Genomic DNA, 144,179 nt, shown 5'->3' on the forward strand with positions numbered 1-144,179 from the left:
TTCATTAACAGACACATAAGATTAATTAATTACCAAGCAGGGATGAAACTAGGAAAGCCAAAGTTCAGTTGGAGTTGATATTGGTGAGGGATGTAAAGGGCAACAAGAAAGACTTCTTCAAAGGTACATTGGTAGCAAAAGGAAGACTGAGGCTGAGGTACTCAATGCTTTCTTTGACTCAGTCTTTACAATTAAGATCTGCTCTCAGGCGTCCCAGATAGATCCCTAGTGGCAGAGTCTGGGGGAGTAAGTTGCAGAAGATTGAGTTAGGGACCACTTAAACCAATTGGACATACCCAAGTTCATAGGACCAGATGGGATTCATTTGAAGGTACTGAGGGAGCAGGCTGATATCACTGCAGTGCTGCTCTCTATCATCTTTGAAAGGCCGTGGCAATCAGGGGCAGTTCCTGATGACTAGAAAAAGACAGACATCACACTCATCTTCATGAAGGGCAAGAAGGAGGACTGGATAAGTGGACAATAAGACAGGTGGAAAATTGGCTGGACTGCCAGGCTCAAGGAGTTGTGATCTGCAATACAAAGTCCAACTGGCAGCTGGTTACTAGTGGCATTCCTCAGGGTTCAACACTGGGGCTGAAACTGGTTAACATTTTAATTAATAATCTGGTCAATGAGATGCACCCTCGGCAAGTTTGTGAACAATACTAATGGGGGGAGTAGTAGTCGATATGCTGGAAAGTAGGGTTACTGTTCAGAGGGACCTCAACAGGCTGGAGAAATGGGCTGACAGGAACCTCATGCAATTCCACAAAGGGAAATGAGAACTCCTGCATTGGGGCTGGAATAACTCCCTGCACCAGTACAGGCTGGGAGCCAACTGGCTAGAAAGTAGCTTTGCAGAAAGGAAACTTGAGGGGGGGGGATCCTAGTTGAACATGAGGCAGCAGTGTGCCCTTGCAGCAAAGGCAGCCAAACCACACACTGGGCTGTATCAGGAGTGTGTAGCCAGCAGGTCAAGGGAAGTGAGCCTGCCCCTCTATTCAGCATTTGTGAGACTGCATCTAGAGTAGTGTCCAGTTTGGGGCTCCCTGGTACAAGACTTAAGCGAGCCCAGCAGAGGGCTACCAAGCTGGTCAGGGTGCTGAAGCATGTGATATACAAGGAGAAGCTGAGAGAACTGGGTTTGTTCAGCCTGGAGAAGAGACAGCTGGTGGGGGGAGGGATCTTATTGCTGTCTACAATTACTTAATGGGAGGGTATAGAGAAGACGTAGCCAGACTCTTTCAGAGGCACACAGAAAACAGACAAAAGGTAACAGAGACAAGTTGCAACAGAGGCGATTTTGGTTAGATAAAGAACTTTTCCCTCATGAGAGTGGTCAAATACTGGAACGGGGCCCAGCGAGGTTGTAGCATCTTCATTCGTAGAGATATTCAGAGCTCAATTGGACAAAGCCCTGAGCAACCTGCTCTAACTTCGAAGTTGGCCCTGCTGGTTGTGGGACCAGATGACCTCCAGAGGTCCCTTCCAACCCAGATTATTCCATGATTCCTTATATCATTTTTCCATGTAAGCAGCTGCTGTCTCATCATTCACAAAGAGGACAAAATTAATGTACCCACAAACTTCAAGAATGATGACCATGAGAAAAGCTGTTTATTAATTTGCAATTTACACTAGAAGGTAGTTTATAGAATTTCTGATCTAGAAGAAATAGATTGCCAACAGTTGTGCATCTCCATCCAGATAATAATGTGCAAAAGTATTCTTTCTATGTACACAAGTATGATGCAATTCTGAAGTAAGGAACTACCTGACTGTATTGTAAATAGCCAGTGGAGTTTGGTCCTTTTCTTTGGCCACTCTCATCATATCCAGAACAGCCATTCCAAGACATTCTTCTTGTGTTTCATGAGTGATGGGCATCTATACGCATCCATTCACAAAAATCATCTCTCCACTGTAGAAAGAAGGATGCAAGAAATCAAATTAAAACTGTTATAGTATTGTTCAAAAAGAATTTTTTGAAAGGACTGCATTCTTCTGAGTAAATCCCTTTGTCCCCAGAGAGCAGTGCATATTCTTATTGGATACCAGCTACTATCATGCTTAGCAGCACTGCTTCCTGAAACCAATTCCAGCTGGCTTAGAGGGCTGATTTGCAGCCCACTGAGTCAATAGAAGGCTCTGGATCCAGTTCTTGGTGTCTAAAGGTAGCATTAAAATTAAACTAGGCTGAGAATCAGGAGCTGGACTGGCAAGAACTAGCAGCTCTGCAGAAGTAATATTCATTGCTCAGACCATAGAGAATCTTGTGTTATTGTCCTGTGATTTCTTTTGACAGAGCCATGTAGACAGGTTTAAGCAGAAAAAACAACCACACCTGTGACAAAGTCTTGACAACAGAGAAGTTGTGAAGAGGATTCAAGGGGGTTATCTTGTCCCCTGTAAAACTCCAGAGAAGATCAAACAAAAGATAGCTTGGTTTATTGTAGCCAGGCCCCAAAAATGACAAAATTATGCCTCATTAAGTGAACCATCAATCAACAGTGCCAAAAAAAGCAGCCCTCTCTCTCCTGGCTCTCACTTGAATTAGTACAATGAATCAGTAATGTAAAGGTAGTCACTTCTACAGAGCTCTTCACGTTTTTTTATTAGAAAAGGGAGCTAATTTAGCTCTAGCCCAGCTTAGCACTAGTGCCTAAAGTAGATGAAGCCTGCAGGCTGCAGGACTGAATTGTAAATGAGCTCAAAAGACATTGCTGAGTATGCGACTGCAAAACCAGCTAGAACCAGCCCTCAAAGATACAGAACAGAAAGAACAGAGGTAACGGTTAACCTTTGGATAAGATAAGGAAACAGGAACATAGCAACCATCCTGGGATGTAGACGTGAACCAATCAAAAGGAAAGAGACCACCGACTCGGTAAAGAAGATTGGAAGAGACTGTCACTGGCAGGCAGGGAAATAAGACTGTAAGGAATATAATTACCCCAGATTTTCTTTGTTCGGGGTCCCTCCCCGGAGGCACCCAGCTTGAGCTGTTACTTTGCTGTACGGTCATTTAAATAAATAAATAATTTCGCTACTAGACGTACATAAGACTGCCCCTCAGAAACCTAGGGTCGAACTGTTTCCATAACTTTCTTTTCACTGCAAATATAGTCATTGCTTTCAAAATTATCAAACAAGACACATTTAGACTACTAAAGATATTTGTAAAAATTCCTCGGTATTGTAAAATTAACAATTCATTTGTATGTACAGATTTGGACAAATTAACAGATGTATAGGTCAGAAGGGGGGTAGTGCAGCTCTGGAATAGGATACCCAGAGAGGCTGTGGAATCTCTCTTCTTGGAGGTTCTCAAGACTCAGCTCTATAAAGCCATGGCTGACCTGACCTACTGTTAGTGACAGTCCTGCTAGTGACAAGATGACCTCTGTAAGATTTGTATAAGTCTATGAAATTTCAACAAATGTATGGTAGCATACTAGTGAAACATAGAAACTTTGAGAACACTGAAGGGGAGGGAGTGTCTCAATGTGCAATTAATTTATCAAATTAATACTCAGGCCACAATATGCAATTTAAAGAAGTAAAGGTCTTTTTGGTAAGGAAAACTGTGAATATAGTTATAAAAGGCCAATTTCAGAAATCAGTTTATATTGTTCATTGGATAGACACACACACATACACACACAGTTCTACTACAGATGTTCTGTGTAGTCAGGAAAAAAATTATTTTGCATTTAAGAACTCCTAGCAATCCCCCAGAAGCAAGCATATCTATTGAGATAAATCATTTCTAATAAAAATATTTATTTTAACTGTCTTCACTTTAGGCATCTATTTTTGGTTTCTTCAACCTGAGATGGTAAATATAAAAATCCATGGTATGTAGCTCAAGCAGCAGACAAAAATCCATTATTCAAACCTTTTCAATTCATTTTCATAGACTGCTCTCCAATGATCCATGTTTTTAGAGATGCTATAGCTCAATACCTTACTGTTTTTTCTTATATAGTTTTGTGGGAGAAAAAAAGGTCACATTTAGGTTACACTACCTTATTCGGTAGTTGCTTCATCTACATGGAAGATGCGATTTGGAGGATACCAAATTCTCCCTGTTTTACTCATGAGTGCAAACATGTTATGGTACACTGGCAGGATACCTAAAGCAAAGCACAGAAACAAAAAAAAAATTACAATAAATTGTTTTCAAATAGAATCACTCTTACTCCAAAAAATATCGCAGGTTAAGAAGTAGTAGGTTGATGCACATTCTCCAACTATCCGCTGCGCTGCTATATCACTGTCACCATCACTGCAGCCAGCATCATACAACCTGCAGATGTTTTTGCTTGCTTTTTTTTTATTATTTTCTTAATATTCTCTGACTGCCTGTTGCAACCACCTGTTGTCCTACATTCTGTGTTTTTTCTTCATTTTGTTGGTGTTTTGGGGGCATGGGGAGAGAAGAAGGAATAGGAAGGATAAATTGTTTGGTGAAATATATTTGGCATAAAAAGCCAAAATAAGATACTTGATGTAGTAGGATCTTGGTCTTTGAAATAAGTAATTGTTTTCTGCCTGGTACTGAAATAGTCCATTTCTTTGTTACAAAGCATGAGTAATAATAAGGATATAAAAGCACACTTTAAACAGCTTCCATCTGACAATCATGAGAAAGTAGAACTGGGATTAGTCCTGTAATTCAAAATGGCATGTGTGATTTTTTCCCTTTTTTTTTAATTGGCAAAAGTAGTCTGAAGTATTTCAGCTATAAATAACTGGATACACCTTTCTCTTTTGACATAAATAACACAAAAGAGTTCTAAGAATCTGTTTCCTGTTATATATATCATTGCTATAAAGACAGATGATCAAAATCAGTTCAGTGTCCTTCCACATACTTCATTGTGCACATCTGTTGAATTAAAAGATGAGTTTGCTAAATGCTAGAGTAACTTATTTCTGTACTCTGCATGCAAATGGATGAAAATGGTTGAAAAAGTTGAATTCATTGTGCAAATTGAAAGTATATATCACTTAGCAAATATCACTTAAGGGAAAAGCATCTGTGTAAAGGCCAAAAAAAAGAAAAGATGGGTTTATGGATGTGACTTACCCACCTGATCTGTCATTCACTCTTTGGTTCATGTAGCTAGAATATACTGATTTAGATCTGCTCTCAAATTATTGTCTGCTGTCTGCTCTGAGAGCAGATGTATCTGTCCTACAAGATTTGCTCAATCCATTAGGTAACTTTTACCATTAGTCTAGTGTTTTCCTTAGAATTAAGCTAGTTGTATTGATGTTTGTTAATAGCTTATTATTTGTCTGCCTGTGGTGTTTAGAAGCTCTAATTATGGCTCAGGACTCTGCTGCATTGATGCCATACAAATGCAGAGCAGATGGATTAGGATCTAAATAAAAGATGGGACACAACAAAGGGATGCAGCCAGATGGGGAGGTAGAAGGAGATAAGGTGCCAATATTGGTCAACTTGGCAGACAGCATTTAGCAACCTTTTTAGGGACTTCTCCCTCCCCACCCCCCAGTGTCAGAATCTTAAGGTAATTTGAAGCTGAATTCATCAGTGGCATTAATGTGTTTTATGGGGGGGGGGCTTCTCTTTTCTTGACAAGAGGAGCAGCACGGAAGACTCTTCTTACTTTAAGAATCTAGTAAGTGGGAAAGGGAGGCTTGGATTGTGGGCTAATCTTAGCAAGATCAGAAAATGAGATAAAGCAGATTAGCATGGAAGGGGCTAGAGGATGGGAGCATACAAAAACATCAGTGTGTGAAATTTGGAAGAAGGCTACTGAGCTAGGTGTGCATTTGGTTCGATTCCATATGTCTGTCCTGAAACAAGTAGGCAAGCAAACAGCTATATTCAGAGCAAGCTGGGAATATAGGAAAAGTTCTACTAAGAGGGAATTAACTCTTGAAATCGTGTTCTGCCATAGCATTTTAGATGCCAAATAAATAAGGGTAACAAATTTGTTCAGTGAGTAATTAAAAAACCAAAGCTAATCTTAAATAACGTTCAACATGCAAAAACATTGAGACTGTTCTTGTCCAAGGAAAGATCTCTACTTTCAACTTCTGCAGTGATTCTGAAACAACTTCTCTTTCTGAATGTCAGTAAACAAAAACCGTTTGGGGTGGATACTCAAAACAAAGATGACTCTGTTTGAGATATGAAATTTGTGTGCATAAGTCAAAACTATTTCAAAACTGGTATGAATAGTTTCATTAAGTAGTAAACTAGCTTTAGTTGCTGTAGCAACTCTAAGGTGATATTTCAAAATTGGGGTTGGATTCACAAGTGTTAAAGTGATTGGGATATCAAAGCCTGTAAATAAAGCAAGGGATGAGTGCCTCACATAAGTGAAAGGAATGGCAGTGATGGAGTAATTTAGGAAAAAAATGTTTCATAGCCAGTAAGCATGAGGAACATTAGCCCTGCCTTCATTGCTTATTCATTAGCATGGAGAATAGGCCTTCCAGAAAAATTTACTGACATACCTATGATTATAGGCGTAAAAGTAAAACATTGGACTATGAAGATCAAGAGGAATTAAAGGTTAGGGAAAGGGGGATGTTAGGTTGGGAGGGAGTAAACATTTAAGGGTATAATTGTTGAAACAAGATACCTAGTCTGTGTTTTCAGCAGAAAAAAATTATAAAAGGAAGGCAGTTACACAGTGGCTTTAATGCAAAATGCATAAAAGTAGTTTCTTGATGATGCACCTTAAAAAAAAATGTCTGTTACTTTTGTTTGCAAGGTTATATACTTGAATGTGGCATAGCGCCTGCCCAGAGTAGTTTGGCATGCCAAAGGAAATGCTTGTCACCAAAATAACAACCCATTAGCGGTTATGTTAAAAGCTACTGTGCATTCTGGTATGACTAGAATGGCCAGTCAACTTCCACTAACCAATGTGAGCAACATCCTAAGGAAGATTAGAGATGTCCAAGAATTTAACACACTACTGTGCCAGTTGTTTTTCCTGCAAAGCAGAGGGTTGTCTGGGCAATAGTCAGCAAGAAATTCACATCAAATGCTTTTGAGGGGAAATTAAAAAAACTTTCATGCTCATCACATTGATAGGCTGGAGAAACTGCTAATAATCACAAAAATAATTTGTAATTGAACTGGTCCTTGCTGTGATACCTACTGATCTAAAAAGTATGTGCTGATATTCTGTTAAAAAAATAAAAATTAAAAAAAAAATCAAATCTCCTTGCAGTACAGGCAAGTGCTTGAAGAAAACCTGCAGTTCCTATCTTTAACTTTTGCATCTTTTTCAAAGGGCTAAGAACTAATTGAAAGACACTCTACCCATGCGTACCCACGCACTCTACCTATACATACCTCCTACGGTGTGTAAGGCAACTGAGAGAACTAAAAGATGTACCACAAGTATATTAGATGGGATTTTCAGCAATGCTTAGTTTTGGCTGTCTTGGCTCCCACTTTACAGGGACAGGAATTTTCCTGCTGATGTCAATAGAAGCAGATAGGCCAGTCTGCTCCTGGGGGGAGGAAGAGGTGTGTGGAGATCACAAAGGGTGTTTTCCAAGAGTTTTCCATTCTGCTGCTGATAAAGATATCCAGTCCCATTTCTATGCTAAGCCCATAAAACAGTTGTCCTTGTTCAAGCAAATCTGTAAACTCAAAGCCATCTGCATTACTACAAAATGATGAGGAGACACGCAATCAGAATTCAGTAAGATTGTTCAAGAATCCAGTCAGAGGACATAGTTGTTGTTCTTAGAATAGTTAGCAGCTTACCCTTTGATTAACTTTTTAATTGAACTTTGATAACCACTTCAGAAAACAGTCATACTATATGCCATCCTAGCACAGGAGTGGACACTGTGCTGGGCCTGATGTAGCCCCTCTTAAGTCTAAATGAAGAATATGGCTGAGCAATCGGTCTATAGAAATACAAGCCTTATTATAGCTCTGGTGGATGAGGATGAGATGATTGTGTTGCCCTCAGTTGTAATACTTCTGAATACCCAGGAGTTATGTTGGTAACCACCTGCCTAGTTATCTCCTCTTCCATCTGTGCTTGGACCTCTTCAACCCCTATGGAATACCAAAGACTCCAGGCTCATGTTACAAAACAGAATGTGACAAGAAATTGTGAACTGAAGGGCTATTCCAACAGCTGGTAGTAGTTGTCTAGGAGCTGAGTAGCAATATGCCTAAAACCCACCAGTAAGTAGACCACTGAAACTCATGGTACTGATTATATATCTCTGTGGCTAGAGAATAAGTTGACTGGTTTTGATATGTTTTATATATCTCTTCAGTGATGGAAGAGCATTCTATAGAATCATCTGAATACTTGGCACACTCACCTCAGGCCTGGTCAGCTTTGGAGGGGGCACTTTAAAAGCTCTGGGGAAACCCAGATAATTCCTTGCTTTCAGGAAAAAACAGAAGTGAGCTGTCTGAGCAGATGTTTGCAGGCATAGAATGCCTGAGAAATGCTTAAGTCGTTTGCTATGTAGTCTTCATGTGTCATTTGCTATGAAGTCTTCATGTGAACTAGTTGCCCAGAAGCAGAGCCATATGTTCAGTTCTGTATGGATTTGAGAAGCAGCCAGATGCCCATAATTTCAGTTTGGCATATGGAATGCAGAAAGTGGTATGGAAATAACACAGCTACTTCCTTATCTTTTAGATCTACTTGAGACTGGCAGGTCATAAAAGTATCTCACTAAAACCACAAGGATTATAACTTAGTCCAAACATTCTGTCTTCTCTCACTGGGTATATGCATAATATGTCATCTTATGCTATTCTGAGTTATGTCTGTTGAGGAATAATAGTCATCGTCTTTTTTTTTTTTTGTACACTGTGTGAAAATACTGATGTGAAGGCATGAGAGTTAACTTGCTAATTGAGGAGGCTTTCAGCCCTGATTTGGTAGAACAGACCTCCTCTTGTTTTTCCTTCTACCAGGAAGTTTTCCTGAAGATCACCTTTCCTCTTGTCACTGCCTCTCATTTTCTATTTGTTTAAAATATGATTATTCTACCTGGGTCAGAAACAGGACTGGGAATGTCAGGGGCAGGAGAGTGGTGTTAAGAGAAGCCAGATCTGGTGTACTTTAAGACCCAGGGGATTTCTCCTCCCCAGTCTGTTTGTTGCTCTTCTCATTTGTAGGTCCAGGCAGTAGTGAGGCTGAGCATGTATGCCCAGTAGGCCTGCACACACGGTTGGCCAAACAGAGCAACACAAAGAAATGTGTTTATTGGCACCCACATAAACACCAACAACACTCACGTAGACATGAACAACACAGCCCAATCCTGCTCTTCCTCTCCAACTGATCAGGACTGAAGTTCACTAAGGAGCATACACACACCACCCTCACCCTCTTGACTCACAGTCACTCTCACGTTCTGGTCCCTTGAACCCTAGAGCAGACTATAAGTCAATCCAGAATTCATGTCCAGACCCTGGGCCCTGCTTATGCAGTCTCCAGCTCTGATCTTGGGCCTTTCCACATTCTGGTCTCTTACTCACTGGTTAGTCTAGCTTGAAGTTTGTTAGCAAATCACAAACTTACCCACATGCATGCACGTGTGCATGTGCACACACAACAGAGAGCAAGGTCACACAGAAAATAGTTAGGAATAAAGTTTAATAAGATAGGACAGACTGTGGTGATCAGGCACAAGGCTTGGCCGGACAAGCCTACTGACCAGCAGCATGTTTATGTGCAACTGGCCACTTTTATCCCCCCTCCTCTCCATTTACCCATGCTCATTCCTTCCTGATCCACCTTGATCCTGCCCTTTCCCTGACTTTGGCCTGTCCCCTAAACATCCCATGATAAGTTTCACACACTCCCACAATCACCTTAAAACATCCCATTAAAAGTTTTGCACAATCCCACAAGCCCCCTCAAATATCCCATAGTAAGTTTGCGCTTTCCCATGAAGACCCATGATAATCTCATTTTCCTCCTTCCTATCAGTTACAAAGTTCTGGTTGAACCTGCTTGAGGCTTTGAGTGGTTCCTTCAATGTCCCGTCAATCTGTGTGACCTGAGAGTTCTGCTCTTTGTTACTGTCTCTGTTATCGCCTGTTCCTCCTGTTTGCGTATCTGGGCATTTAATTCATTACCTCTCCTGTCTCTTGTCCTAGCCTTTTATGCTGAAGAGCCATTAACCAGATAGCCTCACAAACTGAATGTCTTTACATTCCACATATCCTTACAAGTGGCACATACAATTTTAGTCTTCGCCTAACTGACTTTGGGGTGTTTCCCCTTTACTCCCCAGGTTTAGGGAAGAAGAGATGAGGGAAAACCTTGACCTAGAGATCTTCAATATCATTCCCTGAGGCTCTGCAACATAACTGAATCCTCCTTTGTAGTTTTCTCAAGCATGCTAAGGAAGTAAATAAATGTTGTCTAGAGTCTGATGGAAAAAAAAAATCTAATAAGCTTTAAGTCAAATTCTGCCCTCCTGCCCAAAAAAAGCACAAACAAACCCCAAACAACAGTTTATTTAAAATGCAGCTAGTCTTGTAGCCTACCTCTATATTTTACTGGGTAATGGGCTTGTTGTTTCTGTTTTATTGGTGGATGCAGTTTGGATACTGGGGGAATGGAAAGTGGAAGAGCTTGTTTCCCTGTACTATGGGGTATGATCCTTGTAGTATGGGCTGCAGTATCTGATCTGATCGCCTGGGGGTGCAGCACAGAGTCACAGATCCTGACTGAACTGGGAAAGGATCTTAGATAAAGAGACAGGTTGTCTCAGTTCATATGAGGGAGCCTGGGGAGTAGGTAGGAGAGCTGTGTCCTGTCAAAATGGGAGGGGAGGGACATACCCTCGCATACCCCTCCTTAAAAGATGACCCAGAGATCTAGGAGCGAATGTGGGGGGCTGGTGCTTGTCCTGTTCCTAATTTTCTTGTTTTCTCTGCCACACATCACCCTAAGGAGCCAGATTTTTTTTTTTAATTAGTTCTGCTTCCACAAAGAGTTGCTAAGTATCATACACTAGGTGGAATAAATGTTAAGGGATTGAGACCATTTGAGTTAAAATTCAAACTTTGGTTTGATACTGAGGTGTTGGTGGGGAGGAGTTTTTTCAGATCTCTGGGCTGAACATCAGCCTTGGAATATTAATCTATTCTTGTGACCCTATGAAGCATTCCAAATTTCAGGGCTGTGCAACTACTGTGTGGGTTTTGGAATCAGCCTTGAAAAACGGGGATTCTCAAATCTTTGTCTGTAGGAGAACTGGCATTCTGCTATAACTGTGTCATGCCATTCTATTTCCTCTCTTGGTGTCTCTCTCTCTCTCTTTCTCTCTCTCTCTCTGTCTCACTCTTTCACTCTCTCTCTTTCTTTCTCTCTCTTTCTCTTTCTCTCTCTTCCCCCCCCCCCAAAGGAGGCTGCCCCTTCCCCTCTTCGAGGGCCATGTTGGGGGTGGTAAGCATACTAATGCGTATAGCTCATTAAATCCTAGCTATCTTTTGTGTGTGTTAGCCAATAAATATTTGCTTTATACCTTTAAGTTGTGTATATCCTGCTTGCAGAGTCTCTTTGTGCCTGGCTAAAGATGCCCAAACAAACTGACCCAGAAGACAGGTGGTACCACCTCAGAGTAAGTCTAGGTTGCAATCTAATTGCACTTGGACACCAACAGCAATTTAAATGCAGGAGCTCAGGCTCCCATGGAACTTCACAACAGGCCAAAGTCTGTGCCACAGTAGCTGTGTTAAAACCAGGACCCAAGGAACTTAATTTAAAGCTACCTTGGGTATGATTACATGAGCTTCAGTCACACCTTTGAACTGTAGATGGAATACAGAATAGATGACAGACAATGAAAGCGACTATTCTCCCTCAAGTAAGTATTCTCCCTTAAGTTAATAGATAAATAAATATTCATCTTAATTTCTTAAGAATTTAGCATCTTGATTTTACTTTAGTTCTTTTCTTTGTTTGGAACTTCTGAAGATATGGTTCAGAAGAGTGGTTCTGCCTCTCACGTGGCATAATATGACACTGACTTCACTGTCCCTTCTTCCTTCAACCCTTCTACTTTTCAGGAAGCAAGGAGGGCCAAGTGGTATAAGACCCTAATGTCATCTCTATGTCTCAAGAGGATCACATGTACACTGTGATGCTCTTGAACACATTAGATGGACTTCTGTTGCAATTTATTCTGTAAATAGAGCTCTAAGGCCCATGGTCCACAGAATACAACCCAGCAGACTTTAAGAAGGTAAAGTGAAAGAGTATACAGAGAGGAAACCAAGGAATACAGCACCAAGTACAGCATGCATAAAGCATACACTGGAATTTGGCATCAACATCAGCACTAATGGTAACTGGATATAATCTAGAAATAAAACAAAAATCAGAACACATATCTCTAAAGCAGAATTCCTACAGTGTCCAAATAATAAATACACAGGGAAACAAGGTCCTAATTAACACTAATCATTTTGAAAAAAGTAAAAGTATTCTGTTACTTTTTCATCTCCCCCCCACACACCATAATTTCAATCTTGAATAGCTGAAACATTTTCTGTCAAAGCAGGCATGTTTAGTTTGCATTTATTTGTGGAAACAGAGGACAGCAGGTGAAATTGGCTAATGATACTGTATTTTGAAGAAGCTTCAGAGAAATCAAAGGCCCTTATAACAGCAGCATCCAGGCTATCCCCCTGTCCTAAGGCAGAATCAACTTTAACTTTATCCTTCCTGGCAAACGTTTGTCTAGCTTGGTCTTAAATGACTTCCAACGATGGGGACTCTACAGTCATCACAGCCAATCTATCTCAGCACATCAAGGTTATATGACTGACATGCATGCTTGGGCTTCAGAAATGGGCACATGGGGTCGGTCATGTGAGGGGAGAGGAGCTGCAGCAGGACTCGAGGCCTCCTTGGAAGGCAGAGAATCAACTTGTCAGCAGCATCAATGGCTTTAGGGGCTCTTGGCTGCAGGTATAGCCCAATGCAGAACAGATGCCACAGTGTTGTGCTATGCACGCATGAGACACCAATGCCATGCTTTGGGAAAGGAAAGCACAAGTTAAATGCACAAGACTTGACAAGTATGAAAGGAAGAGCTTCAAATACTGACAAACATGTGGCAACCTAACACCTATGATATATTTGAAGAGGGAAGGAGATACAGATCTGGAGGTCAAAGGGTAGGATCAAAGCTAAAATGTGAAAGTCACGATATTTCATAATGAAAGAAAACAGTACATAGCTATTAAAGCAGGCAAGATACCTTGGAGGAGGCAGGCAAAACTTATTAAAAAAAGAACAGATAAAAATAAAGGCAACAAAAATAACTTAAGATGATGTTAAAAGACAAAAGTTTGGGGAAAAAAGCAAAGCACCTCCCCCATACACACACACCAAAAAAAATCAAGAGTTAGAACGAAACTACAGAATTTCGTATGTAAAAAGGAAAAGGGGGGGGAAGCTCGTTTATCTCTTCCTGTTCTGAACAATATTTAGGTCTAAGAAACTGTTGAGGGGGACTGGCCAGATTTCCTTCATCACATCCAAACCACATTTAAGACAGAATTAATCAACCAATCAGCTCCTTAGACATAATTGCAATAACATGCAGAGTAAAAATAATTTGCTTTTGAATAGCAACTAATTTAAATTTGTTACAAAATGGTGTTTGCCTCTGTATGGAGCTAGTGACAAAGCTAAGAACAAAAGGTCCACTGTGCAACTGTCAGATTAACCTGATGAAATCTAAAAGCAAAATCATCTTGACACTTGTTTAAACTAGAGCCTGCCAAAATATGCAAGAACTACAGGACCTAACACATGATTTTTAAGAAAAGGGGATTCATAGACTTACAGAGAAACTACAGAGATGGAAAGAATGATGAAAAGTAACCAACTAGAAACCAAAACTAAATAAAAACTCCAAAGGAATAACCCTGCACAGATTAGTAATGCTACAGTACATCAAAGGATGGTTTAAGGTATGCAGGCAGATGACTAGGCCCTGGCCTGAGGTTCAGCGACCTGAACAGGACATGGAAAACTACTGGATGTCACATGAGAAATTGCTGGACGTGACATATAACAGTGTGAAAAGCTGATATAAGTTACAGGCAGCGCTGGGGGGGGGGGTGTGGCTGATGGCACAGGTGGTTAAGGGGGAGTGATGTGAGAAATGGCCAGACTTCACAGATACCTGGCAGGGAGCATTGGGGCCCTTTTGGGGAGTGGAACCTAATAGCATATAAGGCTGAGTGCCTAGGGAACGGCATCAGAAATACCAAATTTGGGTACAGATGTAGCAAAACTGGGACCACTGGGGAAAAAGTAATTAGAGGCAGGTTGTTTATTTGGGAGGAGACTGGGGCAGAGAAAGGGAGGTATCAAGGTGGATGGAGGAAGAAAAAGCATGGGAAAATGGAGAGAAGTAGTTTAAAGTATTTAAATGTAGTTTAACTATATACAACCTTCACTGGAATTAGGCATCCTTTCACCAATACAGAATGACCACATTAGGCAATATACCACTGTAAAACAATGTTTTTGATAGTTCCTGTGGTATCATTGGCAAATCAGAAGTGCATGGGAGTCATCACTCGCTCTATAGTGGATATAAGACGTTTTTATAAAAGTACCAATTCAAGCATTTTGATATACTGTTAAGCAACAGCAAGCACCCTGTATAGATTAAAACAATGTTTTAAAATGCATTATTAATTAGATGCATGCAGTTAATCCCTAAAAAACAATACATTAATCAGTCCTCACACAAACCTGTCAGGTAGACTACCTAAACCTTAGCAAGTCTTGCAGATACTGGATGGAAATCTGCTCAGCTCTTCTCAAATTAAAAAAAAAAAGCTATTTCATCCTCATCTTGCAGATAAACTTGAGGCTTACTAGACTCCAACAGCACATCCAATGCCTTCATCACATCAAGAAAGTGTTTTCTGATTAGTTAGTCAAAGTGCATGCCCCCTTTTTGGGAATATAGAATTGTCACCCACCTGAGTTCTGACTAATTCATTTCTCACCATGTCTGAAAAGGTAAATGTCAGGAAAGGCTTTCAACTTCAAGAAAAGCAAGAGGCAAATAGTATCAATGATAACCCTGAGCCATTAAAAAAAACCCCACAACACAGTGCTCTTATCTTCCTGGTTTGCCTTTATAGTCATGTGAATCCAAGGAATTTACTATGTTGTGGATGAATTAGGTTGAAGTTCTTCAGCTACTAAACAAGGAAACTCCTTTGGGCCATGTAAGAAAGGAAAATACTGTTTCCAAGGAGAACTACACTATGTACCAAAGCAGAGGCCTGTGACATCTACAATTTGTAAGTGCACTAATCAGGATATAATTAATATTTGCATGCCTTGAACCCAAATATAAATGTACTAAAATAGTGTAACCAAACCAGTATATAAAGTATTTTGTAACACTGTGATGGCAAAATCAAACACAACGTATAAACATTTTACATAAGCATATGAGCAATGTGACCAAAAGGGCAAAGAAAGATGTGTGTAGTTGCACATAGGAGGCACTGGGAAAACATGCAAACATTGACCCAAGTGACAGAATTCAAAAAGGAAAAAGCAAAGGACAAGATAAGCACAAGGAACTGCAAACAGGCAGGACATTCTGCTGAATACACAGGAAGAATGACTGGCAAAATGAAAATAGATAAGTATCTTCAGGAGCAGATGGGCCCCCCACTTTTGGGCAGGAGAGGGGGCAAACAGCATAAAAACACATAAAAGTGAGGAAAAATGGGGAAGACCAAAGTTGCTTTCTTCAGTTCTGGCTTCCCTCATTCAAGAGCTCTCAGGCCTGATCACCTTGACCTCAGTGACTAAGACTATCAAGAACCATAGCCATCAGTGCTAACCATAAAGAATCAGCTCTATGGTATACTACTCATAGCTAATTTAGCATATAATTATTAAAAGAATAACAGTTTTGTATATGTAGTGATAAGGAACAAGAACTAACCATTGCCAAAACATGTGTGTTGCTAATGAGTGTCAGTCTAGCAAAGTTTTGTTTTAAAGTTTAAAACTCTTGATTTATCGGTCTTATAAACACATTCATCACAGCAACTACAAATTCACAGGCTCACAGAATAGTTGAGGTTGGAAGGGACCTCCGGAGGTCTCTAGTCCAACTCCCCTGATCAAAGCAGGGTCAACTAGAGCAGGTTTCTCAGGGCCATGTCCAGTTAGGTTTTTGAATATCTCCAAGAATGGCGACTCCACAACCTCTCTGGGCCACCTGACCCAGTGTTTCACCACCCTCACAGTAAATAAGTTTTTTCTTATGTTCAAGTGGAATTTCCAGTTTTTCAATTTGTGCCCATTGCCTCCTGCTCTTTCAATGGGTGTCACTGGGAAGAGTCTGGCTCCATCTTTACTCCCTCCCATCAGGTATTTATACACATTGATAAGATCCCCTTCCCAAGCCTTCTCTTCTCCAGGGTAAACAGTCCCAGCTTTCTTAGCCTCTCCTCATATGACAGATGCCCCAGTCCCTTAATCATCTTCCTGGCCCTTCGCTGGACTCGCTCCAGTAGGCCCATGTCTTTCTTGGACTGGGGAGCCCAGAACTGGACACAAGACTCCAGATGTGGCCTCCCCAGGGCTGAGTAGAGGGGAAGGATAACCTCCCTCGACCTGGTGGCAACACTTGTGCTAACGCAGGCCAGGATACCATTGGCCTTCTTGGCCACAAGGGCACATTGCTGGCTCATGCTTAACTTGTTGTCCACCAGGACCCCCAGGTCCTTCTCTGCAAAGCTGCTCTCCAGCCAGTCAGCCCCCAGCCTGTACTGGTGCATGGGGTTATTCCTCCCCAGGGACAGGACTTGGCTTTTCCCTTTGTTGAACTGCCTGAGGTTCCTCTCTGCCCATTTCTCCAGCCTATCGAGATCCCTCTGAATAGCAGCACACCCATCTGATCTATCAGCCTCTCCTCCCAGTTTTGTATCTGTGACGCGCCACTAGAGGGGTGTCTGGAATTCTTTCGTATTCTGGGATTAGTTGCACTGAACTCAAGAGATCATTCTTTGTCAGATGTAAGAATTTATTAGATCTAAGCGGTTCTACGCATATGACGGACACTGGACAACACTAAACCATTAACAGCAGACAATCTACAAGTATAACAAAGCTAAGAAGCATAGTAAAGAATTAAAAACAGACACATATCAGAGCTCTATGGTTAAGCCATGGAAGCACAGTACAATGACTGCTCTCAGATGCACGGTATAATGACCGCTCTCGCCCTTTCCTTGTCCTTATGGGCCACCCCTCCGGTATAGTTTTCCCCGGATTGTTCTCACCACACTCGAGCTGCGCCAAGAGGATTCAGGTTCTCTCTGGCAGTTGGCATCAGGGGCGTCCCCGCTGATGGGTGGGTTGTCGGGTCCGCAGGCCAGCTGACAGTGAGTCCGAGTCCACACAGAGGTATGTAGCTTACTTCCTTTTATCCTTCCCGGGCTTAGTTCATTAATCAGTGCCAGACCATAGCTGGACAATGGAACAGATGGTCTTAGGTGATAACAGTATGGATGCCAACAGGATGGTCAACAGGATGCTTATCAGTACATTCAGCAGCTATCAGTGCACATGTTTAACAGTTGCACGTTTAACAGCTATCAGTGCGCACAGTCAGCAGCTATCAGTACGCACATTCAACAGCTATCAGTACGCAATTCCAAGGTATCTAGATGCTTACAGTGTGAGTCTGCAGTGTCACTTCTCCTTTGCTGACTCGGTTTGCTCTGCACTCGTGCTCTGCACTCATGAGGCTACGGCAACCCCACAGTGTGGTGGCTCTGGCCGTGGTGCACCCGGGGTTCCTAAACTCTTGGGGAGCACCCCAGAGCAAACCCCTCTTCTACGGGCTGCACCATCCTGAGTCCCACGCTTGCCTGTGTGGCGCCTATCAGTATCATCTGCAAACTTACTGAGGGTGCACTCTGCCCCATCATCCAGGTCATTAATGCAGAGGTTAAACAATATTGGCCCCAGGATCGACCCCCTGGGGGACACCACTAGTGACTGGCCTCCAGCTGGACTTCATGCTGCTGATCACAACCCTCTGAGCCCAGCAGTTCAGCCAGTTTTCAGTCCACCTCACTGACTGCTTAGCTGGTCCATACTTCACAAGCTTGTCTATGGGAGACAGTGTCAAAACTTTCAACCTGGAACTTTCAATCTGTTTGCATATTAAAAGGGTGGAATTTGAAGACATCAAACCAACAAAATATATATTTTCCTTAACTGCTAGTTGTCTATTGCATACAGTCATAGCAGCAAGCAATTGCTGATTATCAGCGTAGTTCTCTTCTGAGATTCTAGCTCCATTAAAAAGACCAGTTTTTAACTGAAGGAAAGGAAGGCATATTCAGAGAAAAGCTCTATCAAAAAGTACATATGCAGACAAAACCAGATATGTCCTACAGAAGTAGAGCTATATATACATGGGGGAGGAGTAGCAGCAAAAATGCAAGTTTACCAAGACAATAAAGGTGTATTAGGGATAACTGCTCAGCGTCACTACTGGCCAGACCTGAGAACATGGAAATGCAGCAACCTGGCTCTAGCAGACTTGGACAGGGATGCTGCATGATGCCTTAGGTACCTGAGTGCCTTAGCGTCAGTAATGCTAAGGGCCTGCTATTGCAGCTCTGTAACCTTTCCCTGAAGCCATTGAGGCAGTGTGTTCTAGAGCCTCTGTGGCAGTATTTCTCCCTTCTTGTTCTCATGCTGTTATTCTGGTGCTGTTGATTTCATGGACTTGCACCTGCAAATCCTGATAGTGTTATGGTGGGTTCTCATGGGACGTAACTACCACTGGCATGAGAAGTGCCTCTCTTTCCTCCCCCTCCCTTTTTCCATACCTTTTGTTTTGTAGATACCCAAACAGTGCACAACAAAGTAGACAGTTTTTTTTAATTCTCAATAAATATTATCCAATAATATATGTGCACAGAAGATTAACAACAAAAATGTGTGACGTGCACCTAATTAGCATACTCCAATCAGCGCTAATAGCATCATAAACAGGAACAGCCAATAGGGATCTGAGCAGGTCCCAATAAAAAGTATATAGCACTAGAGGAAAAGCATGGTGAAAGTCACCATCACTCTCATCATCTTCATGGATGCCACCTGCTGCACTGGAGAGAGCGCCCCCAGGGAAGGATGCTCATCTAGGACTCTGTCACTGCTCTTCCCAGCCAGTCACTGGGAAGAGTTTTCCCTTTCCCTTTTCTCTCTCTCTCCTTTTGTTTTTATTTTTCACAGAATCACAGAATCACAGAATCGTTTAGGTTGGAAGGGACCTCTGGAGATCATCTAGTCCAACCCCCCTGCTCAAGCAGAGTCCTCTAGAGCATATTTCCCAGGATCACATCCAGACGGGTTTTGAATATCTCCAGGGAAGGAGACTCCACTACCTCTCTGGGCAACCTGTTCCAATGCTCTGTCACCCTCACAGTGAAGAAGTTTTTCCTCATGTTCAGATGGAACTTCCTGTGTTTCAGTTTGTGTCCATTGCCTCTTGTCCTGTCGCTGGACACCACTGAGACGAGTCTGGCCCCATCCTCTTGACACCCTCCCTCCAGATACTTATACATGTTGATGAGATCCCCCCTGAGCCTTCTCTTCTCCAGGCTGAACAGGCCCAGCTCTCTCAGCCTTTCCTCATAGGAGAGATGCTCCAGTCCCTTCATCATCTTCGTAGCCCTTCAATGCACTTGCTCCAGGACCTCCATGTCTCTCTTCTACTGGGGAGACCAGAACTAGACACAGTACTCCAGATGTGGCCTCACCAGGGCTGAGTAGAGAGGGAGGATCACCTCCCTCAACCTGCTGGCAATGCTCTTCCTAATGCAGCCCAGGATGCCATTGGCCTTCTTGGCCACAAAGACACACTGCTGGCTCATGGTCAGCTTGTTGTCCACCAGGACTCCCAGGTCCTTCTCTGCAGACCTGCTTTCCAGCAGCTCAGGCCCCAGCCTGTACTGGTGCCTGGGGTCATTCCTCCCCAAGTGCAGGACCCTGCACTTGCCTTTGTTGAAGTTCATGAGGTTCCTCTCTGCCCATCTCTCCAGGCTGTCCAGGCCCCTCTGAATGGCAGCACAGCCCTCTGATACATCAGCCACTCCTCTCAGTTTTGTATGAGCAGTAAACTTGCTGAGAGTGCACTTTGTCCCTTCATCCAGGTCATGGATGAATATATTGAACAAGACTGGACCCAGGACTGACCCCTGGGGGACACCGCTAGCTACAGGCCTCCAACGAGATGCTGCACCACTGACCACAACCCTCTGAGCTCTGCCATCCAGCCAGTTCTCAATCCACCTCACTGTCCACTCATCCAGCCTGCACTTCCTGAGCTTGCCTATGAGGATGTGATGGGAGACAGCATCAAAAGCCTTGCTGAAGTCCAGGGAGACAACATCCACTGCTCTGCCCTCATCCACCCAGCCAGTCATTCCATCCTGGAAGGCTATCAGGTTGGTCAAGCATGATTTCCCTTTGGTGAATCCATGCTGACTACTCCTGATCACCTTCTTGTCCTCCACATGCTTAGTGAGGACCTCCAGGAGGAGCTGTTCCATCACCTTTCCAGGGATGGAGGTGAGGCTGACAGGCCTGTAGTTTCCTGGCTCCTCCTTCTTGCCCTTTTTGAAGACTAGGGTGACACTGGCTTTCTTCCAGTCCTCAGGCACCTCTCCTGTTCTCCAGGACCTTTCAGAGATGATGGAGAGTGGCCTAGCAATGACATCTGCCACCAGCTCCCTCAGCACTCGTGGATGCATCCCGTCAGGGCCCATGGATCTCTGGATGTCAAGTTTGGACAAAAGATCTCTATCCTGATCCTCCTCGACCAAGGGAGAGTCTTCCTTTCTCCAGACTTCCTCTCTTGTCCCCAGGGTCTGGAATTCCCCAGGGCTGGCCTTAGCAGTGAAGACTGAAGCAAAGAAGGCATCCAACAACTCTGCCTTCTCTGTATCCTTTGTCACCAGGGCACCCACCCCATTCAGCAGCGGGCCCACATTTTCCCTAGTCTTCCTTTTGCTACTGATGTATTTGAAGAAGCCCTTCTTGTTGTCCTTGACATCCCTTGCCAGATTTAATTCCAAATGGGCCTTAGCCTTCCTCGTTGCTTCCTTGCATACTCTGACAACGTCCCTGTATTCCTCCCAAGTGGCCTGTCCCCTTTTCCACATTCTGTAGACTTCCTTCTTCTGTTGGAGTTTTGCCAGGAGTCCCTTGCTCATCCATGCAGGTCTCCTGCCCACTTTGCTGGACTTCTTACTCAGAGGGATGCACTGCTCTTGAGCCTGGAGGAAGTGATGCTTGAATATTAACCATCTTTCTTGGACCCCTCTTCCTTCTAGGGCCCTCCCCCATGAGATTCCTCCAAGCAGGTCCCTGAAGAGGCCAAAGTTAGCTCTCCTGAAGTCCAGGGTTGCAATCCTACTTATTGTCCTGCTTCCTCCTCGCAGGATCCTCAACTCCACCATCTCATGGTCACTGCAGCCAAGGCTGGCTGCCCCCTCCCACCTTCACATCTCCAACCAGACCTTCTTTGTTTGTTAGTACAAGGTCTAGCAGCACACCTCTCCTTGTTGGTGTCTCCACCACCTCTGTCAAAAAGTTATCCTCAATGCTCTGTAGGAACCTCTTTAACACGTCCTATGGATATGTTTCTCTATCGAGCTATATCATAAATCTTAAAGGAATTTTAAAGGATACTATGAGGTGGCACTTTTGAAGGAATAACAACTGTAAATTTTACAGGGACATGTGCTTTTCTGTCCCCTAGTCCCTTCTGAAAGTCCCTTTTCAGAAGACCAATTCTATAACTGCTCCTGGCACAACTGAAGATAGAGTTAGATCTTATCTGGCACCCTTGCTGACAGCTTCAGTAAAGAAGCTAAGGACCTACTGAATCCCTTTCTGAGATAGTTCTACAGATTGAGTTTGAGATGTGCGTATGAAAGATTGGAGTAAAATAATTTTGTTTCACTGTGAATGTATTAGTTTTCTCAAGGTCATGTGACCTTGTATGTTCTTGCCAGAGAAATATGACATTTATCTCAGTGTCTGCATCCTGCATCAATACAAATAGAATAAATACCTTCCTCTGTTCCTCCCTCTCCCCTCCTGTTTCATGAGAAGATGTGATTTGAAAAGGTGATTTTCACTTGCTATATGCTTTGGGCTAGAGGGTCTAATGCCTCAAACCTTGCATAGTCTGTAACTTATGTGTAAACTACCACTTGTGTAGGTAGGTAGTTTTTGCTTAGTATTATTTCATACACATTTAATGTGCAACTTGCTGAAGAATTAGACCCAAATTTCTTTAAGGTTTTTGTGATCTTGAGTTTTTATTGATAGCAGTGGTTACAGGAGGACATCTCTCACACAGACAATCTTATATAATCTCAGAAATGATAATGATGTATAAGGATACTTGCTCTGGATTTATTCTGTTTCAATATTATTTTTGTGGGAAAATAAATTCTGTTCTAATATGGCTATCATCTGTTCAAGATTTGTATGATAACAGCAGGCATGTGACTTAAAGATCCAAATAAATGACTAATGCTTTAACCAACATTTTACATGCCATATTAATATGCGAAATCAGTGAGAACATGAGTCTTCAGATTAATTATTCCTGTACTGTATGCTCTTTAGTTATAATTCTGATGAGTAGTGATTTATGTTTTAAAATTGTTTTGAAAAAATGGTTTAGCACAATATGGCTTTGTCTCTAGTGGTTAGCAGAACCATGCTGAAGCCATTACAAAACAGGAATAGACAAGATTTAGAACTGTGTATTTTTTTCCTTATTTATTTCTTAATGACTCTTTCTCTGCACCATTATGAGAATCCCTTCTTTTTGCATACCACTTGCTGAATGGCTCTGTTTCTCTAAAATTCTTTCCACATTGCTCACAATGTTCCTTTTTCTGGGGAATATGGTCACTTACCCTTTTCCTCCTGAGGCCTGTGGTTACTATTGAAGGTTGAGGATGAATCAGTAGACAGTGACCTTGTTTCTAATACAAACATATCTTTTTATATTATGCTAGCTAACCTAAGGCACTGAATACAAGGTACATACTAATGAAGATAAATTGGTTACAGTTTTAAAGGTGCTAGTAGGTGAAGGGAAATTCACCTATCCTTCATTTTGATCTCCTAACACATGTGAAAACCACAAACTGTCATCTTCATTTGGACTTTACTACATTTTAGGGTGAATTTAGCTGTGATCTTACAGCATTTCAGTTCCTCTACAATAAATACTCATATGCACATTCTGACTGTGATTTTGAAGTGATTTAACCCACTTTTATGGAGGAATAGTCTATCTTACATTCACCAAGTGGTAAGAGTAGGAGTATGGGTGTTAGGGCTGCAGGCAAATGACTAGGCTGCTGACTAGGCCCTGAAGCCACTGGGCCCTAGGCTAACTGAACAGGATGTAGAAAACTACTGGAGGTGACATGAGAAATTGCTGGATGTGACAGATAACAGAGGGAGAAGCTGACAAAAGTTACAGGCAGCATTGTGAAGGAAGGCTGGATTGCACAGGTGGTTAAGGGGGAGTGATGTGAGAAACAGTCAGACTTCACAGACACCTGACAGGGAGCATTGGGGACCTTTTGGGGAGTGGAACGATGCAAGGCCAGCAGTGCCTGGGTAACCGTATCAGTAATAGCATATAAGGCCAAGAGTGCCTAGGGACAGGTATCAGAAATACCAAATTTGGGTATGGATGTAGCAAAAATGGGACCACTGGGAAAAAGTAATGAGGGGCAGGTTGTTTATTTGGGAGGAGATTGGGGTAGAGAAAGGGAGGGACAAGGGTGGCAAAAAGGAAGGTCAATAACATGACCAGCTATACAGTTATTGGACTCATGAACCTGTTGGTACCTCAAATAGTGGTGTTAATCTTTGCTCATACTATGCTAATCATTTGCTTGTATGCTAAGGTATAGTGAATAACTTAAGCTGTTATGATGTTCTTGGTTATGTGTTTTTGCAGGGACAAGGCCTGAAGTGTTTAATAAGTATTTAGATTGTTACAATGTTAGCCCCTATAGTCTAGTTCGCAGGGGCAAGTGGTAGAGTTTGTAATAGATAAAAGTTCAGATTGTGATGATGTTAACCTGTTAACCCCTGTAATATGGTTTGCAGGGGTGAGGGGTATAATTTTAATGAGTTTATGTACACATTGTTACAATGTTAACCCCTTATCATCTGGCCTGCAGGGACAAAGGGTAGAGTTTATAATGAATTAAGATTATGATGATGTTGAAAGTAGAGTTTATAATGGATGTATGTTTGAACAGTTCTCAAATATTTATTTTGCAGAGGCAAAGCATGGAATGTATTGGGCATAAATTGCAGGGTTTCAGTAGCAGGGGGCTGCAGGGGTGCCCTGTGTGGGAGAAGGTCATGAACTGCCCTGTGCCAGTCACAGCTGGTTCCAGCTGGCTCTGAAACCAATGTCAACAACTCATCGCGCACCACAACTTCAGCTAGTCAGAGGAGCACGTGGTGCCCTGCTCAAACATATTTAAGAAAGAGTGGCAGCTGCTAGGGGTAGGAGATGCTCTTGGAGACACATGGCTGTAAATATGCTGCTGAGGAGACTGCTAAAGACACAGCTGGAGACGCACTCTTGGAAGGAGGCACCCCATGCCAAAGGAGGTACACCTCTGAGGGGACTGCGGCCCATAGGTGACCCATGCTGGAACAGGGACACTAAGAAACAGAGCAGCAGAAAAAAAAATTGGCAAGAAGCAAAGAGCAGCAGAAAGAAACCAACATGCACATGACCTCCCCCAACCTCCTACGCCACCCATTGCCTCACCAGAGGAATTGGGAGGGACTGAGTGTAACCCAGGGGGAAAATAAACTTAAGTTGAGTCTGGGGAAGGAGGGGGGATGGTGTTTTTCTTAAATGTTTGTTTGATTGTTCTCGTTTTTCTCAATACCTGAATCAGTGATCAAAAGTTTGTGTTTATTGGCACTAAATTAATTAAGTAAAAATTCCCTGAATCGAGACTGTTTTGCCTGTGACAAGGTAATAGGCAAGCAAATATTTTTTCACGTGGTAGTTAACTTGACATTGAAAAGGATATCAGTGGATGTTAATTTTATACTTTGTCTCTCAACTTTCTTCCCCTCAGATATTTCATTGGCTTCCCCTTTCCTTCTTTCGCACTTCCTCACACGTTTTTGAGTACACACTTGCTAAGAAAAAATACATTTTCTGATTAGTGACTTACTGAATAATTTGTTAGGCTAATTCATATCACTTGAATTTATTTCCCCTTGTTTTCTCATTTCTGGCACTATTTTAAATTGCCAATGATGTTTAAATGAAACATGAAAAATAATGTAGACTTCATCTTAGCAGATAATAGCATTGGCCTTATACAGACTTTGTATTTGGATTTTTATAGGCAGGAAAAAGCAAATGGACACAATGTGGCACATGAATCTTGCTGTTAAGGTCACTGATCATGGAGCATTTGTGTATATTGTAAAATCACATGTAGTATTTACTGTGTTAAAAAAAAAAATTTGCTGTTGCTCCGCTGCTTGACTATGGCAAACTAAAAATATACTTTGGTCAGTGTATAAAAAAAAATCCTGTGTACATTTTGTATTTACTTTTTCACAATTTTTCTTGAGAAGAGCATGTGCATGGGGGACAATAAGAAAAGGACCCTAAGGGATTAATGAAAAAGTCCCTGCAAACCAGAAGTCCCTGCAAATGGGCCAATGGGCCTGTGAATCATAAACTATATTTTTGAGGTAAGTTTCACACAGAGAGGACAGATGGGGGTGGGAGCTCCCTTTGGCCATGTTTGTGGGGGACTCTTACCTGTAAGACCATTATGGGGTGTAGGCTGGTGCTGTATGTGTTTTCTTATCCTTAGGTTGATGACTTTATAGAAAGTTTCAAAAAGCTCTGTCTGACTAACTGAGGAGGGAGTAGACGCACGGGGAGCATGCCATGATCTGTTTGCGTTTCTGTCCAAGCCTGCAGCAGCCAAAGAAAGGAGAACGAGCATGCAAAGGGCAGCATTGTTCAAGGAAAAAAAGGAAAAAGGCTGGAGGAGCCTGACTGCCAACCAGCTCCCCTCATACCATGTTAATAAAGTTTCTCTGTACTTGAGTTAAATTGATTGTCCAGGGTTTCATTTTGTACATGTGTGTAGTAGTAGTGGCGTGTCAGTAGCCATGCCTTTGCCACCACTTCTGTTGAAAGACGTTTACTATGCTGCTGGAGAGGTGGGAAGCTTTGGGAGTATAAAACCCCTTTTTGAAGCTGCTAAAAGGTGAATTGCCAATCTGAAAAGAAGCCAAATGGCAACCTGGCTTGGAAACCAGGACGCTTACAGCTTACACGAGGCAGCAAGAAAGTGCTTTAACAGAAACAAGGGGCTTATGGTGGAGGTGGCCGCACAATGGCAGGCAGACTTGGTGGCTATGCAACAGGTTTCCAACTCCCCCAAAACTGGCTTGGCTTTACTAATTAACGGCCTTGTTTGGGGCTTGGGGATTCCTGTTCTGACATACTTCCGGATAATCGTATTTTACAAAATGGTGGCACTTGTGATGGCAGCCTCCGTGCATGTAGTAGGCAGGGGCTTCCTCTTCTGACAAACATCATACAGTACATGAGCCCATATGAAGAATTTCCAGGAAGCGATTTCTCCCTTGAGTAGAATACTCCTTTGAAGAAAAGGAGATCTTGATTTCTTCGTTTTTCACAGACAGATATTGGCATTGTTTGTGCAATTACTTACAATTTCAGTCCAGAATTCTTTTTTCTAAAGGTCCTCATCCAAAGCCCTTTCAAGTAAAGAGAGATACTTCTGTTACTTGGGGGGGGGGGGGTGTGGATGAATCCCTTTCTCAGTATGAAGGTATAGCAATTTTTCATTCTTCATCTGTACTGCCTTATGTCATAGGCAAAAATAGTCATAATCTAATCAGCATATTGGAAAATGGCAATAAAGCCACATAATCAAGAGAGATCCTGCGCATTTTTGCTCTGAAAGGTGAGAGTATAAATACATCCTCATTACTCATATATGTTTAAAGAACAATTTCAGTGGTAGTGCCTCCAAAATAAGAGCTGTTCTTATGGCAGTATCTCACAAGTCTGTAGCCAATATAACTGACAAAGAGCATTCCTCATAAGGACTATTTTTAATCATGTGATTTCTTTTTTAGTTTAATGCTAATGTATTGCTGTACAGTGACAGTAGTGATGCAAGATTCATTGCTAATAATCGCTCACTGAAATGTTTTATTTAGCTTTATCATTCAATAACTGTGACGCACCAAATACCTCAGTTAAGAAAATTTAAAAACCAACAAGTGAAAAAATTACATCTCTTCTGTTACTAGTTTAATGTAGATATTCTAATGAAATTAAGTAATTCACAGCATCATAGACTAATGTAGCCCATTGCTTTCTTCAAACGCCTTTTTTTTTTAATGGTTTTGTTTTCATACTCCATGTTGGGCTGAGCCACATATACAACCCACCCACCCCCCCCAATGGTGGTCTGGCTAACTCAGGAAAACATTTGCGCTCTTTGGAGTGACTCGGAGACAAACATTTACACAACCAGTTGATTTGCTCAACTGATATTATATCCAGTTGATCCACTCAGCTGATATAGTCGTTTATCCAAAGTAAAGGCCACGCTCTGGTCCCCTTTGTGTTGAGATAGTCAGCTTTCCGTGCAACAGCTGTGGTCAGTCAAGCCCTGCATTCTTCCCTGAGCTTCATGAACACATTGCCCTTGCCTAGCTCCCCAGAGCCGTCTTCCGTTGTAGGGGTTCATTGATCAGTCACAAGACCCCAGGTAAGAGATTAATAAATCTGACTGCTATTTCGTTCCAAGTTATAATCAGCTTGCTTACTTTTTTTTTTTAATTGATGCAATACATCCCATGAAAAGCTTAGAGGACTTTTAAAATTGAGACAAGTGTCACCAAACATAAAATAATATAGAAATTTTGACTGATAAATTGACTAGTCACTTGGTCTTGCTTCCAAATTTACTCTCAGGTCCCTGGAAAATGTACAGAGAACTAACAATGGGCAAGGTGCCTGGTCTCCTTTTGTTATCAGAACGTGTAAGCAAAGGATGAATGAGGCCCAGACGCTGTCCCACTGAAATCTGTCATTTTTCTCCCCTCTGTTTACTTCTGAATGCTGCAGGGAGGGGGAGAGGAGTCACATGCTGTCTTGGCCTAGTGAGCTGACATCACTTGAATAATTAGACTGATTTTGGAGGTCCACAGTTGCTATGTAGTTGTTAGGGATGTAAATTTTGTTAGATAAAGCACAATGAGGCAGGTGTTATGAAAAAAGCGCGTAATTGGTAGAAGTAACAGAACTAAACTTATACAAGAATATTTGACCAGCAACTCGCTACACCAATTGATCAGCGTGGTTCACCAGCCAGTAAAGACCAAACAATCAAGAAGATGCTCTCTACCTCATAAAACTCATCCACCTCAGCCCAAAGCGGGGAGGGGGGGGGAGGGGGGGTGGCACGACGCTATCTTTGGGGATGCCTGACCTCGGAGGACCTCCTGGGACCAAGGTTGCAGGGCCGAACTACCACATTTAACGCCCTACTCCTCCCAACCTCCAACAACCACCTCTCTTGTCAGCAAGGAAAGGGGAAGCAGCCATAACCACTTTTCTGTAACTTTGTAGTGTTCTACGCATTAATAATCACTCTTTCACAGAGGCAATAAATAGCCAAACTCCTTCACATGGAGCCAATTATTGTACAGCAATTAATGTGTGTATTTAGTCTGTCCTGACCTAAACCACGACATTAATAAATTGATGTCAGAAGTGGGATCCAAAGGAGGTTTTGGACTGGTAAAGGAGGATTGTACAGCTGTAGGGCCATCCACTGAATTTCTGCAAGGCCAGGCCCACCTATAGTTGCCAAGTTAGTTCACCCAGGTGTAATCTTGTGGAGCCAGGGGGTGGGCACTCAGGGGTGGGGTGGGGGCGCTGGTGGGAAGTGCACGTGGTACTCCTACTGAAGATAGTGTGTTAATAGTGTAGATAGATAGAACACTAACTTCTTGAAACATGTTCAAGCATAATACAGTAACAAATGAGATGCAAGTCTTTTACCTTCCCTGGTATATTTTCTGTAATCACCCAACAGCTCCCAGCATATAGTCCAGTGAATCCTCCCTATGCGGTCTAGGACATCCTTGGTATAAGACCGTGCTGCTTGGGGTGGGCAGGGAGCTGAGAGATTGTGTGCTCCTTGAGGAGCAGTGGGAAGAAACAGGAATCAAGGTTGTGTGGCTGTGCTCTGAGCAGCATATTTAACTCTTCCTCTCCTGGCATCCACATGAAGAGGTTGTTTCTTGCAGCAGTTTCTCCCACCTGGGAGAGGGGCTGAGAATAGTCACGCAAAACACTAGTGCTATAAGAAACTGAAACCATGCGACCCTAAACAGTACTGAATTGTGAAACCTAAAGACTGATTTTAAACAAGAAGAGGAAAGCCTACTAACCTAGCTATTACGATGCTGGGATGCAGAGATCAGTGGCTTAAAGCTAGATAACCAGGAATCATGTTGGCTGGGGGTCTCTGTTAAATGATGGAACCATGGATAGTGTTGGCCACCTGGAGACATGAACTCAAGCAGCAATGAAGGCCACTATCAGGGCCCTGGAGTGCACTAATAGGCCATAATGGCCCTGACCAGCTTCACCTGGGGCCTCAACCCGCACCCTCTGCCCATGGGCCGAGGAGCGCATTTAAGCGCAGGCCTGGCCCTACACTCCCTGTCCAAGCTAGGTCATAGTTATAACTGTCTGCAGTGCTCGCATAGCCATGCTTGTGCCTGGTTATGAACATCGTTGAGCCTGACCCCTGGACTGACTTCCTGGTGTGACCTCGGACCTGCCTTGGCACTATGTCCCTGTCTGGCAATCAGTGGACTATGTCTGACCCTGGTTACCCTCACTGGCCCTGATCCTGACTCAATTTCCCAGCTTGACCGCAGATCTGCCTTGTCACCATGGACTTGCCTGAGGAGCTAGACTCTTGGTTGAACCTGGCTACCATCTCTAGGGCTGTCCTGCTTGCCTTGCTTGGGTACTGTAGGACTGGGCCCTGCTGGAGAGGCCTCTGCCCTGCTGGCCTTGTTACCATGCTGGTCTCCCAGTTCCTCACCCTTTAGGGAGCAGCTAACCCTCACTGCTCCCTAACAGACATCTGCTAAGCCACAACAGGCTGATGAAGGCCTCATACCATCAGCCCTGCTAGCAGAAGAGTCCTCCTATTCCCCTCTCCTAGAAGAACTGGCTCTGGTAAACCTCCAATAGGGAGGCTCTACCCCCCCAACCAGGTAAGGGGAGAGGGATGATGAAGAGCTTAAAGACGATAACTGGATTTACTGGACTGCGTTGGGTCCTGTGGCCTGATATGTATCAACCCACAGAACATCAAGCCTTGGTGGGCACAGGAGCTTAATGCATCCCTATTCCCTTCCACCCTGAGTGGCAAGACACCAGTCATCATCAAAGGAGTCACCAGAGGCCAGCAGGAGTTGTATGTAGTAGAAGCTGAACTCAGTCTTACTAAAAGAAACTGGAAACATCACCAAGTGGTAACGGGACCTGGCACCCCTTGCAACTTGGGCATTGACTTTTTAAGGAATGGACATTTTAAGGACCCACAAGGACATTAAGGGCATCACTGCTGTGGAGATGAGTAAGGACACCCCTTTCCTGCCCCAACTGCCTGGCCTCTCAGGACAGTCAGTAGTAGGCCTGCTACAGCCATCACCTGAATTGGTGCTGATTGCGACTCGAATGGTACACCAAGGACAATATCGGACCAACAGAGACTTGCTCAGTCCCATACACAGTCTTATCAAAGAGCTGGAAAGTCAAGGGGTGGTTACTTGAACCCATTCACCCTTCAACAGCCCATCTGGTTGGTGTGAAAAACCCGATGGGGATTGGAGATTAACCACAGACTATTGAGATCTGAATGAGGCAACACCACTTCTGAGCACAGCAGTACCAGATATGCTAGAACCACAGTATGAACTCGAAGCAAGGAATGCTGCCTGGTATGTGACCATCAACACAGCTAATGCATTTTTTTCTCTATTCCCTTGACCCCTGAGCATAAACTGCAGTTTGCCTTTACCTGGAGAAGAGTACAATACACCTGGAACCGTCTGCCACAAGGATGGAAGCATAGCCCCACGATCTGTCGTGGACTTTTAGAAAAGGTTTTGGAGGTGAGCAATGCCTCAGATCACTTACAGTACATCAATGACATCAGAGGGTGGGGAAATGCCATCCAAGAGGTGTATAACAAAGGCAAAGAAACGACTGTAAATCTTGCGTTTAGAAAAAAAACTCCAATTAAGAGGAATAAGGGAAAGGGACCTGTGCAAGAAATAGTTTCTGGGTGTCACATGGCAAGATGGGAGCCATCACATTCCTACCGACATGATTGACGAGATTGTGGCAATAGTGCCACTGACCAAAGAAAAAGAAACACAAGTTTTTCTTGGAATGGTGGGAATTTGGTGAATGCACATCCCTGCATACAGTCAGCTCGTGAGCCCGTTGTACCAAGTCACCAGGAGGAAGAACGCATTTGAGCGGGGACTCAAACAACAAGCCTCTGAGCAGGTAAAACAAGACGTAGCACATGCGATTGCCCTGGGCCCTGTCAGAACAGGTCCAAGTGCCTGAAACATACTATATCTATCAGCAGGGGACTGGTCAATCCAATGGCGTTCATGACACAAGCACCAGGAGAGACCAGAGGAAGACCCCTTGGATTCTGGAGCCAAGGATCTGAGGCAAACTATATCCTGACAGAAAAAGAAATATTAGCTCCCTACGAGGGAATCCAGGCAGCATTTGAAGTCATGGGGAATGGAATAGCAACATCTGCTAGCCCCCTGGCTGCTGATACTTCACTGGATGCTAAAAGGAGAAATGTACTCGACTCATCATGTGGCAAGTGCTACCTGGAGTAGCCAGCCCTGATTACCCAGTGGGCTCAGATGGGGGAAACAGGGACATCTGGGCCTTGTAGAAGAGCTGATGGAATGCGCGCCCCCCCCCTCCCCCCCAAAAAAAATATCATGATTTTTGGGCCCTTGTCTGAGGCATTGCCATGTGCTCAAGAAGCCTCAGAATATGACAAACTAGCTGAGGACGTGCAACAACATGTCCTGTTCACTGATAGTTCTTGGCAAATTATTGGCACTCGGAGAAGATGGAAAACTGCTGTTTGGAATCCTGTCCAACAGGTGTTAAAAACCAGCTGTCAGGCTCAGGGAATTCTAAATTTCCCAGTTGACTCTGTCCCTTTTACTCGTTGAGTTGCAGAAGCACCCTCTAGACTCCTCAGCCCATTATCACCTTGTTACATCCTTTAGGGTGTTTTTCCCTCCTGAGGTTTTGCAACTCTCTGTGCATATGGTACTTTGTCACATTTCAGTTATCAGGTGTGTAAGGGTAAGGCGGGCGGGGGGGGGGGGGCACTGCCTGGACTCCCGACAGGGACAGGGACAGATACACAAGCACAAGGCACACTAGGGGCGATACTGAGTGTTTATTACCTCTGCATCTGAGCGGGGGTTCCACAGCGATTTCCCAATCGAGGCAATAATGGAGCGGGAGAGTCCCTGGCACCGCTGAGCATCGGTCCATGGCGAGGAATGCCGAGGGGAAGGGGGCACCATGTGAGGTTTTTAATGGACTGCACACATGCGCAGTAAGCATATTGAGCTCATTGCTATCTCAATTCAAAGCCCAGGTGTAGCGCCACACTGGCATGGGCTCAGCCGCGTGACTATGGGTCAGCATGCCCCGTAGATGCTCCTTTTCCCACGGAACAGTCTGGCTAGCTTCCATTGCCTGTCTCCACAAGAGTCTTCCGCATTTTCCCATACACTCCACCCCTGCGATGGAAAGCTAGTTACAGGCCGTCCCAATCTTCAGAAGGGCACGGGGTATGAAGGCAAGGGAGTTTACAAAGCAATGAAATCAAAACATAACATAATACAAAGCAAAAGATAAACAAGAGTCCTCCTTGTATGAGGCGGCCCAGCCATCCCATTAGGGAGCCAAACCAATTAGCCAGCCAGGCATCTCCGTCGTGCTGCCGGATATGTTGGATAATATCTTGTAAGTGGCTGATAGCATTCTCAATAGACGCTGATTCATCAGTGATGTTAAAACAGCACATCCCGGTGAAGTCATGACATCCATGGTTGTGTCGCAGTAGGAGATAGTCGCTCACTAGCTGGCTTTGCAGTGTTCCCTTGCCATACTGCTCCCAACTTTTATTTAAAGAGGCAATAGCTCTAAATGTCCAATTTAAGCCTTGCGCACAGGCAACACACTCTAACTGTTTATAATTGTTTGCCACTGCCCCCGGGATCCCAACCAGGCTTAACAACAGGCCTAAGGCTTCTGCATGAGAAAATAACTTTATATGGGGGGTGGGGGGGGTGGTTACAAGTGGCAGCCAGGATATGCCATGGGGTCCTTCGCCGCTCTGGCATAAAGGGAAGGATGCTTAAAGTAACACGACCTGCAGTGCGTGGGCCACCTCTGGCGTTGGCCAGCACATAGGTATATGCTGTAGTGCCCCACAGAAGGAACCCTCCTAGTGGTAGTATCAGGTGAGCAGATGCATAGGTAATAGTCATAGTGTCATTACAAATTAAACTGTGTATTGGTTACATTCTGCAGAACAGAGGTAGCATTTACAAAGCGAAAGCAAATATCTGCTTTAGCAGATAGGAGACTTTAGAGTAAGTCCAAGGTGTCAGCTTTTGGGAAACGATACCCAAATCGTATAGATTCATGGGAGTTACAGACATAGCAAAAATTTTCAGAAAAGCATAACTCTGCAATACCACGAGTGGAGCTGGTACACCTATGTAACACATAGTTAAGCCACCATCCGCTGATCCTCGTCCTGCAATGCAGAAAGCAGAGAGGTTAGCTGATCTTTGTGCAAGCCAGATCCATGTATTTACATGGGAGGCTAGATGGTCTTGTGGATCAATGGCATCTGCCGTGGTCAGCAAGAGGCAACAGTCCAACAGCAACTTACAGATGCCGGCGTGACAGCCTGTTGATGGGAAGAGAGAAAGGCATGGTCTCGCCATCAGGAAGAACTAGAGCAGTGGCTCCTGGACCATCTGCTGAAACAGTGCCAGGCCGTTTTTCCTTCTGAGGAGTTAGTATCCCCACACTGGCTAAAGAGTGCATTGAGGATGTTTGCTGAACTTGAGGCACTCCGGCACTGCGGATCAGCATTCCTCGCAGCATTGGTGCTCCCTGCGAGACGTTCCCTGGCGTGGATACGGATACCTGGAAAGAGAAATCTTGAGGCGAGGTCAACAAGAGTGGGGCTATTTGAACAGGTATTAAAGGTGTAAACAGCCATACACACTGCGAAGGGCAGTCAAGTCTTAAATGTAAGCTTGCAACTCTTTGCTCAGTAATCATCAGTTGCTCAGGTGTATAGAATTCTACCTCCCTGGAGGTGAGCATGTGGGGGGGGAGGGCAATCCCCCCTTCCATTACAGATATCCGAGCAGGGATTGCTAGGGTTGGTTTGGCTTGTACTCGCTCATAGGGAGTAAACATTCCCACACGCCCGTTGTTAAGCATAAACAGCGCTTGTGGGAGCATGCTCGCCCACCCCCCCCCCCGCCCTCCTTAATGTCTGCGTGGTGGTAAGTTTTCAAATTTGTTCTTTTAGCAGGCCATTCATTCTCTCTATTAAAGCACTAACTTGAGGGTGGTAGGGTATATGCAAGACCCAGGTGATCCCCAAGTCCTTTGCCCATTCTTGTACTACATGGCCTGCAGAGTGGGTGCCTTGGTCACTCTGTAGTTCTTTTGGTATACCATAAGTATACATGAGCTGCTCTAAGCCCCGTACAGTGGAGGATTGATTCGCATGGGAGGTCTGCCGCGTTATTTCCACACCAGCTGGTCCTTCTCCATCTGCTGCCGCAGTGTGTTGATCCCTTCCTCAGAAGTATGCCACTCCCCCACTGTAGCAGCTAATTCACCTGTGGACGGGTAAGCACCCACCACAGCAGTGCCTAACCATTGATATAATGTTGGAGCTTCAATAACATTTCCTGCCCCATCCCGCGCAGAAGTTAATTGGGTAAGATAATACTGTACTTGAGCATCAGTTGCTAAGGGGCTCATTAAATTCAGCTCACATAGAATCACAGAATGGCCAAGGTTGGAAGGGACCTCTGGAGATCATCTAGTCCAACCCCCTGCTGCTCAAGCAGGGTCCTCTAGGGCACATTGCCGAGGCTCGCGTCCAGGCAGGTTTTTGAATATCTCCAGAGAAGGAGACTCCACAACCTCTCTGGGCAACCTGTTCCAGGGCTCAGTCACCCTCACAGGAAAGAAGTTTTTCCTCATGCTCAGATGGAACTTCCCGTGTTTTAGTTTGTGCCCGTTGCCTCTTGTCCTGTCGCTGGGCACCACGGAGAAGAGTCTGGCCTCATCCTCTCGACACCCTCCCTTCAGATACTTGTACACATTGATGAGATCACCTCTCAGTCTTCTCTTGGATAAACAGGCCCAGCTCTCTCAGCCTTTCTTCATAGGAGAGATGCTCCAGTCCCCTCATCATCTTTGGGGCCCTCCGCTGGACTCTCTCCAGTAGTGCCATGTCTCTCTTGTACTGGGGAGCCCAGCACTGGACACAGGACTCCAGGTGAGGCCTCCCCAGGGCTGAGTAGAGGGGCAGGATCACCTCCCTCGACCTGCTGGCAACACTCTGCCTAATGCAGCCCCAGGATACCCTTGGCCTTCTTGGCCACAAGGGCACACTGCTGCCTCATGCTTAACTTGTTGTCCACCAGGACCCCCAGGCCCTTCTCTGCAGAGCTGCTTTCCAGCAGGTCAGACCCCAGCCTGTACTGGTGCCTGGGGTCATTCCTCCCTAGGTGCAGGACCCTTCACTTGCCTTTGTTGAAGTTCATGAGGTTCCTCTCTTGCCCATCTCTCCAGGCTGTCCAGGTCCCTCTGAATGGCAGCACAGTCTTCTGGTGTGTCAGCCACTCCTCCCAGTTTAGTATCATCAGCAAACTTGCTGAGAGTGCACTCTGTCCCTTCATCCAGGTCATCGATGAATACATTGAACAAGACTGGACCCAGGACTGACCCCTGGGGGACACCGCTAGCTACAGGCCTCCAACGAGACGCTGCACCACTGACTGCAACCCTCTGAGCTCTGCCATCCAGCCAGTTCTCAATCCACCTCACTGTCCACTCATCCAACCCACACTTCCTGAGCTTGCCTACGAGGATGCGATGGGAGACAGTGTCAAAAGCCTTGCTGAAGTCCAGGGAGACAACATCCACTGCTCTGCCCTCATCCACCCAGCCAGTCATTCCGTCATAGAAGGCTATCAGGTTGGTCAAGCATGATTTCCCTTTGGTGAATCCAGGCTGACTACTCCTGATCACCTTCTTGTCCTCCATGTGCTTAGTGAGGACCTCCAGGATGAGCTGTTCCATCACCTTTCCAGGGATGGAGGTGAGGCTGACAGGCCTGTAGTTCCCTGGCTCCTCCTCCTTGCCCTTTTTGAAGACTGGAGTGACACTGGCTTTCTTCCAGTCCTCAGGCACCTCTCCTGTTCTCCAGGACCTTTCAGAGATGATGGAGAGTGGCCTAGCAATAACATCCGCCAGCTCCCTCAGCACTCGTGGGTGCATCCCATCGGGGTCCGTGGATTTACGGATGTCAAGTTTGGACAAATGATTTCTAACCCGATCCTCCTCGACCAAGGGAGAGTCTTCCTTTCTCCAGACTTCCTCTCTTGTCCCCAGGGTCTGGAATTCCCCAGGGCTGGCCTTAGCAGTGAAGACTGAAGCAAAGAAGGCATTCAGCAACTCTGCCTTCTCTGCATCCTTCGTCACCAGGGCACCCACCCCATTCATCAGTGGGCCCACATTTTCCCTAGTCTTCCTTTTGCTGTTGATGTATTTGAAGAAGCCCTTCTTGTTGTCCCTGACATCCCTTGCCAGATTTAATTCCAAATGGGCCTTGGCCTTCCTCGTTGCCTCCCTGCACACTCTGACAACGTCCCTATATTCCTCCCAAGTGGCCTGTCCCCCTTTCCACATTCTGTAGACTTCCTCCTTCTGTTTGAGTTTTGCCAGGAGTTCCTTGCTCATCCATGCAGGTCTCCTGCCCACTTTGCTGGATTTCTTACTCAGAGGGATGCACTGCTCTTGAGCTTGGAGGAAGTGATGCTTGAATATTAACCAGCTCTCCTGGATCCCTCTTCCTTCTAGGGCCCTACCCCATGAGATTCCCCTAAGTAGGACCCTGAAGAGGCCAAAGTCTGCTCTCCTGAAGTCGAGGGTTGCGATCCTACTTATTGTCCTGCTTCCTCCTCGCAGGATCCTCAACTCCACCATCTCATGGTCACTGCAGCCAAGGCTGCCCCCCCACCAACCTTCACATCTCCAACCAGACCTTCTTTGTTTGTTAGTACAAGGTCTAGCAGCACACCTCTCCTTGTTGGCGTCTCCACCACCTCTGTCAAAAAGTTATCCTCAATGCTCTGCAGGAACCTCCTGGACTGTTTGTGCCTAGCTGTGCTCTCTTCCCAGCAGATGTCAGGGTGGTTGAAGTCTCCCATGAGAACCAGGGCCTGTGATTGTGAGGCTACTTCCAGCTGTCTGTAGAAGGCCTCATCTACTTCCTCTTCCTGATCAGGTGGCCTGTAGTAAACCCCCACCACCGTGTCACCCATGTTAGCCTGCCCTTTAATCCTTACCCAACTCCACCACCTCGCCTTCCTGGCCTGTCTTTCCTAAAAAGCACATAGCCATCCATGACAGCAGTCCAGTCATGCGAGCTATCCCACCATGTCTCTGTGACTGCAATGAGATCATGGCCCTGCGACCGCACACAGATCTCTAATTCTTCCTGCTTATTCCCCATGCTGCGTGCATTGGTGTACAGGCATTTCAGAGAGCCAATCGAGCATGCAGACTTCTCAGGAGAGGTGCAAGAGGATCCTCCATAGCCACGTCCCATGCTGTCTCCCCTGGCTGCATGCACCTGCTGGAGGCATCCTGACTTGAATGGTGTTATACTGACTACCCTGTCTCTATAACGCTCCCCCTCCTCCATCTTTCCTAGTTTAAAGCCCTCCTTACCAGGCTGGCCAGCCTGTTGACAAAGACACGCCTGCCCCGCTTGGTGAGGTGGAGCCCATCTCTCCCCATCAGCTGTCGGTCTTCGACCAGGGTCCCATGGTCATAGAAAACAAAACCCTGTTGTCAACTCCAGCGGCACAGCCAGTTGTTAACTTGGAAAATCCGTCTGCTCCTCCTCCCATCCTTCCCCCTCGCAGGCAGGATTGAGGAGAAAATGACCTGGGCTCCCAGACCCTTGTGATTCACACAGAATCACAGAATGGCTGACTGTCAGCCCAGGCCTCACGGAGAGGCCCTAGGCACTCCCTGCAGCCTGACACCTGTAGAGCTGCATCTGATGTCTGGGAGTCTGTCTGGGTTGAAGCTTCAGACACAGGTGATGCAGCAACTCCAACAGCCACTGGGGAATGCGCTCTGCAGCGTGTCATGACCATACCCGAGGAAGCACACACTACTACGAGAAATGAAGGTGCCTTCTGGCACCCTACTGTGTGAACTGCCACGCAAACTGCTGCGTCTGTTCGCTGCCTCTGTTCGCTGCGCTCTTAAGAGAGTAAGCGAGCCGGCGCCTGCATCCCATGCCCTCACTAACCAGGCTAACAAAGACTCCCCGGGCTGCTGCTGGAAAGTAGTTAAAAACTCACGCAATTCCTTCAGGGTATACGTCCTAGAGTGCTCCACTGTATTCCCATCTACTTGCCTCTCCCCCTTCAATTGCACAAGAGGTGGGTCCTGGGGAGTAGCCAGTCCTCCTTCTAATCCAAATTCAACCTCCGAGTCAGATGAAGTGCTCCAAATACTACCATGCCACTCCTTGGGGTCCCAGGAGGGTCTAGTTATTATTGCGCTCACCTGGGCAACTGTAGCTGGGGCTTTACCATAGCGTGCATGGTGTTTGTTAGCCACTCGTAAAGCTAATCACTCTACCCTATGGGTTAATTCCTGAGTCTTTTCAGTTTGGGTCATAATCAACTCCTGTGCTACCGCCTTCGCGTCACGCAACTCCCCATTCTCCTTCTCCAGATCTTTTACTCGTTGCTGCAAAGATGATACCTCATTATCTAAGACTCGAATGCCCATCAACAGTGCCCACCCTAATCGTCTGGCTAGCTTCTGAGCCACTTCTGAAGTGGCGCGTGTCATGGAGAGGTTTGGTTTAGGGGAGAAGTTAAGAAAATGGGTTTTTACTGAACAATGGGTAGAAGGTGCCAATCACCCTGTCCTTTGTTGTAACCCCGGTTAGCCTGCAGAAATCCCCCACTGCCACAATCTAAGATCATTAGTGGAGGGCTAACACGTAACCTAGCAGCCCGTAACGGTCAGTCAAGCAGAATATTCCAGAAGGAAGGCGAGTCTACACGGCCCACATTAAAATCAGGGATTGAAACCGGACCACTAAGAGCGGGGGTCTAGACAAATTTAACCAATCGCTTGCCTGCGGTCCCGAAGTGGGACAGGGATAAAAGGGGCACACGCGAGCCCAGCAGGGGCTTTTGTGGCGGCGGCGGAGAGAAGAAGAGAGCTGAGTTCACTGAAGAAGTGGCGGCAGTGAAGAAGAAGAAGCCGCTGAGAGCTGAAATCACTGAAGCGGTGGGGAAGAAGACGCCTCGGCGGCCTTTTCCGAGACTCCGAGACGCCAGGCAGCCTTTTCCAAGGCTCCCTCCCTGCCACCGAGGGAAGCTCTCCGCCCCGGAAGGCTGCGGGCAGCCAGCACTGCCGTGCCCCCGATCTGGGATGCTGGGTCAGGCAGCTAGGGATCCCCCACCGCTACTAACACCGGCGGACACGTGAGTACTCGCCTCCTCCCCACTCCGGGGAGCGGTAACCGAAGCGGCACACCGGCTCGACTGTGGCCTGCTTACTTGCAGAGCGCGCATGGCATGGCAGCGGCACACTGCGCCCGGTGTGGCCTGCTCAGTAATCCTCGGGCTCGAAGCGGCACCCCCCACCCCGGGCGTGGCCTGCTTGTCCCTTCCTCCTCCTCCCCGCCCGACGCCTTCCGGCGTAACCACCAGGTACCTTCACCCTTACCGGTTTGAGCTCAAGTTTGTGTTTGTAATGACTGTAATTGCCCCTGTTCTGTGTTGTGTGGGGGGTTCAATGTGTGGTTACTGACTGATTAACGGTGTATTGCTACTATTGTTGTTATCATTAGCTTTTAATTGTTATTGTTACTAGTGATACATATTAAACTTTGTTATTTGTTTCTGGCCGTTAACTGTGAACCCATTCATAAGTGACAGGGACACCTATACCACCACCCGAACCTTTCTCGTAGCGTGGAGTGCTGTGGGGCCCAGAGCATGAGGGTGCTCTGTGGTGGGCTCAGCCGCCCCTCCTGGGCCTCCCGTGGCAGTGCGGGAGGGCATAGCCCGTAAAGCAGATTCAACCACTTTTGGGGTAACATTTTCCCCCTGTGCCAACTCTGGCCAGTCCTCGGGGACTGCCAGAGTGGCAAGCAATGCGGCTACCGGCCCCCACCGCTCAGTCTGGGGCCATCCTGGCAGCCGCAGGCGAGCAGCCTCTCCTTGGCTCTCGCCCTCCCCCTTTGCTCTCCTCGACCATGACATTGGCATTGTTGTTTGTGTATCCTGCTGACTACGCCAACTGTAAGGGTAAGGTGGGGGTAACGCCTGCACTCCCGGCAGGGACAGATACACAAGCACAAGGCACACTAGGGGCGATACTGAGCAGTTATTACCTCTGCGTCTGAGCAGGGGTTCCCCAGCGATTTCCTGATCGAGGCAATAATGGAGCGGGAGAGTCCCTGGCACTGCTGAGCGTCGGTCTATGGTGAGGAACACCGAGGGGGCACTATGTGAGGTTTTTATGGACTACACACATGCGCAGTAAGCATATTGAGCTCATCGCTAATCTTGATTCAAAGCCCAGGCGTAGCGCCACAATGGCACAGGCTCAGCCGCGTGACTATGGGTCAGTGTAGCTGCTGTAGAGCTGTAGATGCTCCTTTTCCCACGGAACAGTCTGGCTAGCTTCCATTGCCTGTCTCCTCGACATTCTTCCGCATTTTCCCATACAGGGTGGTTACTGGGAGGGAGGGTGCTAGATGTGTGATTACAGCATGAGGCAATATTAGCCTAGAGTTGCCTTACAGATCGTGGCTCTCATTTAAAAAATGAAATGATACTTATGGACAGATGAACATGGAGTTGACTGGCTACACCATATACCTTATTATCCCACGGCCTTGAGAAAAGGTAGAACAGTATAATGGACTCCCAAAAACCATGCTGCGAGCCCTAGACAAAAGGGATGTGAGAAACTGGGATATTTATTAATTTGGCAGAAGCCGCTTGGCTTGTGAACACTCAAGGGGCAGCATCCTGACCAGGCCTGGCCCAGGCTAAACCTGTCAGAACAGTAGATGGCGATAAAGTTCCTGTTGTGACAGGCCATGATTGGATGGGAACAAAGGTTTGGGCTGTCACCCCCCTTTAGGGAAAGGGAAACCACAGAGAGGGGGTAGTATTTGCACATGGCCCGGGACATACAGCATGGGTACTGTTACAAAAAGGAGAAATTAAATGTTTATCCACACACACACACACACACACACACACACACACACACACGTTGACTGTAATTAACCCTTTGTGAATATTTTTATATACAGGAAGATAAACCCTATTTTGGTATGGACAGCAGTCTGGACTCTGACAGTGACTCTGACTCATAACAGTGGCACAAACAATCCCCCCCAGTGCTGGCCACAAGCTACCATGCCACCACAGAATGAGAGTGAATAATATGAAACGAACTGTAACAAACTATTAAAAGATTTGCGATATGGTGGGAAATTGAAGGGGAGTATATTGCCACATATGGGGCAGGGATGCACTGGATAATAGTCCCTAAAGGTAATACAACCCAGTTAACTTTAGCTAGGAATAGCAGCCAGAGTGGAGCAGGTAAAAATGGAGCTGGGTATGTAGAATATATTAGTGAACATAAAGGACTATCTCATTGGTATAATGACTAGACTTAATTGGACCACCAACTTCACAAGTATTTATAAATGGACCCAAAACAATCTAAGATTAGAATTTAAATATAATGAGACCTTATCTAAGGGAAGAAACACAAACCAAACTAGTGAACTAACTATGGTGTAATCTTGGCAAAGAACACAATCTGGACCACCACCCTCCATTATGTTTGACCACAGGAAAGTAGCAGACTTTATTTGGGGTAACCCGATAAGAGAGAATACCACATCAGGTGGGATTGGAATCTAAGTTGACACAGTGCCACCTATACCCCTTTTATTATTGGGATTCAACGTGCCATGTTCCCTGAACACGACATTCACAGAAGAACTAAGAGAGACATATTGGGAATGCCAGGACTTGGAGGAGCTGCCCTAAACACCATGGATATCCAAGTCCTCTAATCCCAGCTGCAACTGGTTGGGCAACTAACCTCTTAGCACTTTGAGGAATTAGCCAAAGCTGCTATCCGATAAGAAATAGAAAGAAAGACCTGGGAAGTAGTGAGAAACTGATCTAAGACTATTTCTACTGGTGTCCAGAATGCCTCTTTGGCTGCTACCTGCAAGAGCATGCAACTGACCACTTTGCCAGTAATGAAACAAGAATGGTTAGTCTGTGAAGGAAAACATTGGGATAGCGTAGCCTGTTGTTTTGCACCAGGAGGTGCTGGTTCATTATGATCCCAGTAAGAAAGGCACTCAGACTCTTTAAAGTGTCACTTAAAATGCCAGTTATTAGAGCTAACGCTACAAGGGAAGAGGATTAGTATAGATAATCTTACATCCCTTCAGATGCTGGGAACCTCAAGTTGTGCAGCATCTAACGGGCCTCAAATCAGGGTGCAGCACACTGTGCAGATCCCATCTGTGGAAAGGTGGCCAAGGGATCCCCGTAGCACAACACAGGCCAGAAGACCAAGCTATAACATATAGCAGCACAGCACAGCACAAGCCTGCACCTACTCAGGTTAACTGTTGTGGATCACTAACTCCTTGATGTACAATAGTCTTCCGATTAGGATCACTATATTCCAGCCCTTGATCCACGTACAGTTGACTCCTCCTGAAGATATTGGAAGCTGCAGATTATATCAGTAAGCTTTTTGGCTACTAGAACGATTCTTATGTACAAAGTGATTACTACAGTTAATAATGCAAGAGTAATGACAAATAAAGCAAATATTGGTTGTGAGAATAAGTGTCAAAAAGCAGTTGCATTAGAGCTAGGATCCCTCAAAGATGTCTTGCCATCGGGCTCCACCCCTAGTCCCATGTCCTGTAAGACAAGGGTGGTGCAAACTCCACCAGTCCAGTTGCTTATGTGATGTAGTAGACAAGGAAGAGCTTCGGTGTGGCTGGAGGGCAGGGGTGTCCAGCACGTCATGTTCCTTGATACATAGCATGCAGAGAGCAAAAGCAATACCGTGAGGCTCCACATAGCGGCTCTGCATGAGATAAAACAAAGACATTATTTTACATACAGCATATGTTAAGGCACATAACAAGGGGTGTCTGCTTGCTCCTCTAGGATTAAGTACATGGCTCCTGGCCCATGTGCCAGGATTTCTGCACAGATGATGAGTTTCCCTTGAGAGGTCCGGTACATGTACTTGCCTCTGACTCTCAATAAGTCATTGGGCTCTGTCAACATCCCGGGCTGTACCTCATAGTGCTGATGTCCCAAGAGAAGCTGATAGGAGGTGTATCCTTGGAAGCGTGCTTTACTATTCAAGTTCATTACAGCCTGTGATAGCACTGCTGGTCAATTATGCCTGCCAAGTGTGAGAGGGGAGCAGTACATGTAACTGTTCCTTCAGTAAGTCACTGATCCGTTCGACTAGGCCAGCTCCTCTGGGGTGATAGGGTATACGGTATACCCAGCGTACTTCATGCTCAGCAGCCCACTGTCTGACCATTTGGCCTGTAAAACGAGACCCATTGTCCACCTGGATACAGGCGGGTGGACCTATCCACTGGCTAAGTAATCACAGGCCTTTCAGTGTGCCTTTCTGGTTGGTATGTGTAGTTGGGGACACAGCAACATAACTGGTATATGTGTCTACTCGGGAGTGGGAGGGGTTGCCTCTAGTGTCATGAATACAGCCTTTAGTTCTGCATACTGACTGCCACTCCCCCGCCTTGCCTTGTCGGGTCAAAGAAATTTGCTCAGCAGGTTTAAAGGCAGCAGCCTTCCACCACCTCTCCCCCTTAACATATTTTGCTGATCCATCCATGAACCAGGCACGCTATCGCTACTCAGGGATGAGATGTTCATATGGCAGGGCTTCCTGAGCCTAGGCAGGGGGGTAGCAGCTCCAGATTAGGTTGAGTCACATCTGTCAATCCTATTTGGGCTATTTTTTTCCTGCAAGGCACTGATTTTGTGGGTACCTGGCTTGGCCAGCATGGAAGTATACCATTTCCATTTTATAGTGCTGGATTGTTGTGCTTTTCCAATTTTGTAGTTGCGATCATTAGACAAAACCCACTGCAATATAGGCAAGCCCACAATCAGAGTGACGGTCTCTCCCCCAGTCACTCGTTCAGTTTCTACCAAAGCCCAATATGCAGCCAGTAATTGTTTTCCAAAAGGCACATAGTTCTGTGCAGAGGGAGGGAGATGCCATGGCCAGATGCCAAGTGGGATTTGCTTCCCTTCACCTCTTTGCCACAAACTCCAACATGCTACATCGTCCCCTGAAACTAGGCCTTCCAGTTCAAAAGGTTTGTGACGTTGCCTGAGACCTAATGCGACAACATGGGAGACAGCATGTTTAGCCTGTTCAAAGCCTCTTTTTTCATCTTCCTCCCATACAAATTGGCACCTCTTTGCCACAAACTCCAACATGCTACATCGTCCCCTGAAACTAGGCCTTCCAGTTCAAAAGGTTTGTGACGTTGCCTGAGACCTAATGCGACAACATGGGAGACAGCATGTTTAGCCTGTTCAAAGCCTCTTTTTTCATCTTCCTCCCATACAAATTGGCTCTTCTTTTTTTGCTACATTATACAGGGATCTTAACATCTGTGCTTAGTGTGGGATAAACTGGCACCAGTACCCTAGTAATCCCACAAAGTGCTGCACATCAGCTTTATTTTGGGACTCAGCTATATGAAGTAGTGTTTGCTTTGCAGCTTCAGGCATAATCTGGCAGGGTCCTTGCCAGATGATGCCTAAAAGCATTGCTTCAGTTGCTGGCCCTTGTGCTTTCTGCAGATTAATTTCCCAACCATGCTCTCTCATAAGTGTCCACAACACTACTCCGTGCCTCTCCAACATCCTGTTCAGTAGGTCCAGTCAGCAGAATGTCATCAATGTAATGGGACAGCTTACGCTCTGGGGACAGATTACACTCCTCCAAGTGCTGAACCACAATGCCGTCACAAATTGTGGGACTGTGCAGGTATGCCTGAGGCAGCACCGTAAATGTATACTGCTGACCTTCCCAGGAAAAGGCAAACTGTTCCTGTGACTCTTTAGCAATAGGGATACTGAAGAAGGCATTCGCCAAGTCAATAACAGCATGCCCGGCACTTGCCTCAGCCTCTAACCGCTCTAACAGGGTGACAATCTCGGGAGCCACTGCAGCCAGGGGAGGGGTGGCTGTGTTCAAAAGCCTGTAATCTGTGGTCATACACCAAGACCCATCCAGTTTCTTTACAGGCCAAATAGGGCTATTAAATAATGCCAAATAACCCCTGCTTCTAACAGCTGTTTAATAGTCTGAGAGATTTCAGCATGCCCCTCCAGGCAGCCAGTACTGCTTTGAGGGTATAGGCTTGGAGGGGGTAGCACAATGGGGAGGGTGCCCACAATTCTCCCCACTATGAGTGCCCAGACCAAAAGTGATTGTATTTTGAAGGAACGTTTTCCCCTGGAAACAGGAAAAGCAATAATAAGGTATGCAAATCATGTGGCTGGGGCTGTCTGGCGATACCAGTCAGGTAGCCCTATGCTTCATCATTGCAGTCTAGATCAGGCCAATAAAGTAAACCCTTTGTTGTGACCATACCATACATGCCACACCTGCTTTGCAGTGGGGCGGACTCGGGGCGGGGTGGGGGGGGGGCGCGGGGGAGGGCTTTCCCCAGCTAACACTAACAGAGAAACACCCAGGCAGACAGATTGAGCATCTTGGTATCACTGTGTCAGTGCCCTTCCCAGGCCTGACAGCAGGCCTGCTGTTGAATAGGGCAAGGGACCTAGTGACAGAGGACGTGAAAAAGGCCTTTTTGGGCCTCAGTTTTCTCTGGTAAGGTCTGCCCTCAGGCCTCCCTGAACCTAGTGGCCGAGTCTGAGAGAATGAGACATTACCCACTGTAGAAGAAGATATAGTTATGGAGCACTAAAGCCAACTAGACATGCACAAGTCCATGGGACCTGATGGGATGCATCTGAGGGTGTTGAAGGAGCCAGCTGATGTCATTGCTAGGCCACTGTCTACCATCTTTGAAATGTCATGGCAATTGGAGGAGGTGCCTGATGACTGGACAAAAGTAGATGTCACACTCATCTTCAAGAAGGGCAAGAAGGAGGATCTGGGAAACTACAGGCTGGTCAGCCTCACCTCAGTCCCTGGGAAGGTGATGGAGCAAATCCTCCTGGAAGCCATGTCCAGGCACATGAAGGACAAGAAGGTGGTTGGGAGCAGCCAACATGAATTTACCAAGAGCAAATCATGCTTGACCAACCTCATTGCCTTTCCATGATGAGGTGATGGGCACTGTGGACAAGGGGAGGGCAGTGAATGTTGTCTACCTTGACTTTAGCAAGGCCTTTGATATACTTTCCCACAGTCTCCTTATCAACAAATTGATGAGATATGGGCTAGATAAGTGGACGATAAGGTGGGTGGAAAATTGGCTGGAACGTCAGGCTCAGCTCAGCAGTACAAAGTCCAACTGGAGACCGGTTATTAGTGGCATCCCTCGGGGTGGATACTTGGGGCAATATTGTTTGACATCTTCATTAACGACCTGGATGATGGGACAGAGTGCACTCTTGGCATGTCTGTGGACGATACCAAACTGGGGGGAAGCACTCGATATGCTGGAGGGCAGGACCATGACAGGCTGGAGAAACGGGCCAACAGGAACCTCATGAAGTTCAACAAGGACAAATGTCAAGTCTTGCATCTGGGATGGAATAACCCTGTGCACCAGTACAGGCTGGGGGCCAACTGGATAGAAAGCAGCTTTGCAGAAAAGGACCTGGGGGGGTGGTCCTGGTGGACAACAAGTTGAACGTGAGGCAGCAGCGTGCCTTTGCAGCAAAGAAGGCCAACCGCATCCTGGGCTGTAGTAGTAAGACTGTAGCCAGCAGTTACAGGAAAGCGTTCCTTCCCCGCTATTCGGCACTTGTGAGACCCCCATATGGAGCGGTGTCCAGTTTTGGGCTCCCCCGTACAAGAAAGACATGGACGTACTGGAGCGAGTCCAGCGGAGGGCCACCAAGATGGTCAGGGGGCTGGAGCACATGACATATGAGGAGAGGCTGAGAGAAGTGGGTTTATTCAGCCTTCAGAAGAGAAGGATCAGGGAAACCTTATTGCTGTCTGCAGCTACCTGATTGGAGGATAAAGAGAAGAAGGAGCCAGACTCTTCTCGAAGGGGCTCAGTGATAGGAGAAGAGGCAACGGACACAAGCTGGAACAAGGGAAATTCTGACTAGGCATAAGGAAAACGTTTTTCACTGTGAGAGTGGCGTATTGGGCATAAACGGCAGGGTTTTGGTAGCAGGGGGCTGCGGGGGTGACCTGTGCGGGACAAGGTCATGAATCACCCTGTACCAGTCACAGCCAGTTCCAGATGGCTCTGTAACGGATAAAAACAACCCACCTAAAGCATGCCTAAACTCCACCCACTCAGAAGAGCCTGTGGTGCCTCTGCTAAAACATAGTTAAGAAAGGGCGGTAGCTGCCAGGGAGGAGACACAGGAGAAGACACGTGAGGGCACACGTGAGGACACATAAAAGGAAAGACGTGAGGAGACACGAAAAGGAGACACAAGAGGTACACCCCCGAAGGGACTGTGGCCAGTGGAGGAACCCACGCCGGAGCAGCGGAAGAAAAGAGTGTGAGGCAGGGAGCAGCAAAGAGAGACTGCTTGCTGACCGCTGACCCCCCCCCCCCCAACCTCTTGCACCACCTGTCGCCTCACTGGAGGGAGGGAGTGTAACGTGCAGCAAAACCAAGGGGAGTGGAGACTAGGAAGGGAGGAGGAGAACTGTTGGACTGAAGTTGAGCCCAGGGAAGGGAGGAGGAAAGACATTTAATTGTTATGTCATCTTTGTTTCTCAATACCCGAATCCGTAATTAAAAGTTTATGTTAATCGGCAATAAATTAAATTAAGTGAAATTCCCCGAGTCAAGACTGTTTTGCCTGCGACAGGTGGTCAAACACTGGAACAGGGGCCCAGAGAAGTTGTGGGCTCTCCATCCTTGGAGCTATTCAAACCTCAGCTGGACAAGGCCCGGAGCAGCAAGCTGATCTAGTTGGATGGACCTGCTCTGAGTAAGGGGTTGGACTAGAGAGACCTCCAGAGGTCCCTTCTAACCTATGTGATTCTGTGATTCTCCCAGGCAAATTTAATCTAAACAATGGCTACAGATTCTGCCTGTATAAACACTCCCTTTGAAGTCTCAATTGAAAGTCTTTAGCTTTGGCTTTTAATAAAATTTGGCAAAATTACCATCACAAATATTTCTGATATGTTTCACTTGTTCAAATGAGTCTGTTCAGCTATTCCTGATCAAAGGGTGCTTTGAGCTTTTGTTGTAGCTGACTCCTGATTTTTTTGGGGGGGGGGGTGTGGGGGTGGTCAGGCACCCTTTCAGCAGGTGCTAGGGAGAGGCCTACATAAGTGCCAGCCTAGCATGTAGCTAACACAGGTAATCAACAGATACAGTAGTAGCTGTTGTAGCAGAAGGGTGCACGGAAAGGGGCCAGCAACTCTGCTCAGAACAGCATACATATCCCTCAGCAATGGTGATGATGCACCACAGGGCATTGTCCCCAGCAGCTGTTGGAGCAACTGTCCCTGTAACATCAGAGACCTTGACCCAGACGGGGCTCTAGAAGGAGGATGCAGTTCTGCAACTCTCAGGCTGCAGGAATGCCTGGGGCCTCTTGCTGATGCTAGGGCAGTGGAAGATGGTCTTCTAGCCTGCAGGAGATGTGCCCTGGTGGAGGATCTGTGCTGACGAGTTAAGGAGCTGTGGGAGGAGGTCAGCAGACTGCGGTATCAGAGATGATGAAAAAGAGATCAACTGGATCTTCTTTGAGACCCTGCAGCTTCAAGAACCTGAACTCCCAACTGTACCAAAGAAGGAGCAGGTAGAGTCTGTGCCTATCGGATTGAAAAGTGGAGACTCCCATGATGGTGAAGGCTGGAGGCTCGTGACTTCTGGAACCAGGAGGAAGGCTCCTACGCCACCTGAAGACTTGCAACTACAGACTAGATTCGGTGCCCTCATAGGAGGAGCGCTGTCAAAAAAAGCATCCGAATCAGCTGAACCCAAGCCACGTTGCAGCACCAGGAGGAAGAAGAGGTGAGTGATAGTAGTGGGCGACTCCCTGCCGTGGAGAACGGAGGCCCCCCCCACCTCCTGACCTGACCTGCTGTCTCCAGACGTTTGCTGCTTGCAAGGGCTCAGATCCAGGACATTGCAGAGAGACTGCAGAGGCTTGTATGGCCCTCAAACTATCACTCCCTGCTGCTCATCCACGTAGGCACCACCGATACTGCCAGGGGAGACCTGGAGCGTATCAAGAGTGACTACATGGATCTGGGGGTAAGGGTCAAGGGCACGGGGGCCCAGATGGTTTTCTCCTCAATACTACTGCTGGTGAGGGGGAAAGGGCCTGAGGAGGAGTGGATGGATCCCGCAGGTCAACAACTGGTTGTGCAACTGGTTTTGATGACAGGGATTTGGCTTTTACAACCATGGGGACCTTCTTTAGGGAACAAGGACTGATAGGGAGAGACAGGATCCACCTGACCAAGTGGGGCAAAAGCTTCACTGCCAACAGGCTGGCCAACATGGTGAGGAGAGCTTTAAACTAGGAATGATGGGAGGAGGGAGATGACTCACTGCCAATTGAGGAAGTGGTAGACCAGGTAGGCAAGCACAGGGTGATGTGAACAGAAGGGTCGAAACGTTCAACAAAACAGGGCTGAAGCGGGGTCACCCCAAGTGTAGGCACATAAATAAGGAAGTGCCTACAGGACAGCATTATGGGGAAAGCTCTCCTACCCCCCCTCCCTTTTTTTATTTAGGAAGTCAGTAAGACTGGGTGCCGCTCTGAAGTGCCTGTACACTAATGCACACAGCATAGAGAACAAACAGGAGGCATTAGAGGTCCTTGTGCAATTGCAGGGCTACAATCTTAATGGGATTACTGAGACGTGGTAGGATAGCTCACACGACTGGAGTGCTGCTGTGGATGGATACAGGCTCTTTAGGAAGGACAGGCTGGGAAGGCAAGGAGGGGGAGTTGCCCCTTATGCAAAACAGCATCTGGAATGCATGGAGCTTTGCCAAGGGATGGATGATGAGCCAGTTGAGAGTTTAGGGGGTTAGGATTAGAGGGCAGACTCACATGGTGGTTGTTGTTGTTGTGGGCGTCTGCTGCAGACAGCTTGATCAGGAAGAAGTAGATGAGGCCTTCTTCATGCTTAACCAACCTGATAACCTTCTATGATGAGATGACTGGCTGGGTGGATGAGGGGAGAGCAGCGGATGCTGTTTATCTCTACTTTAAGGCTTTTGACACTGTCTCCCATACCATCCTCATAGACAAGCTCGTGAAGTATGGACCGGATAAATGGACGGTGAGGTGGTCTGAAAACTGGCTGAACTGCTGGGCTCAGAGGGTTGCGATCAGCAGCATGAAGTCCAGCTGGAGGCCAGTCACTAGTGGTGTCCCCCAGGGGTCAATCCTGGGGCCAATACTGTTTAGCCTCTTCAGTAATGAGCTGGATGATGGGACAGAGTGCGCGCGCCCTCAGCAAGTTTGCAGATGATACAAAACTGGGAGGGGAGGCTGATAGACCAGATGGGTGTGCTGCCCTTCAGAGGGACCTTGACAGGCTGGAGAAACGGGCAAAGAGGAACCTCATGCAATTCAGCAACGGGAAAAGCCAAGTCCTGCTCCTGGGGAGGAATAACCCCCATGCACCAGTACAGGCTGGGGGCTGACTGGCTGGAAAGCAGCTTTGCAGAGAAGGACCTGGGGGGGGGGTCCTGGTGGACAAGAAGTTGAACATGAGCCAGCAATGCGCTCTTGTGGCAAAGGCGGCCAACAGCATCCTGGGCTGCATTAGGAAGGGCGTCACCAGCAGGTCGAGGGCGGTGATCCTTCCTCTGCTCAGCACCGGTGAGACCCCCCACCTGGAGTCCCGTGTGGAGTTCTGAGTTCCCCAGGCTAAGAAAGATGTGGACATACTGAAGCGAGTCCAGCGAAGGGCCACAGCGATTGGAGCTCCTGACCTAGGAGGAGAGGCTGCGAGAGCTGGGATTGTTTACCCTGGAGAAGAGAAGGCTCGGGTGGAAATCTTATCAATGTGTATGACTACCTGGTGGGAGGGTGTAAAGAAGACAGAACCAGACTCTTCTCAGTGGTATCCAGTGAATGGACAAGAGGCAATGGGCACAAATTGAAATACAAGAAATTCCACTTAAACATAAGAACTTCTTACTGTGAGAGTGATCAAACACTGGAACAGGTTGCCCAGAGAGGTTGTGGAGTTCTCATACTTTGAGATATTCAAAACCCAACTGGAGAGAGTCCTGAGCAACCTGCTCTAGTTGACCCTGCTTTGAGCAGGAGGGTTGGACTTAGACAATCTCCAGAGGTCCCTTCCAGCCTTAACCAGTCTGATTCGATATTCTTTGGGTCACAGTAAGGGAACTAAGAGGATCACATCAACATTAAACACTACGGGTAATATACAACTACATTTTTATTTGAAATATTTATTATTTTCTTCCTATAGACTTGCAATTTCTTTCCAACTTGTTTAAAGATTCTTCTAATTCAATAAAAAATGGTGGGAGTGGAGGAATCTGTAAGAGACTTGCTCCCCAATAATTCCTAACAAAATTAGTGGTTTTTGACCAGCTCAGTTGAACAAATGAAGTTGTTGATAGTATGGAGCTAAAGAATCTTACCTGTGTACAACAAAACAGCTAGATCAACTTCTCTTCTGAATTGACTTCAACTCATAGGAATGATACTTCACATATCCTTCCAATTTTAAAATACACTTTGCAAGAACACTTTTATTGTTAATTTTGCTGAAGACTTGACTGCATGCAATTTTCTATATTATAGAGACACAAAAAAAGTATAAAGTTTAAGATACTTACTTGGGATACACAGGCTCATAAATATATTTTTCTCTTGCTGACAGGAGATCAAAAAATAAGATGTATCCATTTACAGTCTGAAAGAGAAACACTGGTAAGATATACAACACCTAATCAAGCTGTATGTGCAAAATCTATGAAAATCTGTTGCGACTGCTAGACAAGTCTCAAACTAAGTGAACACCAACACAGATGCTCATACCAGTTTCAGCGATATTAAACAGCTTATCCTTTGAAATTAATTATTGATAAAATCCATACAATTCCCTTAGAAGCCACTATACAGATCAGTCAGTAAGGAGAAAAAATGAAGAACGTTACTGAGAGATGAATTCAGCATGAAGGGATTGGGCTCTGATTTTTATAGGCTCAAATACTTGAGATGGAAAGCTGCCTGAGAATTTTCAGAAACACAGGGCACTTAATTCCCACTAAAATGCAGAGTTAACATATGAAGGCATCTAGTAGAATGTAGTAGGCACTCAGAGCAAGATGTACGGGGATTTGGACACCTAGGGACACTAAAGGGTACACAGGAGCTAAGTATGGCCTCTCAGTGTCAGGCATCCCGGTAGGTTAGTTGGTTGTTTTGGCTTGTTTGTTTTGGTTTAAATCCTCTCATCACCCAGTACCTTTAGATAGCAACTATAACACTATTTAGCTAACAAATGTAAAACATTTAGTCATCAGATCTTCTAGTCAAGGCTAAAAGCTGATCCAGTGCTTGCATAAATACAGGAGAGACAGGTGACCAGTAAGGTTAGTTGTCCAACCATTAGGTGGTATGATATATAGATATATATATATATATATATATATAACCCATAAATTTATCATTTAGACAAATAGGCAAATGCATTCCAGCTAAACAGTGTTTCTTTCTAATCATTTTACTATGAGATGGGCACGTACCCAACATAATATGACTGAAAACAAGAAGCCATGAAATGAAAGGTTTCAAGGACTCTTTGCAGGGTTGGGTTGGTTCCTCCCCCCACTCCTTTCAATAATCAAGAAAAATGCTCATTAGCTTAGTCCATCAGTTTACAGGGGGGTTTTCACGCAAACGTTTTGCTTTGTAACAAATGAAATTTGTGTTTCAACTTCAAAGAAAGACCAGGAACATGTTTAAGAAAAATGCAGTTGTTCTCATTCTGCAAAGCAAATATCTTTTCTTGTTCAAGAACAAAATAGGTACCATAGTGCTGATCTTGAGACAGGCTGAAAATAAGTGGAAGCTTTTCCCTATGAAGTAAAATAATTTTGAGGTATTATATAGTTTATACATATATATGTACACACACGCACGCACGCACATGAACTTTTTTCTAACATCTATGCAGGTTCTTTCCATTACTTATCCATCATAAGCATTTAACTCGTAGATTGTCTTATGCTGGAAGAAAAAGTAAAAACAATACTTGCAAAACTTCTTTATGCCGATGTTAAGATACAAAAGGCCTTCCTGAATTCCATCCAAAGTGCAAGCTGCTGTTGTTACAAGGCTCACTTTTGAATAGAGCCTTAAATACCACAAATAGTTCCTTGAATTATAAAAGCATTCTACCATAAGCTTGCTGCACGTTGATTCCTCTCCCCCCCCCCAGTTAGTTTCCTACATTATAAGAGATGAGACTGTTTTGCAGTGAAACTTACTAAGTAACCATCACTTTCATTCCCTGATTGCTCTTATCAGAATGGACTGTCGTATTGACCTGAAAGGTATATCTGCCTACAGACCAAAGAGTAAACATTCAGTGCAATGCAAGGGAGAAACCATATAGATGAATTATATGCTATGAAGTTCAATAAGGTTACATTTCATTTGTGGGAATGGGCCCAGAAGAGTAGACTGTATTGGAAGACTGCCTGCAGCAGGGGAAGGGCTAAAATGCCTTGCACACTTTTCTAAACTGAAGTGTCTTACTCTAGTTCACAAGTTTAATTACCGGAATTAGCAACCATATGTGTAAATGCCAATCTAGACAAGAAACAAAATGTTTGTAGGATATCCTGAGTCAGCCTAAGTCAAGTCTGAAGTAACACTGGAAGAGTTAAAGAAAGATGCTAAAAATAAAGCAGCAACAGGATGCGAGAAGAAACTGCCGCGTATCAGGAGAAAGGAAAGAGACCAGTTTAAAATATTGGCTAGGATTGGGCTCTACAGACATCAACAAAAAGAAAATATGAAACAAAGACGGTCCAAAGCAAGAGATCACTTTAGAAATGCTCCAACAGTTTAGCGAGAGAAGACACTACTGCTAAAAGAAGCTAGCACTGCTAGGGGATGAATGCGATAACTACTAAAGCTTGTTTAACTGGGTAGCTTTTAAAGCAACTTGAGATTGTTTTTAAAAAGCCTTGTATGCCAGATCAAAGTTTGCTTTCGTTATGTGTGTTTAAAATAAAAATCACTATTATTCAGATCATAAACTGCAGAGAGAGTTCTTTTCATGGAGAAGTTTCTAAATGCTCCAACATTGAGAAAGCAATAAGAGAACACTGTAGATGGCAGTTCTACTAATGTCTTGACATTAAGTCCAGAATATTCTCCTCAACTCGCTTAATAAAATTGTAGTTAATTAGCCAAATGGTACATTTGCTTATTGTATTTCTGCTTGCTCACCTTTTTTAAACACAAAGTACACCATGGATTTATTATTACAAACTGCAGCAAGCATGGAACTGTGGGGCACAGGTAATGACAGATGAGAAATTGCAAGCCACCTATTTTAGCCTTCAAATTAATATATTTAGTTATTGCACAGGACTTCAGCAGTTAACTTAAATAGCCTATGCTACCTGTGACATTGATTTTCTTTTATTTGTGCATCCGCTATTGCTTCATGATTTACACTCATTAGTTTTCTCCTTGCTGGAAAAGGTTACAAAGAAGGAAGAAAATATTTTCTCAAGTAATGTTTTTCTTTCATGGAGTCAACAAGTTTATCCCCTAGAACAAAAATTCACTAAACTTTTTACTTGAAGATAAAATTATCGCTTTGCATTGGCAGGACTATCGTCCTCATTAAGCTCCTGAAGCTGCCTTTTCTTTCTTTCTATCCCTCCCTCCCTCCCTCCAATAAAAGAATCAACATTCACACATCTGGCCCCAGTGGTAGGACTCGTTAGTTATCTGATTCAAGTGAAACGTCAAACATTCCAAATGCTTATTTAAAAAGATCTTGCAAAAACAAGTGAAAGGGGGTGTTCAAACTGACATAACAAACATGTTTGAATACACAGCTACATGTAGGAGATGTTATGAAGAGTATTCGGAACCTCATGACACTCAGGGTTTCAACAGTTGTCTTGACCGTTATGAATACGAGTCACTTTAGCTTGCAAAATTGAAGTTTCCCGAATTCTAAGACACGAGGGTTTAGATTTCCACTGTTTGTCAGAAAGAACAGTAAGCGTTTAGCTAGAGAAATATTTCGAAGTACGATAACTTAGCCAAAAGGAGATTAAAGCCAGTCTGATTCTCAACTGAACCATAAGGGCTCTTGGGCAAATGGATCCCAACATCACAGAAAAGATGCAATATCTTAAACGATTCAATATAATAAGCTCAATCTCTTCTGAACTAGTTTATAGGAATGTAATTAAAATGTGCTTAGACAGTTTACTTGCTATATTACGTGCTGTATTATGAAATTGAAAAAAATCCTTTGTTTATTCATGATAAATCTTGCAAAGCAGCCCTCTCTTTGCCTTTGCTAATAAGTAGTAGCACTTGTGAACTGAAGATATAATCTGAAACTAATAAAAATGCTTTACATATAAAGGCAATAATAGAGACAGGAACTACTCCAAAAAAAAAAAAAAATCATCATCTGATGCGTTTTCCACTAAGATAACAGTGCCTGCCTGGTTAAAAATTACAAGGCACTGTAGGCACCATTTCAGGTACAAATGATTGTTTATAGCAAGCAAGCAAGAAAGAAACCGTACCAATAAATACAGCAGCTATTATCCTATTTGTAATTCCACATACCCAACTTTTGAGGGGGAATTTTACATGATTTCATTCTTTCATCCTGCTGCACCTTCTCATGAGATAACCTTACATACAACAACCTTGATTAAAAGGGCTAGAGAGAGAAACATGCATAAATTAAGATTTAGTCCTTGAACATTCCAAAAGTCACTGAGGGCATCATCTCACATACTGACTCCTAAAAAATCTCTTCTCCCACCTTTGCCGTGGCTGTCAAGTTCTTCAAATTCAATTTTTACATGTTGATGCTGAAATAGTTCAGTCCACTGCTGTGAGCACAGCATGAGCCACTGAACATCATCCCGAAGATTTACCTCCCTCAAAGAAGATTGGAGCTTTCATCTTTTCCTTTAAAACCCTTAACAAAAGTAAATGTAATTGCTATACATCACCTATGACATTAATTGCTGCCTTTACTTCTATGGTCACAATGCATAGCAATTAATTTTTTTCATTTCTGTGCAAAGCTTCTAGCATGGTGGAGTACTGGCTCATGTCTAGACCTCCTAAGCACTGTAAAATACAAGTACAGAGTAATATGAAACTCCCTTTCAAGTAGATTTTGGTATGAACTAGAGAACATGCCTAATCTGAGCCCTATATCCTTTATATTTGCCTATTTAAAATATTTGTTATTACTCTGTATGCATCTGTTATTGGTGGACTCTACGGGGATCCCTGTAACATCTAACTGAATATTTGTAACAAGGATTTTCAGTGTTCATAATCTAAGTGGAGAATTTTGCTTAAAAGGGATGAGTGTGTTTTGTCATACAGTGTTACTTCAGTGTGCTGTACCCTTTGGGTTTTCATCCACTCCTCCCCCCCCCCCCCAAGTTTTGGGTCGTTGTACCTTTAAAGAGAGGGCTGTACATGCCCGGAACACACAGCATATACGTGTTTTTGGCTTAACTAGATTTGCTTGGTGACATCCCATCAGGGAGCCTTCCTGCCCATGGTCACAGAAAGATGGTGGGAAAAATTGATCTTCCCCAGGGTTGCCTCACGGAACTGTGCTTAGGTTCAGGCATAACAGAACAGGTGCTGACTACGGAGAGGAAAGGCTCTCTTAACCCCCCGCGCGACCTATGCACAACTCCTCTCCTTCCCCTCTCTCCCTTAGCAGCAATAGGAGTAAAGGAGAAAGTTCTTGTGCACCTGCGCGCCACTTCCCTCCCCACAGACACGCGTACCCCTACAGCTGTTTTTCTCCCCATCCCCCAGCTCTGGTGCACACATACTTCCACCTAGGTCATTAACACAAAGATTTTAGGGAAGGGGGAAGGAAGTTATAGCCCCCTCCAACGTCACTTCCGTGTTATCCTGCCGAGGGCGCCAATCAGTGCTCCCTCTTCTGCTCCCTTTTCCTCCTCCTCCTCCTCCTCCTCCTCCTCCTCCTCCTCCTCCTCCTCCTCCTCCTCCTCCTCCTCTTCTTCCTCTGTCTTACCGTGGAGCTGCTGTTGTGTGTGCAGTTGTGGTGTTCGGAGAGGGGGAGATATGGCAGTGGTGGCCTCAGTGGCGACAGCGAGGACTGGAGTGAGAGGCAGCTGGAGGAGAGAGGAGCTGCAAGCGTCGCAGCTCTGGCGAGCTCTCTTGGAGCAGTGACCGGATGCTTCCCCTCCTACTCTCCAGACCGTCCGTCCTCGATGGCTGTGCGCTCTGCTTCCCTCCGTGAGGGCTCCGGCTAGGCTGAGCGGCCATTGGGGAGAAGGGCCCACGGTCTTTGGCCACAGCTCTGATTGCAGGCAGCGGATTAAGAAGACTTAGTTCTTCCCACCAGGGCTGGTACGGAGCAGCGGTGCTGAGGCGAGGGTCCCTGCGGCTGGGCAAGCCGGCGAGTGTCTCTGCTCGTGGTTATGCTTGTTCTGCTCTGGGTCGGTGGTCAGAGTCCTCTGTCCAGAGATCATCGGCCGTGGAATTGAGCATTCCTGCTACTCTTCCTAGGTTGATGTCCCCGCTGCCCCCTGCCTAGGCTTGAGTGCGCTGAGAGCCCGTTCCCCGGGAAGAGAAGTCTCTAGCCATGTATTTTCTCAGCGGCTGGCCCAAGAGGCTGTTATGTCCTTTGGAATCCATGGAGCAACCTCTTCACATCCAGGCAGATCCACAAAAGACTTTCTTCACAGTGTTATTCCCATCTCAGCTCAGCATCTGGTACAGCAGAGTGAGTATCCTACTGTCAGCCTTCAAATCCTAGCCTCCTGACTAAACCTCACCTTGCTCCAACCCTTCTTCTTTAAAATACATTTATTCATTCCTGACTCAGAAAGGGTTGTGAAGACCTAGGACTAAATCTTATCAAATACTCTAATACTTGGGAATCTTTCTTGTGAATTGGTTCTATTAAGTGAAGCTTTTTATTGTTTTTATATATTTGCATGACAGTATGCAGCTATCAGTCTCCTTGGAGTGAGCACCTGTTACTACTGAAAATGAGACTTCTAAACAATTTTTCCCACTTTGACTTGAACTAGTATATCAACATATTATAAAGGATGTTTGATAATAATCCTTCTCTTGCAAGCACACATCACATATCTTATGGTTGCATGTTTTGTGATCAGTGTTTTTTGCACCTAAATTTTAGAATCCAAGGGTCTAGCCAAACCAAATTGGTTAGGTACCAAATCTTCAGTCAAGTGCATATTTGTCGTTACTTTCAAGACTCGGGCTTTATTCAAGTGTAATTGTGTAACGCAAAAATTCCCAAGCCTCTTTTAGTTGTGAACCCATTTAACTGATCTGTAGCCCTGGGCATAAGAGTTAACGTGGAATGATATTGAATTTGTCAGGCTCTTGTTTTTGAAATTGCTGCTCTAGCAGCATTCAGCATAAGAATATTTACATAATTTGTATAAATACCTTGCACTAAATGAAAACTTAACCTTTTCCCTTTGATTGACTTGGTTTAGTTAAAAAAAAATGTTGCTTGTCTTTTTTTTTTTTTTTGACGCAATCTTCGGAAGCAGCTGTGGTATTGGGTTGAACTTCTGGTACTGGATTTATCTAAATACTACCTAAACTAGGCCCTAAATCTGTTTTTAAATAACTCTATATCCAGTTAATTTATAGTATACATCTCAAATTACAGGAGAGAAGCAAAGAGAGCAATCTTAGATGATATTCAGAGGTACCAAATGGCAGTCATAGCCTTAAAAGCTTGTTTTAAGTTATGCTGAAATGTCATCACTTTACATTGGTATGCTGTGCTTTGCACAGCGATCCATTAGTTGTGGAGTTCCTGTGGCCCCCGCACGTGCCTCCCTCCGCCATGTTTAATTATGGCATATTACTCCCAGGCTCTATGTTGTATGAACATCATCACAGGGCCTCTGGTCTTCTTTAAGTTCATGTGTGCTTAAATATGTTGTGTAGACATAACCTCATATTTTATAGAAACAGAATAATCTAGACTGGAAGGGACCTCTGGAGGTAATATCTAGTCCAATCCCCTGTTCAAAGCAGGTCTCACAAGTGCCAAATAGAGGGGAATACTCTTGTCTCTGGAATACTGTATCCAGTTTTGGGCTTCCCAGTACAAGTCGAACACTGACATACTGGAGCTAGTTCAGTGGAGGGCCACCAAGATGGTCAAGGGACTGGAGCACATGACGTATGAGAGGCTGAAAAAAAATGTGTTTCTTCAGTCTTAAGAAGAGAAGGCTTGGGGGATCTTATTGCTGTTTTTCTATGCCTGATGGGAGGGTGTGGAGAAGACAAAGTCAGACTCTTCTCGGAGGCATGTAGCAAAAGGATGAGAGGCAACAGTCAGAAGTTGCAGCAAGGGAAATTCCGATTAGGTATAAGGAAACACGTTTTCAGCAAGGGTGGTCAAACACTGGAAGAGGTCGCTCAGAGAGGTTGTGGAGTCTCCATCCTTGGAGTTATTCAAACCTCTAGCTGGCCGAGGCCCTGAGCAGCAACCTGATCTAGTTAACCCTGCGTTGTGCAGGGGGTTGTACTAGAGAGTACCAGAGGTCCCTTTTGGCCTATATAATTCTATGATTCTATAACTGTTTCCATCGACCTCCAGGCTGCACTCTTGCTAATAAGGCCCAGTGTGTGGTTGGCCTGCTTTGCTGCAAGGGTGCGTTGCTGGTTCATGTTCAACTTGTTGCCCACCAGGACCCCCCAGGTCCTTTTCTGCAAAGCTGCTTTCTTGCCAGTTGGCCCCCTAACCTGTATTGGTGCATGGGGTTGTTCCATCTGGACTGTGATGGACTTTGCACTTGCATTTGTTGAATTTCATGAGGTTCCTGTTAGTCCATTTCTCCAGCCTGTCCAGATCCCTCTGAATAGCAGCCCTGTCCTCCAGCATGTCGACTGCTCCCTCCAATTTGGTATTGTCCACAAACTTGTACGTTATGTCCCATCATCCAGGTAGTTAATGAAGTCATTAAGTGATATTGACCCTAGTATTGATCCCTGAGGCACGCCACTGGTAACTGGCTGCCTGTTGGACTTCATACTGCTGATTACAACCTTTTGAGCCCAGCAGTCCAGTCAATTTTCCACCCACCTTATTGTGCACTCAACCAAATTGATAAGACATGGACTGGCTGTAAGAATCCTATGGGATACTGTGTCAAAGGCCTTGCTACAGTCAGGGTAAACAACATCCACTGCCCTTCCACAGAGACAGTCATCTCATTGCAGAGAACTATCAGATTGGTCATGCATGATTTGCCCTTGGTGGGCAAACCCAGGTGAGGCTGACTGGCCTGTAGTTCCCCAGATCCCCCTCTTTGCCCTTCTTGAAGATAGGAGTAACACTTACTTTCTTCCAGTCCTCAGGAACCTCCCCTTATCTCCATGACTTTTCAAAGATGATAGAGCATGGCCTTGCAATGACATCGGCCGGTTCCTTCAGCATCCTCGGATGTGTCCCATCAGGTCCCATGAACTTATGTATGTCCAATTGGCTTAAGCAATCCCTAACTTGATTTTTCTCTACTGTGGGTGCTGCTTCACTCTCACAGACTCTGCTGGTAGACTCAGGGACCTGGGAAGCCTGAGGGCAAACCTTACCAGTAAAAACTGAAGCAAAAAGGGAAATGCCAAGTCCTGTACCTGGGGAGGAATGACTCCATGCACCAGTATAGGATGAGGGCCAGCTGACTGGAAAGCAGCTTTGCAGAGAAGGACCTGGGGGGTCCTGGTGGGCAACAAGTTGAATGTGAGCCAGCGGTGCACCCTCGTGGCAAAGAAGGCCAACAGCATCCTGGGCTGCATTAGGAAAAGCATCACCAGCAGGTTGAGAGAGGTGATTCTTCCCCTCTACTCAGCACTGGTGAGACCACATTTTGATTGCTGTGTCCAATTCTGGGCTCCCCCAGTACAAGAAAGAGATGGACATACTGGAGCGAGTCCAGCGAAGGGCCATGAAGATGATTAAGGGATTGGAGCATTTGACTTGTGAGGAGAGGCTGCAAGAGCTGGGATTGCTTAGCCTAGAGAAGAGAAGGCTTGGGGGGGATCTTTTCAATGTGTCTAAATACTTGATGGGAGGGTGTAAAGAAGATGTAGCCATGTCTCCTCAGTGATGCACAGTGACAGAGTGAGAGGCAGCGGGCACAAACTGAAGCAGCATGGGGAACAAACAGGAGGAATTAGAGATCTTTGTGCAGTTGCAGGGCTACGATCTCATTGGAATCACAGACGTGTGGTGGGATAGCTCACAGAACTACTAGAGTTCTGCAATGGATGCAATGGGTACAGGCTCTTTAGGAAGGACAGGCTGGGAAGGTGAGGAGGGGGGGAGTTGCCCTTTATGTGAGAGAGCAGCTGGAATGTGTGGAACTCTGCCTGGGGACGGCTGATGAGCCGGTTGACAGTTTATGGGTTAGGCTCAGAGGGCATACCAACATGGACGATGTTGTGGTGGGGGGGTCTGCTACAGACAGCCTGATCAGGAAGAAGTAGATGAGGCCTTCTTCAGACAACTGGAAGAAGCCTCACGTTTGCAGGCCCTGGTCCTCATGGGGGACTTGAACCACCCCAATATCTGCTGGAAGGACAACACAGCAGGGCACGAGCAATCCAGGAGGTTTCTGGAGTACATTGATGATCCCTTCCTGACACAGATGAAGGGGGGCTCATGAGAGAGCTGTTTGATTTTCAAGGATCACCTCCTCCAAGCTCAAGAATGGTCCATCTTGATGTGCCGGAAGTCAAGCAAGAGTGGCAGGAAGCCTGCATGGATGCACAAGGAGCTCCTACCTAAACTCAAACATAAAAAGGAAGCCCACAAGAGGTGGGAGCAGGGACAGGTGACCTGGAAGGAATATAGAGAAACTGTCCGAGTGTGCAGGGATGGGGCTAGGAAAGCCAAAGCCCATCTGGAGTTGAATCTGGCGAAGGATGTGAAGGGCAACAGGAAAGCCTTCTTATAGATATATCAGCAGCAAAAGGAATACTAGGGAAAATGTGGGCCTGCTGCTGACTGGGACAGGAGAGCTGGTGACAGGGGGCACAGAAGAAGCCGAGGTACTGAATACCATCTTCACTGTGGTTTTTACTGGTAAGATTTGCCCTCAGGAATCCCAGGCCGCTGAGACCAGAGGGGGAAGTCTGGAGCAATGGAGACTTACCCTTGGTGGAGGAGGAACAGGTTAAGGAACATTTAAACAAACTGGGCATACACAAGTCCATGGGACCTCATGGGATGCATCCACGAGTGCTGAGGGAGTTGGCTGATGTTATTGCGAGGCCACTCTCAATTATCTTTGAAAGGTCAAACACTGGACCAGGTTGCCCAGAGAGGTTGTGGAGGCTCCATCCTCGGAGATGGTCACAACCTGACTGGACATGGTCCTGGGCAACCTGCTCTAGCTGACCCTGCTCTGAGCAGGTGAGGTTGGACTAGACGAACTCCAGAGGTCCCTCGGAACCTCAACTGTTCTATGATTCTATGATCTTAAGCTTCAAAGAAAAAGTCACATGTTGGACAAAATTGTTATGACAGCTTGTACTCTTAACGATAACTCCTTTAGACTTGTCCTAAAATTGCAAGGCACCAAATGAAATTGACTTGCAAACCAGTTCAATTATAACTCACTGTTACTATTATATGCAAAAGTTTCTTCCAAATTCTCAGTCATAATAGCAGCTTGAAGGAATATCACAAGGACTTTATAGTATAAACATTGCCTGTATGTTCTGTAAAAGTATTGATAAATAACTGTGCTACAGAGTGCAGTACTGAGGTACTATAAAAGTGTTTGCCTGCTACTAAAATGCTTTAAGCACAGGGACAGAAAGTTGGTCTCAATCATTAGTGCAGATTACAGAGACTGAAGTAAATCTATATTTGGCAAGACACTTTTTTTCCCCCTTGTATATCAAAGGTAATTAAGGTAGGTTTAAGCCAAGAAATGAAAAAGATTGTTCTTCTGAAGTACACATCAAAATGACTCTTTTAAGTCATTAGTTATCTATTTAGTATTAGATGGCTTGATTTGCAAATAGCTGCAATAGAAGAAACTGAATTGAAAAAGCTAGTGTAGATAGTTCTTAGGTTAAAGATTAGCTTGCTTGTTATAAATTTCAGTGTAACTATTTAACTCTATTCTTGGTAACCCAGTCCTTTGTGGATGCAAAATTTAAATAGAGCACTCTTTATTACAGAATGCTAAGATAGCAAAGTCAAACTCTGAATTCACCAGAGCTAAGACTGCCTATGCAACATTAATTCAGCTCCTTTTTCATATGCATTATGGAAGTCTTTGATTGCATAGTTGCATATTATTTTTCTTTTAAAATAATTTGTTTGTAACCCCTAGTGGATGGGGCGTGGTCTTGTTGGGTTTTTTTGTTTGTTTTTTTAACTAATTCTACAATGTGGTGGTAATGGACACTCACATAGTGAAAGGAATGAGTGCTACTCAGCTTTTTTGTTCCTCTTTGAGGCTCCAAAGAGGAGTGTGCTCTTTTTGATACAGAATTCTCTTCTCCAACTCGAAAGATAAATTGGCATTGGAACAGTTGAGGAGAGCTATTATAATGATTAGGGACAGTCTCTTTTACAAGAAGAGAAGAGCTTGACTTGTTTAACTTAATTGAAGGTTGAGGAAATACAGTTGCCATCTAACTAATATACACACGCATTCCCCCTCCTTCCCCGGGGCAGGGAGTGAATACATGTTTAAGCTAAAAAGCCATCATTGGCTCAAGAACAAGTTATTACAAACTGGTCTTGAATACATGTAGGCTGGTGATTAGAAGAATGTTCCTAATCACTGAAGCAGTGAGGAATAACTTTCCACTAGGATTTGCTATTGCAACTCCCAACTGCTTTCATGAGAAGGATTATGTGACTTGGTGCTTATGATGGCAGTCTCTGGGCTTGATGATCCAAGAGCTCTCCTCTACTTCTAGGAGGAGAGGTGCTAGTTGATGCATCTCATAAGATCATATCTGGAATCTTTTCCTCAAAGCATAGAGGTTGTGTGGCTGCTTAATTTCTGACTACCTTTTGCACCTAATAGGTACAAAGCAGATTTCTTTAGTCTCACTTTCTGCATTGTCCCAACAACTTAGTAGAAACAAAACAAAGATTGAACCAATTCCTCATTATAGAAGATTTCATCCTAAATGTTTTGACAGTACTTTCTATTATAAGAGCTTGTTTGAAATGTTTTGCTTATCTCGAGTAACAGTCACCCTGTCTAATCTGCAACTACTTGTATGCTCTATAATGACTTCATATTGGATGACTGAAGTATTTTATTTAAAGGACCTTTTTTTTTAAGATTAAGATTGACAGTGCCACAAGTATTATGCATAATCTCTCTTTAAAAGCACTGTGTAATTCATTGTCAAATATACACTAACAATTTATTGAACCTGTATTTTTAAAGGGAAAATTATACTCTTGTTAAATTAACAATCTTTTGCTGTTGCATAACAAGATAATAAAAAAAATTCCATTCCTTTTAGACATGTCATGTAGTTATCATTGTTATCCTTTCCCCAGCCAAGTGTATTAATTGTAAGCTACAAGGAACCATCAAAATCAACTTCCCAGTTTGGACCTTATAAAGGAGCAGAATGGAGGCCTAATAGCACCATGATAGCTGTTTCGGTAAGTAGGGAATTTTTTCATATTGTGAGGTTAAACTAATGTGGAGAGGATTTTGTTTATCGTTAACTTCCATGGAAAGACCTGCTGACAAGATGTAACCAATATTTACCTTGTCTATATATAACACCCAGTTCTTTAGATAACTTAAGTAATTGTCATTAAGAAAGCTTCTAATTTTTTCCCCGAAGAATTACAATTCTTTATTTATATTAAAATAATGTTCAGAAGCATAAGCCAGGATCCAGCATCTCATTGCTTCAGTAGTCTCATCACAAACTAAATATGATTCTTTCTGTAGGGAATTTAAAGACAAGTCGTGACAGATGAATAAAATAGATGAGGAGGAGATAAGTGACATGAATGTATCTAACTTGATAAATAGTTAAGGTTTACAAGTGTTCCAGAAGAGGTGAGTCTTAAGAGGATAAAACAGTGGCTTTATTGAGGTGTGAGGAGTTTTTGTGAGAGTGGCATGAAAATCAGCAATGAAGATTTGGAAATGAAAAAAATTAATTGCTATGCATTGTGACCATAGAAGTAAAGGCAGCAATTAATGTCATAGGTGATGTATAGCAATTACATTTACTTTTGTTAAGGGTTTTAAAGGAAAAGATGAAAGCTCCAATCTTCTTTGAGGGAGGTAAATCTTCGGGATGATGTTCAGTGGCTCATGCTGTGCTCACAGCAGTGGACTGAACTATTTCAGCATCAACATGTAAAAATTGAATTTGAAGAACTTGACAGCCACGGCAAAGGTGGGAGAAGAGATTTTTTAGGAGTCAGTATGTGAGATGATGCCCTCAGTGACTTTTGGAATGTTCAAGGACTAAATCTTAATTTATGCATGTTTCTCTCTCTAGCCCTTTTAATCAAGGTTGTTGTATGTAAGGTTATCTCATGAGAAGGTGCAGCAGGATGAAAGAATGAAATCATGTAAAATTCCCCCTCAAAAGTTGGGTATGTGGAATTACAAATAGGATAATAGCTGCTGTATTTATTGGTACGGTTTCTTTCTTGCTTGCTTGCTATAAACAATCATTTGTACCTGAAATGGTGCCTACAGTGCCTTGTAATTTTTAACCAGGCAGGCACTGTTATCTTAGTGGAAAACGCATCAGATGATGATTTTTTTTTTTTTTTGGAGTAGTTCCTGTCTCTATTATTGCCTTTATATGTAAAGCATTTTTATTAGTTTCAGATTATATCTTCAGTTCACAAGTGCTACTACTTATTAGCAAAGGCAAAGAGAGGGCTGCTTTGCAAGATTTATCATGAATAAACAAAGGATTTTTTTCAATTTCATAATACAGCACGTAATATAGCAAGTAAACTGTCTAAGCACATTTTAATTACATTCCTATAAACTAGTTCAGAAGAGATTGAGCTTATTATATTGAATCGTTTAAGATATTGCATCTTTTCTGTGATGTTGGGATCCATTTGCCCAAGAGCCCTTATGGTTCAGTTGAGAATCAGACTGGCTTTAATCTCCTTTTGGCTAAGTTATCGTACTTCGAAATATTTCTCTAGCTAAACGCTTACTGTTCTTTCTGACAAACAGTGGAAATCTAAACCCTCGTGTCTTAGAATTCGGGAAACTTCAATTTTGCAAGCTAAAGTGACTCGTATTCATAACGGTCAAGACAACTGTTGAAACCCTGAGTGTCATGAGGTTCCGAATACTCTTCATAACATCTCCTACATGTAGCTGTGTATTCAAACATGTTTGTTATGTCAGTTTGAACACCCCCTTTCACTTGTTTTTGCAAGATCTTTTTAAATAAGCATTTGGAATGTTTGACGTTTCACTTGAATCAGATAACTAACGAGTCCTACCACTGGGGCCAGATGTGTGAATGTTGATTCTTTTATTGGAGGGAGGGAGGGAGGGATAGAAAGAAAGAAAAGGCAGCTTCAGGAGCTTAATGAGGACGATAGTCCTGCCAATGCAAAGCGATAATTTTATCTTCAAGTAAAAAGTTTAGTGAATTTTTGTTCTAGGGGATAAACTTGTTGACTCCATGAAAGAAAAACATTACTTGAGAAAATATTTTCTTCCTTCTTTGTAACCTTTTCCAGCAAGGAGAAAACTAATGAGTGTAAATCATGAAGCAATAGCGGATGCACAAATAAAAGAAAATCAATGTCACAGGTAGCATAGGCTATTTAAGTTAACTGCTGAAGTCCTGTGCAATAACTAAATATATTAATTTGAAGGCTAAAATAGGTGGCTTGCAATTTCTCATCTGTCATTACCTGTGCCCCACAGTTCCATGCTTGCTGCAGTTTGTAATAATAAATCCATGGTGTACTTTGTGTTTAAAAAAGGTGAGCAAGCAGAAATACAATAAGCAAATGTACCATTTGGCTAATTAACTACAATTTTATTAAGCGAGTTGAGGAGAATATTCTGGACTTAATGTCAAGACATTAGTAGAACTGCCATCTACAGTGTTCTCTTATTGCTTTCTCAATGTTGGAGCATTTAGAAACTTCTCCATGAAAAGAACTCTCTCTGCAGTTTATGATCTGAATAATAGTGATTTTTATTTTAAACACACATAACGAAAGCAAACTTTGATCTGGCATACAAGGCTTTTTAAAAACAATCTCAAGTTGCTTTAAAAGCTACCCAGTTAAACAAGCTTTAGTAGTTATCGCATTCATCCCCTAGCAGTGCTAGCTTCTTTTAGCAGTAGTGTCTTCTCTCGCTAAACTGTTGGAGCATTTCTAAAGTGATCTCTTGCTTTGGACCGTCTTTGTTTCATATTTTCTTTTTGTTGATGTCTGTAGAGCCCAATCCTAGCCAATATTTTAAACTGGTCTCTTTCCTTTCTCCTGATACGCGGCAGTTTCTTCTCGCATCCTGTTGCTGCTTTATTTTTAGCATCTTTCTTTAACTCTTCCAGTGTTACTTCAGACTTGACTTAGGCTGACTCAGGATATCCTACAAACATTTTGTTTCTTGTCTAGATTGGCATTTACACATATGGTTGCTAATTCCGGTAATTAAACTTGTGAACTAGAGTAAGACACTTCAGTTTAGAAAAGTGTGCAAGGCATTTTAGCCCTTCCCCTGCTGCAGGCAGTCTTCCAATACAGTCTACTCTTCTGGGCCCATTCCCACAAATGAAATGTAACCTTATTGAACTTCATAGCATATAATTCATCTATATGGTTTCTCCCTTGCATTGCACTGAATGTTTACTCTTTGGTCTGTAGGCAGATATACCTTTCAGGTCAATACGACAGTCCATTCTGATAAGAGCAATCAGGGAATGAAAGTGATGGTTACTTAGTAAGTTTCACTGCAAAACAGTCTCATCTCTTATAATGTAGGAAACTAACTGGGGGGGGGGAGAGGAATCAACGTGCAGCAAGCTTATGGTAGAATGCTTTTATAATTCAAGGAACTATTTGTGGTATTTAAGGCTCTATTCAAAAGTGAGCCTTGTAACAACAGCAGCTTGCACTTTGGATGGAATTCAGGAAGGCCTTTTGTATCTTAACATCGGCATAAAGAAGTTTTGCAAGTATTGTTTTTACTTTTTCTTCCAGCATAAGACAATCTACGAGTTAAATGCTTATGATGGATAAGTAATGGAAAGAACCTGCATAGATGTTAGAAAAAAGTTCATGTGCGTGCGTGCGTGTGTGTACATATATATGTATAAACTATATAATACCTCAAAATTATTTTACTTCATAGGGAAAAGCTTCCACTTATTTTCAGCCTGTCTCAAGATCAGCACTATGGTACCTATTTTGTTCTTGAACAAGAAAAGATATTTGCTTTGCAGAATGAGAACAACTGCATTTTTCTTAAACATGTTCCTGGTCTTTCTTTGAAGTTGAAACACAAATTTCATTTGTTACAAAGCAAAACGTTTGCGTGAAAACCCCCCTGTAAACTGATGGACTAAGCTAATGAGCATTTTTCTTGATTATTGAAAGGAGTGGGGGGAGGAACCAACCCAACCCTGCAAAGAGTCCTTGAAACCTTTCATTTCATGGCTTCTTGTTTTCAGTCATATTATGTTGGGTACGTGCCCATCTCATAGTAAAATGATTAGAAAGAAACACTGTTTAGCTGGAATGCATTTGCCTATTTGTCTAAATGATAAATTTATGGGTTTATATATATATATATATATATATCTATATATCATACCACCTAATGGTTGGACAACTAACCTTACTGGTCACCTGTCTCTCCTGTATTTATGCAAGCACTGGATCAGCTTTTAGCCTTGACTAGAAGATCTGATGACTAAATGTTTTACATTTGTTAGCTAAATAGTGTTATAGTTGCTATCTAAAGGTACTGGGTGATGAGAGGATTTAAACCAAAACAAACAAGCCAAAACAACCAACTAACCTACCGGGATGCCTGACACTGAGAGGCCATACTTAGCTCCTGTGTACCCTTTAGTGTCCCTAGGTGTCCAAATCCCCGTACATCTTGCTCTGAGTGCCTACTACATTCTACTAGATGCCTTCATATGTTAACTCTGCATTTTAGTGGGAATTAAGTGCCCTGTGTTTCTGAAAATTCTCAGGCAGCTTTCCATCTCAAGTATTTGAGCCTATAAAAATCAGAGCCCAATCCCTTCATGCTGAATTCATCTCTCAGTAACGTTCTTCATTTTTTCTCCTTACTGACTGATCTGTATAGTGGCTTCTAAGGGAATTGTATGGATTTTATCAATAATTAATTTCAAAGGATAAGCTGTTTAATATCGCTGAAACTGGTATGAGCATCTGTGTTGGTGTTCACTTAGTTTGAGACTTGTCTAGCAGTCGCAACAGATTTTCATAGATTTTGCACATACAGCTTGATTAGGTGTTGTATATCTTACCAGTGTTTCTCTTTCAGACTGTAAATGGATACATCTTATTTTTTGATCTCCTGTCAGCAAGAGAAAAATATATTTATGAGCCTGTGTATCCCAAGTAAGTATCTTAAACTTTATACTTTTTTTGTGTCTCTATAATATAGAAAATTGCATGCAGTCAAGTCTTCAGCAAAATTAACAATAAAAGTGTTCTTGCAAAGTGTATTTTAAAATTGGAAGGATATGTGAAGTATCATTCCTATGAGTTGAAGTCAATTCAGAAGAGAAGTTGATCTAGCTGTTTTGTTGTACACAGGTAAGATTCTTTAGCTCCATACTATCAACAACTTCATTTGTTCAACTGAGCTGGTCAAAAACCACTAATTTTGTTAGGAATTATTGGGGAGCAAGTCTCTTACAGATTCCTCCACTCCCACCATTTTTTATTGAATTAGAAGAATCTTTAAACAAGTTGGAAAGAAATTGCAAGTCTATAGGAAGAAAATAATAAATATTTCAAATAAAAATGTAGTTGTATATTACCCGTAGTGTTTAATGTTGATGTGATCCTCTTAGTTCCCTTACTGTGACCCAAAGAATATCGAATCAGACTGGTTAAGGCTGGAAGGGACCTCTGGAGATTGTCTAAGTCCAACCCTCCTGCTCAAAGCAGGGTCAACTAGAGCAGGTTGCTCAGGACTCTCTCCAGTTGGGTTTTGAATATCTCAAAGTATGAGAACTCCACAACCTCTCTGGGCAACCTGTTCCAGTGTTTGATCACTCTCACAGTAAGAAGTTCTTATGTTTAAGTGGAATTTCTTGTATTTCAATTTGTGCCCATTGCCTCTTGTCCATTCACTGGATACCACTGAGAAGAGTCTGGTTCTGTCTTCTTTACACCCTCCCACCAGGTAGTCATACACATTGATAAGATTTCCACCCGAGCCTTCTCTTCTCCAGGGTAAACAATCCCAGCTCTCGCAGCCTCTCCTCCTAGGTCAGGAGCTCCAATCGCTGTGGCCCTTCGCTGGACTCGCTTCAGTATGTCCACATCTTTCTTAGCCTGGGGAACTCAGAACTCCACACGGGACTCCAGGTGGGGGGTCTCACCGGTGCTGAGCAGAGGAAGGATCACCGCCCTCGACCTGCTGGTGACGCCCTTCCTAATGCAGCCCAGGATGCTGTTGGCCGCCTTTGCCACAAGAGCGCATTGCTGGCTCATGTTCAACTTCTTGTCCACCAGGACCCCCCCCCCAGGTCCTTCTCTGCAAAGCTGCTTTCCAGCCAGTCAGCCCCCAGCCTGTACTGGTGCATGGGGGTTATTCCTCCCCAGGAGCAGGACTTGGCTTTTCCCGTTGCTGAATTGCATGAGGTTCCTCTTTGCCCGTTTCTCCAGCCTGTCAAGGTCCCTCTGAAGGGCAGCACACCCATCTGGTCTATCAGCCTCCCCTCCCAGTTTTGTATCATCTGCAAACTTGCTGAGGGCGCGCGCACTCTGTCCCATCATCCAGCTCATTACTGAAGAGGCTAAACAGTATTGGCCCCAGGATTGACCCCTGGGGGACACCACTAGTGACTGGCCTCCAGCTGGACTTCATGCTGCTGATCGCAACCCTCTGAGCCCAGCAGTTCAGCCAGTTTTCAGACCACCTCACCGTCCATTTATCCGGTCCATACTTCACGAGCTTGTCTATGAGGATGGTATGGGAGACAGTGTCAAAAGCCTTAAAGTAGAGATAAACAGCATCCGCTGCTCTCCCCTCATCCACCCAGCCAGTCATCTCATCATAGAAGGTTATCAGGTTGGTTAAGCATGAAGAAGGCCTCATCTACTTCTTCCTGATCAAGCTGTCTGCAGCAGACGCCCACAACAACAACAACCACCATGTGAGTCTGCCCTCTAATCCTAACCCCCTAAACTCTCAACTGGCTCATCATCCATCCCTTGGCAAAGCTCCATGCATTCCAGATGCTGTTTTGCATAAGGGGCAACTCCCCCTCCTTGCCTTCCCAGCCTGTCCTTCCTAAAGAGCCTGTATCCATCCACAGCAGCACTCCAGTCGTGTGAGCTATCCTACCACGTCTCAGTAATCCCATTAAGATTGTAGCCCTGCAATTGCACAAGGACCTCTAATGCCTCCTGTTTGTTCTCTATGCTGTGTGCATTAGTGTACAGGCACTTCAGAGCGGCACCCAGTCTTACTGACTTCCTAAATAAAAAAAGGGAGGGGGGGTAGGAGAGCTTTCCCCATAATGCTGTCCTGTAGGCACTTCCTTATTTATGTGCCTACACTTGGGGTGACCCCGCTTCAGCCCTGTTTTGTTGAACGTTTCGACCCTTCTGTTCACATCACCCTGTGCTTGCCTACCTGGTCTACCACTTCCTCAATTGGCAGTGAGTCATCTCCCTCCTCCCATCATTCCTAGTTTAAAGCTCTCCTCACCATGTTGGCCAGCCTGTTGGCAGTGAAGCTTTTGCCCCACTTGGTCAGGTGGATCCTGTCTCTCCCTATCAGTCCTTGTTCCCTAAAGAAGGTCCCCATGGTTGTAAAAGCCAAATCCCTGTCATCAAAACCAGTTGCACAACCAGTTGTTGACCTGCGGGATCCATCCACTCCTCCTCAGGCCCTTTCCCCCTCACCAGCAGTAGTATTGAGGAGAAAACCATCTGGGCCCCCGTGCCCTTGACCCTTACCCCCAGATCCATGTAGTCACTCTTGATACGCTCCAGGTCTCCCCTGGCAGTATCGGTGGTGCCTACGTGGATGAGCAGCAGGGAGTGATAGTTTGAGGGCCATACAAGCCTCTGCAGTCTCTCTGCAATGTCCTGGATCTGAGCCCTTGCAAGCAGCAAACGTCTGGAGACAGCAGGTCAGGTCAGGAGGTGGGGGGGGCCTCCGTTCTCCACGGCAGGGAGTCGCCCACTACTATCACTCACCTCTTCTTCCTCCTGGTGCTGCAACGTGGCTTGGGTTCAGCTGATTCGGATGCTTTTTTTGACAGCGCTCCTCCTATGAGGGCACCGAATCTAGTCTGTAGTTGCAAGTCTTCAGGTGGCGTAGGAGCCTTCCTCCTGGTTCCAGAAGTCACGAGCCTCCAGCCTTCACCATCATGGGAGTCTCCACTTTTCAATCCGATAGGCACAGACTCTACCTGCTCCTTCTTTGGTACAGTTGGGAGTTCAGGTTCTTGAAGCTGCAGGGTCTCAAAGAAGATCCAGTTGATCTCTTTTTCATCATCTCTGATACCGCAGTCTGCTGACCTCCTCCCACAGCTCCTTAACTCGTCAGCACAGATCCTCCACCAGGGCACATCTCCTGCAGGCTAGAAGACCATCTTCCACTGCCCTAGCATCAGCAAGAGGCCCCAGGCATTCCTGCAGCCTGAGAGTTGCAGAACTGCATCCTCCTTCTAGAGCCCCGTCTGGGTCAAGGTCTCTGATGTTACAGGGACAGTTGCTCCAACAGCTGCTGGGGACAATGCCCTGTGGTGCATCATCACCATTGCTGAGGGATATGTATGCTGTTCTGAGCAGAGTTGCTGGCCCCTTTCCGTGCACCCTTCTGCTACAACAGCTACTACTGTATCTGTTGATTACCTGTGTTAGCTACATGCTAGGCTGGCACTTATGTAGGCCTCTCCCTAGCACCTGCTGAAAGGGTGCCTGACCACCCCCACACCCCCCCCCCCCAAAAAAATCAGGAGTCAGCTACAACAAAAGCTCAAAGCACCCTTTGATCAGGAATAGCTGAACAGACTCATTTGAACAAGTGAAACATATCAGAAATATTTGTGATGGTAATTTTGCCAAATTTTATTAAAAGCCAAAGCTAAAGACTTTCAATTGAGACTTCAAAGGGAGTGTTTATACAGGCAGAATCTGTAGCCATTGTTTAGATTAAATTTGCCTGGGAGAATCACAGAATCACATAGGTTAGAAGGGACCTCTGGAGGTCTCTCTAGTCCAACCCCTTACTCAGAGCAGGTCCATCCAACTAGATCAGCTTGCTGCTCCGGGCCTTGTCCAGCTGAGGTTTGAATAGCTCCAAGGATGGAGAGCCCACAACTTCTCTGGGCCCCTGTTCCAGTGTTTGACCACCTGTCGCGGGCAAAACAGTCTTGACTCGGGGAATTTCACTTAATTTAATTTATTGCCGATTAACATAAACTTTTAATTACGGATTCGGGTATTGAGAAACAAAGATGACATAACAATTAAATGTCTTTCCTCCTCCCTTCCCTGGGCTCAACTTCAGTCCAACAGTTCTCCTCCTCCCTTCCTAGTCTCCACTCCCCTTGGTTTTGCTGCACGTTACACTCCCTCCCTCCAGTGAGGCGACAGGTGGTGCAAGAGGTTGGGGGGGGGGGGGTCAGCGGTCAGCAAGCAGTCTCTCTTTGCTGCTCCCTGCCTCACACTCTTTTCTTCCGCTGCTCCGGCGTGGGTTCCTCCACTGGCCACAGTCCCTTCGGGGGTGTACCTCTTGTGTCTCCTTTTCGTGTCTCCTCACGTCTTTCCTTTTATGTGTCCTCACGTGTGCCCTCACGTGTCTTCTCCTGTGTCTCCTCCCTGGCAGCTACCGCCCTTTCTTAACTATGTTTTAGCAGAGGCACCACAGGCTCTTCTGAGTGGGTGGAGTTTAGGCATGCTTTAGGTGGGTTGTTTTTATCCGTTACAGAGCCATCTGGAACTGGCTGTGACTGGTACAGGGTGATTCATGACCTTGTCCCGCACAGGTCACCCCCGCAGCCCCCTGCTACCAAAACCCTGCCGTTTATGCCCAATACGCCACTCTCACAGTGAAAAACGTTTTCCTTATGCCTAGTCAGAATTTCCCTTGTTCCAGCTTGTGTCCGTTGCCTCTTCTCCTATCACTGAGCCCCTTCGAGAAGAGTCTGGCTCCTTCTTCTCTTTATCCTCCAATCAGGTAGCTGCAGACAGCAATAAGGTTTCCCTGATCCTTCTCTTCTGAAGGCTGAATAAACCCACTTCTCTCAGCCTCTCCTCATATGTCATGTGCTCCAGCCCCCTGACCATCTTGGTGGCCCTCCGCTGGACTCGCTCCAGTACGTCCATGTCTTTCTTGTACGGGGGAGCCCAAAACTGGACACCGCTCCATATGGGGGTCTCACAAGTGCCGAATAGCGGGGAAGGAACGCTTTCCTGTAACTGCTGGCTACAGTCTTACTACTACAGCCCAGGATGCGGTTGGCCTTCTTTGCTGCAAAGGCACGCTGCTGCCTCACGTTCAACTTGTTGTCCACCAGGACCACCCCCCCAGGTCCTTTTCTGCAAAGCTGCTTTCTATCCAGTTGGCCCCCAGCCTGTACTGGTGCACAGGGTTATTCCATCCCAGATGCAAGACTTGACATTTGTCCTTGTTGAACTTCATGAGGTTCCTGTTGGCCCGTTTCTCCAGCCTGTCATGGTCCTGCCCTCCAGCATATCGAGTGCTTCCCCCCAGTTTGGTATCGTCCACAGACATGCCAAGAGTGCACTCTGTCCCATCATCCAGGTCGTTAATGAAGATGTCAAACAATATTGCCCCAAGTATCCACCCCGAGGGATGCCACTAATAACCGGTCTCCAGTTGGACTTTGTACTGCTGAGCTGAGCCTGACGTTCCAGCCAATTTTCCACCCACCTTATCGTCCACTTATCTAGCCCATATCTCATCAATTTGTTGATAAGGAGACTGTGGGAAAGTATATCAAAGGCCTTGCTAAAGTCAAGGTAGACAACATTCACTGCCCTCCCCTTGTCCACAGTGCCCATCACCTCATCATGGAAAGGCAATGAGGTTGGTCAAGCATGATTTGCTCTTGGTAAATTCATGTTGGCTGCTCCCAACCACCTTCTTGTCCTTCATGTGCCTGGACATGGCTTCCAGGAGGATTTGCTCCATCACCTTCCCAGGGACTGAGGTGAGGCTGACCAGCCTGTAGTTTCCCAGATCCTCCTTCTTGCCCTTCTTGAAGATGAGTGTGACATCTACTTTTGTCCAGTCATCAGGCACCTCCTCCAATTGCCATGACATTTCAAAGATGGTAGACAGTGGCCTAGCAATGACATCAGCTGGCTCCTTCAACACCCTCAGATGCATCCCATCAGGTCCCATGGACTTGTGCATGTCTAGTTGGCTTTAGTGCTCCATAACTATATCTTCTTCTACAGTGGGTAATGTCTCATTCTCTCAGACTCGGCCACTAGGTTCAGGGAGGCCTGAGGGCAGACCTTACCAGAGAAAACTGAGGCCCAAAAAGGCCTTTTTCACGTCCTCTGTCACTAGGTCCCTTGCCCTATTCAACAGCAGGCCTGCTGTCAGGCCTGGGAAGGGCACTGACACAGTGATACCAAGATGCTCAATCTGTCTGCCTGGGTGTTTCTCTGTTAGTGTTAGCTGGGGAAAGCCCTCCCCCGCGCCCCCCCCCCGCCCCGCCCCGAGTCCGCCCCACTGCAAAGCAGGTGTGGCATGTATGGTATGGTCACAACAAAGGGTTTACTTTATTGGCCTGATCTAGACTGCAATGATGAAGCATAGGGCTACCTGACTGGTATCGCCAGACAGCCCCAGCCACATGATTTGCATACCTTATTATTGCTTTTCCTGTTTCCAGGGGAAAACGTTCCTTCAAAATACAATCACTTTTGGTCTGGGCACTCATAGTGGGGAGAATTGTGGGCACCCTCCCCATTGTGCTACCCCCTCCAAGCCTATACCCTCAAAGCAGTACTGGCTGCCTGGAGGGGCATGCTGAAATCTCTCAGACTATTAAACAGCTGTTAGAAGCAGGGGTTATTTGGCATTATTTAATAGCCCTATTTGGCCTGTAAAGAAACTGGATGGGTCTTGGTGTATGACCACAGATTACAGGCTTTTGAACACAGCCACCCCTCCCCTGGCTGCAGTGGCTCCCGAGATTGTCACCCTGTTAGAGCGGTTAGAGGCTGAGGCAAGTGCCGGGCATGCTGTTATTGACTTGGCGAATGCCTTCTTCAGTATCCCTATTGCTAAAGAGTCACAGGAACAGTTTGCCTTTTCCTGGGAAGGTCAGCAGTATACATTTACGGTGCTGCCTCAGGCATACCTGCACAGTCCCACAATTTGTGACGGCATTGTGGTTCAGCACTTGGAGGAGTGTAATCTGTCCCCAGAGCGTAAGCTGTCCCATTACATTGATGACATTCTGCTGACTGGACCTACTGAACAGGATGTTGGAGAGGCACGGAGTAGTGTTGTGGACACTTATGAGAGAGCATGGTTGGGAAATTAATCTGCAGAAAGCACAAGGGCCAGCAACTGAAGCAATGCTTTTAGGCATCATCTGGCAAGGACCCTGCCAGATTATGCCTGAAGCTGCAAAGCAAACACTACTTCATATAGCTGAGTCCCAAAATAAAGCTGATGTGCAGCACTTTGTGGGATTACTAGGGTACTGGTGCCAGTTTATCCCACACTAAGCACAGATGTTAAGATCCCTGTATAATGTAGCAAAAAAAGAAGAGCCAATTTGTATGGGAGGAAGATGAAAAAAGAGGCTTTGAACAGGCTAAACATGCTGTCTCCCATGTTGTCGCATTAGGTCTCAGGCAACGTCACAAACCTTTTGAACTGGAAGGCCTAGTTTCAGGGGACGATGTAGCATGTTGGAGTTTGTGGCAAAGAGGTGCCAATTTGTATGGGAGGAAGATGAAAAAAGAGGCTTTGAACAGGCTAAACATGCTGTCTCCCATGTTGTCGCATTAGGTCTCAGGCAACGTCACAAACCTTTTGAACTGGAAGGCCTAGTTTCAGGGGACGATGTAGCATGTTGGAGTTTGTGGCAAAGAGGTGAAGGGAAGCAAATCCCACTTGGCATCTGGCCATGGCATCTCCCTCCCTCTGCACAGAACTATGTGCCTTTTGGAAAACAATTACTGGCTGCATATTGGGCTTTGGTAGAAACTGAACGAGTGACTGGGGGAGAGACCGTCACTCTGATTGTGGGCTTGCCTATATTGCAGTGGGTTTTGTCTAATGATCGCAACTACAAAATTGGAAAAGCACAACAATCCAGCACTATAAAATGGAAATGGTATACTTCCATGCTGGCCAAGCCAGGTACCCACAAAATCAGTGCCTTGCAGGAAAAAAATAGCCCAAATAGGATTGACAGATGTGACTCAACCTAATCTGGAGCTGCTACCCCCCTGCCTAGGCTCAGGAAGCCCTGCCATATGAACATCTCATCCCTGAGTAGCGATAGCGTGCCTGGTTCATGGATGGATCAGCAAAATATGTTAAGGGGGAGAGGTGGTGGAAGGCTGCTGCCTTTAAACCTGCTGAGCAAATTTCTTTGACCCGACAAGGCAAGGCGGGGGAGTGGCAGTCAGTATGCAGAACTAAAGGCTGTATTCATGACACTAGAGGCAACCCCTCCCACTCCCGAGTAGACACATATACCAGTTATGTTGCTGTGTCCCCAACTACACATACCAACCAGAAAGGCACACTGAAAGGCCTGTGATTACTTAGCCAGTGGATAGGTCCACCCGCCTGTATCCAGGTGGACAATGGGTCTCGTTTTACAGGCCAAATGGTCAGACAGTGGGCTGCTGAGCATGAAGTACGCTGGGTATACCGTATACCCTATCACCCCAGAGGAGCTGGCCTAGTCGAACGGATCAGTGACTTACTGAAGGAACAGTTACATGTACTGCTCCCCTCTCACACTTGGCAGGCATAATTGACCAGCAGTGCTATCACAGGCTGTAATGAACTTGAATAGTAAAGCACGCTTCCAAGGATACACCTCCTATCAGCTTCTCTTGGGACATCAGCACTATGAGGTACAGCCCGGGATGTTGACAGAGCCCAATGACTTATTGAGAGTCAGAGGCAAGTACATGTACCGGACCTCTCAAGGGAAACTCATCATCTGTGCAGAAATCCTGGCACATGGGCCAGGAGCCATGTACTTAATCCTAGAGGAGCAAGCAGACACCCCTTGTTATGTGCCTTAACATATGCTGTATGTAAAATAATGTCTTTGTTTTATCTCATGCAGAGCCGCTATGTGGAGCCTCACGGTATTGCTTTTGCTCTCTGCATGCTATGTATCAAGGAACATGACGTGCTGGACACCCCTGCCCTCCAGCCACACCGAAGCTCTTCCTTGTCTACTACATCACATAAGCAACTGGACTGGTGGAGTTTGCACCACCCTTGTCTTACAGGACATGGGACTAGGGGTGGAGCCCGATGGCAAGACATCTTTGAGGGATCCTAGCTCTAATGCAACTGCTTTTTGACACTTATTCTCACAACCAATATTTGCTTTATTTGTCATTACTCTTGCATTATTAACTGTAGTAATCACTTTGTACATAAGAATCGTTCTAGTAGCCAAAAAGCTTACTGATATAATCTGCAGCTTCCAATATCTTCAGGAGGAGTCAACTGTACGTGGATCAAGGGCTGGAATATAGTGATCCTAATCGGAAGACTATTGTACATCAAGGAGTTAGTGATCCACAACAGTTAACCTGAGTAGGTGCAGGCTTGTGCTGTGCTGTGCTGCTATATGTTATAGCTTGGTCTTCTGGCCTGTGTTGTGCTACGGGGATCCCTTGGCCACCTTTCCACAGATGGGATCTGCACAGTGTGCTGCACCCTGATTTGAGGCCCGTTAGATGCTGCACAACTTGAGGTTCCCAGCATCTGAAGGGATGTAAGATTATCTATACTAATCCTCTTCCCTTGTAGCGTTAGCTCTAATAACTGGCATTTTAAGTGACACTTTAAAGAGTCTGAGTGCCTTTCTTACTGGGATCATAATGAACCAGCACCTCCTGGTGCAAAACAACAGGCTACGCTATCCCAATGTTTTCCTTCACAGACTAACCATTCTTGTTTCATTACTGGCAAAGTGGTCAGTTGCATGCTCTTGCAGGTAGCAGCCAAAGAGGCATTCTGGACACCAGTAGAAATAGTCTTAGATCAGTTTCTCACTACTTCCCAGGTCTTTCTTTCTATTTCTTATCGGATAGCAGCTTTGGCTAATTCCTCAAAGTGCTAAGAGGTTAGTTGCCCAACCAGTTGCAGCTGGGATTAGAGGACTTGGATATCCATGGTGTTTAGGGCAGCTCCTCCAAGTCCTGGCATTCCCAATATGTCTCTCTTAGTTCTTCTGTGAATGTCGTGTTCAGGGAACATGGCACGTTGAATCCCAATAATAAAAGGGGTATAGGTGGCACTGTGTCAACTTAGATTCCAATCCCACCTGATGTGGTATTCTCTCTTATCGGGTTACCCCAAATAAAGTCTGCTACTTTCCTGTGGTCAAACATAATGGAGGGTGGTGGTCCAGATTGTGTTCTTTGCCAAGATTACACCATAGTTAGTTCACTAGTTTGGTTTGTGTTTCTTCCCTTAGATAAGGTCTCATTATATTTAAATTCTAATCTTAGATTGTTTTGGGTCCATTTATAAATACTTGTGAAGTTGGTGGTCCAATTAAGTCTAGTCATTATACCAATGAGATAGTCCTTTATGTTCACTAATATATTCTACATACCCAGCTCCATTTTTACCTGCTCCACTCTGGCTGCTATTCCTAGCTAAAGTTAACTGGGTTGTATTACCTTTAGGGACTATTATCCAGTGCATCCCTGCCCCATATGTGGCAATATACTCCCCTTCAATTTCCCACCATATCGCAAATCTTTTAATAGTTTGTTACAGTTCGTTTCATATTATTCACTCTCATTCTGTGGTGGCATGGTAGCTTGTGGCCAGCACTGGGGGGGATTGTTTGTGCCACTGTTATGAGTCAGAGTCACTGTCAGAGTCCAGACTGCTGTCCATACCAAAATAGGGTTTATCTTCCTGTATATAAAAATATTCACAAAGGGTTAATTACAGTCAACGTGTGTGTGTGTGTGTGTGTGTGTGTGTGTGTGGATAAACATTTAATTTCTCCTTTTTGTAACAGTACCCATGCTGTATGTCCCGGGCCATGTGCAAATACTACCCCCTCTCTGTGGTTTCCCTTTCCCTAAAGGGGGGTGACAGCCCAAACCTTTGTTCCCATCCAATCATGGCCTGTCACAACAGGAACTTTATCGCCATCTACTGTTCTGACAGGTTTAGCCTGGGCCAGGCCTGGTCAGGATGCTGCCCCTTGAGTGTTCACAAGCCAAGCGGCTTCTGCCAAATTAATAAATATCCCAGTTTCTCACATCCCTTTTGTCTAGGGCTCGCAGCATGGTTTTTGGGAGTCCATTATACTGTTCTACCTTTTCTCAAGGCCGTGGGATAATAAGGTATATGGTGTAGCCAGTCAACTCCATGTTCATCTGTCCATAAGTATCATTTCATTTTTTAAATGAGAGCCACGATCTGTAAGGCAACTCTAGGCTAATATTGCCTCATGCTGTAATCACACATCTAGCACCCTCCCTCCCAGTAACCACCCTGTATGGGAAAATGCGGAAGAATGTCGAGGAGACAGGCAATGGAAGCTAGCCAGACTGTTCCGTGGGAAAAGGAGCATCTACAGCTCTACAGCAGCTACACTGACCCATAGTCACGCGGCTGAGCCTGTGCCATTGTGGTGCTACGCCTGGGCTTTGAATCAAGATTAGCGATGAGCTCAATATGCTTACTGCGCATGTGTGTAGTCCATAAAAACCTCACATAGTGCCCCCTCGGTGTTCCTCACCATAGACCGACGCTCAGCAGTGCCAGGGACTCTCCCGCTCCATTATTGCCTCGATCAGGAAATCGCTGGGGAACCCCTGCTCAGACGCAGAGGTAATAACTGCTCAGTATCGCCCCTAGTGTGCCTTGTGCTTGTGTATCTGTCCCTGCCGGGAGTGCAGGCGTTACCCCCACCTTACCCTTACAGTTGGCGTAGTCAGCAGGATACACAAACAACAATGCCAATGTCATGGTCGAGGAGAGCAAAGGGGGAGGGCGAGAGCCAAGGAGAGGCTGCTCGCCTGCGGCTGCCAGGATGGCCCCAGACTGAGCGGTGGGGGCCGGTAGCCGCATTGCTTGCCACTCTGGCAGTCCCCGAGGACTGGCCAGAGTTGGCACAGGGGGAAAATGTTACCCCAAAAGTGGTTGAATCTGCTTTACGGGCTATGCCCTCCCGCACTGCCACGGGAGGCCCAGGAGGGGCGGCTGAGCCCACCACAGAGCACCCTCATGCTCTGGGCCCCACAGCACTCCACGCTACGAGAAAGGTTCGGGTGGTGGTATAGGTGTCCCTGTCACTTATGAATGGGTTCACAGTTAACGGCCAGAAACAAATAACAAAGTTTAATATGTATCACTAGTAACAATAACAATTAAAAGCTAATGATAACAACAATAGTAGCAATACACCGTTAATCAGTCAGTAACCACACATTGAACCCCCCACACAACACAGAACAGGGGCAATTACAGTCATTACAAACACAAACTTGAGCTCAAACCGGTAAGGGTGAAGGTACCTGGTGGTTACGCCGGAAGGCGTCGGGCGGGGAGGAGGAGGAAGGGACAAGCAGGCCACGCCCGGGGTGGGGGGTGCCGCTTCGAGCCCGAGGATTACTGAGCAGGCCACACCGGGCGCAGTGTGCCGCTGCCATGCCATGCGCGCTCTGCAAGTAAGCAGGCCACAGTCGAGCCGGTGTGCCGCTTCGGTTACCGCTCCCCGGAGTGGGGAGGAGGCGAGTACTCACGTGTCCGCCGGTGTTAGTAGCGGTGGGGGATCCCTAGCTGCCTGACCCAGCATCCCAGATCGGGGGCACGGCAGTGCTGGCTGCCCGCAGCCTTCCGGGGCGGAGAGCTTCCCTCGGTGGCAGGGAGGGAGCCTTGGAAAAGGCTGCCTGGCGTCTCGGAGTCTCGGAAAAGGCCGCCGAGGCGTCTTCTTCCCCACCGCTTCAGTGATTTCAGCTCTCAGCGGCTTCTTCTTCTTCACTGCCGCCACTTCTTCAGTGAACTCAGCTCTCTTCTTCTCTCCGCCGCCGCCACAAAAGCCCCTGCTGGGCTCGCGTGTGCCCCTTTTATCCCTGTCCCACTTCGGGACCGCAGGCAAGCGATTGGTTAAATTTGTCTAGACCCCCGCTCTTAGTGGTCCGGTTTCAATCCCTGATTTTAATGTGGGCCGTGTAGACTCGCCTTCCTTCTGGAATATTCTGCTTGACTGACCGTTACGGGCTGCTAGGTTACGTGTTAGCCCTCCACTAATGATCTTAGATTGTGGCAGTGGGGGATTTCTGCAGGCTAACCGGGGTTACAACAAAGGACAGGGTGATTGGCACCTTCTACCCATTGTTCAGTAAAAACCCATTTTCTTAACTTCTCCCCTAAACCAAACCTCTCCATGACACGCGCCACTTCAGAAGTGGCTCAGAAGCTAGCCAGACGATTAGGGTGGGCACTGTTGATGGGCATTCGAGTCTTAGATAATGAGGTATCATCTTTGCAGCAACGAGTAAAAGATCTGGAGAAGGAGAATGGGGAGTTGCGTGACGCGAAGGCGGTAGCACAGGAGTTGATTATGACCCAAACTGAAAAGACTCAGGAATTAACCCATAGGGTAGAGTGATTAGCTTTACGAGTGGCTAACAAACACCATGCACGCTATGGTAAAGCCCCAGCTACAGTTGCCCAGGTGAGCGCAATAATAACTAGACCCTCCTGGGACCCCAAGGAGTGGCATGGTAGTATTTGGAGCACTTCATCTGACTCGGAGGTTGAATTTGGATTAGAAGGAGGACTGGCTACTCCCCAGGACCCACCTCTTGTGCAATTGAAGGGGGAGAGGCAAGTAGATGGGAATACAGTGGAGCACTCTAGGACGTATACCCTGAAGGAATTGCGTGAGTTTTTAACTACTTTCCAGCAGCAGCCCGGGGAGTCTTTGTTAGCCTGGTTAGTGAGGGCATGGGATGCAGGCGCCGGCTCGCTTACTCTCTTAAGAGCGCAGCGAACAGAGGCAGCGAACAGACGCAGCAGTTTGCGTGGCAGTTCACACAGTAGGGTGCCAGAAGGCACCTTCATTTCTCGTAGTAGTGTGTGCTTCCTCGGGTATGGTCATGACACGCTGCAGAGCGCATTCCCCAGTGGCTGTTGGAGTTGCTGCATCACCTGTGTCTGAAGCTTCAACCCAGACAGACTCCCAGACATCAGATGCAGCTCTACAGGTGTCAGGCTGCAGGGAGTGCCTAGGGCCTCTCCGTGAGGCCTGGGCTGACAGTCAGCCATTCTGTGATTCTGTGTGAATCACAAGGGTCTGGGAGCCCAGGTCATTTTCTCCTCAATCCTGCCTGCGAGGGGGAAGGATGGGAGGAGGAGCAGACGGATTTTCCAAGTTAACAACTGGCTGTGCCGCTGGAGTTGACAACAGGGTTTTGTTTTCTATGACCATGGGACCCTGGTCGAAGACCGACAGCTGATGGGGAGAGATGGGCTCCACCTCACCAAGCGGGGCAGGCGTGTCTTTGTCAACAGGCTGGCCAGCCTGGTAAGGAGGGCTTTAAACTAGGAAAGATGGAGGAGGGGGAGCGTTATAGAGACAGGGTAGTCAGTATAACACCATTCAAGTCAGGATGCCTCCAGCAGGTGCATGCAGCCAGGGGAGACAGCATGGGACGTGGCTATGGAGGATCCTCTTGCACCTCTCCTGAGAAGTCTGCATGCTCGATTGGCTCTCTGAAATGCCTGTACACCAATGCACGCAGCATGGGGAATAAGCAGGAAGAATTAGAGATCTGTGTGCGGTCGCAGGGCCATGATCTCATTGCAGTCACAGAGACATGGTGGGATAGCTCGCATGACTGGACTGCTGTCATGGATGGCTATGTGCTTTTTAGGAAAGACAGGCCAGGAAGGCGAGGTGGTGGAGTTGGGTAAGGATTAAAGGGCAGGCTAACATGGGTGACACGGTGGTGGGGGTTTACTACAGGCCACCTGATCAGGAAGAGGAAGTAGATGAGGCCTTCTACAGACAGCTGGAAGTAGCCTCACAATCACAGGCCCTGGTTCTCATGGGAGACTTCAACCACCCTGACATCTGCTGGGAAGAGAGCACAGCTAGGCACAAACAGTCCAGGAGGTTCCTGCAGAGCATTGAGGATAACTTTTTGACAGAGGTGGTGGAGACGCCAACAAGGAGAGGTGTGCTGCTAGACCTTGTACTAACAAACAAAGAAGGTCTGGTTGGAGATGTGAAGGTTGGTGGGGGGGCAGCCTTGGCTGCAGTGACCATGAGATGGTGGAGTTGAGGATCCTACGAGGAGGGAGCAGGACAATAAGTAGGATCGCAACCCTCGACTTCAGGAGAGCAGACTTTGGCCTCTTCAGGGTCCTACTTAGGGGAATCTCATGGGGTAGGGCCCTAGAAGGAAGAGGGATCCAGGAGAGCTGGTTAATATTCAAGCATCACTTCCTCCAAGCTCAAGAGCAGTGCATCCCTCTGAGTAAGAAATCCAGCAAAGTGGGCAGGAGACCTGCATGGATGAGCAAGGAACTCCTGGCAAAACTCAAACAGAAGGAGGAAGTCTACAGAATGTGGAAAGGGGGACAGGCCACTTGGGAGGAATATAGGGACGTTGTCAGAGTGTGCAGGGAGGCAACGAGGAAGGCCAAGGCCCATTTGGAATTAAATCTGGCAAGGGATGTCAGGGACAACAAGAAGGGCTTCTTCAAATACATCAACAGCAAAAGGAAGACTAGGGAAAATGTGGGCCCACTGATGAATGGGGTGGGTGCCCTGGTGACGAAGGATGCAGAGAAGGCAGAGTTGCTGAATGCCTTCTTTGCTTCAGTCTTCACTGCTAAGGCCAGCCCTGGGGAATTCCAGACCCTGGGGACAAGAGAGGAAGTCTGGAGAAAGGAAGACTCTCCCTTGGTCGAGGAGGATCGGGTTAGAAATCATTTGTCCAAACTTGACATCCGTAAATCCACGGACCCCGATGGGATGCACCCACGAGTGCTGAGGGAGCTGGCGGATGTTATTGCTAGGCCACTCTCCATCATCTCTGAAAGGTCCTGGAGAACAGGAGAGGTGCCTGAGGACTGGAAGAAAGCCAGTGTCACTCCAGTCTTCAAAAAGGGCAAGGAGGAGGAGCCAGGGAACTACAGGCCTGTCAGCCTCACCTCCATCCCTGGAAAGGTGATGGAACAGCTCATCCTGGAGGTCCTCACTAAGCACATGGAGGACAAGAAGGTGATCAGGAGTAGTCAGCCTGGATTCACCAAAGGGAAATCATGCTTGACCAACCTGATAGCCTTCTATGACGGAATGACTGGCTGGGTGGATGAGGGCAGAGCAGTGGATGTTGTCTCCCTGGACTTCAGCAAGGCTTTTGACACTGTCTCCCATCGCATCCTCGTAGGCAAGCTCAGGAAGTGTGGGTTGGATGAGTGGACAGTGAGGTGGATTGAGAACTGGCTGGATGGCAGAGCTCAGAGGGTTGCAGTCAGTGGTGCAGCGTCTCGTTGGAGGCCTGTAGCTAGCGGTGTCCCCCAGGGGTCAGTCCTGGGTCCAGTCTTGTTCAATGTATTCATCGATGACCTGGATGAAGGGACAGAGTGCACTCTCAGCAAGTTTGCTGATGATACTAAACTGGGAGGAGTGGCTGACACACCAGAAGACTGTGCTGCCATTCAGAGGGACCTGGACAGCCTGGAGAGATGGGCAAGAGAGGAACCTCATGAACTTCAACAAAGGCAAGTGAAGGGTCCTGCACCTAGGGAGGAATGACCCCAGGCACCAGTACAGGCTGGGGTCTGACCTGCTGGAAAGCAGCTCTGCAGAGAAGGGCCTGGGGGTCCTGGTGGACAACAAGTTAAGCATGAGGCAGCAATGTGCCCTTGTGGCCAAGAAGGCCAAGGGTATCCTGGGGCTGCATTAGGCAGAGTGTTGCCAGCAGGTCGAGGGAGGTGATCCTGCCCCTCTACTCAGCCCTGGGGAGGCCTCACCTGGAGTCCTGTGTCCAGTGCTGGGCTCCCCAGTACAAGAGAGACATGGCACTACTGGAGAGAGTCCAGCGGAGGGCCCCAAAGATGATGAGGGGACTGGAGCATCTCTCCTATGAAGAAAGGCTGAGAGAGCTGGGCCTGTTTATCCAAGAGAAGACTGAGAGGTGATCTCATCAATGTGTACAAGTATCTGAAGGGAGGGTGTCGAGAGGATGAGGCCAGACTCTTCTCCGTGGTGCCCAGCGACAGGACAAGAGGCAACGGGCACAAACTAAAACACGGGAAGTTCCATCTGAGCATGAGGAAAAACTTCTTTCCTGTGAGGGTGACTGAGCCCTGGAACAGGTTGCCCAGAGAGGTTGTGGAGTCTCCTTCTCTGGAGATATTCAAAAACCTGCCTGGACGCGAGCCTCGGCAATGTGCCCTAGAGGACCCTGCTTGAGCAGCAGGGGGTTGGACTAGATGATCTCCAGAGGTCCCTTCCAACCTTGGCCATTCTGTGATTCTATGTGAGCTGAATTTAATGAGCCCCTTAGCAACTGATGCTCAAGTACAGTATTATCTTACCCAATTAACTTCTGCGCGGGATGGGGCAGGAAATGTTATTGAAGCTCCAACATTATATCAATGGTTAGGCACTGCTGTGGTGGGTGCTTACCCGTCCACAGGTGAATTAGCTGCTACAGTGGGGGAGTGGCATACTTCTGAGGAAGGGATCAACACACTGCGGCAGCAGATGGAGAAGGACCAGCTGGTGTGGAAATAACGCGGCAGACCTCCCATGCGAATCAATCCTCCACTGTACGGGGCTTAGAGCAGCTCATGTATACTTATGGTATACCAAAAGAACTACAGAGTGACCAAGGCACCCACTCTGCAGGCCATGTAGTACAAGAATGGGCAAAGGACTTGGGGATCACCTGGGTCTTGCATATACCCTACCACCCTCAAGTTAGTGCTTTAATAGAGAGAATGAATGGCCTGCTAAAAGAACAAATTTGAAAACTTACCACCACGCAGACATTAAGGAGGGCGGGGGGGGGGGGTGGGCGAGCATGCTCCCACAAGCGCTGTTTATGCTTAACAACGGGCGTGTGGGAATGTTTACTCCCTATGAGCGAGTACAAGCCAAACCAACCCTAGCAATCCCTGCTCGGATATCTGTAATGGAAGGGGGGATTGCCCTCCCCCCCCACATGCTCACCTCCAGGGAGGTAGAATTCTATACACCTGAGCAACTGATGATTACTGAGCAAAGAGTTGCAAGCTTACATTTAAGACTTGACTGCCCTTCGCAGTGTGTATGGCTGTTTACACCTTTAATACCTGTTCAAATAGCCCCACTCTTGTTGACCTCGCCTCAAGATTTCTCTTTCCAGGTATCCGTATCCACGCCAGGGAACGTCTCGCAGGGAGCACCAATGCTGCGAGGAATGCTGATCCGCAGTGCCGGAGTGCCTCAAGTTCAGCAAACATCCTCAATGCACTCTTTAGCCAGTGTGGGGATACTAACTCCTCAGAAGGAAAAACGGCCTGGCACTGTTTCAGCAGATGGTCCAGGAGCCACTGCTCTAGTTCTTCCTGATGGCGAGACCATGCCTTTCTCTCTTCCCATCAACAGGCTGTCACGCCGGCATCTGTAAGTTGCTGTTGGACTGTTGCCTCTTGCTGACCACGGCAGATGCCATTGATCCACAAGACCATCTAGCCTCCCATGTAAATACATGGATCTGGCTTGCACAAAGATCAGCTAACCTCTCTGCTTTCTGCATTGCAGGACGAGGATCAGCGGATGGTGGCTTAACTATGTGTTACATAGGTGTACCAGCTCCACTCGTGGTATTGCAGAGTTATGCTTTTCTGAAAATTTTTGCTATGTCTGTAACTCCCATGAATCTATACGATTTGGGTATCGTTTCCCAAAAGCTGACACCTTGGACTTACTCTAAAGTCTCCTATCTGCTAAAGCAGATATTTGCTTTCGCTTTGTAAATGCTACCTCTGTTCTGCAGAATGTAACCAATACACAGTTTAATTTGTAATGACACTATGACTATTACCTATGCATCTGCTCACCTGATACTACCACTAGGAGGGTTCCTTCTGTGGGGCACTACAGCATATACCTATGTGCTGGCCAACGCCAGAGGTGGCCCACGCACTGCAGGTCGTGTTACTTTAAGCATCCTTCCCTTTATGCCAGAGCGGCGAAGGACCCCATGGCATATCCTGGCTGCCACTTGTAACCACCCCCCCCACCCCCCATATAAAGTTATTTTCTCATGCAGAAGCCTTAGGCCTGTTGTTAAGCCTGGTTGGGATCCCGGGGGCAGTGGCAAACAATTATAAACAGTTAGAGTGTGTTGCCTGTGCGCAAGGCTTAAATTGGACATTTAGAGCTATTGCCTCTTTAAATAAAAGTTGGGAGCAGTATGGCAAGGGAACACTGCAAAGCCAGCTAGTGAGCGACTATCTCCTACTGCGACACAACCATGGATGTCATGACTTCACCGGGATGTGCTGTTTTAACATCACTGATGAATCAGCGTCTATTGAGAATGCTATCAGCCACTTACAAGATATTATCCAACATATCCGGCAGCACGACGGAGATGCCTGGCTGGCTAATTGGTTTGGCTCCCTAATGGGATGGCTGGGCCGCCTCATACAAGGAGGACTCTTGTTTATCTTTTGCTTTGTATTATGTTATGTTTTGATTTCATTGCTTTGTAAACTCCCTTGCCTTCATACCCCGTGCCCTTCTGAAGATTGGGACGGCCTGTAACTAGCTTTCCATCGCAGGGGTGGAGTGTATGGGAAAATGCGGAAGACTCTTGTGGAGACAGGCAATGGAAGCTAGCCAGACTGTTCCGTGGGAAAAGGAGCATCTACGGGGCATGCTGACCCATAGTCACGCGGCTGAGCCCATGCCAGTGTGGCGCTACACCTGGGCTTTGAATTGAGATAGCAATGAGCTCAATATGCTTACTGCGCATGTGTGCAGTCCATTAAAAACCTCACATGGTGCCCCCTTCCCCTCGGCATTCCTCGCCATGGACCGATGCTCAGCGGTGCCAGGGACTCTCCCGCTCCATTATTGCCTCGATTGGGAAATCGCTGTGGAACCCCCGCTCAGATGCAGAGGTAATAAACACTCAGTATCGCCCCTAGTGTGCCTTGTGCTTGTGTATCTGTCCCTGTCCCTGTCGGGAGTCCAGGCAGTGCCCCCCCCCCCGCCCGCCTTACCCTTACACACCTGATAACTGAAATGTGACAAAGTACCATATGCACAGAGAGTTGCAAAACCTCAGGAGGGAAAAACACCCTAAAGGATGTAACAAGGTGATAATGGGCTGAGGAGTCTAGAGGGTGCTTCTGCAACTCAACGAGTAAAAGGGACAGAGTCAACTGGGAAATTTAGAATTCCCTGAGCCTGACAGCTGGTTTTTAACACCTGTTGGACAGGATTCCAAACAGCAGTTTTCCATCTTCTCCGAGTGCCAATAATTTGCCAAGAACTATCAGTGAACAGGACATGTTGTTGCACGTCCTCAGCTAGTTTGTCATATTCTGAGGCTTCTTGAGCACATGGCAATGCCTCAGACAAGGGCCCAAAAATCATGATATTTTTTTTGGGGGGGAGGGGGGGGGCGCGCATTCCATCAGCTCTTCTACAAGGCCCAGATGTCCCTGTTTCCCCCATCTGAGCCCACTGGGTAATCAGGGCTGGCTACTCCAGGTAGCACTTGCCACATGATGAGTCGAGTACATTTCTCCTTTTAGCATCCAGTGAAGTATCAGCAGCCAGGGGGCTAGCAGATGTTGCTATTCCATTCCCCATGACTTCAAATGCTGCCTGGATTCCCTCGTAGGGAGCTAATATTTCTTTTTCTGTCAGGATATAGTTTGCCTCAGATCCTTGGCTCCAGAATCCAAGGGGTCTTCCTCTGGTCTCTCCTGGTGCTTGTGTCATGAACGCCATTGGATTGACCAGTCCCCTGCTGATAGATATAGTATGTTTCAGGCACTTGGACCTGTTCTGACAGGGCCCAGGGCAATCGCATGTGCTACGTCTTGTTTTACCTGCTCAGAGGCTTGTTGTTTGAGTCCCCGCTCAAATGCGTTCTTCCTCCTGGTGACTTGGTACAACGGGCTCACGAGCTGACTGTATGCAGGGATGTGCATTCACCAAATTCCCACCATTCCAAGAAAAACTTGTGTTTCTTTTTCTTTGGTCAGTGGCACTATTGCCACAATCTCGTCAATCATGTCGGTAGGAATGTGATGGCTCCCATCTTGCCATGTGACACCCAGAAACTATTTCTTGCACAGGTCCCTTTCCCTTATTCCTCTTAATTGGAGTTTTTTTTCTAAACGCAAGATTTACAGTCGTTTCTTTGCCTTTGTTATACACCTCTTGGATGGCATTTCCCCACCCTCTGATGTCATTGATGTACTGTAAGTGATCTGAGGCATTGCTCACCTCCAAAACCTTTTCTAAAAGTCCACGACAGATCGTGGGGCTATGCTTCCATCCTTGTGGCAGACGGTTCCAGGTGTATTGTACTCTTCTCCAGGTAAAGGCAAACTGCAGTTTATGCTCAGGGGTCAAGGGAATAGAGAAAAAAATGCATTAGCTGTGTTGATGGTCACATACCAGGCAGCATTCCTTGCTTCGAGTTCATACTGTGGTTCTAGCATATCTGGTACTGCTGTGCTCAGAAGTGGTGTTGCCTCATTCAGATCTCAATAGTCTGTGGTTAATCTCCAATCCCCATCGGGTTTTTCACAACAACCAGATGGGCTGTTGAAGGGTGAATGGGTTCAAGTAACCACCCCTTGACTTTCCAGCTCTTTGATAAGACTGTGTATGGGACTGAGCAAGTCTCTGTTGGTCCGATATTGTCCTTGGTGTACCATTCGAGTCGCAATCAGCACCAATTCAGGTGATGGCTGTAGCAGGCCTACTACTGACTGTCCTGAGAGGCCAGGCAGTTGGGGCAGGAAAGGGGTGTCCTTACTCATCTCCACAGCAGTGATGCCCTTAATGTCCTTGTGGGTCCTTAAAATGTCCATTCCTTAAAAAGTCAATGCCCAAGTTGCAAGGGGTGCCAGGTCCCGTTACCACTTGGTGATGTTTCCAGTTTCTTTTAGTAAGACTGAGTTCAGCTTCTACTACATACAACTCCTGCTGGCCTCTGGTGACTCCTTTGATGATGACTGGTGTCTTGCCACTCAGGGTGGAAGGGAATAGGGATGCATTAAGCTCCTGTGCCCACCAAGGCTTGATGTTCTGTGGGTTGATACATATCAGGCCACAGGACCCAACGCAGTCCAGTAAATCCAGTTATCGTCTTTAAGCTCTTCATCATCCCTCTCCCCTTACCTGGTTGGGGGGGTAGAGCCTCCCTATTGGAGGTTTACCAGAGCCAGTTCTTCTAGGAGAGGGGAATAGGAGGACTCTTCTGCTAGCAGGGCTGATGGTATGAGGCCTTCATCAGCCTGTTGTGGCTTAGCAGATGTCTGTTAGGGAGCAGTGAGGGTTAGCTGCTCCCTAAAGGGTGAGGAACTGGGAGACCAGCATGGTAACAAGGCCAGCAGGGCAGAGGCCTCTCCAGCAGGGCCCAGTCCTACAGTACCCAAGCAAGGCAAGCAGGACAGCCCTAGAGATGGTAGCCAGGTTCAACCAAGAGTCTAGCTCCTCAGGCAAGTCCATGGTGACAAGGCAGATCTGCGGTCAAGCTGGGAAATTGAGTCAGGATCAGGGCCAGTGAGGGTAACCAGGGTCAGACATAGTCCACTGATTGCCAGACAGGGACATAGTGCCAAGGCAGGTCCGAGGTCACACCAGGAAGTCAGTCCAGGGGTCAGGCTCAACGATGTTCATAACCAGGCACAAGCATGGCTATGCGAGCACTGCAGACAGTTATAACTATGACCTAGCTTGGACAGGGAGTGTAGGGCCAGGCCTGCGCTTAAATGCGCTCCTCGGCCCATGGGCAGAGGGTGCGGGTTGAGGCCCCAGGTGAAGCTGGTCAGGGCCATTATGGCCTATTAGTGCACTCCAGGGCCCTGATAGTGGCCTTCATTGCTGCTTGAGTTCATGTCTCCAGGTGGCCAACACTATCCATGGTTCCATCATTTAACAGAGACCCCCAGCCAACATGATTCCTGGTTATCTAGCTTTAAGCCACTGATCTCTGCATCCCAGCATCGTAATAGCTAGGTTAGTAGGCTTTCCTCTTCTTGTTTAAAATCAGTCTTTAGGTTTCACAATTCAGTACTGTTTAGGGTCGCATGGTTTCAGTTTCTTATAGCACTAGTGTTTTGCGTGACTATTCTCAGCCCCTCTCCCAGGTGGGAGAAACTGCTGCAAGAAACAACCTCTTCATGTGGATGCCAGGAGAGGAAGAGTTAAATATGCTGCTCAGAGCACAGCCACACAACCTTGATTCCTGTTTCTTCCCACTGCTCCTCAAGGAGCACACAATCTCTCAGCTCCCTGCCCACCCCAAGCAGCACGGTCTTATACCAAGGATGTCCTAGACCGCATAGGGAGGATTCACTGGACTATATGCTGGGAGCTGTTGGGTGATTACAGAAAATATACCAGGGAAGGTAAAAGACTTGCATCTCATTTGTTACTGTATTATGCTTGAACATGTTTCAAGAAGTTAGTGTTCTATCTATCTACACTATTAACACACTATCTTCAGTAGGAGTACCACGTGCACTTCCCACCAGCGCCCCCACCCCACCCCTGAGTGCCCACCCCCTGGCTCCACAAGATTACACCTGGGTGAACTAACTTGGCAACTATAGGTGGGCCTGGCCTTGCAGAAATTCAGTGGATGGCCCTACAGCTGTACAATCCTCCTTTACCAGTCCAAAACCTCCTTTGGATCCCACTTCTGACATCAATTTATTAATGTCGTGGTTTAGGTCAGGACAGACTAAATACACACATTAATTGCTGTACAATAATTGGCTCCATGTGAAGGAGTTTGGCTATTTATTGCCTCTGTGAAAGAGTGATTATTAATGCGTAGAACACTACAAAGTTACAGAAAAGTGGTTATGGCTGCTTCCCCTTTCCTTGCTGACAAGAGAGGTGGTTGTTGGAGGTTGGGAGGAGTAGGGCGTTAAATGTGGTAGTTCGGCCCTGCAACCTTGGTCCCAGGAGGTCCTCCGAGGTCAGGCATCCCCAAAGATAGCGTCGTGCCACCCCCCCTCCCCCCCCCCTCCCCGCTTTGGGCTGAGGTGGATGAGTTTTATGAGGTAGAGAGCATCTTCTTGATTGTTTGGTCTTTACTGGCTGGTGAACCACGCTGATCAATTGGTGTAGCGAGTTGCTGGTCAAATATTCTTGTATAAGTTTAGTTCTGTTACTTCTACCAATTACGCGCTTTTTTCATAACACCTGCCTCATTGTGCTTTATCTAACAAAATTTACATCCCTAACAACTACATAGCAACTGTGGACCTCCAAAATCAGTCTAATTATTCAAGTGATGTCAGCTCACTAGGCCAAGACAGCATGTGACTCCTCTCCCCCTCCCTGCAGCATTCAGAAGTAAACAGAGGGGAGAAAAATGACAGATTTCAGTGGGACAGCGTCTGGGCCTCATTCATCCTTTGCTTACACGTTCTGATAACAAAAGGAGACCAGGCACCTTGCCCATTGTTAGTTCTCTGTACATTTTCCAGGGACCTGAGAGTAAATTTGGAAGCAAGACCAAGTGACTAGTCAATTTATCAGTCAAAATTTCTATATTATTTTATGTTTGGTGACACTTGTCTCAATTTTAAAAGTCCTCTAAGCTTTTCATGGGATGTATTGCATCAATTAAAAAAAAAAAGTAAGCAAGCTGATTATAACTTGGAACGAAATAGCAGTCAGATTTATTAATCTCTTACCTGGGGTCTTGTGACTGATCAATGAACCCCTACAACGGAAGACGGCTCTGGGGAGCTAGGCAAGGGCAATGTGTTCATGAAGCTCAGGGAAGAATGCAGGGCTTGACTGACCACAGCTGTTGCACGGAAAGCTGACTATCTCAACACAAAGGGGACCAGAGCGTGGCCTTTACTTTGGATAAACGACTATATCAGCTGAGTGGATCAACTGGATATAATATCAGTTGAGCAAATCAACTGGTTGTGTAAATGTTTGTCTCCGAGTCACTCCAAAGAGCGCAAATGTTTTCCTGAGTTAGCCAGACCACCATTGGGGGGGGTGGGTGGGTTGTATATGTGGCTCAGCCCAACATGGAGTATGAAAACAAAACCATTAAAAAAAAAAGGCGTTTGAAGAAAGCAATGGGCTACATTAGTCTATGATGCTGTGAATTACTTAATTTCATTAGAATATCTACATTAAACTAGTAACAGAAGAGATGTAATTTTTTCACTTGTTGGTTTTTAAATTTTCTTAACTGAGGTATTTGGTGCGTCACAGTTATTGAATGATAAAGCTAAATAAAACATTTCAGTGAGCGATTATTAGCAATGAATCTTGCATCACTACTGTCACTGTACAGCAATACATTAGCATTAAACTAAAAAAGAAATCACATGATTAAAAATAGTCCTTATGAGGAATGCTCTTTGTCAGTTATATTGGCTACAGACTTGTGAGATACTGCCATAAGAACAGCTCTTATTTTGGAGGCACTACCACTGAAATTGTTCTTTAAACATATATGAGTAATGAGGATGTATTTATACTCTCACCTTTCAGAGCAAAAATGCGCAGGATCTCTCTTGATTATGTGGCTTTATTGCCATTTTCCAATATGCTGATTAGATTATGACTATTTTTGCCTATGACATAAGGCAGTACAGATGAAGAATGAAAAATTGCTATACCTTCATACTGAGAAAGGGATTCATCCACACCCCCCCCCCCCCAAGTAACAGAAGTATCTCTCTTTACTTGAAAGGGCTTTGGATGAGGACCTTTAGAAAAAAGAATTCTGGACTGAAATTGTAAGTAATTGCACAAACAATGCCAATATCTGTCTGTGAAAAACGAAGAAATCAAGATCTCCTTTTCTTCAAAGGAGTATTCTACTCAAGGGAGAAATCGCTTCCTGGAAATTCTTCATATGGGCTCATGTACTGTATGATGTTTGTCAGAAGAGGAAGCCCCTGCCTACTACATGCACGGAGGCTGCCATCACAAGTGCCACCATTTTGTAAAATACGATTATCCGGAAGTATGTCAGAACAGGAATCCCCAAGCCCCAAACAAGGCCGTTAATTAGTAAAGCCAAGCCAGTTTTGGGGGAGTTGGAAACCTGTTGCATAGCCACCAAGTCTGCCTGCCATTGTGCGGCCACCTCCACCATAAGCCCCTTGTTTCTGTTAAAGCACTTTCTTGCTGCCTCGTGTAAGCTGTAAGCGTCCTGGTTTCCAAGCCAGGTTGCCATTTGGCTTCTTTTCAGATTGGCAATTCACCTTTTAGCAGCTTCAAAAAGGGGTTTTATACTCCCAAAGCTTCCCACCTCTCCAGCAGCATAGTAAACGTCTTTCAACAGAAGTGGTGGCAAAGGCATGGCTACTGACACGCCACTACTACTACACACATGTACAAAATGAAACCCTGGACAATCAATTTAACTCAAGTACAGAGAAACTTTATTAACATGGTATGAGGGGAGCTGGTTGGCAGTCAGGCTCCTCCAGCCTTTTTCCTTTTTTTCCTTGAACAATGCTGCCCTTTGCATGCTCGTTCTCCTTTCTTTGGCTGCTGCAGGCTTGGACAGAAACGCAAACAGATCATGGCATGCTCCCCGTGCGTCTACTCCCTCCTCAGTTAGTCAGACAGAGCTTTTTGAAACTTTCTATAAAGTCATCAACCTAAGGATAAGAAAACACATACAGCACCAGCCTACACCCCATAATGGTCTTACAGGTAAGAGTCCCCCACAAACATGGCCAAAGGGAGCTCCCACCCCCATCTGTCCTCTCTGTGTGAAACTTACCTCAAAAATATAGTTTATGATTCACAGGCCCATTGGCCCATTTGCAGGGACTTCTGGTTTGCAGGGACTTTTTCATTAATCCCTTAGGGTCCTTTTCTTATTGTCCCCCATGCACATGCTCTTCTCAAGAAAAATTGTGAAAAAGTAAATACAAAATGTACACAGGATTTTTTTTTATACACTGACCAAAGTATATTTTTAGTTTGCCACAGTCAAGCAGCGGAGCAACAGCAAATTTTTTTTTTTAACACAGTAAATACTACATGTGATTTTACAATATACACAAATGCTCCATGATCAGTGACCTTAACAGCAAGATTCATGTGCCACATTGTGTCCATTTGCTTTTTCCTGCCTATAAAAATCCAAATACAAAGTCTGTATAAGGCCAATGCTATTATCTGCTAAGATGAAGTCTACATTATTTTTCATGTTTCATTTAAACATCATTGGCAATTTAAAATAGTGCCAGAAATGAGAAAACAAGGGGAAATAAATTCAAGTGATATGAATTAGCCTAACAAATTATTCAGTAAGTCACTAATCAGAAAATGTATTTTTTCTTAGCAAGTGTGTACTCAAAAACGTGTGAGGAAGTGCGAAAGAAGGAAAGGGGAAGCCAATGAAATATCTGAGGGGAAGAAAGTTGAGAGACAAAGTATAAAATTAACATCCACTGATATCCTTTTCAATGTCAAGTTAACTACCACGTGAAAAAATATTTGCTTGCCTATTACCTTGTCACAGGCAAAACAGTCTCGATTCAGGGAATTTTTACTTAATTAATTTAGTGCCAATAAACACAAACTTTTGATCACTGATTCAGGTATTGAGAAAAACGAGAACAATCAAACAAACATTTAAGAAAAACACCATCCCCCCTCCTTCCCCAGACTCAACTTAAGTTTATTTTCCCCCTGGGTTACACTCAGTCCCTCCCAATTCCTCTGGTGAGGCAATGGGTGGCGTAGGAGGTTGGGGGAGGTCATGTGCATGTTGGTTTCTTTCTGCTGCTCTTTGCTTCTTGCCAATTTTTTTTTCTGCTGCTCTGTTTCTTAGTGTCCCTGTTCCAGCATGGGTCACCTATGGGCCGCAGTCCCCTCAGAGGTGTACCTCCTTTGGCATGGGGTGCCTCCTTCCAAGAGTGCGTCTCCAGCTGTGTCTTTAGCAGTCTCCTCAGCAGCATATTTACAGCCATGTGTCTCCAAGAGCATCTCCTACCCCTAGCAGCTGCCACTCTTTCTTAAATATGTTTGAGCAGGGCACCACGTGCTCCTCTGACTAGCTGAAGTTGTGGTGCGCGATGAGTTGTTGACATTGGTTTCAGAGCCAGCTGGAACCAGCTGTGACTGGCACAGGGCAGTTCATGACCTTCTCCCACACAGGGCACCCCTGCAGCCCCCTGCTACTGAAACCCTGCAATTTATGCCCAATACATTCCATGCTTTGCCTCTGCAAAATAAATATTTGAGAACTGTTCAAACATACATCCATTATAAACTCTACTTTCAACATCATCATAATCTTAATTCATTATAAACTCTACCCTTTGTCCCTGCAGGCCAGATGATAAGGGGTTAACATTGTAACAATGTGTACATAAACTCATTAAAATTATACCCCTCACCCCTGCAAACCATATTACAGGGGTTAACAGGTTAACATCATCACAATCTGAACTTTTATCTATTACAAACTCTACCACTTGCCCCTGCGAACTAGACTATAGGGGCTAACATTGTAACAATCTAAATACTTATTAAACACTTCAGGCCTTGTCCCTGCAAAAACACATAACCAAGAACATCATAACAGCTTAAGTTATTCACTATACCTTAGCATACAAGCAAATGATTAGCATAGTATGAGCAAAGATTAACACCACTATTTGAGGTACCAACAGGTTCATGAGTCCAATAACTGTATAGCTGGTCATGTTATTGACCTTCCTTTTTGCCACCCTTGTCCCTCCCTTTCTCTACCCCAATCTCCTCCCAAATAAACAACCTGCCCCTCATTACTTTTTCCCAGTGGTCCCATTTTTGCTACATCCATACCCAAATTTGGTATTTCTGATACCTGTCCCTAGGCACTCTTGGCCTTATATGCTATTACTGATACGGTTACCCAGGCACTGCTGGCCTTGCATCGTTCCACTCCCCAAAAGGTCCCCAATGCTCCCTGTCAGGTGTCTGTGAAGTCTGACTGTTTCTCACATCACTCCCCCTTAACCACCTGTGCAATCCAGCCTTCCTTCACAATGCTGCCTGTAACTTTTGTCAGCTTCTCCCTCTGTTATCTGTCACATCCAGCAATTTCTCATGTCACCTCCAGTAGTTTTCTACATCCTGTTCAGTTAGCCTAGGGCCCAGTGGCTTCAGGGCCTAGTCAGCAGCCTAGTCATTTGCCTGCAGCCCTAACACCCATACTCCTACTCTTACCACTTGGTGAATGTAAGATAGACTATTCCTCCATAAAAGTGGGTTAAATCACTTCAAAATCACAGTCAGAATGTGCATATGAGTATTTATTGTAGAGGAACTGAAATGCTGTAAGATCACAGCTAAATTCACCCTAAAATGTAGTAAAGTCCAAATGAAGATGACAGTTTGTGGTTTTCACATGTGTTAGGAGATCAAAATGAAGGATAGGTGAATTTCCCTTCACCTACTAGCACCTTTAAAACTGTAACCAATTTATCTTCATTAGTATGTACCTTGTATTCAGTGCCTTAGGTTAGCTAGCATAATATAAAAAGATATGTTTGTATTAGAAACAAGGTCACTGTCTACTGATTCATCCTCAACCTTCAATAGTAACCACAGGCCTCAGGAGGAAAAGGGTAAGTGACCATATTCCCCAGAAAAAGGAACATTGTGAGCAATGTGGAAAGAATTTTAGAGAAACAGAGCCATTCAGCAAGTGGTATGCAAAAAGAAGGGATTCTCATAATGGTGCAGAGAAAGAGTCATTAAGAAATAAATAAGGAAAAAAATACACAGTTCTAAATCTTGTCTATTCCTGTTTTGTAATGGCTTCAGCATGGTTCTGCTAACCACTAGAGACAAAGCCATATTGTGCTAAACCATTTTTTCAAAACAATTTTAAAACATAAATCACTACTCATCAGAATTATAACTAAAGAGCATACAGTACAGGAATAATTAATCTGAAGACTCATGTTCTCACTGATTTCGCATATTAATATGGCATGTAAAATGTTGGTTAAAGCATTAGTCATTTATTTGGATCTTTAAGTCACATGCCTGCTGTTATCATACAAATCTTGAACAGATGATAGCCATATTAGAACAGAATTTATTTTCCCACAAAAATAATATTGAAACAGAATAAATCCAGAGCAAGTATCCTTATACATCATTATCATTTCTGAGATTATATAAGATTGTCTGTGTGAGAGATGTCCTCCTGTAACCACTGCTATCAATAAAAACTCAAGATCACAAAAACCTTAAAGAAATTTGGGTCTAATTCTTCAGCAAGTTGCACATTAAATGTGTATGAAATAATACTAAGCAAAAACTACCTACCTACACAAGTGGTAGTTTACACATAAGTTACAGACTATGCAAGGTTTGAGGCATTAGACCCTCTAGCCCAAAGCATATAGCAAGTGAAAATCACCTTTTCAAATCACATCTTCTCATGAAACAGGAGGGGAGAGGGAGGAACAGAGGAAGGTATTTATTCTATTTGTATTGATGCAGGATGCAGACACTGAGATAAATGTCATATTTCTCTGGCAAGAACATACAAGGTCACATGACCTTGAGAAAACTAATACATTCACAGTGAAACAAAATTATTTTACTCCAATCTTTCATACGCACATCTCAAACTCAATCTGTAGAACTATCTCAGAAAGGGATTCAGTAGGTCCTTAGCTTCTTTACTGAAGCTGTCAGCAAGGGTGCCAGATAAGATCTAACTCTATCTTCAGTTGTGCCAGGAGCAGTTATAGAATTGGTCTTCTGAAAAGGGACTTTCAGAAGGGACTAGGGGACAGAAAAGCACATGTCCCTGTAAAATTTACAGTTGTTATTCCTTCAAAAGTGCCACCTCATAGTATCCTTTAAAATTTTTTTTCCTTTAACTTTCAAATGAAAAACAAGCTGTTATAAAATGGAGAACTCCATCAAGAGTTCTTGGTGACAGAACGCCTGCAATGGTGCATATATAAAATACACACGTGCATACATACATATATATATATATGTGCACACATCTATTTATATATGTATAGATCTGTATATATATTCTTGCATTTCACAGGAGCGTTGCATTTCAGGGATCTGCACTACTGAAGGTAGCAGATTTCTATGACCTTACCGTACCTGTATCGGAGGCAGAATTTTCAGGCATCCTCCCGGCTTCTCCCTCTGTCCCTGAACTTTGTCCATGGTCTCCCTGCTCCTTCTCTTGGTCCCTGCTCCCACCTCATGGCATGAATCTGCAGCTCTACTATCGACTTCAAAGGCATCTTGATCCCACTGCCAGCCACAGGGGGAAGAAGGGCCTGGCAACTCAGGGGGACCAGGATATAGAAGGAGGGGGCACAAAAAGCGAACCCCTCCCCAGCTGCTCTCAGCCCAGCCTCTCTCCAGCTCCTGCACCTGGCTAACGGAGCTGTCACTGCAGCCACTGAGGCATCTCATGGGGAAGCATTGTGTTGCTATGGAGACTCAAACATTCCATGCCAGAATGCCACAGCAGCCAGCGCATGGGTTTTGCAGCTCGGTGTGAATAGACACACGGGTCAGGGAGCTCTCACTGAGCACTGCTAGCCATGGCCGAGGAGAGGGAGATGTATGCAAACTCGGACATCTGCCAGCTCAGTGGTGTCTGCGCAGGCAATCATTTGGGTACATGCATATACCTTCAAAGAAACTGCACAAACACGTTACAACACTAGAGCAGACCTGTGCACATATACACATTTGAGAAAATTCCTGGAGTAGCCTCTAGATGAAGGAGATGAGGAGACAGCAAAGACTATTGACTGGCCCTCCATCTTTACAGAAGATTTCCATGGAACTCTGAAAAAGAAAACACAGAAACATCTCATTTTTAGCAAAAACTAAACATTGATCTGCATATATTACAAAAATGATTCATCATAAAGAACCATTTCCCACACTGATGCAATGATCACCTGGTGCTCCATGACAACATCCAAACCTGTGACTGTGAAGCAGATCTGAGCTACACATATACCAGCTCAGAAGGCAGAGGACTAAGTGGAGCAGACTGAGCTGCTCCTGGGATTTCTGCATTGAAGGCCTTCCTTTTGCTGCTTGCAAACAGATCACAACTGATCACCTTCCACTCAGCGATGACTTCAGTAAGGCTCTTTCCCCAAAAAAAGTTTTCAGAGCCACTGACCCAACCAAAGCAAGCTCAATGATAAACAGATCGCACATCCCACAGTCTCCCATGTCACACTGGAGTTAAGACACCCCTAGCTCGGAAGAGGCAGGGCCGCCTCTACCCATGTGACCTGGGCCAGTGTGGGGTGACGTAAGGGGCGGGGGCAAAAATAAGCTCTACGTCTGTTGTTGGAGGTAGTGTGTAGTGTCATTTCCGGAGAAGCTTGTAATGACCTCAGGCAACAGGAATATCCGGTTCGGGGCTGGAGTTGGTATTGTGCAGTTTGTAGTGAGGATGGCGCTGTGGTCTTGCTCTCAGAGTCTTGGCTCGGCTGAGGAGGATGAGAAACGGGGACTGACTCTTACATCTTTGCAGCGCCTGTCGGAAACGCAGGTACATCCCTGTCCCTCCCCATACCGTTCGTCGTGCCGTCTGCTGAGCTTGTACGGGGCTCAGTGTGCTCCTCCCCTCCTCTGGTAGGGGTCTTCGGACGCACATGCCAGTGGCGCAGGTTGCCCTTGCTCGACCGAACCTCAGGCAGAGGCATGTGTGACCCCCCCCCATCGCTGGGGCATTCTATGTTGCCAGTGCTTGCACCTGCAGGGCTCATGCCTGTTGTCAGCTCTCCAAGCTCTCTGGGAAGGGCTTTTGACTGTCAGTTTACAGAGACCCGTATCTGTTTCGGGCTCATACACATGCACTTCTCTGCGCTGTGTGGCATAAAATGAAACTATTGGAGAGGTGCAAAGGTGTGAGTCTGAGAAGTCGTGAAATATTTTTTCTTAAATGAGTCTGGTGCATTGAAGGTGGGAGTGTAAACAGGCATGCATAAGTGCATGCTTATCCTGTACCTGTTTGGCTATCCTTGGACATGTCAGAAAAGACTCGTGTACTAATGCTATAGGTAATATTGGAATTTGTCACCAGCCCATTGTCACAGGCAAAACAGTCTCAACTCAGGGATTTTTACCAATTAACACAAACTTAATTACAGATTCAGGTATTGAGGAAAAAAAAACCCATAAACCATTACATAAAAATTTGGGAAACACCTTTCCTCTCCCTTCCCCAGGTTCAACTTCAGTCCAACATCTTTCCTCTCCCCTTTCTAGTCTCAACTCCCCTTGTTTTCGCTGGGTTACGCTCAGTCCCTCCCAATTCCTTTGGTGAGGTGACAGGCAGGAGGTTGGGGTCATCTGCGTAATGGTTTCATTCTGCCACTTCTTGCTTCTTACTCATTTTTCTCCACTGCTCCTTGCTTCTTATTCATTTTCCTCTGCTCTAGCATGGGTTCCTCCATGGGTCACAGTCCCTTTGGGGTTGTGCCTGCTCCAGTGTGGAGTGCCTCGTTCCAAGAGTTCATCTTCAGCTATGCACCTACAGTGTCTCCTTCTATGTCACCTCCATTTCTCTTCCCCCCAGCAGCTGCTATTCTTTCTTATGTTTTTATCAGAGGTGCTGTGTGCACCAAGTTTTGACATGCAATGGATTGTTTTCATCGGTTTCAGAGCCAGCTGAAACCAGCTGTGACTGGCACAGGGCAGTTCATGACCTCCTCCCACACAGGTCACCCCTGCAGCCCCCTGCTACTGAAACCCTGCAATTTATGCCCAATACATTCCACCTCTCACCTCTGCAAAACACATATTTAAGAACTGTTTGAATATGCATCCATTATAAACTCTACTTTTAACATCATTACAATCTTAATATACATGTATTATAAACTCTACCCTCTGTCCCAGACAGTAGGGATTGACACTAATAATGTGTACATACACTCATTAAAACTCCACCCCTCACCCCAGGTACTAGATTACAGGAGTTAGCACCATACCAATCTCAACATATACCTATCACAAACTTCAGACTTTGTCCTCTACTCCATGATCTTCAGTCCATTTTTGGATGGCTGTGTTTTTGAAATGACTTCTGTTATCCAGTTCTAGCCTAAGCAGCATTCCATGGTGCTAACAGATCTGTTTGTTTATTCCTTTTAGGGTACTACTCGCATTTACTTTTCTGAGTGGGGAAAGCTTTTGGTCACCTTTGTGATAGCTCTACCATTGGGAGAATATAGCACTTGCCAGTGTTGCTGATGGGAAGGGGACCTATATAAACTGCTTGCCAGACTTCTCCAAACAATCATTTCTCCTGTTGTGCACACTGTTTCATCATTTGTACTTTCCAAGTGTGTCATATTATTCCACAGATCTCACACTGCCTAATTGCTTGCATTATGGCTTCCTGAGACAAGTCTAAGCTGCATTCTCTGCCCCAGCAGTAAGTCTGATCCCTTCTGGCAGTTTCATGGGCCCACCTGGGTAAAATAATTTTCCTTTATGCTCCCATCCCAAGTCTATGCTGGCAAGTCAGGTCAGCTGGTTGGCCTGGTTATTGTGTATCTCTTCCTGAGTTACCTTTGAATTTGAGATATGCACATTAACATGATGTTTTAAAGTGGGTCTTTCTTAAAGTCATTGTTGTATTACTTTCCATTTTTCCACTGCCAAATTGGTTTTCCTTGCCACTGCCAGTTGTCACAATTCCATTCTTTGAGACATTGCCACACTGCATTAGCCACCATCCAGGAATCTGAATATACATATGCTCAGGGCCACTGATGCTCCTGAGTATGTTCCAAGGCTATTTTCAAGGCCCTTACTTCTACAAACTGACTGGTGCTTCCAGTCCCTTTGCAGGTGGCAGCTTCTCCTGTGGAGGGGTTCTAAGCAGCAGCTCATCACCTCCTGTTTCCTGCTATGATTTTACAGGATTCATCAGTAAACAAACTCCATTGTTTATCTTCATCACTCAAATCATCATATGCTAGGGCTTCAACAGCCTGAGGAGTTCAATCTATCTTCCTCATATTAGTCAGTGGCCAGCAAATCAATAATAACATAAAATTCAGGACAGGTAGTCTAGGGCATAACCACAGTGGCTGCTGTGCCTAACACTTCAGTGGTACACGGATCATTTTCATATGCTGCCAGGACCTCTTGTTCCAGAGGGGCGTAGTTATTTTCTGCTCCTTTGTAGCTCTGACTCCAGAATCTAATGGCCTTCCTCTCATCTTGAGAGGCTTGTTGCCACAAACTCCATACAGTGCTATTCTTTCCTGAACTGGTATATAACAAATCTTTAACATTGCTACCTTCCCAGATTGGTCCTAATGCCATCGCACAGGCTATCTTCTGCTTGAGCTGCTTGAAAGCTTGCTGCTGTTCCTCTTCCCACTCAAAATGACTCTTTTTTTTTTCAGGTCACTTGATAGAAGGCTTTGATCAATTGTCTGTAACTGGGGATGTGCATATGCCAAAATCCAGTAATGGCCATGAAGGCATGGGTTTCTTGTTTATTGTGTGGAGGGGTCCATAGCACTTATCTGAGCAATTTGATCAGTCGGAATGTGTCTCTATCCATCTTGCCATTGCACACCTAAAAACTGCATTTCTTGAGTGGGCCCTTTTACTTTGGAGCGCTTAATGGCAAATCTGGCATTGAGAAAGATAATGATTACCTGTTGCCCTTTACTTAGTACTTCTTCTGGAGTTGTTCCTCCAATCAATACATCAACAAAGTAGTGGAAGAAATCTCTGGAGATCTGTTGCTTTAAAGTTTGGTGAATGATGCCATGGCAGATGGTAGGGCTGTCTTTCCACCCCTGGGGCAGCCAGTTCCAGGTGTACTGCATACCATTCCTGGTGAAGGCCAATTGGGGTTTTGCTTCTTCAGGCAGAGGGATTTCTTTTTCTTTGAAAAGAAAGCATTTGCAACATCAGTTGTAATGTACCAGGTATATCCTTTGGCTTCTAGCTCATACAAGAGCTGCAACATGTCTGGAACTGCAGCAGCCAGTGGGAGTGTGACTTCATTCAAAGCTCTAAAGTCTGTTAACTGTCATTCTCCAGTAAGCTTCCTTACAGGCCAACAGGACTGTTGTAAGGTGACTCCATTTTCAAGACCCCCCCCTTGTTTTTCCAGGGAGTCAATTAATTTTTTGATTTCACCAGTGGCCCCTTGGTCAGTTTGATACTGTTTTTGGCAAATTACTTGGGTTGCCAAGGGAATGACAATTGGGTCTATCTGAGCATGTGCCACAACATTGGGGTCAGTAGAGAGTCCTGGAGAGTCCTGTAGCTGGTTCCCTTCTGTGCAAACCACACTTCCTATTCCAAAAACCCAAAGCCTTTTTGTCCCATCCATCTTTCTGTGGTGGTCAAGAAAGTTAATCCTGAGGATGACAGGAGCAGTAGGACCAGTGGCAACAGGTAGGGGGTACCAATCCCATCTATTCAAACTGAGACTCCCTTCCACTAGAGCTAAGCATGTCTCTCTTCCAGTTGCTCCATGAATGACTGCTCATTTATCACTGCTACACAATGAGGGGAATAAGGTGCATTGAGTGCCAGTATCCATTAGGGCACGATGTTGTTGAGGCAGAGGGGTGCTTGGCCACCTTATCTAGATAGTCCAATAAATTCAGTTATCCCCAGGCCAGCAGCAGGGCCCCCCTAATGCAGTAAATTCAAATCAGTTGTCAGAGCAGTATGGGGTCCAGAGATAGGGGCAGGGAGAAGGCAATGGTTTAACTGAGCTCCGACCTCTCCCGTATGCTTGCAATTCCTTAGCTCGCAGTGCTAGATCTCTAAAGGGCCTTCCATCCCACTCTGTCATATCCTCTCCCTTTTCTTTCAAGAACATCCATAAGTCCCAGTGTGTAGGAGGGGGGCATGCAGAATTCCCATTCTTTCCTGATGTTTTTCCCAAGGTTGACCATACTACTAGATCCTCAGTATTATCCTTGGCCATGCTGCTAATCTTGTGCCATTCTTCCGACATGCTCCCTCCAGTATGATACATATAGGTCACTCCTTGATCAACAGGGTGTCCCACCACATTATCAGGTGATACTAGAGGGGAGTTAATAACTGTGCCTAGCCATCAGAGCTTTTGGGAAATGGCATCAGTGATCACCCCCTTTTCAGAGTCCCTCCCCTCTTACCTGGAAACATACTCCAGCAGCCCAAGCAACTGCAATTGATTACCTCCCTCATCCCCATGAAGGGACTGGGAAATTTTGTTTGCAGGATCAGGCCACTGCTCAACATACCCCTCCATCAGCTGATCCCAAAGCCCTCCTCCCTTGCACAAGTCTGTGTTTACAAGTGGCATAGGCCCCAAACTCCCCAGAGCTCTGCTCTCTTGAGCCATCAGCTGTATCCCAGTGATTCTGGTTTCTCAGCTCCACCATAGCCACTGCAGGGGCATCTCCCTGGGGCAGCAGCTGTAGGTGTCTCGCATTTTTGTAATTTCATTTCAAGTAAAGGACTGCTGAGTGCTCACACTCTGGGAAGCAATGCTCCTGTTTTTGTAGGTCTGCTTAATCACTGGAGCTGGAGCTGCCTGAACAGGCTCCATTCTTAATTTGTCATCAGAGGTTTTGGGGGTCTTCCTCCAGGGCAGTAACTTTAAGCTTGCTCACTGTTCCTGCAGCAGCCTGGGCGGCTCAGCATGCAACTTGCAATTTGGCTAACTTCTGACCAGGGGACTCCCTTTCGCTCTGAGCACTTCTTCAGCAGGTCCCAGCACATCCCTACAGCAGAGCAGCATACTTTTCTCCAGGGGTTTCACAGGCACCACAGACCCTCTACAGCTCCCAGACTAGTTTTCTTGGATCCTGCATGGGGAGATGGGCCAGGCTGCAGGCCACCAGGGCATGGGCTTGAAGCAGGACCTGTCCCAATTCTTCCCATCCGACAAGAGTTTTTTTGGGTCCCCTTGGACTCTGTTTCCTACCTGTTCACACACTGTTTGTGCACATGCACCTGCCCTGACATAACGGGCGCACCACTTACACCACAACACCACACCACACCACAAATTTCCAGTACCAGAATCATGGCTCCTTCTGGAGTTTCAAAGTCACTCCAATCTTTCCAGTCCTAGGCCATGCCAGGTCTGGGTGTTGCTTGCATTCTCCACCAATTACTGCCATGGGCAAAATAGTCTCGACTCAGGGAATTTTACTTCATTTAATTTATTGCAAATTAACACAAACTTAATTACAGATTCAGGTATTGAGGAAAAAAGAAAACATAAACCGTTAAACAAAAACTTAGTGAAACACCTTTCTTCCCCCTTCCCCAGGCTCAACTTCAGTCAAACACCTCTTATTCCCTACTTCCTAGACTCAACATCCCTTGTTTTCATCATGCGTTAGACTCAGTCCCTCTCAATTCCTTCCATGAGCTGACAGGCAGTGTAGGAGGTTGGGGTCATTGTGTAATGGTTTCTTTCTGTGGCTCCTTGCTTCTTACTCCACAGGACACAGTTCCTTTGGGGGTGTACCCGCTCCAGCACAGAGTGTCTCCTTCCAAACGTGCATCTCCGTCCATGTCCCCAACAAAGTGTCCTTCTATGCATCTCCTCCGTTTCTCTTCCCCCAGTGGCTGCCACTCTTTCTTAAATATGTTTGAGCAGAGACTCCATGTGCTCCTCTGACTGGTTGAAGTTTTGGCACACAATGGGTTGTTGACATTAGTTTCAGAGCTGAGTGAACCCAGCTGTGACTGGCACAGGGCAGTTCATGACCTCCATGACCTCCTCCCACACAGGTCACCCCTGCAGCCCCCTGATACTGAAACCCTGCAATTTATATCCAATACACCTCCACAGTAACAGTTTAGCATTTAACAAGAGCTGGAGAGTAGAAGGAGTTACTCAAACATCCTCATGATTGAAAAATAAACATGGGTATAGTGCATTTCTCTGTATGTGATTTTCTGCACCAGGAGATGCTGGTTCATTATGATCCCAGTAAGAAAGGCACTCAGACTCTTTAAAAATGTCACTTAAAATGCCAGTATAAGGAAAAAGAGGATTAGTATAGATAATCTTACATCCCTTCAGATGCTGGGAACCTCAAGTTGTGCAGCATCTAACAGGCCTCAAATCAGGGTGCAGCACACTGTGCAGATCCCATCTGTGGAAAGGTTACCTGTCATTTTGGTCTTTTGAGCTCTTATAGGATTTTCTTAGAAGAAAACGACTCTATTCATCATTTCTACTGTCAAACAAAAAAGATGTTCCCATGAGAACTTGTTGCTTCACTTTTAGATAAAGACAAGGACATGCAGGTGGTGTAATCACCAGTGCCAAGTAGGAGCTGCAAACAGGCTCCTTCATTACAATTAGCTGGCTAAGTTTATCCTGTGGCCAAGGGATCCCCATAGCACAACACAGGTCTGAAGGCCAAGCTATACATGCAGCACAGCACAGGCCTGCACCTACTCAGGTCAGCTGTTATTTGGATCACTAGCTCCTCAATATACAATAGTCTTCTGGTTAGGATTATTACAGTGATGACAAATCCACTCTAGAAGATTATAGTCACAAAACAATTTAGGTTGGAAGGGACCTTTGGAGGTCTCAAGTCCAACCTCCTGCTCAAAGCAGGTCCACCTAGATCAGGTTGCTTAGGGCCTTGTCCAGTTGAGTTCTGAATATCTCCACAGATGGAGATCCCACAAACTTGTGGGAACTCTTGTTCAACTTGTCCACCAGGATGCCCAGGTCCTCTGCAAAGCTGCTCTCTAGCCAGTTGGCCTCCAGCTTGTACATGGGATTATTTCAGCCCAGATGCAGAACTTCGCATTTGTCCTTGTTGAACTTCATGGGGTCCCTCTCAGCTCATTTCTTCAGCCTGTCCAGGTCCCTCTGAATAGCAGTCTGGCCCTCCAATTTGGTATAATCCACAAACTTGTTGTGTACTCTGTTCCATCGTCCAGTTTGTTAATAAAGTTAATGTTTTAGAGTAATGTTTGAGAGTGAATGTTATAGAGTATCAACCTCTGAGGGATGCCACTGGCAAGTAGCCAATGGTTGGGCTTGGTACCACTAATCACCACCTTTTAAGCTCGGCAGTCCAGTCAATTTTCCACAAACCTTATCGTCCACTTATCTAGTCCATATATCACCAATTTGGATATAGGGAGGCTATGGGAGACTCTGTCAGAGGCTTTCACAGAATAGTTGAGGTTGGAAGGGACCTCTGGAGACCATCTAGTCCAACCCCCCTGCTCAAGCAGGGTCACCTAGAGCAGGTTGTCCAGGACCCTGTCCAGAGGGCTTTTGAACATCTAATTCCTCCTGTTTTTTTCCCCATGCTGCATGCATTTGTATACAGGCACTTGAGATGGCCCACTGGTGTTATGTTCACCCTTCCACTGCTCCTCTGGGTCCTAAGGTCAGTAGTTTCACTCTGGTGTTGGCAATGGGAGTGTTATGGCGGGTTGTCAGCATCCGGAATCCTTTGCCAGGAGGAATATGATGTTCATGTTGATAGTTCCTTCTTCCTCACTCTAGGATCCACTTAGGGACATTTTTATATGTTTGCTAACATGCTTTTACATCTTCCTCTTTCTTCCATTAGTCTGCAGCTCCAGGTTACAGCCAAGTTTACTATATATGGTGCCCTTTACATGTTAGATGCTATTTCTTTGTTCTCTTTGTTGCCCCTAAAGCCAGTTTTGTCCAGCTCCAGGTCTGCATTTTTTTAACTGACCATTAGTGAGTTGTTTATAGCCATGGGGGTCGCCAGTGCCAAGCCTGTGCCCCATCTCTTATCACCATCCCATGCCTGTACTCCTCTACGCTGCATCCTGTGTCTCCCCTTCTCAAGGCCTCTGCTTTCGTACCAGGCCTGTATTTCTGTGCACTATGTCATTGTGTTAGAGTCATAAATAGCTCATTCTACCTAGAACAACTACTTGTTACTGCTATTTATATAAAACTATGGTTGTACCACACAAAGATAAGCAAAAGTAGAACAAATTAGCCATAGACACCTGGTTAATTAGAAATTGCTATCACAGCTAAGCCAAGTAAAACAAAGCTACAGGCAGGTCAAGAAAACTTCAGACAGCGCAGGCCTGACAAGCCTCAGTTCTGAGGCCTTGCAAACTCAGTACAAAGCTTATGGCCTGTTACTAGCAATGGCAATACCATATTACAGGACTATATAGTTACAATTCCCCCATTTTGATAGTCCACAAATTGCAGACTATCAATCACTCACGAGTCCAGCAAAGATGTTGCAAACCCTCCTTTGACTCAAAGCTCCTAATCAGGACTAAGTAAAGGATCTTCTTGGAGGCATTTACTCTTTCCTATCCGGTCTTGTCTCATGATGACCTGTGTAGGTCTGAGGGTAGTCTGTAACTCTATATAGCCATTACTTGCTTTGTTAAGTACTTCACATAATTCATAAAAGAAAACACACAACTATTATAATTGCTAAATTACTATTTTAATGTGTAGAGCCAGTTCAGAATTCTTGCAGCTGAAGAACACTATCCTGCAGGCTCCATGATGGGGAACATATTTCTTCCTTCATCACCCTCTGAGTCCGATAGTGAGCCATATACACCTGTAGCTCAAGGCTAGCAACTGCTACCAAGCAAGGTTCTTCTGGCAGGCTGCATATCTCAGCTCCTCGGGCTTGTCTCAGAGTTTCTGTTGTTTACAGTTTCTTGTTCATAGAATGACAGGGCTCTATAGAAAAGTATAAAACAGTAAGCTAATCTATAGAAAAGTATAAAACAGTAAGCTAAATACCTATTATAGTTACATAAGTAGAAATATTGCTACTTAAGAGTCATAAGTTTATAGTATATAAGTAAATCTAATACATACACAAGCTATGTTACTTTAACAATAATTGCTCCCATAATACAAATCACGGTTCCTCTGAATAGGACACCCCCTTGTGGAATATACCCCCCTTTCGAAGGTTAATCGTAATCTTTATGTATTGTGTTTAATTAACCTTATGTAGTCCTGATTATTTTGTGATACATATTTTCACAAAAGCATAAGGCATTTCCAAGCATTATAAAACAAAGTAATCATTATCACAATAGGTTGCAAAAACACTTGTAATGTGTTCTGTGCTGTGGGGCTATACAATAATCTGTCCTACCAGCGGTTACCTGATACAGTGCGAATTTCTTCAGCTATGGAGGCCAGTTCCTCTTGGATAGAGTTGATGGATAATTTTGTTTTATTGAATGATACCACAATCTTTTCAATTTGTTTCTTATGCAGTTGCAGTTTCTCTTGATTCTGAAATGCAAATAAAATAAGGGGAGCATACCTCCCGTGTTAGATGTTTATCATAGACTTAAACATTTTTAATTGGAAGCAGCGTACCCATTTACAGAGTTCTCCTTTACCAGTTCAATCAACTGTTAACATTATGCTTGAGAGAGAGAGACACTCCTTGAGGGTTGATTCCGGCACTCTGTTTTTGCTTTTTTTCCAAAGTTTCAACTGTGACTGGTGAAACCACTTTGTTTCTCCTGATTCAAGCTGAACTTGGAAAATCATTGGACTAGCTTGATTAGAGAGAATTCCAGCTCCTGCCCACTTAGCTCCTAAGTTGTGTCATTTCAAATGAAAGTTCCTGTATAGGACAGAAACCCCTACATTCCAGTCTACCCCTTTACTAGATGGTGGATTTCTTCTGTCCATTTCTTGTTTTCGTTGCCCAAGGGCTTCTGCTGCTCTTAAATGGATTTTTACTATGGTGTTACACAGCTCATTAATCCATTTATCTGAAAAGCATAGGTCCTGTAAAAGACCTATAAAGTCAATTTGTATATGGGACCATGGACCTGTTATCCTCTGATGTTATAGAGGGGGTTTGATTAATATATTAGGAGCATTTATCATAGCACAAGTTAGACATTTTTTTTACCCATTGCTTAACATCTTTTTTCAGAGTAGGCCACCAGCCTACTTGTGTTACTCCTTCTGTAGTTCTTACCACTTCAAAATGACCTTTATCATGAACAAATTGGATGAGATCCCCAGGGTATGCTGCAGGGACTACCCATCGTTTATGGTCCTTCTCTTGCTGGGCCCACACTACTCCATCAGTGTCTTTAAACACATTATGCTTGCTAATTGCTCCTTTCTTCATCCATTCTGTAATCTCTGGATCATCTTGTTGTATAAGTACTAAAACTCCCAGCACCCAAGTATTCTTTTTCTGCATCGCTGATCTCATAATAGCTGTCACTTTTTCCTGGCATCACCTGCTCATCCTTTGCTGCTTTCTTCACAATCTCATCTGATTTCCCATTCCAATAGGCTTCTGGGGTCTTTTGCTTATTATGGCCTTCAGTGTGTGTTATTGTTACCTTCAATTGTTTATTTATAATTTCTGATATAATAGCTGCCCAAGCATCATGGTAGGCAACAGGTTTTTCCATCCAAAGTACATAGACTATTACATTCCCACACTGGAGCCCAAAAAGCTACTGCTTGAGCAACCCAATTGGAATCGATCCAGATAGCCACTTTACTGTTTGATTTGGCTTGTTGTAGAACACTTTGAGGATAGCCTGCACTTCGGCTGCCTGTGCTGAATGTGGGGTGACTCTTCCTTGCAGGGAATACCCATCCTCAGGTCTGATGGCTGCATACCCCGTGAAGGCTTTACCCTGTTAGTGGTAACTCGAACCATCTGTGAACCACGCTTCCCAACCTTCCTTCTGTTCCTTCTGTTTACCCCATCTTAGGAGTCTCCATCCATCACTCATTTGAGCATTGCCTATAGCTGTCCCTCTTTTTTATATAGCTATAAATAGTGCAAGTAGAACATTAGGAAGACCGTATTGTTCATAAGAAGTTGTCATTATTTTTCCAAATTGCAAGTAGTCAATTGTTCTTTAAAAAGAGATTTGCTGTGATTCTGAAACAAAGTTGGCATGAGAGCTTTGACTAATCTGCACTGAAGTTTCCTCCAGGTAAGCTCTCACAACTTTTAGTGTCCTTCCCATCCCTCTGCCAAAGATTGTCATCATCACTAATTTCAAACTATTGTACTGGAAGGCTGAGATGCTAATACATGCTTATGTTTGTTTCCCCCATGCGGTGGGAAGGCACGGCAGATGGTTTAGAGAGAGAATAATTTATTAAATTGCTGAGTTTCTAGTGTACATCTGTAGGCAATATAAATACTGTAGCTTAAGAGGTCACTTCTATCTCCTAGCTGTTAGTGACCCCCTCAATAGATTTGGCAGAAGGGAAGATATGCTTATGTTGTGCCTCAACTACTTCATAGCTTAAATTCCACTTTCACTGGCAGTCCAAGCTAAGATGCTAGGACATGTGTTGAGATAATATTAAGCTATGAAAGAATGCAAGCAGTAATAGTTACTGTACTGTTACAATTTGACATCATAAAACAGATGCTTTCTTCTCAGAACTATGTCTTCCAAGTATTCTGCTATTTTGGCTATTGTTAGTATTGCAGAATAAAGATAGCCAGAGGGAAGTGAGGAAAATCCTTTCATCTATAAAAATTTTTTATGATATGCAGTTTGGAGATTGTATTACTGGTGGCAGTACTTGATCCATGATTCTGTAAATACCTTTTAATTAAATTTAGAAAGCTTGAAGTAGAAATCTCATTTAAAAATAATCTAGCTGCACAGTATCATGTTTAGTCACTGTTCTGAATATAATATTGCTTTTAAGATGCTTTCCATCTCAGTGTTCTATTTGGGAGTTAAACCCATTTGTTTCTATATATTCATACATTCTATCAATTTTCACTCCATAAACAGCATGTTTTGTTTTCCACACAGGCCCATGGTCAAGGGATTGAATTAATCTGTCAAAAACAAAAAGAGTTTGTGAAGAACTCTGTAGAATCCAAATGGAATCTAGTGGAAGCCCAGCAGAAACTTGATAGTTTAGCACTGCATAATTCAGAATCCATGGATCAGGAATATGCCAAAGCACAGACTGAAGCTTCAGAACTGAGAGAGAGAGAGGAAGAGTGGAGAAGAAAAGAAGAAGCACTAATACAAAGGGAAAGACAGAATCTATGGAATACAGATTCTGTTAGTAAGGAGGTATTTAATAAGGTATGACCTACATAACTGTGTATCATAATAAGTATAAGCCTTTTTTATTCCACTTATTTCTAGTCTTGAGTATCTTCTGTATCTAGTATGCTTATCATAATGTGTTGAATGTTTTTTTTTTCTTATTTTACCCTATTAAAGGGAACATGCTGCACTGATAATAAACATGTATGGCACTTCTCTTTTAAGTGGGAATCAGAACTTGCATTTGTCCTACATAGCAACTGCTGCCAAAAGCAAGGCTGAACAAGTTCTTCACATGAAGTTTACTACTTTGTCATGCCAAATTCTCACATTTGAAACACATGCAGTTTGCCTCTAATAATATGAATATCTTAATACAGATTATTTTAGCACAAACTGTCTTCACACTAAATGCCAGTTTTGTTTTCATCTCTTAACTTGAATATGAACTGTTAATGCATCTTTTTTCATAGTTCCACTGAGTTAGCTGCATCAGGGCTAGATGGTGTAGATGATTCTCATTGTTTATAGATCAATAAGTTCCTACTAGAGGATAGAACTCTGAGATAGATTATTACTCAGAAGAGGAATGCAATAAGATATTTTTCACTATTAGTTAGACAAGCTGTGCTTTGGTAAATAACCTTCTTGGGTGCATTAAGTGTATACGTATGTGTTTGCTGGGCTGGGCCTGAAACTAGAACATTGCCCTTTAAATAGTAATGAATTAAAATAGTCATATAGTTCAAAAAAGGTATGCGTGGAGATAACATGATAGTTTTTTCTCTTATTTAGAGTTTTATTAGTCAAAATAAAAGAAAAGTAGAAGATGAAGACATATCTAAATCATTTATGCAGAAGTATGAACAAAAGATTAGATACTTTGGTAAGTATGCTGCTTCCAACATTTTTCAGGTTAACATCTTGTGGAATTTGTGTAGGTCTATTTCTTTTTTTCATTATTATTATTGTACAAAGTGGATCCTAACAGATGAAACATCTGGCTAGCAGGGTAGCTAGATTCTTGTTTCTCAGCACAGGTGATGTGGCATCATAACAAATAACCTTTTCAAAATAAAAAAAACCTGTAAATTGCAGAAGCCTGTTGGTACCTCATGCTCTTGCATGAGAAATGATAAGGACATTAATGGAGATGCAATTCCTGTGGGTAAAAGTGCCTGGGACTCTGTACCTGTCTCCTATTACAGAAACACAGAATAGTTGAGGTTGGAAGAGACCTCTGGAGAGCATCTGGTCCACCCCTTCCTGCTCAAGCAGGGTCACCTACAGCAGGTTGCTCAGGACTGTGTCCAGTCACATTTTGAATATCTCCAAGGATGGAGACTCCACAGACTCTCTGGGCAACCTGTTCCAGTGTTCAATCACCCTCACTGTGAAGTGTGTTTTCCTGCTCAGGCAGAACTTCCTGTGTTTCAGTTTGTGCCCATTGCCTCTTGACACCCTCCCTTCAGATATTTAAAAACATGGATAAGATTCCCCCCCTGAGCTTTCACTTCTCCAGGCTAAACAGTCCCAGCTCTCTCAGCTTCTCCTCCTGTGACAGATGCTCCAGTCCCTTAATCATCTTTGGGGCCCTCTGCTGGACTCACTCCAGTAGTGCCATGTCTCTCTTGTACTGGGGAGCCCAGAATTGGACACAGGACTCCAGGTGAGGCCTCACCAGGGCTGAGTAGAGGGGGAGGATCACCTCCCTCGACCTGCTGACAATGCTCTTGTTAATGCAGCCCAGGATACCATTGGCCTTCTTGGCCACAAGGGCACACTGCTGGCTCATGTTCATCTTGTTGTCCACCAGGACCCCCAGGTCCTTCTCTGCAGAGCTGCTTTCCAGCAGCTCAGACCCCCAGCCTGTCCTGGTGCAGGGGGTTATTCCTCCCTAGGTGCAGGACCCTGCACTTGCCTTTGTTGAACTTCATGAGGTTCCTCTCTTGCCCAGCTCTCCAGCCTATCGAGGTCCCTCTGAATAGCAGCACAGTCTTCTGGTATGTCAGCCACTCCCCCCAGTTTAGTATCATCTGCAAACTTACTGAGGGTGCACTCTGCCCCATCATCCAGGTTATTAATGCAGAGGTTAAACAATAATGGCCCCAGGATTGACCCCTGGGGGACACCACTAGTGACTGGCCTCCAGCTGGACTTCATGCTGCTGATCACAACCCTCTGAGCCCAGCAGTTCAGCCAGTTTTCAGTCCACCTCACTGTCACCTTTGTCACTCTTTTCTTCCTGATCAGGTGGCCTGTAGCAGACACCCACTATAATGTCACTGATGTTGGTCTGCCCACTAATCCTTACCCATAAGCTCTCAACTGGCCCCTCACCTGTCCCTAGACAGAGCTCCATGCATTCCAGCTGCTCTCTCACATGAAGGGCAACTTCCCCTCTTCACCTTCCTGGCCTGTCCTTCCTAAAGAGCCTTTGTCCATCCATTGCAGCACTCCAGTCATGTGAGCTATCCCACCATGTCTCCGTGACCCCAATGCCCTGTAACTGCAGACAGACTTCTAATTCCTCCTGTTTGTTCCCCACGCTCTATGCATTAGTGTACAAGCACTACAGAGAGGCACCCCAGCATGCTGACTTCCCAGAAAGGGCATGATAGCTTTCCCCATAATTCAGTCCCACAGGCACTTTCTTATTTATGTGCATACACTTGGGGTGATTCCACTTCAGCCCTGTTTTGTTCATTAAGAAGTACCTTGTGTTTACATCACTGCAGACCCTTTGGTTGCCAATCCCATTCACCACTCTGTCACTTGATTGTTGGTCATTCTCTTCCTCCTCCATCATTCCTAGTTTAAAGCTCTCCTTACCAGACTGGCCAACCTGTTGGCAAAGATACTTTTTCCCCATTTTGTCAGGTGGATCTCCTCTCTACCAAGCAGTTGTCAGTCCTTGAAGAGGGTCTCATGGTTGTAACAGCTGCTTTTTTTGCTGGCTGTTAAGCCATGAGGGAATGAATGATGAAAGGTAAATATCTGCAAAACAGCTATTAAGAGTATGAATAGATGGAACTGATCTTTCATTTTTGAAGATATATCTATATATATGCATATGGTGATAGAAGGGTAAAGCTTTGTATCTATTCCTGGCAACCAGTAAAATATCACTAATATGTACATTAGGACAATTAAGTCATATGAAAGAAAAAAAAAAGATGATCTCACTGCCTGAATTTTGAGTTCTGACTTTTAACCTGCAGCTCTTTCCATGAAGGTAGCTTTATGCTACTTAACCCTAGTTCACTCTTCTAGTTAACTTTCAAACATTGACTTGGCTCTGATCTTTTGACATTAATGTTTGAACTTAGTTATAAAAATAGCTTTGTATTTCCTAAAACCTAGCAAACCAAGTCAGAAGCATATTCATTTTAGACTATGACTATGATTTCATTTCTACTTGTCTTACTTGCAAGTACTTAAATAACTTGTCTGTCAAAATCACTGAATGTGAATCTCTACCCATAAACTGTTATACTATCAAATTCTTAACAAATAGGTAAAGATACTATTTTGTTACAGTGTATGAAAAATGTTTACAGTTAAACTATTTTTAACACTGCCAATAAAAATAAGATCTTAACAGTAGCAGCTAACTATATTTCAGTATCTTTAGAGTCTGAGCATACCTTTTGGTAATGCTCTTTCAGCATTAGTAAGTGTCTAAAAACAAAGAAGAGTTCAGTTTTATTTGCGTGCTGATCTTCTGAGGTTACAATGAAGTGCGAAGGAGATTGTGGTAGTATATAAATTTGAATAACATCTTCACTGCATTCAATCACTTCTCCATATTGAATGTGTTAATTCATGTCATTGTTTTTTTTAATCAGGTATGCTGGGCAGATGGGATGACAGTCAAAGATTTTTGTCTGACCACCCGTATCTTGTATGTGAAGAAACAGCTAAGTATCTCATCTTATGGTGTTTCCATCTAGAAGCTGAACAGGTATTAGGAAGACCTTTAAACTGCTTGAAAGTATGCAGTTTCCCACTTATGCTACAGAAAAGCTGTCCAACTTGATGAGCCATTTAATTACTCTTCTCCCTTTCCTCCCATGCCCATGTTATCATACTGAAGGAAGCTTCCATAATGCACTGCTGCATTATGTCTAGTCTCAGCTAATTAACAGTCCCTTTGCTTCTGTTACCATCAGTTCTCATCTCTTTAGGAATCATATGGAAAGAAAATGATGCTGAATTTTAGATAGAATTATGCTTTTCAAGATATTTTCTGTAATTATAGAATTTCTCTTTTCAGAAAAGAGCTCTGATGGAACAAATAGCACACCAAGCAGTTGTAATGCAGTTTATTATAGAAATGGCCAAAAGTTGTAATGTGGATCCAAGAGGCTGTTTTCGTCTATTTTTCCAAAAAGCCAAAGTAAGTCAGAACTTGTGTAATATAGAGAAACTCTTGGTGCCCTTGCAAGGGATCAGTGTTCTGAAGGAGCTTTCTTTCTGACAGCTGGAGGTTAAGAATGTTACTGACTGATTCAGGCTTATGGGGAAGTGTTGCTTTGTTAGCAGTTCATTCTAGGATGAATGTTTTGTGCAATTCTGATCTTGAGAATGGAAGTTCTGTGGATTCTTGTTAGGCCAGAGGGAAAGCAGAACATAGCATGGGCGCTACAGTAGTGTTGGATAGTGAAGTACCACCTAAATTACAGCAGCAAATATGAATGTGTTTAAGAACTGAGTGTCCTATTTGGCTTATCATAATGCTTCTCTGTTTTTACAATTGTCCTATGTATCATCATAATTTTTCACTTCAGTTGCAGTTCATGACAGGGCCCAATTTGGAATCTATTTCTATTCACTCAGTCATAGTTAGCTCTGGATTGCTGAGAGAGAGAGAGAGAGAGATATGCAGGAAGACTGAAAGAGAGAGAGATATGCAGGAAGACTGAAGCTGTGGTTTGATGCAAGTTCTATATTAAGTTATACAAGACTGAAGAGTCAAGTCATGCTGGTCTTAATGCTATCATCTGCAGGACTTAAGTTGACACCCACTTTGATTCATGTTTTGCTTTTGAATTTAGTGCTGCAGTGAGTACCTTTTCTCTTAAGGATATGGGCTTCTGAGATGGAATAAAGGAAGGGTTAAAATTATATATTTGTACTATTGACTTGTCCAAAACATTATCCTCCAAAGAGTATAATATACATTGCTGCAGGACTTCTTTTTAGCAGTATGTATGCTTACAACTAGAAGTAAATCTGGCTGAGATGAAAAATATTTCATTTTTTTCTTTACAGACAGGGGAAGAAGGCTATTTGGAAGCTTTTAAAACTGAGCTTGAAGCATTCAAATCAAGAGTGAGAATCTGTTCACGGTCACAAGGCTTTGAAGCTATTTCAGTACAGAATCCCAGTGACTATACTGGTTTTGTAGAAGGGCTGGAGTCTTTGTCACAGGTAGGCTTTTTATTTCCAGAAATGAATATAACTCTATTAGGATTAGATTTTTGCCATACTCTTGAGAAGATATATCTTTTGAAATCTAGAAATAATCCTCTTTATACTTGGAGCACTGTCAGTTCTAACGTGCACTATTATCAAAATGCAAGGGAGATTGTTTTTCAAAGCTTTTTTCTGCTTCCTAGACTTCAGAAAGCATCAGAACATAAGGCCAAAGGCATATGTTAGTTCAGTGCCCTTGAATAATCATGCTAAATGAAAAACCACATCATAAACCTGTTCAGGAACTAGAATTATATATACTTTGTATCACAGGAGGTGAAATGAGCTTTCAGCTGAAAATGACTAATCCCATTAATGGGAACCTACAGGCAGTCAAGCCTAAGGAAAATTCACACTGTTAGAATATTCTGCCCTTATTTTTATCTTGGAACACTGAGATCTTTGGTTTCAGTGTTAGTGATAGTCACATCTTGGACTGAAGAGACAATTTTAAGGGGTTTTAAAAGCTGTATGTTAGGGAAGGAGTCACAATCGAAAGTACTTTGAAATAAATTTGGTCAAGGTACCTGTTTGGTAAGATCTGGCAACTGAACCCTAAGTAAATGCGCAATAAAGTGATAGTATGTTAGCTAAACTTAAAGAAGCTTTTTGACATTCATATTATGATAATATTGTGCAATTTTTTTAAGAACTTGTTTTTATTACAAACTTGTCTCATCTTAAGACAGACAAAATAGAGAGTTTGACTTAGTTCTCTGTAAGTGTATATTGAGATTAAGCTTTTAATTCTTCATTTGTTGCAGAATGCAGATGGTCTACAAGGTTGCATAAACACAAGTTTCTGCAATTTAAACTCAATGGTACAAAAAGATGAAGAACCCAAAATGATGGACACAGTATAGCGCTGTTAAGACTGAGGCCAAGTACTCTTTTTATTACAAAGAAAAGAACGTGGCTATTTTCTTGACATGTTTTTATGGGTACTGCACTTTATTTTTGGTGCTTTGAGGGAGGATTTGGAGGAAAGGTAATCCAGAAATACTTGTAACGCTATTTGAAAATGTGCTGCTAGGTTTTTTGGTTGTCTATGGAGAGTGGGGTTCTCATTGCCAAATGTGAAAATTGATGTGTTTTACGCTACTAAATTTGCCTTTCATGATTTTGGGAATTAAAGTATGAAAAAGAAATCTGCACAAATACAATGTTTACAAAAAGTGGTAGATTTTTGGTGGAATCTGCTATTGCCTCTTATTAGACATGGACATGTCTTATTCTATGAATACTGGAGATCGCAATTATACTCCTGTTATATTGCTGGTATAGCTCTCAAAACTGGTTTCATCATTAATAGCAATAAATTAGTATGATATCAGTATTGCAGATCTGGATGGCTTAAATTATAACACTGACTCTTACCTCTTATAAGGGTATTTAAATGTTACGTTGTGCTTTCATAGAAAAATCTTGTTTTTGCAATTTTGCAAACAATTGCTTACATGTGAGCTCAGGGTTGTATGGTCACTGAGAATCTTTTTTTTTTAAGACTAACTTTTTAGTTTAAAAAATTTAGTTAATTTAAACTAATTTTTAAAGCAAGATCTGTTATGAGGTGAAAAGTATTTGATGAAGGGAACAGAGGGGAACTTCAGGTACAGTGGGTGGGAAGAGACTCTGCTTTCAACAAAAAGCTTGATCACGGTCAAGGGCCAAGCACTTATAAGTCAGGTTTTGGCAGGTATTTCATACACTGTTAAACTAAAGCTCTTTTTAATAAGTGAATGACTTCTGAAATTATCAACTTAAGTACGGAGAAGTGGGAAGTTCTTTAAAAGCCTTCTTTTTTAGGAACCTTAGGTCCAAATGCTGTTCCCAGAATAAGCCTGGTATCAGAGCCTCTGCAATCCAAAATTTCTACCAAGCTTTTCAAACCTGCTGCTTCTATAGCAGCTCTGTCTACTCTGTAGCTGGGCTGTTCCAGGAGAGAGTCTGTACCTCAAATATCAGTATAAATGTTCACTTTGCATGTTTTTACAGGAGATTATTATTTGTATGCTGCTTTGCCAGATCTATTGTTTACTTGGCCCTTTGCTGCATTGCTCTGATTGCACACAGGGCTTGGAATGCATTTAGAATAATAGTTTGATGACTAACCCAAGTAAATAAGTTGGTATAACCAGTTTTTACAGAGCCTACCCTCAGTTGCTGACACAGGAAAACTAGCTGTTATGCAACACTAGCTGTTTTTTATTGTAGGCTGTAATTATGGTATACTGCAATCTAAATCTGTTGTAGTATACAGTGGGATAAGCATTAGTAAAAATTCATCAGCAGATCAGCTGATGGAAGCTCCTTTCTTGGCCCTAGTACTACTGTCTGGAACACTTGTGTTTTATCCTCAGGTTATCTGCTGTTCTGTCTGATTATCAGGCAGACAAGGAGGATGATGCCTACCAAGACCTCCAAGTCCTTTTCAGCACAGCTGCTCCCCAGCCAGTCAGCTTTCAGTCTATATCATTGCAAGGGATTCTTCCTTCCCAGGGGCAAGACTTGGCATTTGTCCTTGTAGAATTTCATAATGTTCCTATCAGTCCATTCTCTAGCCTGTCTCAGTCCCTCTGAATGGCAGTCCTGACCTCAAGCGTATTGACTGCTCCACCAAATTTGGCGTCATCTGCAAACTTGATGAGAATGCACTTCATTGCCTTCTCCAGGTCATTGATAAAGATGTTAAGCAGGATAGATCCCAGGATAGACCCCCCTGGAGTACTCCACTTGTTACCAGCATCCAGGTAGAGTATTGACCTATCAAATACTACCCTCTGAGCCCGATCATCCAACTAGTTTTTCACCCATCTATTTGCCCCCATCCAGACTGTAACGTCCTAACTTGGATACAAGAATATGGTGGGAGATGGTGTTGAAAGACTTGCTAAAGTCGAGGTAAATGTCCACAAGCATAATTATTTTAATCAAAGAAAGCAATCAGGTTGGTCAGGCATGATTTACCTTTGGTAAATCCATGCTGACTGTTCCCAATAGCCTTCTCCATCATGTGCCCAGAAACGTATTCCAAGAAGACTCACTCCATGAGTTTCCAAATGACTGAAGTGAGGCTGACTGCTCTGTAGTTCTCCAGCGTCCTTTTGGTCATTTTTGAAGATGGGTGCAACATTTGCCTTTGTCTGATCATTGGGGGACCTCCTCCAATCTCCATGACTTTTCAAAGATGGTAGAGAGTGGCCTTGCAAGGACATCAGCTGGCTTTCTCAGCACCCTTGGATGCAGCCCATTGGGTCCCATGGACTTGTATTGGTCAAGTTCTCACAAGTAATCCCTCACTCTATCCTCATCCACTGCTGGTAGTTTTCCTCCTTGAACCCTTTTGCTAAGCACAGAGGCCTGGGAGACCTTGCAAGTGAAGATTGAGGCAAAGGCAGCATTGAATGCCTCAACCTTATCTGCATCTGCTCTCACCAAGTCACCTGCCCCATTCAGCAATGGTCCCAGGTTTTCCTTGTTCAGCCTTTTACTAATAATGCAGTGGTAGAAGCTCTCCTTGTTGCCCTTGACAGTCCTTGCCAGTCTCAACTCCAGTTCAGTTTTGGCTTTCCTGACACCATCATTACATGCCTGGGTGATGTTTCTAAATATTTAGTTGCTTTCCTTAAAGTTAAAGTTGCTTTGCTTTTGCTTTCTGATTGAACCCCATAAGTACAGCATTAATATGGGCACTGTAGCAAAGTAACTCACAAATCATACTACCATTTGTAGTAGAACCTTTTTGCCTAGGAACCCCTGATTTGCTTTAAGTGGTTGTAAAGATGCTTCAAATCCTAAGGAGTCTTTTTTCCTCTCAAGTTAATTGAAAGTTATGTAGGCTGGTAGGAAAAGAAAACAAGCCCAGCTGCTTTTTTTTTCTGAAAATGAATCAAAATTCATAAATAGAAGCATGGAATAGCTCAAGGTTTTGTGGTGGAATGTTGTAACTAATGGGTTCTAAGCTTGACTTTCTGAAGGAAGAGTATCTTCAGTCTAGAGCTTCCATATAGACAAAGATTCAAGTAAAAGTTATTGGCAAGGTTTTTGTCAAACTATCTTCGAAGGGTAAAGAAAGTTACTTGTAGTGATAGCTACTGCCCATGCTAATACATAATATGTAAAGTTCTTCACAGTACAGTTCACAAATAAACAGGTCAGCCAAAATGGTCTGTGATGACGCTGTATTCTGGATTGTATTTTCTCCCCACAATTCAATATGTGCCTAAAATTAGTATTTTCTGATTAATACAGACTCAAGAGTAAGTGCTTTTGTTAAAATCAGTCACTATATTACAGAAATTAGTCATATTTAATATAAGAATACAGCATTAAAGAAAGGACCCCGGGAGAACTGAAAGTTTTACCACAGCTGAAACATAAGGATGACATTAGATTTTAATTATTGATCAGTCTGGCACACTTGTTAGTGAAACCATTGATCACTGAGTCTCAAGTAATCACTGACACATGTACCATGACAGATGAGCAAAAGTTAGATCTAACTTCACCTGGGGGTGGCAGCATCCTTCTGGTTCACATCAGTCATGTTGGTTTGGAGGAAAGCATACCTATATGGCTATATCTTATTGGTTTCTGTCCTACAGAAGGATTTCAATGACCCTTTTTTCCTAAGGAAGAAGAGGGGAAAAGCATAACAGAAATCAGTTGTCCGGTTCCTCCAGTATATCCATCTAAATTTTTAGGGTTGCCCTAGCAGAAGTGAGGTGATAATAGTTATATCATTTAGCTCCAAGAGCAGCTATAACACTAAAAACTCAAACTAGGTATGTGTTACTATGTTTCTTAAAGTGAGCTAGTGGCCATATCAGTTCATGAAGTTGGTAATTGCCCATGGAATATTTATTAATGAGCTATGAAGGCTAAAGATAAGGAAGAGGCAGTCCTATGATAGAGCAGGTGTTATACAATAATAACCATCCAAATAATTCTGAATGGACCAAATACTGAAGTTATCACACCTCAAGGATCAGAGAAGTACCCAAGGATGCATCAGTTCAAACAAGTGAACCAAGTACAATCAAGTTGCTTTGAAGTAGTTTGAGTAACTGCATTTATTTGTAAATTATGTTATTACTAGTAATGATAATAGTTTAGGCTTATGTCTTACTGTGGGGCTAGAGGCATTTTTTTCTCCAGAGAGCTATTGAAGTCAGGAAAAACTATTGTCAATTCCCCCCCCCACCTTATCTTAAAGATACTTATCTTAAAGATGGAGCGTCTAGTCTTATACTCAATGCACAGAACACTTCTAGTAGAACAGAATGAAGGTGGAAGATGTGGAAACACAAATAAAGGACGGTCACTTTAGGACGTTGCCCAAAAAAAATCTCTAATCAATTTATTTGTGTGGGATAAGAATCCACAAGCCTTTCTATGATGATCTACTATTATTCAAATGTTACTCATGTTATTTACACACCAGATCAGCTTTAACTTAAGATGCACTTTGAATAAAAGTTTGGCTTCTACAAGACTTGATGATTTGTTATCCTTCTGTGTTGCAAAAGGCCATGTTCTCAAATAGCTAGCTAGCTGTTCATATCACAATCCTATTTTTAAGAGTAGCCACATTTTAATCCTCATTATTAATTTTTTTCATTTGTGTGTGAGTCACTTCTTGACCCTTTATCCCTTAACAGGATTTTTACCAGTACAGCCAGTAAGATACAAATTTAATACTAAAAAAGTTTAATTGGGTAATAGATTTTTAGCTCCACTGTTCAGAACATTACCTTACTGTAGTATATTGAATAATCCATGCTGTTTGTAAAGCCTCTTATGGCTTATGGTGAAGGGCACTTTTGCTGAGCTGGCTCCTGAAGAGCTTTTATTCAAGCAAACAGTAACGCGCTCATTCTACTGTTTATATTTCCACATTCATTGTTGCATTCCACATTCATATCCCTGCAATTGAAGAAAAACAGTTTTGTTCCTTGCTATCCTAATACAGAAAGAAGCACTGTAGTTTTACTGTTTACTGATAATATTGTAGAACAGGTTTTGTTTGTGCATCGTAAACCCACAGGCTCTGGATTATCGTCATGCTGAACAAGTGGCTCTCCAGTAATATTATCAATGCCCTAATAGTGTTTAAAAGCAAACATGGATTTCTGTATCTATTTAAATAGCTTTTCTGTTATTTTCCATTGAAATTAAAATCAATTTCTAATTAGTGGGTTGCACCCACGAGTGCTGGGGGAGCTGGCAGATGTTATTGCTAGGCTGCTCTCCATCATCTTTGAAAGGTCCTGGAGAACAGGAGAGGTGCCTGAGGACTGGAAGAAAGCCAGTGTCACTCCAGTCCTCATCTTCCTCAAGAGCAAGAAGAAGGAGCCAGGGAACTACAGGCCTGTCAGCCTCACCTCCATCCCTGGAAAGGTGATGGAACAGCTCATCCTGGAGGTCCTCACTAAGCATGTGGAGGACAAGAAGGTGATCAGGAGTAGTCAGCCTGGATTCACCAAAGGGAAATCATGCTTGACCAATCTGATAGCCTTCTAGGATGGGATGACTGGCTGGGTGGATGAGGGCAGAGCAGTGGATGTTGTCTCCCTGGACTTCAGCAAGGCTTTTGACACTGTCTCCCATCACATCCTCCTAGGTAAGCTCAGGAAGTGTGGGTTGGATGAGTGGACAGTGAGGTGGATTGAGAACTGTCTGGATGGCAGAGCTCAGAGGGTTGCAGTCAGTGGTGCAGAGTCTAGTTGGAGGCCTGTAGCTAGCGGTGTCCCCCAGGGGTCAATCCTGGGTCCAGTCTTGTTCAATATATTCCTCAGGGACCTGGATGAAGGGACAGAGTGCACCCTCAGCAAGTTTGTGGATGATACAAAACTGGGGGGAGTGGCTGACACACCAGAAGACTGTGCTGCTATTCAGAGGGACCTGGACAGGCTGGAGAGCTGGGCAAGAGAGGAACCTCATGAACTTCAACAAAGGCAAGTGCAGGGTCCTGCACCTAGGGAGGAATAACCCCCTGCACCAGGACAGGCTGGGGGTCTGACCTGCTGGAAAGCAGCTCTGCAGAGAAGGACCTGGGGGTCCTGGTGGACAACAAGATGAACATGAGCCAGCAGTGTGCCCTTGTGGCCAAGAAGGCCAATGGTATCCTGGGGCTGCATTAACAAGAGCATTGTCAGCAGGTCGAGGGAGGTGATCCTCCCCCTCTACTCAGCCCTGGTGAGGCCTCACCTGGAGTCCTGTGTCCAATTCTGGGCTCCCCAGTACAAGAGAGACATGGCACTACTGGAGAGAGTCCAGCAGAGGGCCCCAAAGATGATTAAGGGACTGGAGCATCTGTCACAGGAGGAGAAGCTGAGAGAGCTGGGACTGTTTAGCCTGGAGAAGTGAAAGCTCAGGGGGGGAATCTTATCCATGTTTTTAAATATCTGAAGGGAGGGTGTCAAGAGGATGGGGTCAGACTCTTTCCAGTGGTGCCCAGTGACAGGTCAAGAGGCAATGGGCACAAACTGAAACACAGGAAGTTCCGCCTGAGCAGGAAAACACACTTCACAGTGAGGGTGATTGAACACTGGAACAGGTTGCCCAGAGAGTCTGTGGAGTCTCCATCCTTGGAGATATTCAAAATGTGACTGGACACAGTCCTGAGCAACCTGCTGTAGGTGACCCTGCTTGAGCAGGAAGGGGTGGACCAGATGCTCTCCAGAGGTCTCTTCCAACCTCAACTATTCTGTGTTTCTGTGAACTGTGGGCTTGCCTCTGTGGCTATTTGTGAATGTTAAAGAATCCATAATCTTAAGCAAATTATTTCTAAGAGGAAATATATATTTTTCTAGTAGATACTCTTTTACACACAAACACCTTATTTTCCTTTACTAGCAGCGTTTTCTTTCTTTAAGTGCAGAATAAGCAGAAACATTTATATCAGACTGTAGCCCTTTCCTTGTTTAGCCCATGTAATGAAATTTAATAGTTTTCTGTCTTATTGCATCTCTGTTTTTTACTGTAATGGTTAATGTACAGGATTACTTTTGCAATCACTTCTTGTGATCTCGTCTTTGCTGTTTGTTCCTACAGATTTTTTTCCCTATTTTCTTATCTGTGTAATGGGGGAGGTCCTTTTGCGGGGGCATAATTATACATCTGATCACAGTACTAATGCTGTGTAAATAGTTGCTTTATGATATTAGAACACTATCAGTATAAAATTGGGGTTTTTTGATTAGGAAATATATAATTGCATACATGCTCTTTACACTCAAAGGGTTTATAGTTTCATTGCTTATGAAAGCATGAATTTTCAACAGGTATCTCTGTGCCTCACTTTGTCTCTACCCCCTCTGCCTCTCTATCTGCCTCTGCCTCTTTCTCTCTGCCTCTCTCTCCATCTCTCTCTCTCTGCCTCTCTCTCCCTGTTCTGCCTCTACCTCTCTCTGCCTCTACCACTCTCTGCACCTCACTCTCTCCCTCTGCCTCTCTCCACCTCTGCCTCTCTCTCCGCCTCTGCCACTTTCTTTGCCTCTCTCTCTCTCTGCCTCTCTCTCTCTCGCTGCCTGTCTCTGTTTTGCCTCTACCTCTCTCTCTGCACCTCTCTCTGCACTTCTCTTCCTCTCTTCACCTCTGCCTCCCTCTCTCTGCCTCTACCTCTCTGCCTTTACCTCTCTTTCTGCTTCTCTCCCCGCCTCTCTGCCACTGCCTGTCTCTGCCTTTTCCTGTCTTTCTGCCTCTCTCCACCTCTGCCACTTTCTCTCTACCTCTAGCTCTCTCTGCCTCGCTCTGTTCTGCCTCTACCTCTCTCTCTGCCTCTACCTCTCTGCCTTTACCTCTTTCTGCTTCTCTCTCCGCCTCTCTGCCACTGCCTGTCTCCCTGCCTTTTCCTGTCTTTCTGCCTCTCTCTCCACCTCTGCCTCTCTCCATCTCTCTCTTCCTCTCTCTCTCCCTCTGCCTCTGCATCTCTCTCCGCCTCTGCATCTCTCTCTGCCTCTCTCTCCCTCCTCGCCTCTGCCTCTCTCCACCTCTCTCTCTGTCTCCCTCTTCCTTTCTCTCTGCCTTTTTCTCTGCTTCCACCTCTTTCTCTCTCTCTACCTCTGCCTCTGCCTCTCTGTCTCTTTACCTTTCTCTCTCTCTCTCCCTCTGCCTCTGCCACTCTCTCTCTGCTGCTCTCTGTCTCTCTGCTGCTCTCCCTTTCCACCTCTGGCTCTCTCTGCCTCTACCTCTGCCTCTCTCTCAACAGAGAGAGGTATCAATGGAGCAATCAGAGCCAGCAGAATGGAAAAGAAATAGGATCACCCTTTTGGGTAGTGGTAAGCCATTAGATCACCTTAGTTCATCTAACCATATCCTAAGCAAAGGAGAAGGCCAATAGGAAGAGACAATGAAGAACCACACTGGTAAGAGTTACCTTCAGGACATACCTTGACAATATAAAGAATTCCTCAGTAATGCTAGGTTAGCATATTCCTGCTCCTTTTCCACTTCAGGGCAGATGAGTTCCATGACCAAGCTTGTACATGGCTGCAGAAATAGTTGTGCTAGCAAGACTGAGAGGGACAGGGGCCATGGCACAGAGGCAGGAATACCTGACACTGACATTGGCATGGAACATTTTGCATTGTGAAACATAGCCTGGAGTTATGTCTACACAGGGAAGATTAAATAAATCAGTTAAAGGAATGAACATAAAGTATGCTGAACTTCGGGGTAGGTACTTGTAGACAGGTATAAAGTAACTTTAAATTGCTCTGATCTCAGAGTTCTTTAGAGTGAATCTTCAGGTGTAGTTCCACAGCAGTTTATACCACCAAGCCTCACCCTTCCTCTTACTCCCAGCCAAGCATCTCTACCCCCTTTCTCACACCATTGCTAGTGCATAGGGAGTGCAGTTGGAGTGCATGTTTTCGCTGGTATACTTTAATGTAGACCCAGTCTCCTGATTTCAAAGAGTGACAGACTTCAGTGGCAGGTTCAGGTATGGCTTCTTTCACCCATGTGTGAACTTAGACATTTCATTAATGCCTGACAATATTTTAGAAGGGCATAATCTGTCAATGGCAAGGTTGCCTGCACGGGAGTTAAGGGTACTGTGTGAGGCAGTCGCATGGGTCTGCCTATTAAGATCTTGTGAGGTGACAGCGCCTATTTTCTATTCACAGTACTTCTTATATACATTAATATGAGAAGTAACGCATTCGGCCAGTCTCTGCGCAAATCTTTGCCAATTTGGTTTTCAAATTGGAGTTTTCCCTTTCTACAGCCCCACTGGAATGAGGGTGATAGGCACAATGAAACTTTTGTTCTATTTGTAGGGCTGTGCAAATTTTCTGCATTACTTGTCTGGTAAAATGGGTCCCCTATCGCTATCTAATGTTAGGAGATTATCAAACGGAGGAATTAGTTCTCTCAGCAACTTTTTTGCAACAGTTATGGCAACTGCATGTCTGCAAGGATAGGCCTCTACCCATCCTGAGACGATATATAAAATGACAAGGACATATTCAAAATTACAGAAAAGTTTCTAGTAACTTTAGTGTCACTTCTAAAAGCGTTGCATAACTCAAATCATACCTTTCAATTAAATTTACATTACATACATATGTATTATCAGGCAGCTTATACACACTGAGGTGATTTCAGTCATCTCTGGATGTTGGGTATGCACACAAACACAGCTGGATCCCACATAAATGATTACAGACCCATTAGAAACCAAAGGATAAACTTCAGATTCACATCTGGTTAAATTTTGATCTAAACAGTGATCTGATGATTGAAAACTGATATCTGCTCATATTTAATTCACACATATAAGTGAGTCCCCTCTTGCTGGCGTCCTTCCAAAGAGGTGGTCTCAGACATTCCACCTTGCTGGGCCACCCACTGTCGCTGGTGTAGGGCTCTAGTCACAGAAACACTCCCACTGTGTGTTTCTAAAATCACCTAATCATCTCCTTCATAACAAAACAAATTTTTCATCAGACTGATACGTGATTACATATCATATACTTATGTAGTGCTTTGATATCCCCATAATTGGGGAACTTTTGATTTTCTACCCATCCGAAGGCTATCAATTTATACAAAGGTGTTCTAAAATATATTCAAAACTACACTATGTGAAGGCATGGTCTTCCCAGGCCCAGTATTGTAAAGCTACACTAAAGGTATATAATTTAAGAATATAATTTATCATAATAGAAATTTCTATACTTAATTGATTCATTTTTGCTTTTCATAGTACTCAGAATATTATGTTTTTGCAGATATACAGTCACATTCGCGTTTTCTATGTTACATATACAGGCATTACATTGTATGCTGGTGATCTATTAATAATAATCACTATTCATAATAGGGGGTATGTCCATCCTCACCAAGGGAAACAGGATTTCTCTTGTTTGAAGATGAAGACTCCTTTAAATTGTATCCATTTTTTCCTTGTTGCCTCGGTTTACTCATACTTTTCTCTTGTTTGAATTTCAGCCACAGCAACTGATCCAAAAAAAAATTATACTTTTCCCTTCATCTATGCATATATGATAAACAAACAAAATAAAAACAGCTAAGGACAAGCTAAGCAACATGCAATTAATATTATCCACAGGTTTGTAATGAATTACTTATTCTTCTGTGCTACTTATGGAAGACAAAAATAGCAAAGATTGTTATTAATAGTAATCTTAATTACCCAAGCTAGAACATTTACATCTGTAGGGCTTTCTTGTGATGTTAAGGATCTAATAAACTGCATCTTTGCTCCCACATTTTTATCCAATTTATTAGCTAATATTCTTAAACAACTGCTCACCAATGCCTCATCCATGTTTGTTATTCATTGGTTCCATTTATTCTCTGTAACAGATGAACTTTACATTTTAATTTAAATGAGCACTCATTACATCAATGCATAAGTGCTCTCTCTCATGCTTTTTTATTACACCTTTTCTTCACTCTAAAAAATGCTAGTGTTAGCATATCAATTATGTATTATAGGGCTAACTGTTGACTTTCAAAGTGAACTCTATCTCTAGTCAATTAGAATATTTTATCTTTTTTTTTTTGACACCCCTCCTAAATTTCTTTCAGGCATATACTCCTATACACTTACTTGAGAACACAGTAGTGAATTTAACAATACTAACACTAAGCGTAAACTGCTTCTTTTATGTTGATATCTTTTGAATTTGCTCTGCTTGAACTAGCTCTAGCTCTCTTGATCTAGCTGCTTTACCTCAGATAATGGACAGGTATTCTTTTGTATGTGGCTCTTTTCTCTACTTCTAAACCTGTCTGGAAAGCATGTTAAAGGAGCCACAAAGAAGATGCTGCTACTCTCTTTTCTCCTTGCTTCTCCACCTGCAGGGTTCACACCATGCCTGGGAGTCCTATTATCTTTCTTACACAGTGCTTCATACCTATAGCTCTTTCTAAGTCCCACTGCTGCACATCATTGCTAGCAGATATTATAGCCCAGGCTGCCTATAGACTGTTGCAGTTAGTAAGCATTACAGCCTGGGCTAGCTCCAGTGTTTTATCATTCCTGAAAGCCGCCTTCTCGTTTCCCAAACCTGCCTCTGCTAGCTCTGCCCGAGGAGGGGTTGGTGTCCCTTCCCAGTCCCCTTGCAGCTGCCCAGGCACCCAGGGCAGCTGTAGCTGTGCAGCAGCAGCAGTGCATGCAAAAGCAGGCTCTGCCCTCACAGCAGTACTGGCTTCTGCTGGAAAATTCAACTTTTTCCTTTTCGTTTCTCTTGTAAAAGACCATTTAACACTCTTCTGTTCCTGCTTTTGCTCTGTCAGAATAGCCCTCTTAATTTGCATTGGCTACAGCCTGTACCTGGCACCCAGGCTTTCTGTGTTATGTTGGCAATGTGGCACCTCTGGTATTACAGGGGGAGGGCAAGGGGATTCTAAAATAGCCTCCTGAGTCTCTCCCTCCTTCTGCAGTGATTCTTTGGGAAGTAAAGGGTATAAAGGAGCGCTAGGGTTAGTAGGGATTCAGTGTTTTTCTAACTGCCCCTTGAGATGCTTTACTTGATCTTTCAAATTTTCCTGGGAGTCTCTCAAACTTCTGTACGGGGACCTGGGCAACCTGCTGTAGCTGATCCTGCTTGAGAGGGGTGGGGAGGTTTTGAACTAGATGAGCATGCCCTTAACTGTCACCTTGGAGTCCAGAAGACCTAAGGTACCCCAAGGTCAGTGGGATGCATTTTTTTGATTGGTACAGCAGGTTGCCCAGGTCTCCGTACAGATGGCTTTTGAATATTTCCCAGGATGGAGACTCCACAACCTCTCTGGGCAACCTGTTCCAGTGCTTTGTCACCCTCACAGGAAAGAAGTTTTTCCTCATGTTCAGACGGAATTTCCTGTATTTCAATTTGCGCCCATTGCCGCTCGTCCTGTCACAGGGCACCACTGAGAAGAGTCTGGCCCCATCCTCTTGGACACCCTCCCTTCAGATACTTGTACACATTGATGAGATTCCCCTCTCAGTCTTCTCTTCTCCAGGCTGAACAGGCCCAGCTCTCTCAGCCTTTCTTCATAGGAGAGATGCTCCAGTCCCTTCATCATCTTTGGGGCCCTCTGCTGGACTCTCTCCAGTAGTGCCATGTCTCTCTTGTACTGGGGATCCCAGAATTGGACACAGGACTCCAGATGTGGCCTCCCCAGGGCTGAGTAGAGGGGAAGGATAACCTCCCTCGACCTGGTGGCAACACTTGTGCTAACGCAGGCCAGGATACCATTGGCCTTCTTGGCCACAAGGGCACATTGCTGGCTCATGCTTAACTTGTTGTCCACCAGGACCCTCAGGCCCTTCTCTGCAAAGCTGCTCTCCAACCAATCAGCCCCCAGCCTGTTCTGGTGTATGGGGTTGTTCTTCCCCAGGGGCAGGACTTGGCATTTCCCTTTGTTGAACTACATGAGGTTCCTCTTTGCCCATTTCTCCAGTCGGTCAAGGTCCCTCTGAATGGCAGCACAGCCTTCTGGTGTGTCAGCCACTCCTCCCAGTTTTGTATCATCAGCAAACTTACTGAGGGTGCACTCTGTCCCTTCCTCCAGGTCATGGATGAATAAGTTGAACAATACTGGACCCAGTACTGACCCCTGGGGGACACTGCTAGGTACTGGCCTCCAACTAGACTCTGCACCACTGATCACTCTGAGCCCTGCCTTTCAGCCAGTTCTCGCTCCACCTCACTGTCTGCTCATCTAGCCCATACTTTTTCCGCTTGCCTATGAGGATGTTATGGGAGACAGTGTCAAAAGCCTTCCGGAAGTCAAGGTAGACTACATCCACTACTCTCCTCTCATCTACCCAGCCAGTCATTCCATCATAGAAGTCTATCAGGCTGGTTAAGCATGATTTCCCCTTGGTGAATCCATGCTGACTACTCCTGATCACCTTCTTGTCCTTCATGTGCCTGTAAATGGTGTCCAGGACTAGTTGCTCCATCACCTTCCCAGGGATTGAGGTGAGGCTGACAGGCCTGTAGTTCCCTGGCTCCTCCTTCTTGCCCTTTTTGAAGACTGGGGTGACATTGGCTTTCTTCCAGTCCTCAGGTGCCTCTCCTGATTGCCATGACCTTTCAAAGGTGATTGAGAGTGGCCTTGCAATGACATCAGCCAGCTGCCTCAGTGCTCGTGGGTGCATCCCATCAGGGCCCATGGACTTGTGTCTGTCCAGTTTGCTTAAGTGATCCCTAACCCAATCCTCCTCCACCAAGGGAAAGTCTTCCTTTCTCCAGACTTTCTCCCTGATCTCCAGGGCCTGGGATTCCTAAGGGCCAGTATTACCAGTAAAGATTGAGGTAAAGAAGGCATTCAGTATCTCTGCCTTTTCCATATCCTTTGTCACCAGGGCCCCTGCCCCATTCAACAGTGGGCTCACATTGCCCCTAGCCTTCCTTTTGTGACTGAGGTACTTATAGAAGCCCTTCTTGTTGTCCTTGACATCCCTCACCACATTAAACTCCAGATGGGCCTTGGCCTTCCTAGCCCCATCCCTGCATACTCGGACAACGTCCCTATATTCCTCCCAGGTTACCTGTCCCTGCTTCCACCCTCTGTATCCTTCCTTCTAATGTTTGAGTTTTGCCAGGAGACATTCTCATTGTATGAGAAAATGCATAAGAATGTTGAGGAGATAGGCGATGGAAGCTAGCCAGACTGTTCCGTGGGAAAAGGAGCATCAACAGGGCAGGCCGACCCATATTCACATGGCTGAGCCCATGCCAGTGTGGCACTACACCCGGGCTTTGAATCGGAAGTAGCGATGAGCTCAATATGCTTACTGCGCATGTGTGCAGTCCATTAAAAACCTCACATGGTGCCCCCCCGGCGTTCCTCGCCATGGACCGACGCTCAGCGGTGCCAGGGACTCTCCCGCTCCATTATTGCCTCGATCGGGAAATCGCTGTGGAACCCCCGCTCAGATGCAGAGGTAATAAACACTCAGTATCGCCCCTAGTGTGCCTTGTGCTTGTGTATCTGTCCCTGTCGGGAGTCCAGGCAGTGCCCCCACCTTACCCTTGCATGCATATTCCGTTTTGTCAACAATGTCTAGCTGCTTTGCAGTCAGTAGCTACCCAAGGTTAGCACAGTTGAGATAAGGAAATAGTTCTAGTAGATAAAAGTGGGCCCTTGGGATGCACAGAGTGAGTCCCACCTGGGCATCCGACCCGTGTGTCCAGCAGCCTCCCATCAGCGACCCCCTGCGCAGTTCCTGGGGCTCCCCACACAGTTTGGAGTGCAAGTCTCTCATTAAATCTATCCTGTTTAACCTCTCATGAACCTTGAGTGTCTCTCTACGCTGGTACCCGGCCCTCCCTTTCCCACCTTGTGTTCACAGGATGCAAGAGTTTTCCCCCTAGTGTTGTCTTGTAGGCACTTCCCTGCTTGCATGCAAATGCTTGAGGTCCCCCCACTTAAACCCTGTTTTATTGATTGTGTGGTCCCTATAACTCTCCCCTTCCCCCATCTTTCCTAGTTTAAAGCTCTCCTTACCAGGATGGCCAGCCTGTTGGCAAAGAGTATTCCATATCAAGACTGTGATCCATGCTTTCAGTGCCACTGAGACAAGAATGGGAGAGACTCCCATTCTTGTAATCAGCCTTTGCAGCAGGACAATATGCATTTGCTATCACTGCTCTCACAGTAGCCTTGATTTCTTCTATTTGAATATGCAGCTTCTTCTTTCTTGTTTGTTAAGCCTTTAGCACTTTATTCTCTTTCTGCATTTACTTCAGAGTAGCTCATCTTAATTGCATCAGCTACAGTCTGCACCTGATATTTAAGTTTCTATATTATATTGATAGATGTATCAGTATCCAGCAGCATCCAAGGGCTCTTTATTTCCTAATCATCCCTTTAATAAATATGTAGGTGTAAATTTAAGTTTAAAATTACAAATTTAGAAATTGACTGGCATTCCTTTTTGCCTTGCCACTGTTCTCCTCACTTACTGTAAGTTATTGGTCCCAGTTGACCCGCATAGGAAATCCTTTCCTTTCCTCTGGCAGCCAGCTCATAATATTTAGTGATATTCTATACCACTTATATTAACTGATCCTAGGTAGGTTCCTCTGTTTCACCATATGCTATCAATAGGGAGGATGCATTTGGGCAGCTAATTCTCATAATTCTTCTGTTGTTCAAGGAACCTCTCTCATAATTGCTGTTTTGGGGCCCAGAGCTACCTGCTCTTTCTGCTCCTGAGGGATAGGTGGTTGGAACATGATATGTTCCACTAGTACTTGAGTGGCTGCCCATTTATTCATAAAATGCTCCTCTCATCCTCTCCTGCCAATTGTATTTTCTTCAGTAAAAGCCAGCATAGCAGAACCTTTAGTCTTGGCTACTTGGCTACTTTGTTTCCATTGAACTGGTAGTTTGAAGCAACTTTTAGAAGTGCCACACTCCAATCCACATTTGCACTTTTTCTTAATAGTCTGAGATCTGCAGCTGTTTTGTATCCCCTGGGGATATTTCTTTAACCATAACAGCAAGGTAGATTGATCTGCTTCACCACCTTCCCCTGGGGTAACAGTCCTAGTAGTTGATGTATACGCTGCAATTCTCCGCGCCTCCTTCTTCTCCCTTTTGTTCATATCATTCTAAAAACTACCTTCCTCTGATGGCTCCCAATCTAACTCTCTTCATCACTTCCTGCAGGTATGGCAGCTATTTTTGATATTTGCATCACAATCTGCTTTTGCAGGTATTTAACTTTAGATTTACATTTACTATGGGCAGACTAGAGATCAGATCTTGTTTCTCTGAAGATTGCTAAATTACATATTTAAGCCCCTCCACTTGGTTTATGTAGCTTCTCTTTTTCTTTTTCAGTTTCCACTCTCTTCTAGCTCCTACTGAATCTCTGAAACCTGCTTCTGGACTACTAAATGATGCTGCTTTTATAACAGCAGACCAGTTTCAGCTTCCTTAAAGTTCTTTCTTAATTCACTATTTTTGGATTGCAGCCACTAATTTTTTTGCTGCAGTTTTAGCCACTTCTCATAATAGTCCCACTAATACAAGAGGTCTATCTATAGGCAAGCTCAGGAAGTGCAGGCTGGATGAGTGGACAGTGAGGTGGATTGAGAACTAGCTGGATGGCAGGGCTCAGAGGGTTGTGGTCAGTGGCACAGAGTCTAGTTGGAGGCCTGTAGCTAGCAGCGTCCCCCAGGGGTCAGTCCTGGGTCCAGTCTTGTTCAACTTATTCATCAATGACTTGGATGAAGGCACAGAGTGCCTCCTCATCAAGTTTGCTGATGATACTGAACTGGGAGGAGTGGCTGACACACCAGAAGACTGTGCTGCCATTCAGAGGGACCTGGACAGGCTGGAGAGCTGGGCAAGAGAGGAACCTCATGAAGTTCAACAAAGGCAAGTTCAGGGTCCTGCACCTGGGGAGGAATAACCCCAGGCACCAGTACACACCTAGGGGCTGACCAGTTGGTGAGCAGCTCTGCAGAGAAGGACATGGGAGTCCTGGTGGACAACAAGTTAAGCATGAGCCAGCAGTGTGCCCTTGTGGCCAAGAAGGCCAATGGTATCCTGGCCTGCGTTAGCACAAGTGTTGCCACCAGGTCGAGGGAGGTTATCCTTCCCCTCTACTCAGCCCTGGGGAGGCCACATCTGGAGTACTGTGTCCAGTTCTGGGATCCCCAGTACAAGAGAGACATGGCACTACTGGAGAGAGTCCAGCGGAGGGCCCCAAAGATGATGAGGGGACTGGAGCATCTCTCCTATGAAGAAAGGCTGAGAGAGCTGGGCCTGTTTATCCTGGAGAAGAGAAGACTGAGAAGGGATTTCATCAATGTGTACAAGTATCTGAAGGGAGGGTGTCAAGAGGATGGGGCCAGTCTCTTCTCCGTGGTGCCCAGTGACAGGACAAGAGGCAACAGGCACAAACTGAACCACAGGAAGTTCCATCTGAGCATGAGGAAAAACTTCTTTCCTGTGAGGGTGACTGAGCACTGGAGCAGGTTGCCCAGAGAGGTTGTGGAGTCTCCTTCCCTTCAGTCTCTGGAAAATGACTTGTTCAGAAAAGTGCTATAGAATTTTATGGAAACTGATCAGGCCTGTTCTGTCCCTGACTGTGTGCACTCACTGGATGTGGTCCTTCACTGTAGAAGCATCCAAAGAGGGAAGAGCTCCCATTGTGTTCAGTGCTATGGAGATTCTGAACCCACAGATCTGCTTCAGTTTGGATCAGGGGCTACTTCATCTTTCATCCACCTCAGAATACAAGTTGTATTAAGTAGTTTAAAGCCCCCAGGTATATCTTTTGAGTCTCTGTATACTCCTGGAGGATGTTAAATTAAAGCATAGAGAAGATATAACTTTCTAATAGAGAGTAATTTATCTGGAACACCTTAACATTTTTACACAAATATCCTAAAATCAGGATTTTTCTATAAGGGAATGATTATACAGAGGACACAAGAGAGACTCTGAAACAAAAGCTTTGTCTACAGTAGAAATCAAAAGATGGTAGACTTTTCAGTTCCCTTATAGCTCTGGAAGAATACACTATATCAGCTGATATGGGTAGAGATTAATTTTTTTCAACAATTGCAGAGTCTTGCATTAGATGTTGGAGACGATCTGACTTTGTCTACAGCAGCATTCAAGTTACATTTAACTAGGGATGAGATGAGACATGGGATGTCAGCAACAGATCCATTTATAATGTAAAGAAAGCCATTGTGTGTGTGTGTGAGAAGGAGAGAGAGAGAGAAAGAAACGAACCCAAATATATTTGTGGAAAATGGAATAAGCAAGCAGGCAGAAGAGGGCAGGTACCTTTTTCTCAGTGGGATCACTATTACTCTTCATTTCCTTTTGTATGATACAAGGAACTTCTTTCACTGTACACATAAACATACCTATTCATGTCCCTATTACAGATCAAAAGGCCAAGTGAAGCTCTCACTTGTGTAAGAAGGAAAATTGAGCTTTGCCCCTATATCTGAGAGAAAAGCTTGGCCAGAGGATTGGAAATCAGACCCAGTTTTCCCAAGTGCAGAACACTAAACTGGCTTCTCTGCTTAAATATAATATTTCATCAGAGCAGCCAGAGAGAAATTACTAAAACAGAACTGCCTGAAGGAAAATGTCCCCAGAAACTAATTTAGTCTTATCTAGGGTGAGAATGCTGTTCCTTGTACCACATTTCATTCCAGGATTGTAATTATTTATATGTCAATAAATAGAGATCTCAAAGGTTTCAGAAAAGTTAAATTGTTTAAAAATAAAGCATATGACAGCACTGGTAAAATCTATAGCCACATAACATATAGACAAACTCCAGAATTCAATAGGAACCACACATATATGCAGAAACAAAAGCAAAAAGAAGCAATAATTGTCACTTGGGCTAATTATTACTTAAGCAGTATCTTTGATAAGATCACTTCATCTATATGGGAATAACAGGTTATTATCATGACATTCACTATGCTGGCAAAGCCATGCTTATCACTGATATCTGAAACCACTCTCATGAGGAAAATGAGCTATGCTAGAAATGTCTACATTAAGTGTATCTAATGGAACTGTTGCATAGGAAAGCTTTTTACAGATGACTCATATAACTTCCTGCCTATATACTTAGGGAAGATGGGGGAAGAGTGAGCACTCAGTATCTGCTTATTGTCATCCTCAGGCTATGGACACACCAAATAAGAGCATAAGGTAAGGTCTAACATATGTAATAATAGCAGTAATAATGCAGAGTTTTATCATAACTCATGATAAAAATGTAGTATTGTGTCATTATTAGCACCACTAGTAATGTAAACTAATTTGGTTGTGATCAAATGAAAAATTCAATTACTTGAGAAATGCAAAGTTATTTGTTGCTGTTGTTTTCATTTGTATTTGTATCGGATTGAGACTTAACATGTTATTTTTACTATTTTTATCTCTGCTATTGTTACTGTTGTTATTATTATCAGGAAACTACCCTAATGAAGGGAATACTACTAATGTAAATTAAGCTTCATGTTAAGTACACACTTAAGAATTTATTTTAATGAGGATCTTATTATTACTACTGCTTTTATTAGTGCTGCATCTATCATTATTAGAATGGTTAATATTGCTGCTGTTATTACATCAGTTGCTATAATTACTGTAGCTCTTGGTCTCTTCTGGTGTTTCCATTACTGTCACTTCTATTTTTACTCCTCTTTTTTGGTTTTAAATACACTCCTGATATTGTATCCAGTATGACTAGAATATTACTACTGCTACTCCCTTTGCTAGTCTTCCTAATAACACTAACGCTCTTGAAATTGCTGGAGCTCTTTTAACCCTCACTGCTAAACCCTATACTTTCCTCATACTCACTTAACCCTTATATTACCCTCTCTCTGCTAATACTGCGATTCTGAGTACAACTCAAACAAAAGCAGAAAGTCTCCAATTCAGCCCCTCCCACCCTCGCTTCCTTTGTCCTTTAACCTCTGATGTCTCAGTGTTTCGTCTTCCTGTTCCAAACCACGTGGATACTGCAGGGTATCAGCTGCAGCGCAGTAATTGCAATAATAAGGCAGCGGCTAGGTGGAAGTAGTTGTGGGGATATGAGTTAGTTGCAGTTTTTTGGCTATGCGGAGTGTAATTTTCTCCAGCAGAAGCTAATCTGCAAGATCCAGATGAAGAAGGAGGCTCCTGGCCTTAGGGGTAAGTCGGTACAGCTGGGAAGGTGAGGGAGCAAGGAGGAGGGAGGGGTATGTGTGGGGGAAGCTGGTTTTGTTTTCTGTGATGGACGTAGTGGGAAGCTGGGCTTGTTGTTGGGGAAGGAAGTAATTTTTCAATGAAGCCCAAGTGCAGCTAGTTTTTGTTTCTGAACTGTACTGAGTGGGAGAAGGAGGGAGCAGTTTCCCACTAGGGTGGGGAGCAAGGATTCTTACTGCCCTCAGTTCTATCAGGAATTGGCATGGTATTCTTCGAGCTGAGGCTTATGTTTTTGATTTATGTATCAGATGTATAATAATCTTAAGTACTATGCAATGCCATTTAGTGTGTTTAATACACTGTATCTACTTTAACAGAATTCTCAAGGCATTTTTAAATTATTTCTGAGCTCCCTGATAGCACTTTTGTAGTTTGCTGTGTCAATAAAGTACTCCTAGCTGTTCTTTCAATGCTAGGCCTTTTAATAATAAGCATGTATTTTCAAGGTTCACTGCTGATCCCAACGTGGAAAACTGCTTATAAGTTTGAAAATAGACTATTCAGGGAAAAATAAAATCTGATGGCAGCAGGGTTTGGTGAGCCAAGTAGGCCTATTTATGACATGGCACATGTCTTGGCCTGGATGGGTCAATTAGGTTTCCAAGTTTTTTATTATCAGCCCGTAACTGAGTGAATTGATGGATGTACTCACTCCCAGCCTGTTAGCTGCATTTAGTCAGAGAGGGGGAGGGGGGGAGAGGGAGGGAAGGGGAGGGGGGAGGGGGAAAGAGGGAGGGAGGGGGGGGGAGAGGGAGGGGGGGGGAGAGGGGGGGAGGGGGGAGAGGGAGGGAAGGGGAGGGGGGGAGAGGGAGGGGAGAGGGAGGGGGGGAGAGGGAGGGAGGGGGAGGGGGGAGGAGGGGAGAGGGAAGGGGAGGGGGGAGGAGGGGAGAGGGAAGGGGAGGGGGGAGGAGGGGAGAGGGAAGGGGAGGGGGGAGGAGGGGAGAGGGAAGGGGAGGGGGGAGGAGGGGAGAGGGAAGGGGAGGGGGGAGGAGGGGAGAGGGAAGGGGAGGGGGGAGGAGGGGAGAGGGAAGGGGAGGGGGGAGGAGGGAGAGGGAAGGGGAGGGGGGAGGAGGGGAGGGGGGAGGAGGGGAGGGGGGGAGAGGGAGGGGGAGAGGGGGAGAGGGAGGGGGGAGGGGGGAGAGGGAGGGAAGGGGAGGGGGAGAGGGAGGGGAGAGGGAGGGGGGAGAGGGAGGGAAGGGGAGGGGGGAGGAGGGGAGAGGGAAGGGGAGGGGGGAGGAGGGGAGAGGGAAGGGGAGGGGGAGGAGGGGAGAGGGGGGGAGGGGGGGGAGAGGGAGGGGGGAGGGAAGGGGGGGAGAGGGAGGGGAGAGGGAGGGGGGAGGAGGGGAGAGGGAGGGGGAGGAGGGGAGAGGGAGGGGGGAGGAGGGGAGAGGGAGGGGGGAGGAGGGGAGAGGGAGGGGGGAGGAGGGGGGAGGAGGGGAGAGGGAGGGGGGAGGAGGGGAGAGGGAGGGGGAGAGGGAGGGGGGAGGAGGGGAGAGGGAGGGGGGAGAGGGAGGGGGGAGGAGGGGAGAGGGAGGGGGGAGGAGGGGAGAGGGAGGGGGGAGAGGGGAGAGGGAGGGGGAGAGGGGAGAGGGAGGGGGAGAGGGGAGAGGAGGGGGAGGAGGGAGAGGGGAGGGGGAGGGGGAGAGGGAGGGGGGAGAGGGGGAGAGGGAG

At 45.0% G+C, this 144,179-nt stretch overlaps 2 protein-coding genes and 2 long non-coding RNA genes across 7 annotated transcripts; 2 read left to right on the forward strand and 2 right to left on the reverse strand.

Annotated features, from left to right (window-relative positions):
- Nucleotides 1–39,779: 39,779 nt before the first annotated feature.
- LOC138064168 (guanine nucleotide exchange factor subunit RIC1-like) lies at nucleotides 39,780–81,805 on the forward strand. Of its 2 annotated transcripts, none has more exons than XM_068925622.1 (5): nucleotides 39,780–40,079; nucleotides 58,617–58,833; nucleotides 65,644–65,751; nucleotides 70,628–70,704; nucleotides 79,632–81,805. In XM_068925622.1, exons 2-5 carry the CDS (start codon nucleotides 58,693–58,695, stop codon nucleotides 79,873–79,875), a joined length of 570 nt encoding a protein of 189 aa, XP_068781723.1. In that variant the 5' UTR covers nucleotides 39,780–40,079; nucleotides 58,617–58,692; the 3' UTR covers nucleotides 79,876–81,805. The 2 variants fall into 2 exon arrangements, with proteins under 2 accessions (XP_068781723.1, XP_068781724.1); XM_068925623.1 differs by lacking the exon at nucleotides 39,780–40,079 and adding an exon at nucleotides 58,123–58,457.
- On the reverse strand, nucleotides 41,567–83,593 carry LOC104153816 (uncharacterized). 2 transcript variants are annotated; one of them, XR_011137467.1, is made up of 3 exons: nucleotides 83,293–83,593; nucleotides 52,673–52,749; nucleotides 41,567–43,746 (listed from the first exon to the last, which is right to left on the reverse strand). It is a non-coding gene; the product is annotated as an uncharacterized lncRNA (long non-coding RNA). The 2 variants fall into 2 exon arrangements; XR_011137466.1 differs by lacking the exon at nucleotides 83,293–83,593 and adding an exon at nucleotides 58,120–58,544.
- Nucleotides 83,594–97,157: 13,564 nt separating this feature from the next.
- Nucleotides 97,158–103,054, reverse strand: LOC138064145 (uncharacterized). The gene is made up of 3 exons (XR_011137419.1): nucleotides 102,698–103,054; nucleotides 97,525–102,581; nucleotides 97,158–97,399 (listed from the first exon to the last, which is right to left on the reverse strand). It is a non-coding gene; the product is annotated as an uncharacterized lncRNA (long non-coding RNA).
- A 5-nt stretch (nucleotides 103,055–103,059) lies between these two features.
- Nucleotides 103,060–122,628, forward strand: LOC104142280 (hsp90 co-chaperone Cdc37-like 1). Of its 2 annotated transcripts, none has more exons than XM_009672126.2 (7): nucleotides 103,060–103,305; nucleotides 115,572–115,853; nucleotides 116,613–116,703; nucleotides 119,666–119,781; nucleotides 120,094–120,216; nucleotides 121,092–121,250; nucleotides 122,060–122,628. In XM_009672126.2, the coding sequence occupies exons 1-7, from the start codon at nucleotides 103,141–103,143 to the stop codon at nucleotides 122,156–122,158; spliced, it is 1,035 nt and encodes a 344-aa protein (XP_009670421.2). In that variant the 5' UTR covers nucleotides 103,060–103,140; the 3' UTR covers nucleotides 122,159–122,628. The 2 variants fall into 2 exon arrangements, with proteins under 2 accessions (XP_009670421.2, XP_068781503.1); XM_068925402.1 differs by having other exon boundaries at nucleotides 119,666–119,736.
- The last annotated feature ends 21,551 nt before the right edge of the window (nucleotides 122,629–144,179 follow it).

Source organism: Struthio camelus, chromosome W (genome assembly GCF_040807025.1).
Source record: "Struthio camelus isolate bStrCam1 chromosome W, bStrCam1.hap1, whole genome shotgun sequence".
In the NCBI taxonomy this organism is placed as follows: domain Eukaryota; kingdom Metazoa; phylum Chordata; class Aves; order Struthioniformes; family Struthionidae; genus Struthio; species Struthio camelus.

What these genes read in the sequence shown, in the direction of transcription:
- LOC138064168 (XM_068925622.1), top strand. Translation starts at nt 58,693, where the DNA reads ATGTATTTTCTCAGCGGCTGGCCCAAGAGGCTGTTATGTCCTTTGGAA. An exon ending in TCAGCATCTGGTACAGCAGA is followed by an intron (nt 58,834 to 65,643) that starts GTGAGTATCCTA and finishes TCCTTTCCCCAG; the next exon opens with CCAAGTGTATTAATTGTAAG. An exon ending in TATGAGCCTGTGTATCCCAA is followed by an intron (nt 70,705 to 79,631) that starts GTAAGTATCTTA and finishes TATCTCATGCAG; the next exon opens with AGCCGCTATGTGGAGCCTCA.
- LOC104142280 (XM_009672126.2), top strand. Translation starts at nt 103,141, where the DNA reads ATGACCTCAGGCAACAGGAATATCCGGTTCGGGGCTGGAGTTGGTATT. An exon ending in GTAAGGAGGTATTTAATAAG is followed by an intron (nt 115,854 to 116,612) that starts GTATGACCTACA and finishes TCTCTTATTTAG; the next exon opens with AGTTTTATTAGTCAAAATAA. An exon ending in TATTTTTCCAAAAAGCCAAA is followed by an intron (nt 120,217 to 121,091) that starts GTAAGTCAGAAC and finishes TTTTCTTTACAG; the next exon opens with ACAGGGGAAGAAGGCTATTT.